This window comes from Aquarana catesbeiana, linkage group LG09 (assembly GCF_042186555.1).
Source record: "Aquarana catesbeiana isolate 2022-GZ linkage group LG09, ASM4218655v1, whole genome shotgun sequence".
NCBI classification, from domain to species: domain Eukaryota; kingdom Metazoa; phylum Chordata; class Amphibia; order Anura; family Ranidae; genus Aquarana; species Aquarana catesbeiana.
The window spans coordinates 44,461,459-44,605,637 of NC_133332.1; the positions used below are offsets into that span (position 1 = coordinate 44,461,459).

The window sequence follows — 144,179 nt, forward strand, 5'->3', positions numbered from 1 at the left end:
CTAGATCCCACTACTGCTTTATATACTCAATGCTCTGGATCTCTGCCCCACTCCCCCTGGATCACACTGCTGCCTTATACACATAATGTTCTGACTCTCTGCCCCCCCCCCCCCCGGATCACACTGCTGCCTTATACACGTAATGTTCCGACTCTCTGCCCCCCCCCCCCCCAATCACACTGCTGCCTTGTACACACAATGCTTGGATCTCTGCGCGCATTGAGAACAACATTGGAAACAACATCCACCACAATGGTGATTTGTGGCAGAACCCCTGGGGACCACCAAACTTTTTTCTGGTAGACTATCAGTGGTCCACAGCCCACTGGTTGGCGGCCACTGTTCTAGAGTGTGCCTCCAGACCAAAGCAAAAAACAGGAAACCCCAGACTTTAGGGAATAGGCTCCCCAGCCCAAGCTATGGCTGGGACCTCGATTATATCTCACAGCAGCGTCTCAACATACTGCCCAGGCAGAGGACTCCTTTGGTACAGCTAACCCAAGATCCAAGACACTCTGCTCTAAACTTCAGACTATTTATGGGTTCTCCAACCACCTTCTGGACACACATCTCCAGGGATTGGCTGGGTTCCCATAAATATTCAAGCTGCTCTCTAATTCCTCCTCCCACTGTAATGCTAGAATCTTCCAGAATGCAGAGGGAAGCGATCACACCCGCAGCCTGTGTAACACTGAGCAGACTAGAACAATCGACTTCTGCTCCACTGGTTATAGAGGAACCAAACGAAATTTAAATAGCAACCTACACTAACTAGGGGGGTGCTACATGTTGTTAGTATTTTTAAATTTATTCATTGAGCCACTGGAGGGATTGGCGGAGAGAGGAAATAGATAGGTGAGTAAGGTAGATGAGTCCAGCAGCAGAATTCATGATAGTTAGATCTTCCAATCTCTGTGTTGCAGTAATGTCTATTTTACCCTGAACTACTGCAAGGCACAGTAACACGCAAAACTATGTGCTGTGCGGTGTTATTCATTTTAAATGGCACCTGAACATTTCTAGCCAATGCACAATGCCACAGATCTGAACCATCTGTGTGTTATGGTGTTAAAATCAGCTTTGTGGTGTGTTGGTGGCCCATTCCCATAATTGGCTGCCTTACTACACCGCATGTCAATGCTTGAAATACTTGGCATGCTCATGTGGTAATATGACCTAAAAGAAAGGATTGAAAACAATCTTAGCAAGTGTCGTAGCATTTGGCAGAGGAAGGGTTAAATCAAGCAACATTTGCAGAGACTGAACAAAGGTGCAATGCTCTGCTGTATTGTGTGATAGTCTGCCTGGTCTTGCTATTCCTGACTATATAGGCCAGATTCTGATCTCTACCCCTATCCCATCCCCATCCCTCTGGCTGCTGCCATTGTTGCTGTGTCCCCCCATTACCTTATCCATATTAAATCTGGATGCGGAGCCCACCCTTTCTCATTATCTCTTTGTATAGACCTCTACCCCTCCCCCACTCCTTATGGGACTCTCTCCCTCTAGGATAAGGGGGTCTTCCTATCAGCCGATTCAGTGTACATCTATTTTATTTTTGCATTTCTTGGGTAATGGTCCATATATTTCCAGCTGTCCTTCATTTCCCAGGTTTAGAAGATTGTCCCTGGAAATGTTCCGGGGATTGAATAATGAGAAATATTCTTCAATTTATTCATAGGGTAGATTTTTGTATTTCAATATTTATATTACATTATATTATATTTGTATTACATATATAAGATATTTACATTATATATTATTATTATTATTTTTATACATGACTTATATAGCGCTTTACAACATAAATTATATGATATTTATATTACATATATTATATGATATTTACACTATTATATTTATATCACATATATTAAATATATTATAAGATATATTTATATATATATTTATATATATATATATATATATATATATATATATATATATATATATATATATATATAATATTTATAAGATATTATACAGTAGCTATGTAAAAAAAAAAAAAAAGAAGGATCACTTGATTTTTGTCTTAGATCTATAAAGCTGAACTCCAGGAATGATATATTTGGGATCCCTCTGATTCCTCCTGTATGTAATTATATTTTAGCTATACTGTCTGCCCTCATGTTGTAAGGCGCTGAGCAAACTGTTGGCGCTATATAAATCCTGTATTATAATAATAATAATACTTACATTGGGCCAGCTTGGAACAATCTAAATATGCATTACTCAAAACTCAAACCTGACCAATCCCTGTTTAAGCTGCAAATCACCGTAGCAATAAGCGCTACCACAGTGATGTCCATGACCCTCCAGATGCCCTGTTGAGCGGCTGCCCTTCTGCATAGTAACCACAGGGGGTCGCTTACTCAGCACAGCCATCATTTACAGAACTTCTTGTAATTTTCTCAAAGAATGCAAGGTGTTGTCTGATTGGATAAGGTGGAAAGAAGGGGCAGTGACATCACAAATGGTGGCAGTGCTGAGCGAGTGCCCCTGTATGGTTACTGTGCAGAAGTACAGCTGCTGGGTGTGGCACCCAGAAGATCATGGCCATCACTGTAATAGCTCAGGCTGTGGTAGGTTAACCTTTGGCACTGCCAGTCATTTTTGCATTATTTGCACGCATGTTTAACCACTTCCCGTCCCGGACTGCTGCAGCGATGGCCGAGATATAACTTTTTTCAGCCGGCAATTCTGAAGCTGGTAAAAGTTTACCAGGCTCCCTGGTTCCTGGGACACAGGGAGAGGAATGGACGTAGGTCCGCCCACTGCGTGACCTCAGAAACTGGGAGCGAGGCGGATTTTGTCACTCCTGATTTCGGTCTTATGTTAACAACCGTTACCAGCTTGTACAAGCATCTGATTAAACCGATCTTGATTGGATCAGATGCTTTGGAGGGCAGAGGAGAGATCTGGGGTCTAATAGATCTCTGTATAAAAAGGACCCGTCACATCCCATGCTATCACAAGGTATGTTGTTCATCCCTTGTCATAGCAATATAAGTGATGAGAAAAAAGATACAGTGTAAAAAAAAATGTATAAAATAAATAATAAAATTTGTAAAAATGTTAAAGCTACATAGTTTCATAGTTAGTCAGGTTGAGAAAAGACACAAATCCATCTATTCAATCAACAAAAGAGAAAAAAATAAATCATACCTACCCATATACACAATCCTTCACCGACAGTTGATCCAGAGGAAGGCAAAAACCCCAGCAAAGCATGAATCCAATTTGCTATAGCAGGGGAAAAAATTCCTTCCTGATCCCAGAGTGGCAATCAGACTTTCCCTGGATCAACTTTACCTATAAATGTTAGTACCCAGTTATATTATGTGCATTTAGGAAAGTATCCAGGCCTTTTTTAAAGCAATCTACTGAGCTGGCCAGAACCACCTCTTGAGGGATTCTATTCCACATTTTCACAGCTCTTACTGTGAAGAAACCTTTCCTGTATTTGGAGATAAAATCTCTTTTCCTCTAGATGTAAAGAGTGCCTCCTTGTCCTCTGTGATGACCAAAGTGAATAACTCAACATCAAGTTCACTATAGGGACCACTTATGTATTTGTACATGTTGATCACTGTCATCCCACAGTGATAAGATAAGAGTGATAATTCTAGCACCAGACCTCCCGTGTAACTCTAAACCGGTAACCTAATTAATGGAGATTTTTAGGTACCATAGTTTTTGCCATGAGTGTGTGCAATTTTAGGTAAGCTTGACATGTTAGGTCTCTATTTACTCAGCATAACATCATTTTTTTTTATATTTTAGCTAACAATTGGTTATTATATTGTGTTTTTGTCCATTAAAATTCATTAGTGTATTTTTTCCCAAAAAAAATTGCATTTGAAAAACCGCTGCGCAAATACATACAAAATTGAAACACCCGCCATTTTATTCTCTAGGGCCTCTTCATAAAAATATATAATGTTTGGGGGTTCTAAGTCATTTTCTAACAAAAAAAAAATTTGATTTTTGCATGTATGTGAGAAGTGTCAGAATTAGCCTGGAGCCAATTGGTTAAAAAAAATTAAAAATTTAGACCTGAAGATTACTTAAAAACCGAAAACAGTATATATTTCCTGAAAGTAGAGATCAGTAAAAAAAATTACACATTCATTTTTAGATCACCCAACATTTTACATAGGCCCCAACAGGTCATCAGTTTAGACATAACCATGAATAATGAGCGTAGAACTATTACGCTCATTTTAGTGTTATGTAATATTTGTAGCGTGTTTAGTGTCTTGCAGAGGTGCCCCCCCCTACATGCAAGTTTACATTGTATGTGCCTGTATGTTAGACTGGGGGGGGCTCAAAACCTCCTGAGAGGGTTGGTGTTTAAAGTGTTTTTTTTTTTTAATGTTTTTAGACTGTGTTTTCTATCACAGTCATAGAGGATCAAAAGTCAGCTAAAAGGTTAAACAAAGAAAATTAGTTGAAGTTCATTGAAAGTTTTGCAAAGGCCTTATAACAGCTTGCTGTACACAATGACCAACAAGCTGAAGCCCAAGGCCAGGACTTGGGCCAGGAAGAGGGTGGCACTTCAGCAGGAGGGGGTGCAAAAAGGGTAAGACATGCAACTCATGATGATAAAGTAAACAGCTAATAATTAAATAAAATAATAATAATGATTAATAACTAATTAAAGAAAAATATATTTTTTTACATAGAGGCTGCCCAGGGAAATTTGAGAATATATGGAAGAGATGATTGGATATTTTGGACTGTACGCTGAGTTGGGAGGAGATTGATAAACCTCAGGAGAGAATTTAGAGAGGGAGGGCTGCATTTGGTGCTATTATACGTAAAGCGCTGTGTAAATTGATGGAGCTATATAAGTACCTTAAATAATAATAATAATAATAATAATTATATGAATGTTTTTTTTTCCCATTACTCTTCTGAAAGTGATGTTTCTTAGACTGTCTGTATTATGATTTCTAATCTGTACATGCGACGTATGGGTGCTGTGTTCTGTTTGATTATAAACTTGAATAAAAATGTGATGATAAAATAAATAAATAGCTCATGGGGACGGGGGTGGGGCACTTTGGCCTTGTCACCTTGGATGCTAAAGGGTCTTGTCCCGGAATGCACAAGGCCTTCTTTTTTTGGTGGGGGGGGGGTGGATTTATTTTTGGGGTTTAATAAGTGTAACCCATGTGGCTTGCACAGTGCTGGAGCGTCTTCTTGCGAGATTTTGGATCCACAGCGTCCTCAGGATCTTGTTGGAAGCGACTTCACCCTCACCTATGCATCCTGGGCAGATGTTGGGGTGTTATGGCCCGTTAACACGATCCGAAAATCGTACGAAAAATACCGCTTTCAAAGCGATCGTGCGCTGATCGGATCGTTAGTACAGAACTTTCGATAGCAGATTATGACGGTTTATCCGATATTATTTGATCGGACAAGCACGAAAATGATTCTCGTGTGATACCAGATCGTGCGATTTTCTTTTAATCAGTACAGTTGTCGGCTGAAAATAAAACACAAATACCCTACAACACGTGACATCACTTCCGATTTTTTATTCTGTTGGACGAGAATTTTCGTAACTTTAGTAAACTCTTCAGGTTCGATATACGACTAGCATGCACAAAAAAAAAAACGAACGATCTGTCGTCCGATTTTTGGATCGTGTGTATGGGGCATAAGAGAGGTATATTTTCTAATTCTTGTTGAGTGTTTTTTTTTCCTTTTTGGTTTCATGTAGTGTTTTTATAGTAGAGGCAGAGGTCTACCTATTGGGGGGACAGCGGTGGACCTTGTCTTTTGGCATACAGATGATTTTCACCCTACTTGTCCAAAATTTAAAATGATATTAAAGGCAGTTTTAAAAAAATAAAAATAAAACAAACATGTCATAGATACCGGCTCTGTGCAGTGGTTTTGGATCCTCCTCTTCTCGGGTCCCCCGCCAGCGTTCCTGGCCTCTCCCTTCTGCCGAGTGCCCCTAAAGCAAGCAGCTTGCTATGGGGGGCACCTGAGCAGGCTTGCTCTTGAGCCATTGCTCTGTGTGTCTATTCACACACAAAGCATGGCTTAGCCCCGTCCCCCACTCTCCTCATTGGCTCACTGGCTGTGACTGACAGTAGAGGGGGCCAATGGCTCCCACTGCTGTCTCAGCCAATGAGGAGGAAGAGACAATGGAGAACCACTGCTCTTGTGCACATTGCTGAATCAAGATGGGGCTCAGGTAAGTATTGGGGGGTGGGGGGGGAGCTGCGCAAAGAAGTTTTTTTACATTCATGCATAGAAAGAAGACAGTAATTTCAAAACCCTGATAACTATCCCTGTATAGAATAAAGAAACATACTTACTAGTCCATGGAGTTTAGCGTTGCTATCTTTGCAGCCAAGGTTCTTTCACACTGATGTGTTTTTACCTTGCTAAAAACACAATTAAAAATATTTCCCAAATTCCCTTTAAGGCCTTTTTTGCATGTTTTTGTGATGTTTTTTCACAGTGGCACCATCCATATTGAATGGGCCTCCTTTCGCTCCAAAAACGTGCCAAAGAAGCTTATGTACCACATTTTGGCACTAAGCTTGACGAGTTTGGAATTGTGTGTTTTGCTGCTCTTTTTTTTACACATTTTGTTGCATGACAATTGTGGCAAAATCGCACCAGGTAGCGCATTTTTGCTGCGATTCTGGAATCGCGGGCAGAATCGCATGATTCTGCTCACAATTTCCAATACACTGAAGTGTGAAAAGACCCAGACGAATGGCATTGAAAACGCACCGTGGTCGTATTTTTGGTGCGTTTTTGTGTCATATGTCCATGTTTCACAGGTGCATGCTGGGAGTCAGAAAATGCCCCGGAAACACATATGCATTTTTAATGTATTTTTTTTCAACACTTTAGGAAATTTGTTCTCGTGCCACAATCTTCAAGCAAGATTCTGCACATTTTGCAAACACAGCGGGGAAGATTATCACCATCATTAGGTGACCACGATCCAGATATACTTTTAGCACTACACATTTATTTCACATATCGTTTCACAATTAGTCTTATTGTTGTGTTGGCAGCTTAGCTTTGAGGTTGACACAGTATTTTCACCATCTTTTACAGTGGGGGATATTTACTAAAACTGGTGCAATTAAAACCTGGTGCAGCTGTGCATTATTATTATTATTATTGCATGGTAACCAATCAGCTTCCAGTTTATTGTCAAAGCTTAATTGAACAAGCTGAAGTTAGAAGCCGATTGGCTACCATGCACAACTGCAGGAGATTCTGAGTGCTGTAGAAAAAATGATCCACAGTCCGGTTGTTGCTCTTAAAATTTCTTAATTTTATTGAATAGCCACAGTGAACAAAAGCAGATTAAGTCAGTTGACGCGTTTCAGCCTATAAGGCCTTAGTCATAACCAGATTCTGAGTGCACCAGTCTGCCGCAACTTGGGATCTGACTTGCGAGACCCCAAGTTGCACGACATGTGAAATCCCATGTTAGTCAATGAGAGCCGTCTTAGTTAGCACTACTGAAGTCGCTCCAACATTAGAAAAGGTTCCTATACTAGTTCAAGGCAACTTCTATTCGATTTGTGCCCATAGACTTTGATGGAAGTTGGCTCCAAGTTGGATCTTCATCTATATTGATGTGATTTGGATCCGACATTACAGGAAGATTACCCAGGCATTCCCTGTGGTGTAGCCCCTCCCTCTGCTAAAGTTGCATCAAGCCGCATCAAAGTAGTACTAAGTCGCATCAAGTCGCTAGCAAATTGCCAGGAAGTCGCCTGGCAAATTCGCATCGTAAGTTGCGTGACCTTCAAGTCGAAAGTAGGGTGAACCGAGCCTAAATCTCCCCCAGTTGGTCTTTGCCAGGTCTGTGGGACCTGGAAGAGACCCACTACGGCATGTCTGCATTTTTGCAAGACCCCCCACACATGCACAGACATGCCTTATGTCTCTGCTGGGTCCCATTAACTGGCAAAGACCTGTCACAGTCTGCACATGCGTGGGGGATCTTGCACATATGTAGAAACTGTGTGTCTCTGGTAGGTATTTAGGGTTTAAAAGAGACTGCCTGTGCATGCACTGAAAAACTGCCTCCTCGGATGTGAGATGCAGACATCCCAGGAGGCAACGGTGGCTGGACCTACATCCATAGCTCCCAACTTTCCCTGATTTTGAGGGACTGTCCCTGATTTGGAGCAATGTCCCTCTGTCCCTCATTCCTCCTCATTTGTCCCTCATTCCTCCTCATTTGTCCCTCATTTTGGTCTGATCTATATAGATGTATATAAAATGCACTTTTTATCTATCAAAAAATGTTTTCCAGCACTAAACCTTTCAAGTGATTTCTAAATTGCTGTATTTGTAAATTCCAAAAGCCAATATAAAGGAATAGTAGTGGTAAAAAAAGCACTTGTGGGTTTAACCAATCTTGTTTTTTTGCACAATTCTCCTTAAAGGGGGTGTGGCAATTGGGTGTGTCCTATGCCTGCATACTTTTTGCTGATAGGTGTCCCTTATTCCCATCTCAAAAAGTTGAGATGTCACTGGACAGGCCCCAAAGACACAGATCTGTACTCACAGTAGGCAGAATCAGATCCTTGCTGGTGTCTCCCTTCCAGTCAGCTCTGCAGGACCTCTGGATTCAGCTTTTCTCTCTCTCTAGGCCCCTGGGTGTACCACCCAGGGCCGCACGACAGCAGCCCCTCTCCCTCCTGGACTCTGCTCCCCAACTCAACTAACTCTGAGCACATGTACTCTGGCTTTATATACAGTATCCCAGCATGCAATGCAGCACTTTTCCTCTGCCAATAGCCAGGACTGTAACAAAGCCTGTGCACTCACTTGCCAGGTCCCCTCCCACTGTCCAATATGCCCCCCTATTGGACCAGTGTGGTAAGTCTGACAAGCTGAGCTGCACCTGAGCACAATGAGCAGACCTAACCAATAGATCCCGCTCCCTGGTAGGCAGAGCACTCTTCCTGGTAAGCAAAAAGATCAAAAACTATACTCTCTTTTAGCACTTACCTAGGAGGATGCTACAGCAACATATTACATTTTTGTTCAGCAGTTTAGATACGAATTGTTAGAAGATATTGTTCGGAGGTAACATCTGGCCCGGGTGGAACCTACGAGTGGCCATGGTAACACACATTGAAGTCATAGACCACTGTTGTCCCCTATTAGGGAGCCAGGCCAGAACAATGATGCTGGAGTAGGGGCATGTAGGCGGGAAGTGACTGTAAGAGGCTGGAGGAGATCAGCATTACTCAGAAAAATGTAAAAACAGTAATTTGTTAATACACCACAAAGGGTTTTATATTTATTGTGTAAACTACTAATCCCATTTATCCACCATATAATGGAAATGAACAAAGGCAGACATGTTTGAAGTCCAGGTTGGGTGACAACAATGGTGGTTGCCCCATAGATACGACGAGTGTAGACATGAAGGATCAGGAATTGTGTTATTTGCAAGATTATCTAAAAAAACAAAACAAAACAATGCAGCCGTTACACCTAAGGACTGCTAAAAAAAAACAAAAATGATATATATATATATATATATATATATATATATATATATATATATATATATATATATAATTATTTTTATTTATATGTGCTTTAATTGGATCCTGTGGACAATGGGGAAACAACTGAAAGGCAGAGAGAGGAGAAGAAGTCAGGGAAATCCTAGTAGCCAGGCTCCGGATTTCATAAAAGATAAGAATGGAGCCTGTCTATCAAATATAGAACTACCAACGAGGATGCTCCAATAGTCAGTGCAGCCTTGACCCGCCATGACCCAGTTGTATTAATTTCAGACGGCCGCACATGCTCCGGGCCATCTCCGCTTATCACCTTCTAGCATTCTATGGTTCCTAGCCTGTCTCCCTCTCCCAGAATCCTCTCTGCTTTCTATGGCCCGCTCTTCTATCTGTAACAGACATCAAGGTAATATTCCCATAGAGCCGGTTCCCCTGCATTGCATGGTTTTAATAGAAGAATACAATAATTGTCATTTTGCAGGACCTGCGCCCAGCTGTTTATCTGAGGAATTCCCCGGATAATTCTGGAGCCTCTGTTCATATGTCCCCCCCACCCCCTCCAGGTTGTTTCAAGTGTAAATGGCCAGTGGTGAGAGCTCTTCCCCTTTCACACCAGAAATAATTAAACCAACAGCTTGAAAGGCAAAGGAAAATAAATGAGGAGATAATGGAAGTACAGGAGAGGAGGTGTATCCCAGGATGACCTCTCTGCTGCCTCTTCTAACATATCTCAGATAAGGAGGCCTCAGAGTCAGATGAATGGCAGATCCTTATCGCAAATCCTCCTACAGAAAAACCACAGTCTTCACATTTCTATCCCCAACCTAATCAAGTACAGTAATACCTTCCTAGAAGAGAAGTCCAAAATATAAGTTCATTCATTAAACTAAAGACCAGGAAATTGTTCATATAGTCCAACATTTTTGATACTCAAATTGGTATGTGGAGGAAACCTTGGGTGGCACACTGGGACGTCTATGGCCTGAATTATGGCCTGGGCTCTAGACTGTAGATTTTTTATACTATTTTATTATAGGTTTTTATATAGTGCCGACAATTTATGTAGCGTGTATAATGACCAAGAAATTGTTAATATAGTTTAATCTTTTTGATACTCAAAATGGTATGTGGAGGAAATCTTGGGTGGCACACTAGGACGTCCATGACTACCCACCACACCTGAATAGTGGCTTGGGCTCTAGACTGTAGAATTTATGCATAGCAACCAGCTATTTATGTAGCATATGTAATGACCCAGAAATTTGTTAATATACTCCAACCTTTTCAATACTCAAAGTGGAATGTGAAGGAAACCATGGGTGGCACACTGGGGTGCCTATGATTACCAACCACACCTGAATAATGGCCTGGGATCAGGACAGTAGAGTTATTTTTTTTTAATTATTATTATTTATTAGAGGTAGTTATTAGGCACCAACAATTTATGTAGCAAATATAATGACTTTTCGAAACTCAAAAAGATATGCGGAGGAAACCCTAGGTGGCACACTGGAATGTCTATGACTACCCACCACACATAAATTATGGCCTAGGATCTAGACTGCAGAGTTTATTTAATATGTATTTATTACATTTATTTTATATATCACCAACAATTTATGTAGAATGTATAATAACCAAAAAAATGTTAATATTCTGTAGTTCAAGTTTCTCAATACTCAAAATGGTATGTGGAGGAAATCTTGGGTGGCTCACTGGGATATCTACAACTACCCACCACACCTGAATAATTGCCTGGGCTCTAGACTGTATTTATTTATTATAGGCATTTATAGTGGGCTGCCAATTTATGTAGCATGTATGATGGCCAAGAAATTGTTACTATAGTCCAACCTATTTAATTACTAAAATTGGTATGTGGAGGAAACCTTGGGTGGCACACTGGGACATCTACGACTACCCACCACATTTGAATAATGGCCTGGAATCTAGACTGCAGATTTAATTTTTTTAAAAATGTATTCATTACAGGTATTTATATAGCACCAACAATGTACGTAGCATGTATAATGACCAAGAAATTGTTAATATTTTCCAGCCTTTTTGATACTGAAAATGATGTGCGGAGGAAACCTTGGATGGCACCCTAGGATATCTATGACTACCCACCACACATAAATTATTGCCTAGGATCTTTTTTTTTTATAAAGCACTGTCATTTTACATAGGATGCATGATGCCCCAGAATTTGTTAAAAGAAAAGTCCAGGATTTTAGAAAAAAATAAACATTTATACTTACCTAGGTGGATGCAGCATTGATCCGATGATGCATCTGTCCCCAACTGGCTCTGCAGTGAAAAATGAGTAATCAAACACCTCTGATCGCTCAGTTCTCCCCTCCGCTCTAAGCAGAGAGCCGTGACTGTCAGTCAGTGGCTCTCTGCTCTCCCCTCCGGCTCTCACTGGAGCACTGGGCTGTGGAGGGGGCAGGAGGGGCTAGCTCAGGCTCTCGCAGATTGCTGAGAGGCTGAGCCAGGTGTCGGTCCAGACTTCTGGGCGGATACCGACCATATGGGGATCTTTCCCGAGCCTGGACCGGCTGAGTGACGTCAGCTGAAACTCATCTCTCCAGGGAAGCCTATCCCACCTTCAAATAACTGAACTTTTATCACTTCCATCAGCTCACCCCCCACAGTTATAACCTTTTGTACCACGTGCCCCACCCTATTAGACTGTAAGCTCTTATGAGCAGTGCCCTCCTAATCCTCTTGTATTTTATTGTATTGTAACTGTACTGTCTCCCTTTATATTGTAGAGCGCTGCGCAAACTGTTGGCAGTATATAAAGATGTGTAAGAATAATGATAGATAGATAGATAGATAGATAGATAGATAGATAGATAGATAGATAGATAGATAGATAGATAGATAGATAGATAGATAGATAGATAGATAGATAGATAGATAGATATTGACATGCTAAATGTAAATGGGCTCTTCTTTTACAGGGAATTTGCCTTTAGACATGTGCACTGCCGAAAAATTTGCTCGTTTTTTTTTTTTTTTTTTCCAAGTCATTCATTATGATCGCAATTCGTAAATTCGAAAATTCCTAAATTCAAAAATTCATAAATTTGAAAACCCGAAAATAAGAAGGAAAATCCAAAAATTCTAAAGAATAACTAAATAACTAACTAATAATAGCTAACTATTAAAATATAGGTATTGAAATTTCCTTTCAAATTTGGCTGTTAGTAGTAGTAGACAAAACGAATATGAATTTATCCGAAGGTACAAATTATTCGAAATAACGAATGCCGCATCCAAACAAATGGAATGGAACAAATTAATAATAAATAATAATAATAAAAAGGTTTTATTATTATTATTATTTATTGTTAATAATTTGTTACGTTCCATTTGTTTAGATACGGCATTCGTTATTTCGGATAATTCGTAACTTTGGATAAATTTGTTTTTGTTACGTTCACTAACAGCCAAATTTGAAAGGAAATTAAAATACCTATAATTTAATAGTTAGTAATAGTTAAGTTATTATTAGTTAGTTATTATTTTGAATTTTCGGGTTTTCAGATTTTCGAATTTCTAATTTCCGAATTTACAAATTTATGAATTTTCAAATTTACGAATATACGGAAAAATTCTTTAAACTGGTTTTCGTTAATGCTGATATTTCCAAATTAACGATTAATTTGTCGAAATTTGTTATAAAACAAATTTGGAACGAAACGAATTGCACATGTCTATTTTCCTTTAGCATAGTGAATGGGGTGAAAAAAGACTCAATCACATGCAAGGAAAATAAATTTAAAAAAAACTGTATTTTTTCTTGCACATGATTGGATGATGGAAGTCAGCAGAGCTTCACCTCATTTACTAAGCTAAGGGAAAATTCCCTTGTAGAGTGAACAGTCTAGTTGTGCTTTTAGTAAATTAACCCCATAAATAGATGTAAAAAGTTCTGCTTTTAGAAACTATTGCAAACTTTTTTTCTTCTTCTCTAATGGCCTCCATTGTGTTTGTCCCTGTGCCTAAATAGACCTAACCCCCTGTTATCAGTGATTTCCTCTGACTTATCTCCCACCCCATCCCTCATCCTCTATCTCCAATAACAAACATCCTCCCTGATAGCACGCCATGTTTATTGTTACTCTGACATTTCATTTAGATTTTGTGTTCCAGGGTATCAATGTGCGGCACACTCTGCAAACACAAGACTTCCCGCACGGCCAGCACCATCCTTCATTCCCATTACTTCTTCACACCCATAATCTGGGCCAATCTCATCCCTAATAAGCCCGGCCGGATGACAGAATGGGCTCTCATTGCATCGTTAATGACACATTAGAAGAGACACATTGCTGGTGGACAATCATATTAAACATTAATAGTGACCTCCAACATGTTCTATCACTGGGATAAATATGTGCGGCTTTTATTACGCGTTTTATTAAAGCGACTCTTCACTTTAAGGGCCCTTTTACATTGAGGAGTTTTTCAAGCACTTTTGCATTAAAAAAAAAAGTGCCTAAAAAGCTCAAGAAAAATGCTTCCCTTTAAAATCAATAGATGTGTTCACACTGGGGCGGTGCGCTTCTGTTGTGGTGAAGAAAATGCTGCTTGCAGCATCTTAAAGGTGTTGTAAACCTTCGCGTTTTTTCGCCTTAATGCATCCTATGCATTAAGGTGAAAAAACATCTGGCAGTGACCGGCTCCCCAGCCCCCCCGTTTTACTAACCTGAGCCCTGGAACTTGACCCGGCGGGGATGCGCTGTCCCTCTGTCCAGGATTCTCAGCTCTTGATTGGATAGATTGATAGCAGCGCAGCCATTGGCTCCCACTGCTGTCAATCAGATCCAATGACGCGGGCGCCAGGGGGGCGGGGCTGAGTCATACATTCGACGGCTATGGACGCCAAATGCTGGACTCGGGAGCGCACCCACAAGGTAATCCCCCGGAAGTGCGCTTCTCCTAGGGGGTTATCTGATGTGGGGAGGAGCCGCAAGAGCCGTCGGGGGACCCCAGAAGAGGAGGTTCAGGGCCACTCTGTGCAAAACAAGCTTCACAGTGGAGGTAAGTATATGTTTGTTATTTAAAAAAAAAAACCCTTACAATCACTTTAACCGCTTGCCGACCAACCGCCGTCATTATACTGCGGCAGGCCGGCACGATCCCGCAAGCCGTCGTAGCTGTACGTCGGCTCCTTTATGCGGAATAGCAGGCACGCGCACGCCCGCTGCACTCGAGGGGAGGGCGATGCTCATGGCCGACGGTCGCGATGACCGCCGGCCACAAGCGATCGTGGGCACGAGAGGTAGAACAGGGACTGTTCTGTTCTGAGAGGAGATGCAGATTGTGAGTTCCTAATAGCTAGGAACCACGATCCGTCATCCCCTCTAGTCAGTCCCCTCCCCCTACAGTTAGAGCACACAGTCAGGGAACACAGTTAACCCCTTGATCACCCCCTAGTGTTAACCCCTTTCTGCCAGTGACATTTTTACAGTAATCAGTGCATTTTTATAGCACTGATCGCTGTATAGATGCCAATGGTCCCAAAAATGTGTCAAAAGTGTCCGATGTGTCCGCCATAATGTCACAGTCCCGATAAAATCGCAGATCGCCGCCATTACTAGTAAAAAAAAAAAATAATAATAATAAAGATGCCATAAATCTATCCCCTATTTTGTAGACGCTATAACTTTTGCGCAAACCAATCAATATACGCTTATTGCAATTTTTTTACCAAAAATATGTAGAAGAATACATATCGGCCTAAACTGAGAAAAAATTAGCTTTTTTTAAAAAAAAAATTGGGGAAATTTATTATAGCAAAAAGTACAAAATATTGTGTTTTTTTCAAAATTGTTGCTCTGTTTTTGTTTATAGCGCAAAAAATAAAAACCGCAGAGATGATCAAATACCACCAAAAGAAAGCTCTATTTGAGGGAAAAAAAGGACGTCAATTTTGTTTGGGTGCAGCGTCGCACGACCGCGTAATTGTCAGTTAAAGCGACGCAGTGCCGAAATCACAAAAAATGGTCTGGTCATCGAGCAGCCAAATCTTCCTGGGGCAGAAGTGGTTAGGAGCATGTTTGGGGAGCCAAAAAAAAACGCACCAAAAACGTACTTTCCAATTGAAAGCAATGGAAAACGCTGCAAAAACGTGGTAAAAACAACCCCCCCCCATGTGTTTTTGGTGCAGCTTTTGAGTCACATTTCCTTTTAAAAAACCACACCGCAAAAGCGGTAAATCCACTGTAAAATCGTGGCAAAAATGAATTTTTGCAGGGGATCAGTGTGAAAGCCGCCATCACCTATTAATGGCTTGGTGTGGTGTGGGAGTGCGTGCAAAAGCATGTGTTTTCTCGCAACGCATGGAAATGGCCCGCCTTCTACAGACGCGCGCAGGTGCTAATAATTCTTAACGGCGCCCCCACGCATCTAGCAAACACAAGTGCGTTCATGGCTGCCAGAATGCATTGTACCGTAGCACCATGTGGTTTGGTGAAGCACAGTTTTAAAAATCGTGCCTGCACTACTTTTTGCATTGATATTAATGAGCTGCCCAAAATGCGCCCCTTGCAAAAAAAAACCAAAAACACTCCCGCTCAGACGCACCCTATGGTATGAACCAGCCTTTAACCCTTTCACTGCCAGGTCCAGACGATGCACCAACCTGACAGTGGGGGATTTTATACACATTGCCACCCCTGGTAACTGCACCGTTTAAGACCCTGGATGTCTCATTAACAGCTTAAGGACCGCCCCATGTACATATACTGCGACAGGGCGGCCCTAATGCCCCATACACACAATCGGAAATTCTGCCAGCAAAAGTCCGATGGAGCAAACACACGGTCGGAATTTCCGACCAGAAGCTCACATCGGACTTTTGCTGGCGCCAGCAAAAGATTGAGAGGAGGTTCTCTATTTTTCTGACGGAAAAAGTTCCTATCGGAAATTCCGATCGTTTGTAGCAATTTCGACATGCAAAATTCCAACGCATGCTCGGAAACAATTCGACGCATGCTTGGAAGCATTGAACTTTATTTTCTCGGCTCGTCGTAGTGTTGTATGTCACCGCGTTCTTGGCGGTCGAAAGTTCAGAGACCGTGTGTATGCAAGGAAAGCTTGAGCGGAATTCCATTGGAAAAACCATCCAAGGTTTTTCAGATGGAAATTCCGATCGTGTGTACGGGGCATTAGGCGCAAAATCACGTACCTGTGCGTGATTCCTGTGATCGCCTCTGGGACACACCTTGCCGGAGCTGTGATTGGAGACAGCGGGGAGTCAATCAGCGGGTCCGGCAGCCGCAATGGCCGCCAGCCACCTGCGATCCTTCACAGGAGAGGCGGAACGACGTTCTGCCAGAGAGGAAAATGGAGATCTTGTGTTTCTGCTGAGCGGAAACACGTATCTCTGTTTTCCTTTAGTCAAAGCACTTCCCCCACAGTTAGAAAGCACCCCCTAGGGACATTAACACTTTGATTGCCCCTGATGTTAGCCCCTTCCCTGACATTGTCCTTTGTACAGTGACAGTGCTTTTTTTTTTAGCACTGATCACTGTATTGGTGTCACTGGTCCCCGAAAAAGTGTCACTTAGTGTCAGATTGGTCTGCCACCAATGTCGCAGTCCCGCTAAAAATCGCTGATCACCGCCATTACTAGTAAAAAATATTTAAAAAAATAAAAATCAAAGTCTGTAGTCTGTAGACACTATAACTTTTGCGCAAACCAATCAATATACGGTTATTGGGATCTCTTTTACCAAAAATATGTAGCAGAATACATTTTGGCCTAAATTGATGAAGAAAATGTTTTACATTTTTTTCTATTGGATATGTTTTATAGCAGAAAGTAAAAAAAAACATTGCTTTTTTTTTTTTTTAATTGTTGGTCTTTTTTTGTTTATAGCACAAAAAATAAAAACCGCAGAGGTGATTAAATGCCACCAAAAGAAATCTCTATTTGTGGGGAAAAAAAGGACATTAATTGTATTTGTGTTCAGCATTGCATGACTGCACAATTGCCAGTTAAAGTGACACACTGCTGTATCGCAAAAAATGGCCTGGTCATGAAGGGGGGTAACTCTTCCAGAGGTCAAGTGGTTAAAGTCAAAATGTTTTCCCTATCATGGATAGAATAGGGAAGGGTTGGGTTTTTATTGATGTGTAAAGGGAATTCACTCCCTCTATTTGTCCTTGTAACCAATGTCAAAGAAAGCTTTACGTTGGGTACATAGGTATGTGCAGCCTATTGCATTAGGGTGTGCACCCAAAACTCAAACACACATGACTTTCTCTGCAGCCTCAGGACAGTGAATGAATGTGAAGTGCTCTGTGCTGAGCGGCTTCCTGTTCATTCACAAATGGAAGCATAATAAACATAGTTTACTATGCTTCAGTTAAGAAGGAACACAGTGAGCGAGAGTGTTCATTTAGAAAAGGAAGGGGATAGTAAATTACATATTCGCTAGCCCCTTCCCCCACTCTACATCCTGAAACATCCCCCGCAGCAGCCGGGGGGAGAGGAGAGAAGAGGGAAGCCAGCAGCACTGCAGGGCGGAAGAGGCCAACACAGGGGGAAACCCGGGCAGTAGGGGGAATCAGCACTGCACGTAGTGATTAGGGTGTGCCACATCTGGCACACCCCCTTGCACATGTCTATGGTTTGGTATACACTAGTAGAATTTTGTTTGCAACTTTTCATCTTAAGAACGTTTGTTATGTTTTCCAATCATTAGTGGGGTCAAATCAGCATTTTGTAATTATAAATACTTGTGCGCTGCTATGTGTAAAACTCAAACTGTAGATGAACCCTAAACCTAATATATATATAAATAGACGCACTAGGAAGTGCTAAGAATATTAATAATATTAATCAAAGTGAAGTAAACTCCCTGAAGAAGTCACGGGACCAGTGACGCAACGTGTCAGGTGGAGCCGGTGACATAATTTCCGGTGACTCCGATGTACGGAAGAGCGATGAGGGGGCGATTCTTATTCTGAACCTTTACATGCGGTTTTTACTGTTTCAGAATGTTAGCAGATATCTCATTATTTAAAAATACATTTGTTTTTTACTGGCAATATTGCGCTATGAACCTCTGTTTTATCCTGAGTGATATATGAACTGAGAGGCTAGGAACAAGAAAGTTAAGGATTTCCAGAGAGTGGTCGGTGGTGTGAACAGGGGAGGTTGTTCATTAAGGGTGCACGGGCACCACAGTGATGAGACATTTTGAAGGGGCTAAGTGAAAAATTTTTCTCAACCAAAATTCTAACAGTGTTTTCGTTCAGGAAAGTCTTTTTATTTCGAAATCAAATGCTAAAAGCAAATAAAAATTGACACTTGTCAAGTCGACAATCTACTAGTGTGTGCGGTCAGCTTTATAGTTGGCGCTGGTTCAGCAACAGAGGGGAACTATCCCAATGAGGACAAACGTCTGAGGGGCAAATTCACACCATCCCTTTGGGTTAAGCTCTACTCACACTTGTGTGACTTGTCATGCCTGACGAAGGGGGTCCTACGTGACTCCAAAACGCTTGCACTACTCTTGTGATGTGATCATGCATTAAACCATTTCAGGTCACCATTTCAGGTCCTAATTAGGTCAGACTTTTTGGCTGAATTCGGACCTGAAACACAGGACCCTTCTGCACTGCGCTCCGCGGCCGCCCCGGAGATGTGTGAACCGGCTTCATTGAGAGCCGGTTACACTCTCCTGTCATGCGAATTGGAAACCCGCATCCAATTTGCAATAGTGTGAACCCAGCCTTAAACTTGCAGTAACTTCACAGTAGTTCATGCACTACTTTGGTCCAACTTTCATGCAACTTGAGGGCCATAGACTTCAATGTTAACCCTCAAAAGTGAAAGCCGTACCTGAATGTTATACAATGCAACAGTTGTCCATTATCACTGGTCAAAGCCAAAGTCATATCCAAGTTGCACCCATCTAAAGTTGCGTCATAGTTGCACCAAAGTTACACTCCAAAGTCGGCGCAACTTTGGAGTTGCACAAGTGTGAATGGAGCCTTAGCGTATATGAGCTTTGCGTTAAAGTTTAAAAATGAAAAGCTGAACGGACACTTTACACCCTCCCCACCCCCCTGATCCCTGCCCTACTTACCTCCATGGAGGATTAGCTTTCACTGCCCAAGCAGCCTTAGTATCTCATGGTGTCGCACTCTAATCATCTAATTAACTCAAAACACCTGTAAAGGTTTCCTGAGCCTTTAAATGGTCTCTCAGTCTGGTTCAGTAGGTTACACAATCATGGGGAAGACTTCTGACTTCACAGTTGTCCAGAAGACAGTCATTGACACCCCCCACAAGGAGGATAAGTCACAAAAGGTCATTGCTAAAGAAGCTGGCTGTTCACAGAGTGCTGTATCCAAGCATATTAATGGAATGATGAGTGGAAGGAAAAAGTGTGGTAGAAAAAGGTGCGCAAGCAACAGGGATAACCGCAGCCTTGAGAGGATTGTGAAGGAAAGGCCATTCAAGAATGTGGGGGAGATTCATAAGGAGTGGACTATGGCTGGTGTCAGTGCTTCAAGAGCCACCAAACACAGACGTATCCAAGGCATGGGCTACAACTGTCACATTCCTTGTGTCAAGCCACTCCTGAACCAGAGACAACGTCAGAAGCGTCTTACCTGGGCTAAGGAGAAAAAGGACTGGACTGTTGATCAGTGGTCCAAAGTCCTCTTTTCAGATGAAAGTACATTTTGCATCTCCTTTGAAAATCAAGTTCCCAGAGTCTAGAGGAAGAGTGGAGAGGCACAGAATCCAAGTTGCATGAGGTCCAGTGTAAGGTTTCCACAGTCCATGATGATTTGGGGAGCCATGCCATCTGCTGGTGTTGGTCCACTGTGTTCTATCAAGCCCAAAGTCAACGCAGCCCTCTACCAGGAAATTCTAGAGCACTTCATGCTTCCCTCTGCTGACCAGCTTTATAGAGATGCAGATTTCATTTTCCAGCAGCAGTGTGGGCACACTGCCAAAAATGCCAATACCCGGTTTAATGATCTTGGTACCACTGTGCTTGATTTGGCCAACAAACTCGCCTGATCTAAACCCCATAGAGAATATGGGGGGATCGTCAAGAGGAAGATGAGACACCAACCCAACTATGCAGACGAGCTGAAGGCCGCTATCAAAGCAACCTGAGCTTCCATAACACCTCAGCAGTGCCACAGGCTGATCACCTTCATGCCACGCCGCATTGATGCAGTAATTCATGCAAAAGGAGCCCCGACCAAGTATTGTGCTTACTATACTGTACATGGACATACTTTTCAGTAAGACAACATTTCTGTATTAAACATCCTTTTTTTTATTGATCTTATAAAATATTTAAATTGTCTGAGATACTGAATTTTGTGTTTTCCCTAGCTGTAAGCCTTAATCATCAAAATTAAAAGAAAGAAATGCTTGAAATATATCACTCTGCGTGTAATGAATCTATATAAAATATGTTTCACTTTTTGAAGTGAATCACTGAAATAAATTCACTTTTTGACGTTATTCAAATTTTTTGAGATGCACCTGTAATGTGCATTGCTACAAACTACAGTACCGCACTGGTTATTGGTTATGTTACCCCCCACAGTAGTGTGACTGGGCCCTTCCAGGGGATTTCCCCGCACCTTACTGTCAAAATCCTTTATTAACTTGCATTGACAAATGAAAAAGATAACGGATGTGAATTGGCTTTTTATTTTTGATAACAATTCTTAATAATAAACATGTAAGTATATCTGAAGCTGTACATTTAACCTTTGAGAAGATGGAAGCAGCAGCCGGGTGCATAGACCTGTCAGGGCAATGTGTGTCAGTGAGCCTGTCCTCTCCACTCAGCTCACAGGATGGAGCAGAGGACAATACCCTTAGGGCACGTGGAGGTGGTTACATGGTTGCAGTGTGAAGTAGAATCTCCTGGCCTGGGGAAGATGGAGTAGAGGATAATGCCCTCTGGGTGAATGTGGGTGGTTACATTGTTGCAGTGTGTAGTATCTCCCGGGGAGATGGCAAAGAAGAGAACAGGGGACAATGCCCTTTAGGCAGATGTAGGTGGTGTCATTCATTCAGCACAGTAGCATCTCCCAGTGAGATGGCACAGGATGGAGCCGGGTTCAATGTTCTCTAGGTGGATGTATGTGGTTACATTGTTGCAGAGTGTGGTAACTCTTGGGAAGATGCCACAAGATAGAACAGGGGATAATGCTCTCTGGGTGGATGGAGGTGGTCGCATCGTTGCAGTGTGTAGTAGTAGTAGCAGCTACATTTGTTGCACTGTGTAGTAGCAATAAACATATTAGCAGTACTTTCACTGCTGTAGTGTGTAGTAGTATCTATCTACCAGCGGGGGATGGAAAAGGATGAAGAAGGGCACAATGCCCTCTGGTGATGTAGGAGGTCATATTGTATGTGTATAATGTATCTACTCGTGGTGTGTAGTAGTAGTGGTTACATTGTTGCAGTGTCTCCCGGGGAGGTGTGTGTTTGGAGAGTGGCAATGAGGAGTAGTAGTGGTTACATTGCTGCAGTGTGTAGTAGTAGTGGTTACATTGCTGCAGTGTGTAGTAGTGGTTACATTGCTGCAGTGTGTAGTAGTGGTTACATTGCTGCAGTGTGTAGTAGTGGTTACATTGCTGCAGTGTCTCCTGGGGAGGTGTGTGTATGGAGAGTGGCAGTGTGTAGTAGTGGTTACAATGGCAGTGTGTAGTAGTAGTAGTAGAGGTTATATTGTTGCAGTGTGTAGTAGTAGTTACATTGTTGAGGTGTGTAGTAGTAGAGGTTACATTGTTGCAGAGTGTAGTAGTAGTGGTTACATTGTTGCGGTGTGTAGTAGAGGTTACATTGTTGCGGTGTCTCCCGGAGAAGTGTGTGTATGGAGAGTGGCAGTGTGTAATAGTGGTTACATTGTTGCAGTGTGTAGTAGTAGAGGTTACATTGTTGCAATGTGTAGTAGTAGTTACATTGTTGCGGTGTCTCCCGGGGAGGTGTGTGTATGGAGAGTGGCAGTGTGTAGTAGTAGAGGATACATTGTTGCGGTGTGCAGTAGTAGAGGATACATTGTTGCAGTGTGTAGTAGTAGTAGAGGATACATTGTTGCAGTGTGTAGTAGTAGTAGAGGATACATTGTTGCAGCGTGTAGTAGTAGTAGAGGTTACATTGTTGCAGTGTGTAGTAGTAGAGGTTATATTGTTGCGGTGTGTAGTAGTAGTAGAGGTTACATTGTTGCGGTGTCTCCCGGGGAGGTGTGTGTATGGAGAGTGGCAGTGTGTAGTAGTAGAAGTTACATTGTTGCAGTGTGTAGTAGTAGAAGTTACATTGTTGCAGTGTGTAGTAGTAGTAGTGGTTACATTGTTGCAGTGTGTAGTAGTAGTAGAGGTTACATTGTTGCAGTGTGTAGTAGTAGTAGAGGTTACATTGTTGCAGTGTGTAAGTAGTAGAGGTTACATTGTTGCGATGTGTAGTAGTAGAGGTTACATTGTTGCAGTGTGTAGTAGTAGAGGTTACATTGTTGCAGTGTGTAGTAGTAGTAGAGGTTACATTGTTGCAGTGTGTAGTAGTAGTAGTGGTTACATTGTTGCGATGTGTAGTAGTAGTAGAGGTTACATTGTTGCGATGTGTAGTAGTAGAGGTTACATTGTTGCAGTGTGTAGTAGTAGTAGAGGTTACATTGTTGCAGTGTGTAGTAGTAGTAGAGGTTACATTGTTGCAGTGTGTAGTAGTAGTAGAGGTTACATTGTTGCGGTGTCTCCCGGGGAGGTGTGTGTATGGAGAGCGGCAGTGTGTAGTAGTAGTAGTGGTTACATTGTTGCAGTGTGTAGTAGTAGTAGAGGTTACATTGTTGCGGTGTCTCCCGGGGAGGTGTGTGTATGGAGAGCGGCAGTGAGGAGGCAGCAGAGAGCTGTGATGATGAATCCCGGAGAGGGGAGAGGCAGCAGAGTCACATTCCTCCTCCTCCTCCTCCTCCTCCTCCTCCTCCTCCTCCTCCCTCCTCTCCTCCTCACATTATACACTCCTCTTTCTCCCCCCAGCCTCTTCCTCCATCGCCTCCGGAGCCTGGATCCCCAGAAAGCGGGGTCACCCCCCTGACAGCCCTCCCCCAACATGCTCCATCCAGCCAGGAGATCGCAGTGATTGTAGGACTTCCAGGACCTCCAGCCAGATCCTCAGCAGATCCTCGGGGATCCTCAGCCCGGACACAGTGTGTGTGTGAAGGACTTGTGGAGGAAGGGATCCGGGGAGTCCAGCCAGGTCGGAGGAGGAGGAGGAGGAGGAGTAGGAGGGATCGGTGGAGTTGTAGGGATTGAAGGACAAGGCTGATTTGGAGATCAGAAAGGAAAACAGATCGTCAGGAAGGACAGTGAGAGATCAGCCCAGCATGGATGAGCAAGGCAGACTACTCCAGGCCAGGGGGGTCGGAATTCCAGGGCTCCCAATTCATGGGGGGCCCCAGACCCTCACCCCCCACCCCATGCATGACGCCTCTTCAGACAATGGGGAGCCCAGGAAGCAAGACATTGGTGATATTTTACAACAGATCATGACCATTACAGACCAGAGCCTGGATGAAGCTCAAGCAAAGTGAGTAGAGGAGGGAGGGGGTGGTGTGTGTGTGTGGGGGGGGGGGGAGGCCTGTATAAATATAAAACTGGATCTACAATATACATATTCATTGTATGATCACCTATAGAGCTTCCCATCTGATCATCTGTGGGTGCTCCACCAGAAGAATTCTTTTTAGATACATTTTAAACTTTTCTACATTTGTTTTCTTTTTACTTCCTAAATAGAATCAAAACTTTTTAATGTCCATAAAAGTCCTCAATGTCTGGCGGAACTTCTGGGGTGCTGAGAATCTTTATCTTTCAAGATATATATTTTTTTATAAATATAAAAGCCATCCTAAACTTTTGTGCCATGTTGTTGTTGTTGTTGTTGTTTTTCTTTTTACTTCCTAAATGAGATCAAAACTTTGTAAAGTCATAAATAACTGCCAGGAACTTTGCGGTGCAAAGAAATGTTCTCCTTCAAGATAATCAAATAGGATAAAAATCTGTGTGTTGTTTTTTTATTTATTTTTTTAAATGTAACACAAAAGCTGTTAAATGTATAGAATAAAAAGAAAAGTCATAATAAATGAAAAGGCAGCACAAGACCAGAAAATGTGGGAAACGCTGTCCCATAGAATCACTAAGAGTGGCACAGAATGGATAACATCGTCAATGTATCTAAAGGTTTGTATGTAATATATGAAAATATATATATATATATATATAAAAATTATATTATTATTATTTATATTTTTTTTTTCTCAGCATCCTAAAAGTCCCAGCAAGTATTTTTTACTTTATAGATCTTTTGAATATTGGGACATGGTGCTAAGATTTATCAGCCAAATTTTCTTCATTGTGTTCTCCAAAACTTTTTAATGTGTAAATAAATTATTAGTGTTGAGTTATGGAGTCACCTCTACAAACAAAGGCTAACTAGTCTCCATTACACAAAAGGTATATATTGGGGTCTGTGTATTGTATTGTACTCACCTAAAAGACATTCCTTGTTCTGTATTGTGTGCTCCTCCTATAGAGCATTGTTTTTCCTGTATTGTGTGCTCACCTATAGAACATTCCTTCCCCGGTATTGAGTGTTCATTCATAGAACTTTGCTTTCCCTGTAATAAGTGTTCGCCATTACAACATTGCTTCCCCTGTAATACATGCTCACCTATAGAACATTGCTAGGCCTCTATTGTGTGATCACCTATATATTATTAATATCATTATTCTACAGGATTTATATAGCATTGCTTTCCCTGTATTGAATGTACACCTACAGAACATAGCTTCTCCTGTATTGTGTGAACACCTATAGAATGTTGCTTTTCCTGTAATGTGTGTTTTACCTAAACAACGTTGCTTGCCTATAGAACACTGCTTTTCCTGCATTACGTGTACAACTATAGAACATTGCTAGGCCTCTATTGTGTGCTCACCTATAGAGTATTGCTTGCCCTGTATTAAATGTTCACTTATAGAACATTGCCTTCCCTGTACTGGTGTGCATCTATAGAACATTGCTTTTCCTGTACTGAGAGCTCACCTATAGATTGTTGCTTGCTTCCCCTGTATCGTGTTCCCACCTATAGAAGAACATTGCTTTGCAAGAGCAATCCCTGGGTATTTCTTGGCTGCTCGCCCAACATAATTATTTATAGGTACAATATGAACGTTTTGTACATTTTCTTCTTAGATGAGATCCAAACTTACTTTGTTTAAAAATAAGTTATTAGTGCCTGTTGTTTAAATTCAGTGACCCGATCATCTCTACAAACAAAGGCCGATTGGCCCAACTTTGCTAGACAGCCCCCATTTATAAGAAAAGCATACACAGGAGCCTGTGTTGTGTTCTCTGCTTGTTTTCCTGTATTGTGTGCTTACCTACAACACATTCTTACCCTTATATTGTTTGCTCACATATAGAGCATTGCTTCCCCTATATTGTGTGCTCACCTAGAGTGTTGCTGCTCCTGTATTGTGTGCTCTATTATATCACAATGCTTACCCTATATTGTGTGCTCACCTATAGATCATCGCTTCTCCTATATTGTTTGCTCACCTATAGAGTGTCGCTTCCCCTGTATTGTACACTCACCTATAGAACATTGCTTGTTCTGTATTGTGCACTACTCTAATAGAATATTGTTTTCCATGTATTATGTACTCGCCTATACAGCATTGCTTTCCCTATGCTGTATACTGGTCTATAGAACATAACTTGTTCTGTATTATGTGCTCACCTATAGTATATTGCTTCCCCTGTATTGTGTGCTCCTCTATAGAATATTGTTTTCCATGTATTACGTACTCACCTATACAGCATTGCTTTCCTTATGCTGTGTGCTCACCTATAGGATATTGCTTGTTCCGCATTGTGTGCTCACCTACAGTATAGGACATTTCTTCCCCTGTATTGTGTGCTCACCTATAGAACATGTCTTCCCCTGTATTGTGTGCTCACCTATAGAACATGTCTTCCCCTGTATTGTGTGCTCACCTATAGAATGTTGCTTTGCAATACCCATCACTGGATAATCTGTGGATTCTCACCCAACATAATTATTTATAAGTACATTATTTTGTACTGTACATTGTTTGTTTTCTCTTCCTAGATAAGATCACAACTTTCTTTATTTGTAAATAAACTATTAGTGCTTGTTTTTAATTCAGTGACCCAATCATGTCTACAAAGGCCGAGTGGGCCAACATTGCTAGACAGCCCCCGTTTACAATAAAAACTTAGGAGCCCCCCCCCATGTAGGAAGGTAGATCCATGCGGAAGCATGACCCTGTGTTCTAGTACCAATAATAGAATTTCTATATGTGTGTAAACAGACATTTGGAGAGTATGGAGTCTGCTGTACAGCCTATTGTTCTGTTCGCTGCCATTTTAGGCTACAGGAGGCTTAAAAGTGACAGGTTTTTTTTTTTTTTCCTCTCTCTCTCTCTCTATGGGGTTACTAGACCGGAAGTGAGCTGTGTGTTGGAAAATATCACTCCCCTCTGTACTACCTGCATTTACAATATTTTTAGTCTTAAAGTTGTTCAATTTGGATGAATAGATAGAGAGAGTGAGCTTTATATATCTATATATAGATAGATACATGCATACGTATCTACAGATATATACACATACATTATATATCTGTATGTATCTATCTATCTGTGTGTGTGTGTGTGTGTGTGTGTATCCCCACAGCTATTACCTTGTTGTATCAATTGACTCTCTTAGATTGTAAGCTCCAACAAGCAGGGCTCTTTGATTCCTCTTCTACCAAATTGTAATGTAACTGTAATGTCTACCTTTTTTTTTTTTTTTATTGCTGGGCAAACCGTTGGCACTATATAAATCCTGTATAATAATAAAAGAAAAATGTGTGTGTGTGTGTGTGTGTGTGTGTGTGTGTGTGTGTGTGTGTGTGTGTGTATATGTATATATATCTCTTTTTAATTGCATGAGACAAGGTAACTTCCTTCCCTCTCCTTATTCTTGAACTACAACTTCCAGCATATCCCTTAGCATGTTGACACTTGTGTTTGCGGCAGGGCTCTACAGTTACCACAAATTATCGTCCTTCAACCTATGTCATTAAATAGCCCTTTATCATCCACCTTTCTCCAGGCCATTACATGACACAATACCTCCTCATTTCACTTGCAGTAAAGGTCTAATTGCATTTAAAGGGCATTATTCAAATCGGCTCCATTTGCCAGTAAATGCAGTGCATTGAGGCTTTTTTCTATTATGTTTATTTGCCCTTTAAATGTGCTGTTTACCCCACAAAAGTGCGAAAAAGTTTTGAACTTTTAGCAAGTGGAAGTTTATCTTCACAGACAGCAGTGTCATGTAATTATATCAATTAGCATTGAAATGAATTTATATGGCTCTCAAAGGACATAATGAGATGTAAATGAGTGAGTGTGTTGTATTATGAATGGGTGTATGTTCTGTACAGTATATGGTGTTCTTTATGTATGTGTGTATTTATTTATAATCCTGTGTTTGTGTGGATATATATATTATCCATTTTTTTAACCTTACTTATATAATATTTGTTGTGTTTTTTTTTTTTGTTTTTGTTTTTTGTTTTTTGTTTTTTTTTATATATATATATTTGTGACTAAACTCCAGTTCACACCACTGCCTTGGGGCTAATCTGTGCTGCAGGCAAAAGAGCTTGGCCATACATAATACAATTTTCTTGTTTAATTTCCTTTTAGATTTACCTTCAACTATGTGGTGCAATTGTTTTAGGTTTGACCTCCATATTATATGGTTTTAGTAAATCTAAAGGAAAATTGTATACTGTATGGCCAGCCTAAAATCCCATACACACTATACCAACTTTTGTTGTCTGATTTCCTTTAGATTTACCAAAACCATGTAGTGCAAGGGCCTGCCTGATTGCATACAAATTGAAACTCTTAAGGTTTGACCTCATATTATATGGTTTTAGTAAATCTGAAGGAAAAAAATCTACAGAAAATTGTATAGTGAGTATCTAGCTTTAGGCTCCATTCACACTTCGTGATTTTGAATTGCAGGCCGAATCATGATGATTCTGCTTGCGATTCCAAATTGCGTGGCAATCTTTGCAAAACACGCAATGCGATTTTTGACATGCGAGAGACGCTGCAGTTGCTCCAAAACATGACTTTAAAAATCGCGAGAAGCCTGTCACCCTTCTTTTGAGGGACAAACGATCAAATTCTCGTTCTACTAGGGCTGGTTCGTACTATGTCCAGCAACCTGTATTTTTCCGCACTGGATAAATGCAGGCTAACACTAGGGTACATAGAAGATAATTGCTTCTTATGTGCCTCATTCACAACACTGAGCTGCTGTGCATCGGCATGGATAAAATGTCACTGTGTTGGAAAACTTGTTGAAAAAGGTGATTATTCGTTGGTTGATGTGAGTAGCGGTTCAGCACACCGCCTTGCACATTTTTAACGCATGTTGCATTTAAATGCAACCTATTGGTGTGAACAGTGCCTATTGGAAACAATGGATTTTGGCTTGTCACAGTGTTGAGCCTGGGTTGATCAACATAGCCTAATGCACATGATGTGAATGGGCCCTAAATGACCCTAGTAACAAAAGAGCTAAGATAAAAGGACTACTAAGTCAAATCATGAATATTTGTCAAGGGACCCTATAGCCAGATCGAATCTAGGACTGTTCATCAGGCACCAGGCAAAATTCAAACCATGTATGGACAGGCTAAATGTACCCAAATTGATTGATCAACTTGGGTGCCACCAGCCTGTTGGATTTTACATGCGATTATTGCTAGCAGCTATTATAGCTGCTAGCAGTAATCACTGTGTTCTCCCAGCAGGGACAGCTCCCCCTGACCCCCGCCAGGAGAACACCATGTCTCTATGTGAGGGCTTCCCTCATCAACATAGTTATGCCCTGTACACACGGCCGGATTTTCTGACGGAAAATGTGTGATAGGACCTTGTTGTCGGAAATTCCGACCGTGTGTGGGCTCCATCACACATTTTCCATCGGATTTTCCGACACACAAAGTTTGAGAGCAGGATATAAAATTTTCCGACAACAAAATCCGTTGTCGGAAATTCCGATCGTGTGTACACAAATCCGATGCACAAAGTGCCACGCATGCTCAGAATAAATAAAGAGATGAAATCTATTGGCCACTGCCCCGTTTATAGTCCCGACATACGTGTTTTACGTCACCGCGTTTAGAACGATCGGATTTTCCGACAACTTTGTGTGACCGTGTGTATGCAAGACAAGTTTGAGCCAACATCCGTCGGAAAAAATCCTAGGATTTTGTTGTCGGAATGTCCGAACAAAGTCCGACCGTGTGTACGGGGCATAAGTGTTGATGGGGGAATCTAGCAATTTTCTTTCCTGGTTTCAGGAAAAAAAATCGCTACCACATCACATTTTTTGGCATATTTTTGGAGGGGCACCATTCATTTTGAATAGGCCTCCCTCCACTCCAAAAATGTGACCTAAGAAGCTCATGTACCAAATTTTGGCCCTGAACCAGGCGCAATTGGCGCCCCGTGTTTTAGCGGGGTTTTTTTTCAAATGACAATTGTGTTTGGGGTACCATTTAAAAAATAATGGCATTACAGACACGTTGCAGGTTTTGCTCTGATTCTAGGAATCGCATCCAGTCTGGCCTGGGTGGGATAAGCAGTCTTTGAACACCTCAAGCCTGCTTACCTTGGGGGAGCATTAAGGTTTCACCGTAAGCCACTATTGGAGGTTTCCATGATTCTCTCCTTTTTTGTTGGCATAAACACGCTTGGTAAGTGGCCTCTAATGCCAACCTTAAAGTGATCGGGTCAAACATTTTACAGCAAAAGTCTCAGAAGATTTAGACCTAGAAGGTGTCTACTATTAACTTTTATTTGCTAGAAAATGACCTTCTCTGAAACTGTATATTCTTTTATGCACTAGGGAATTGTGTTCCCTAAATCAAATCTTCTCTCCACCAAGTGTCATCTCCTTGTCCAAACAAAATGACGTGGGTCACGATTAGGATGTGCTTGTGGAATGAGAGAATAAAATCTGGCGCGGCTAGTCAGTCCCTTACTTAGTGACCATGTCGATTGCTTACACATGCTATCTACTAACCTCCCTGGTGGCTCATGTCTCCTACCATCGCTCCCTTCCAGTGTTGCAACCTCATTCAGACTTCTGGAAGTTTTGGATGCTTGTGTCCAGTGACGCACACTGTGGCTCCTTTCTTCGACCCCCCCCCCCTACAGGACGCAGCACTGATGTAGGGTTCAGGGGATAGAAGCACAGCACACCATGGGGGACACAGGCATCCAGCAAGTTCGAAAGTATGAATTCTGAAGAATGTGGTGAAGTCTACAATGAACGGGAGTAAATCTGGCCGTACATTATACAATTTTCTGCACGTGCTTGCTGCTGCCTGTTCATTCCTATTGGAAAAGCCAGACCAGGTCTTTAGAAATAAATGGGGCTGTGGTGCCCATGCACAGAATGAAGAGGAGATGGCATGGTCTATGTCGGTGGTAGGATTGCTTGGCCAGGGCTAGACATTCAGGGTGCCTTCACTGAGGGGATGGGAGGCAAAAAGTGAAGTTGTCCTTGAGCTCTACAGGAGGATAAAGGTGTCCTCACACATGACTTCATAGTTGGAAGATAAAACCACCAAGCCCAATCCTTCTTTAGACTGAGAACTGCGTAAACATGCACACTCCAATTCGTTGACTGTGTAATCATAATATATAAGCCAGGGCAGTCTTTCTCAACCTTTAACTCCTGAGGAACCCTTTAAATAATTTTCAGATCCCGGAGAACCCCTGCTAAAATCAACTCACTGGAGGTCAGTGGGAGGAATGCAACTTACATTGGCGGCCAGTAGGCTGAATGCCCCCCGCCGGTTGGCCGTCAGTAGGCTGAATGCCCCCGTCGGTGGCAGCCAGTAGGCTGAATGCCCCCGTCGGGTGACGGCCAGGAGGCTGAATGCCCTCGTCAGTGGCGGCCAGTGGGGCTGAATGCCCCCCCGTCGGTTGGCGGCCAGGAGGCTGAATGCCCTCGTCCGTCGCGGCCAGGAGGCTGAATGGTGCTTACAATGGCAAGCAATCACTATTGCAGACAGCCAGAAAGATCGCTGGTTTCATGCAGCTGGCTCTGCTAAGTGGCCCTGGACCCGAAAATATGCAGACATCATCAAATGGGAGGTCAATCAGTCACAGCTAGAGGAACAGCTGGTTGAGAATGACTGAGCCAGGGACTATGCAGCCCACCTAACTTTGGCTGAACTATGACTTTTGGTTGAGCTCATATGTTGCTGTGGGTTGTGTCATTCAGTATTCACCTTTTTCAATTTTTGTGAAACCGAGAACATGCAATTTTTAAAGTGGAACTTCACTCTCCCAATCGACATCGATTTATTTTTAATCCCCATGCTGCCAAACATTATTAAATAGATAGGAAAGTATATCGTATTTACTTGTTTTAAACTTTTTATTTATTTATTTTTTTTTAAACATCAGTTACTTCCTGGTTTTCTGCCTTGGCAAATGATTTAATACATCCCAGGAGTATTCAGCAGGGGAGGAGGGGTTTTCTCAGCTAAGCATACTTAGCTCAGGTATGCATGTAGGAAAGGGCAGATGGATTACAGGAAGCAAATGCTCCATGAATCATTTGCCCTTACTCAAAATGGACACGGCCAGAAATGTTGGGGGGGGGGGGGGGGATTTTTCTCAACAAAATAAAGCATGGAGACATGGATGGATGGGGGGCGTTTGCTTTAAATATAAAAAATGAATAAGGCATCTCGCACACTGGACGTTTTTACAGAGGCTGTTTTTGGCTTCAGACTTTTTTTTTTTTTTTTCTTTCCTGCAGTCAGTAAACTACCCAGCATGTTATCCTATGTGTCCATGCACACACAGGCTGTTATCAGCAGTTTTTGGCAGGGGCATTTTCTAGCTGGAAAGAAACACAGAACTAGTGGCTTTTGACTGGAGTTTTTCAGCTGGAAAAACGCTGTTCTGCGTTTTTAATCAGCGTTTTTGAGCCATAAGCTTTTATGGGAGTATAGTTTTGCTAAAAAATGCTACAGCTAAAAAAACGCCAAAAACGCTACTACAAAAACGCTGAAAAAGTCCCTCTACAGCTTACGTTACTGGCCTTTTTATAACGTCCAGTGTGCATGAGGCCTTAAACAGTGCTTTTGGTTTGCGGCACTCCGATGCAATGAAGATTAAGTTGCTGTATTGCCTTTTCTGTATGCAGACCCAGTTTCGTCTTTCTGCTCCTCTAAATGCATTTATTATTTGTGTGATTGAAAATATTATACTCTGCGTCTGGCTTATCCTTTATACCCCTTTCACACTGAGGTGGTTTTCAGGCGTTTTGGTGCTAGAAATAGCCTCTAAATAGCGCCTGAAAACCGCCTCCCATTCATTTCAGTGTGACGTTTTTCACACTGGGGCGGTGGACTTGCGGGACGTTGGAAAAAGTCCTGCAAGCAGCATCTTTGGGGAGGTTGGGAGCCATGTATACATCGCTTTCAAAACTCCCTACCCATTGAAATGAATGGGCATCGCTTCCAAAGCGCCTGAAAAGCACTTCGGAAGCGCTGCAACCCGGGCGCTTTTAACCCCTTCTTTGGGGGTTAAAAGCACTCCACTACCCTTTTTCCCCAAAAATAAGACCTAGCGTGATTGTCGGTGATGGCTGCAATATAAGCCCTACCCCCAAATAAGCCCTAGTTAAAGTCCAAGTAGGTCTTATTTTCAGGGTAGGGCTTATTTTCATGGAAACAGGGTAGGGCTTATTTGGGGGGTAGGGCTTATATTGCAGCCATCACTGACCATCACGCTAGGTCTTATTTTGGGGGAAACAGGGTAGCGCCCAAAAAGCGCCGCTTAAACAGCACTAAAGCGGGGCTTAAATGAGCATCGCTTTAGCGCTAACGTGGCCGCGGCTCAGTGTGAAAGGGTCCTTAAGGAGGAGGTCCAGCCTGGGTGGAAAAAAATTAAAAATCAGCACTATAGCTGCTGACTTTTAATATTAGGGCACTTACCTGTCCAGGGAGCCCGCGATGACTGCACCCCAACCGATCTTCGGATCAACTCTTGGGTGCTGCTGCTGCAATTTCTGGTAAGGGAACCCGGCAGTGAAGCCTTCAGAGGTGGTTCCCTACTGCGTAAGCACACTGGGCTTTCTAATCGGCCCGGCGGTGGGGGAAGGAGGAGGAGGCGGGGCGAACTTCCGGGAGATCGGGTCACGGCCCCCATCTCTGGAAGTGGACCTATCAGGTCCCTGTTCCCCCTGAAAGGTGCCAAATGTGGCCTCGGAGGGGGGGAGGAAGCGTATAAGCGGAAGTTCCACTTTTGGGTGAAGCTCCACTTTTAGTTGAATTATTCTCAGCATTTTTTTAGTAGAGCGATTAAATAAAGTGATGTACAGATAACCACTAGAGGGAGAATTAAAGGATATTTGTAGTAATATGACAGACTAATGCCCCGTACACACGGTCGGACTTTGTTCGGACATTCCGACAACAAAATCCTAGGATTTTTTCCGATGGCTCAAACTTGTCTTACATGCACACGGTCACACAAAGTTGTCGGAAAATCCGATCATTCTAAACGCGATGATGTAAAACACGTACGTCGGGACTATAAACGGGGCAGTGGCCAATAGCTTTCATCTTTTTATTTATTCTGAGCATGCGTGACACTTTGTCCGTCGGATTTGTGTACACACGATCGGAATTTCCGACAATGGATTTTGTTGTCGGAGAATTTTATATCCTGCTCTCAAACTTTGTGGGTCGGAAAATCCGATGGAAAATGTGTGATGGAGCCCACACACGGTCGGAATTTCCGACAACAAGGTCCTATCACACATTTTCCGTAGGAAAATCCGACCGTGTGTACGGGGCATAAGAAATATGAACCGACAAGCATGTGAAAAGTCACCTTCCAAAACTACATTCAGGTAAAAGGTGCGGTGAAAGCTCGACTGAGTAATCTTTGATGAATCACTGTACTGGTCCTTTAAGAAGTCAAGTCACTTAGTGCTGTATTTTCTCCCGAGAACAATAGATCTTTTGTGCATTCTATTAAATCCTGCTAAAGAGCACGGCACTCACTCCGGATCCCCCTAATATAGACTTTGCTTCATCAGCCTGTTGGCTGCTCCAGGTATTCAGTTGCAGAATTATTGACATTTAGCTCCCCCCCTATAAAGGGCATGTTGATGACAACATTGCTAATCCCATAAAGCTATGTTGTTATACCAGACGTGGCAGAGCGTACATCGCTGTCCTTGTAGAGCAGAGATATTAATTCACTCCATAAACCTTCAGGAACCCACGTTGATCCTATAACATCGCTCACATTACTTGTGCCTTGGCTTGGTGAAGGACGGGTGTCCTGTCATTTAACCACTTAAGGACCGAGCCTCTTTCTGAGATTTGGTGTTTACAAGTTGAAAACATTTTTTTTTGCTAGAAAATTACGTAGAACCCCCAAACATTATACATTTTTTCTTTCTAACACCCTAGAGAATAAAATGGCGGTTGTTGCAATATTTTGTCACACCGTATTTGCACAGCGGTCTTGCACTTTTTTTTTGGAAAAAATACACCATTTTGAATTAAAAATTAGACAACAGTAAAGTTAGTCCATTTTTTTTTTTTTTTTTATATTGTAAAATATAATGTTACGCCGAATAAATTGATACCCAACATGTCGCGCTTCAAAATTGCGCCCGCTCGTGGAATAGCAACAAACTTTTACCCTTAACCCATAGGCGACGTTTAAAAAATTCTACAGGTTGCATGTTTTGAGTTACAGAGGAGGTATAGGGCTAGAATTATTGCTCTCGCTCTAAGGATCGCGGCGATGCTTCCCATGTGTGGTTTGAACACCGTTTTCATATGCAGGGCGCTACTCACATATGCGTTCGCTTCTGCACACGAGCTCAGCAGGACGGGGCGCATTTAAAAAAAAAAAAAATGTCTTATTTATTTTACCTTTTTATTTTTAACACTATTCTTTAAAAAAAAAAAAATGTGTTGCTTTTATTCCTATTACAAGGAATGTATACATCCCTTGTAATAGAAAAAAAGCACGTCAGGACCTCTTAAATATGAGATTTGGGGTCAAAAAGACCTCAGATCTCATATTTACACTAAAATACAATAAAAAAAAAAAAAAATTTTGTCATTTAAAATAATAATAAAAAAAAAGGCCCTTTAAGAGCTATGGGCGGAAGTGACGTTTGGACGTCGCTTCCGCCCTGCAATGATATGGAGACGGGTGGGGGCCATCTTCCCCTCACTCGTCTCCATGTCACCCAAGGGACAGCATCTAATCGTCTCCGCTGCTGCCGACGGCTCTGGTAAGCCGCGGAGGGCACCGGAGCACGGCGGGAGGGGGGGGGCCCTCACCCGCTTCTGATAAAAGTGATCTTGCGGCGAATCCGCCACAGAGACCACTATTATCAGAAACCGGACTGCTGGCCAAAGAAGAGGATACCGGGGTTATGGCAGCTAGCTGCTGCCATAACAATATTCCTCTTCAAAGTTATAAGGTATATCGGTGTGCGGCGGTCCGGAAGTGGTTAAAGCTGTCGTTTTAATCTGCTCATATTTTGCCTTCCTTTGTCCCTCCCTCATCAACATGCTGATGACATTTTTAACTAAAACCTTTCATTACATACCTTATTTTTTACTTAGTCGTGTCATCGCTGGATCTCTGTACTTCTCTATGCAGTGCAAGCATATTGTGGCAGGTGGGAGGGGCCAGCAGGGTGCTGTACATAGCTTTCTGAAAACATGACATCATCAGTACGCCTCCTCCTTTGTGCATCAGTACTGTGGGCCCAGGCTGATATGAAGCTGCATTCACACTGCGGCCGCGTTGGCGCTATAGCGGGGAACTTTTAACCCCAAAGAAGGGGTTAAAAGCTCTTTTGTGTTGCAGCGCTTTTCAGGTGCTTCGCCCATTCATTGCAATCGTCACAGCGTTTTGGGAACGCTAAATACAGCTCTCCCAAACCGCCCTAGTGTGAATGGGAGGCGATTTTCAGGCGCTTATCAGAGGCTATTTACAGCGATAAAGCACCTGAAAACCGCCCCAGTGTGAAAGGGGTCTAAGACGGCACTGAAACGCAGTGGCGGCCTGTCCGTTAGGGGCGCACAGTCGCCTATCGTCCCTATCCATGCGTCCGTCCCCCTAATCTACATACAGGGCGCTGGACTATCGATTTTTTTTTTTTTTTTTGAAGCATGTGATTTAGAGCTAGAGGCTCTAATAGGCTTAAAAAAAAAAGGGTGGGCCTGGGACGCGGACACTGCACTCCAAGCCCACCCAGTTGTTTGACAATAGCGAATGAAAATTCGCTATTGCCACATTGAACCTCCTCCCGGCCAATCGGGAAACGGGTCCTGTGACCCATCACCCGATTGGCTGAAAGGACAGGTGATCCTATTGCATGCCTAGGAGGGAGGAGACGCACAGCAGAAGCCGCCATGATGCAGAGGAGGAGACGACCCAATAGAAACCAGTGCCCGTAGGAGTGCTGCCCACCCGCAACCAAGATGGGGCAAGTGCGGGACTGGGTGACCGACAGACCGTGAGACCCGACCAACTGGGAGAGAGGGGTGGTGCGGGTGACCCTGTCTGACCAGGGGGGTGGTTGTTGCTATGCACAGATGCGCCAGATTCTGTGTGCACCCGTTTTTAGTAACATCTCCCCCAGAGGGTCGCTTGCTTGGCACGGGCGCCATTCACAGAAAGCCTTGCATTTTTCTCCTTGAATGCAAGGTGTCTTTTGACTGGATGAGGTGGAGAGATGGGGCAGTCATGATCTCCACCCCGTCCACTCAGAAAAACGTTCGGATTCATTGAGCAAAATGTTTTGTGATTGGCGCCTGTGCCAAGTGGGCGCCCCCTGTGGATGCAGCAAGGTAACTGCTCTGCATGGGATCCAGACAGCAGTGATCACGGTAGCAGCAGCAACTACTACAGTAATTTTCCAGCTTCCACAGGTATTTGTGTATACACATTGCTCCAAGCCGGGCCTAAGTAACTTTGCAAGAAAAGTTAATATACTGTGTGTGTGTGTGTGTGTGTGTGTGTGTGTGTGTGTGTGTGTGTGTGTGTGTGTGTGTGTGTGTGTGACTATGCACACACACAAAAAAAAAAAAAAAACATACCTGGAATTCGGCTTTATCCTGCAGAATAGTAGTAATGGCAAAATCAATAATGGAATTTAAAAATAGATTGAATGCTTTTCTTGAAACTATTAGTATCCATACTGTAGCTGGAATCACTGAAGGGCAGTATGAAAATATTCTGACTTAGGTCATTGATCGAACTGCTTTTTCAGAGTTGAGAAGAATTGACCTTTTTTTTTTGTTTTTGTTTTTAGTTTCTTTAATTTGAAGTATATCTGAAGCAAAAATGAAATCAAATATATTGCATTTTACCAGTCCTTAGATGTGGAGGTTGCATTTTTTTTATTAAACTTACTGTTTTTTAGATTATTATTTTTGTTTTTTTTTTTGCTTAACATACGATCTGTTTGGAAGACATGTATGATGAGCACAAATACAAATCTGTAGACTGAGATTTAGTACAATTAAAATAAAAGTGGGGGGGGGAGAGTAAATTGTGACAGGGAAATTATACCATCAAGTAACCCCAAAGGTATAATTTAAAGCAGTATTAAGCCCCCCCAAAAAAAAAAAAATATTCATTGGCTTCCGCTGCTGTCAATCAAATCCAGTGACATGGGAGCCGGGGTCGGGGCCGAGTCCAGCTGTCTGTGTCAATGGACGCAGAAGCAGGACTCGAGAGCATGCCCGAACGCGTGCCCCCATGGGAAGGGGCTCTCCGAGGGGGCACTCGAAGAAGAGGAGCCAGGAGCGCCACCGGGGGACCCCAGAAGAGGAGGATCGTTTTTTTGGGGGGGATAAAGTAAGGGAAGGTTAAATACTCTAAACTCCTATGTATGTAAAATGCAGGAGCGTTTAGAGGAAAAATAAATGGCAGACACCCCCAAGAGCAGAATCAAAAATGTCCAGTGTTCATGAGGCCTTAGATGTACTAAGACAATGGTCTCCAGACTGTGGCCCGGGGGCCAGTTGTGGCCCTTTGCTTGCCTTTATCAGGCCCTTGGGACTCTCTTCATCCCACTGATACAGGGCACTATTCCTTCTACACCAACAATGGGGCACTATTCTTCCCACTGACACCAATGATGGGGCACTATTCCTCCCACTGACACCAACGATGGGGCACTATTCCTCCCACTGACACCAACGATGGGGCACTATTCCTCCCACTGACACCAACGATGGGGCACTATTCCTCCCACTGACACCAACGATGGGGCACTGCTTACTCACACTGGCCACAGTCTGGCCCCTATGTCTGAAGGACCGTAAACTGTCCCTTTGTTCAGATAGTTTGGAGACCCCTGGACTAAACACTTTTTTTTAAGCAGTTACAGCAATGTTTTGGTTTTTTTTTGTTTATTTTCTTTTGGGATAAAGGTTTTTCATAAATGAATAATGCTGATCATTGTAAGCACCTCTGTCGGTGGTATATTGTTTGTCTCCACCCATTAACTGCCACCTTTGCTGGACGGCTTGGTTTGTTAAAGTGGTGGTTCTCAAGCTCAGTCCATAAGTACCCCCAACAGGCCATGTTTTGGGAATTTCTCTTAGATAAAATAGCTGTCCAAAATACCAAGCCATTGACCTGTGAATTAAAGCACCTGTGCAAGATGAAGGAAAACCTGCAAACATGGCCTGTTGGGGGTACTTGAGGACTGAGGTTGAGAACCCCTGTGTTAAAGGAAGATGATGAGGAGAGGAGGAGGTGTTTTGTAGTCCACATCTGGAGAGCAGCCTATGGTGACAACTCCCCCATAGATGCAGTACAGAGGGTGAGCGTTGTCAGTCTAGGACAGGAGTGTTGGCAGAAGACTCAACAAGTGAAAGTAAAGGAAACAAACACAGCCACCACATATAGGGACTTGTAAACTGAAATGTGAATGTTTGCTTTCAAGTTTAGCTAATCTTTAACCGAGTTCACTATGAATTATTATAACTACCATTAGGCATTCCGGTCTGCCTCTGAATGTTGCAAACTATTCTCTATGATCAAATCCGATTGGCCAGCTGGTTTTCAATGTTGGGTTGCATTTTAGATTTATTGGCCCAATAACAAAAGAATGTAAAAAAAAAAGAGTAACTTCAGCTAATAAAAAGCATAGTCTATACATAGTAAGTTAAGGGCCCATATGTTTGCTAAAACATTTAAATGTTTCTAAACTTCCAATAGGTTGCACTACATACTGCCTAAGTGCCTCATTGTGTAACATGTACACCCAAGTTAAAATGGCAGGCATTATTCCAGCAAATATTGTTGTAAGACTCATTTTATTGGCTCTATAAAAGTCTTTATAAGCTCGCTGTGAATATTCCGTAAAACCCAGAAGACTTGTTTTACAGCATAGCGGAGTGAGAGATCAATATAATAATGCGCCTATTATAATTTTTAGTATTTTCACACAGAAAGGAAAGTGACTTCATCCTTTGGACCGGAGCAAGACAGTCTGTCACTATCCGGCTGGCACGAGGCAGCAAGCCTTGTGGTTGTGTAACAGCTGCCAGAGGTTGGCAAACCTCTTTTAGATTTGCCGTGTCAGCACTGTGCCAGCAGGCCTAATGTAGGTGTAGCTATACTGGAATAAAGGTTGACAGTCTGATAGTATAGCAATATGTTGGGTGTGTGGATAACCTTCCTGAAATTGCTTGTGAAAGTTGAAGTCCACAAGTCGAGAGATCACCAATTGGGTAAATATGGCAATTTTGACATTCAATTGAGCAGCAAATCTCCCAAAAAAATAATTTTGCAGAGGTCTTAGATGGTACCAAGGCCTCAGTGGTATTATACTCTATATTAGGGTTTCTCAACCTTTTTTTAGTCAAGGCACCCTTTAATTACAATTATGGGCAATCTCAAGGCACCCTTTAATTAAAATTATGGACAATCTCAAGGCACCCTTTAACATTATGGATAATCTCAAGGCACCCCATTCTAAAATGTAAAAAACTATTCAGTTTTGCACAATGCGGCAGCATCAACACACGTAGGACACCCAACATTACAGGTGATTTATTCTTCCAAAGCAAATACACTTTTGCACACTGGTACCAATTTAGTATACCAGTGTTTCTCCTCTCCTTCAGTTTCTCCCCATCACTCAGCTAATGTGACCCCAGTGTTGACGGTGAGGGGCAGGGGAGGGTCAAACGAGGGGGATCAACACTCTTCTTATCAACACTGCTGACATCACTGGTTGTTAGGATGCCGGTGCCTGGAAGGTTGAAATGGTGCACAATAAAAAAAAAAACTATGGCTTTGTGTAACTAAAAGGCAGGGATCCACCTGCTGGCTTGTATACATTTTTGGGCAATTTTTAGGCATTTTGCCAAGGCACCCCTGAAGGAACCTCAAGGCACCCTGGTTGAAAAAGGCTGTTATACATGACCAAGAGCAGGAGTCTCCCAACATTGTAAAAAAAAAAAAAAAGCCCAGTTTACTGCCCTTCCGACTTTAGAGAGGACTGTGGCTTGCGGAAGTGGAAAATGTCCTTGTTTCAGTGGCTTTAAACAATGCCTCCTGTTTAGTGTCAGTGGAAGGAATAGTGCCCAATCGTTGGTGCCATTGGGAGGAATAGAGTAAATTTTGTTGGTGTCAGCGGAAGGAATAGTGCCCTATTGTTAGTGGATTGAATAGTGTCCTCAGGGCCAGATAAAACCAAGCAAAGGGAGTATTGGTAACTGTAAGCGCAAACACACAAGTCCATATATAACAGGAGATATAAAGGGCTGGGCAACTTAGTCCATAGGGGACAGGCTGGAAGTTCAAGGGTTAAGTGGTAACCGGTAATGTAATGGTTAAAGTAGGCTGGTAGGCTAGGCGGCTGCTGTTTCCTCAGAGAGCTGGCTCTGTGATGGATGAGAGAGGGGTAGAGAAGGAAGCGCCACCTGAGTGTAGTATTAACAAATGATGTTTAATGACACCAGGTAAAAACACACTTACAGGATAAAAACATATAAAAGGCTCATCTGTATGAGTATGTGGTCCTCAGTGTTCCCTCTGATCCTGTGGTGCTGACGCTGCAGGGATGCTGGGCTGCAGAAGGTGGATTACCAGCCGGGAGCTCCTTCTGTGGCCATCAGGAAGAGACTAGGGGCCGGCGTGGAGCGCACGTGAAGTGTGCATGATGTCACAGGTCCTCCGTCTGCTTCTGGGTTCGGTATCCAGGGGAGGGATCGTCCAGGGAGGAGGGCTAGCAGAGAGGTTGAGAGAAGGCTACGCGCTCGGAGCCACTGCTCCTTCAATAGGCCACCACAGGATCAGAGGGAACACTGAGGACCACATACTCATACAGATGAGCCTTTTATATGTTTTTATCCTGTAAGTGTGTTTTTACCTGGTGTCATTAAACATCATTTGTTAATACTACACTCAGGTGGCGCTTCCTTCTCTACCCCTCTCAAAACCAAGCAAAGGGCCTTATCCAGCCCTCGGGCCACAGTTTGGAGACTACTGGCCTAGAGCGTGTGAACACCCCACCAAATTATACCATTACGTTTTTTTTACAGTGAAGGGTACTCTTAGGCTAGCCATAAATGTCTTGATTTTTCTCTTGTTCAGTCCATGGGATGAATGACAGAATATCAGTCAATTCCCCCATCCCTGCTAAGGAGTGTGGATGGAGAAATCTTCACCGCTATTGTAATCAGCAGCTGTGGCACCTGCGGCTGCCTGACTACCATGTCGTTGCTCCTAACCAGTGACTGTTTATGATATGACAGTCGCTGTTCAACCAATAATTTTCCACCCAGCTCAGTCAATTTTTAAATCCACTTCTGTTAAAGTGGTAGTAAAGTCCGCTTTTCCAGTTTTACATACAGGTAAGCTTATAATAAGGTTTACATGTAGGTAAAATAGATATCTCCTAAACATGTATTTAGGAGATCTTCCAATGACCACCAGCTGGTGACGTCACAGGCACATGCGTACTGTGCTCTCAATAGATGGCATACTCGCGTATGCCGTCCATTGAAAGTGCTGTGCCGCAATCATGGCTCCCTCGCGCATTTGCTGGAGTGCAGTTTGGCCATTCAAGCGGCTGGAGCCTGCGAACCCGGAAGGAAGACCAGGTGAAGATGGAAGCCCTGTCAGCGGTGACAGCGCGCTGCTGGAAGGCTTCACTTTACAGGCAAGTCTTTCATAAGGTGCTAGTATGTGATGCATACTTGCACCTTATGACATTCTATTGCAGGGAGACTGGAAGGTTTTTTCTCTTTAATCAGGATTTACTACCGCTTTAAGCTGGGTGGTGCTTGCAAAGACCACCCATGGCTTTAAATTTTGACCAATTTAGCAGGAATCTAGTGAAATTTGAGCCGTTATGGCAAGTCTAAATTCTCCAGCGTACCACTACAAGGACATTTTAGACTATTGTGGACTTCCAACATTGTGGTAACAGTTGGAGAAAGGCCCTTTTCTGTACCAGCATGACCATTCAGCTGTTCAAAGCCAGCTTCAGAAAGACGTGGTTTGGTGAGTTTTGGTTTGGAGCTCAAGTGGCTTCCACAGAAACCTGACCTCAACCCTACGGAACACTGGGATGATTTGGAATGCTAATTAGGAGCCAGGTCCCCTGATCCCTCATCAGTATTTGTTCTCACTAATGCTCTTTTGGCTGAGTGGGTATGAATTCCCACCAACAGCCTCCAAAATCTTGTGGAAAGCCTTCCCAGAAGACTGAAGGAAGGTGTAGCTGCAAAGATGAGGCAAATTCCCTATTAATGCCCACGGTTTTAGAATGGGATGACCAACAAGCTCATATAATTGTGGTGGTTTGTGTCGATAAACCTTTACCCATATTGTGTATCGGCAAAAACTGTTTAAATAGACTAGAGATAACACAAATTAAGGGTAGAAGATTGCCATTCTCATAAATAGAAGGCGTGTTTGTAGACTTGCTCTTAAACGTTTAACCTACGTAAGTTCTGAACACACGAGTGACACACTGTTTTTTATTATATTGATAACTGTGATGGTTTTGAGGAACTATATTAGTACAGGTTTGATCTAGATCACTTGAAGCTACGTCTGACAAATGTGTCCCAAGGTTATGGTTATTCAGGCTTATAAAGCAAGCAATCAAGAACAGCCTATCAGAATTGATCATTTATTGATCTAACTCAGCATTTCTCAACCTTTTCAACACAGAGGAACCCTTGAAATAACTTTCTGGTCTCTGGGAACCCCTGCTCTACAACGCATGATACATTAGTGCGTTGGTCAGTGGGAAGAATGATCCTTACCCTTGTCGTCATTTGGGAAGAATTACCCCTCTTACGGATAGCTAAAAAGATCAATAGTGTCAGTGGGAAATTATCTAAGAGGCAGAAATTGCTCAAGGAACCTCTAGCATCCTCTGGAGGAACCCTAGGGCTCCATGGAACGTTGGTTGAGAAACCCTGGTCTAACTTAAGCAAACTCTTTTTCTGCTTTATTGACTATGCCAGTTGGGATATGGTCTGCTCTTTGACTATATTTATAAAGAATTTGCCTCAGGTGGGCGGCACCATCCATCTAATTGTTTCAGCACCCACCTCTATTGACGACTGCAATATTGAATTCATGGATTGATGCTGAAACTAGGGATAGAACCTTTTCAAAATGGGTACTGAAATAATATTCCTGTCTTATTACATGACAGTTTCCCTAAGTTCAGTTTTATTGGCTAGTCTGGTAAAAAAAAAACACCCAGTTGGTATCTGTGGGAAAAAGCCATATGTTATGTTGTGTATATAATGAGAACATTGGGGCTTATTCAATGGCCTATTTCCCACGCAGGTCTTCAATGAATACTAAAGGACAGACACAGGGTAGGGCAAGCCTAATATGTGATAGGGACACACTTATTCAGTAGAGGCAGAGTACACACGCCCATGTTTTGCAAGGTTGGGCCATCAAGCTCAGAAAATATCTCTATGTCTCTCTTGAGATCTGCATATTACAATTTAATACTGGAGCTTTTTACCTCCACCCAACCCTACTGCACTAGCAGCAGACGCTTGGCACTTAGCAAAGTGGTTGTAGACCCATCAAAAAAAAAACCCTGCAAGACAAAGGCTTAATGAGCTAGTATGCATCACATACTAGCTCATTATGAAATGCCTATCTTAGATGGAACCTGGTGCAGCAGTCCCTGTACACCACTGTGACCGGCGAGATGTCTCCGGAATGTTACTTCCGGGTTTGCAGGCTCCAAAGCTGTGATTGGCCGGAGCCTCGATGACATCACTCCCGCGCATGGGTGCGGGAGCCGCCGGTCATGGCACATCAGCTGAAGCAACAGCACAAACGAGCCGTTGTTTCAGTGCGCATGTGCCGATAATGTCCGTGCAGGTTTAGGAGAAATCCATGGTACCTACAGGTAAGCCTTATTATAGACATACCTGTAGTGAAAAGTGGCTTGTAAGGGTTTACAACCACTTTAAAGCCAAGATACTGAAAGTGTATTTAAAGAGATTTCTAACATGCCTGTGACTTTGCAAGAAAATTTGACAACTTCAGGAAAAGTCCATTTCCTAGCACAGCTTCCTCCCTCCTTGTACATCACAGCCCTCTCCTCTCCTGATAAGTGTCTTATTACTTTTTCTGCTGGCCCAGCTCCTCAACCCTCTTAATGTTTCTACATAACCTTTTATGTGGCTGCCGGGGGAGCAAAGACAATGCTATAGAGCAGACAATCCCAATCATGGATTCTTGAACTGTGGCTAATTGACCTCTCAGTTGACAGTGTTGGCCTATTTACAGATCCAACACAGCTTGGCAGAGCCAGCTTTATGACACCAGTGATCCTAGTCGCTGTATAAGTGTGGCATTTGATCACTGCTGTAAGTGGAGCATTCTTACCACTGGCCATCAGCGAATGGGGCATATTGCTCACTGACCATCAGTGAATTGGTTTTAGCAGGGGTTGCCCAAACCTGAAAAGTATTTTGGGGTTCCTCAGGGGCAAAAAGGTTGTGAAAGGCTATTGCATGCCTGACGAAGGGTTCCTACATGGCTCCGAAACATTGCACCTTTCTTTAATTTATTTGATGCGACCATTCTTCAATAATAAAGCTTTTTGAGGACGACATTGGTGATCCATGGTGTGCTAGCGAATATGAACGTTGGGCTGCTATGGAGTGCCACTTGAGTCTGTTGACTTTGCTGACCTCCCATGCATGATGGTGGCACCCAGTAGCAGTCTCTGTGTTTTTAGATGTCTACACAAGGTACGCTTTTACAGGTAAATAACATGCTTAAAATACATTAAATGCAGATATAATTAGGGATGGGCTCAGGCATGTTCGGATCCTAGTCCCAACCCACCTGAGCAGTCCCGCCAGGAAGCCGTCACTGCACACCACCAATCATGAGCAGCCTAGTAACAGCGTGTGTATGTGCAGCTGCAGGCTGGGAAATGCCTCGCTGCCTATGATTGGCGGTGTCACGTGACAGCTTCCTGACGGAATTGCTCAGGTGGGTTGGGACTAGGATCCATACACGCCTGAGCCCATCCCTAGATATAGTCTTATGAGAAATTTTTTGTTGAAATGAATGGTCTGGCGACAAGGTCTCTTTAACAAAGCCATGCAGAGAGCAGTGATGTTGTGGAATAGCGCCTAGCAATCAACCAGCCTTACCCTTCTCTGATCTGATGCCGGTAGAATGAACTCTGAGTTAGGTGGTGGTGGTACAGAGGTCTAGTATTACTAGACTACAGTATAGAGAACTGAGATTTTTGGACACTACAGAACACTACTTTGTGGTGCCAGTGCCTATATGATCTACCTTGTTGCAAAGGCCAAAGCTAGTAATGGAAAAAGACACCAGCATTCAGTAACTGATTCTTCATTGATTTTTTATTACACAGCTAAAATCCAGACATGACTATGCTAATGCATTTTGGCCATTGAGGCATTATTCAGAGCTATGATTTGTCCAGGTATGAATAAGATCTCATTGGGCGAAAGTGCGTTAGCCTCATTGTTATATCCAGATTTTAGCCATATGGTAATAAAATATTGATGAAGGATCAGTTACTAAGTGGTGTTGTCTTTTTTCTATTACTGTGCTCTTTATCAGCTTGCAAGAGTCACTAGTTTCCCATCTTAATTGGACTGGGTGGAGGTTTGAGCACTCTTATGATTTGTGCTGCCAAAGAAACCAAGCTGTGCTGCCATGAAGATGGCTAGTTCCAAGATTTCCAGCAGACTGCAACCAAACCATGCTAAACATATCACAGGACAGTTAGGAACTTCTCATGCTTAAGTATATGGAGATGCCAATATCATTAATTTCATGACCTTCAAGAGTTATATACAACTCATTGACTTCCATGTATGGAGGAAGAACAAGCACGGACATGCTATACAAGCCATTGTCTGGTTCAATCTTCAGCATTTTGTTTCATTCCTGAGCAATGTCATTCCCTCACTGAGAATTGATTAGCTTATTATTGACCGAATTCACAAAATGGTTGCCAGTTCTGTGATTAGACAGCGACCCTACCTTCATTTTCCGTGATCCAATACTCCTGAAGTTCACAAGAGCTTGATTTTATTGGCTTTGCAGGGAGATAAATGAGGAATCATTGATTACTTTGAAATTGGAGGTTCAGTTCACACAGAGAGAAGACCACACAGAAGCCATTTTGTTCCATCCATCGATGGCCCTAAGTGAACTGTGTCAAAGGGGCTGAAATGTACTGTGGGACTGTTTAGTCCCAAAAGTCCACAAGGTTCTTACCCAAAGGTAATACGATGAATGCACAGCTATCATACCAAGATAATTAAATCTGCAGGGCAATATATAGATCTATGCATGGCATGAAGGGCCTAAATCGATAGGGGACCTGAAGCTTTGCTAATCACATGGGTTAATCAGGCAACTCTCCCAAGGCTTGATTAACACTGTGCTTCCCAAATGTCAGAACTGTGCAAGTTTATTAACAAAAATGTAAATTGGTCCTCCTTTATTTAGATGTACATACTATATATATATATATATATATATATATATATATATATATATATATATATATATATATATATATATATATATATATATATATATATATATATATATATATATATATATATATATATATATATATATATATATGAGCCTCAAGCTTTAGTTTAGAGCTGACCTCTGCCCAAAACATATATTTTTAACATGTTTCACCCCACCGCCCTTCCAAGAAAAGATTACTTTTTTTTTTTAACTTTCTTTTTCCCAGGAACCTTGGGGTTCAATTTATTGCCTTTGATGTCTACAGGCTGTCAGAGACAAGAGGGAGCTCTCTACTGCTTCTTCCATAAGCAGGGCATGTTCTTGGTTCATGCATTGGCCACTGATTGGCAGGGAAGAAGAGGGTCAACTGAGACCACGCTAATAACTCTTCTGCATACACAGCAATGCAGCCCTGTGCAGATTCTAACTGTGACAACGTTGCTATGAATTCACTGCATGACCTGTAGCATTGCCACCATCCTGGATGTGGACCAGAGGGCTGACAAGATCCAGGTATTTTTGGGAAGTACAATTTTGCACTTATATGTAGCCCCCTGGACATGGTACACTTAACTGTTCTTGAACAAGGTTCAAAGCACTCACACTACCCAAATGAACCCATGGAGGTAAAACTTATACTCCTAGGAACCTAGGTGGGATTGATTTTTTATGAACCGGGTTACTCTTCCACATTGCAATGCTGTTTTTGAATGGCATCCCAGTACACTAAGGCAGCATGCAGCAGTGCTTTGTGGTTCATTGTGTTAGAAAAAAGCATTGACCCCTGTCTTCTCTTCTGCCAGCGGTGACCCCTGTCATTGGCTCAGTTGACCTCTATCCTTGGCTCTGCAAACCTCTTTCCTCTGCCTTGCTGACCCCTGTCCTCTGCCTTGCTGACCCCTGTCCTCTGCCTTGCTGACCCCTGTCCTCTGCCTTGCTGACCCCTGTCCTCTGCCTTGCTGACCCCTGTCCTCTGCCTTGCTGACCCCTGTCCTCTGCCTTGCTGACCCCAGTCCTCTGCCTTGCTGACCCCAGTCCTCTGCCTTGCTGACCCCAGTCCTCTGCCTTGCTGACCCCAGTCCTCTGCCTTGCTGACCCCAGTCCTCTGCCTTGCTGACCCCAGTCCTCTGCCTTGCTGACCCCAGTCCTCTGCCTTGCTGACCCCAGTCCTCCACCCTGCTAGCAGTGACCCCAGTCCTCCGCCCTGCTAGCAGTGACCCCAGTCCTCCGCCCTGCTAGCAGTGACCCCAGTCCTCCGCCCTGCTAGCAGTGACCTCAGCCCTACGGACCTCAAGTACACTGCCTTACCGATTCCTGTACACTCCCCTGCTGACCCCTGTACGCTGTCCTACAAACTGCTGACCCTATCTTCTACCCTGTTGACCCCCATCCTTTGCCTCCCTGACATTTTTTTTGCTGCACCCTCCCATCAGACTGGCTAGATTCGGCCCTGTAATGCTTTTTTTTTTTTTTTTTTAGCACATTAGGATGCATTAACAACCCATTTATTTTGAATGGGCAACCTTATATCAACACACGTTAATGCACCGCAAACTGGCAACTGGGCCCTGAGGTTTCCATCCTGTCTGTAATGGGGACTGTAAAACACAGTATGCTTTGCATGGATGTATCCGAGATCATTCATGTTCACAAAAGCCCGTTTCGGCATCTGTTCAATAAATGATGTGCGTGTCTTCCCGACTATTTTCCAGAAACATTGACCTAATTATACTTTTATCAAGACTGTTGTCCTAAATATACCAAGTCATTAAGCTTTGCCTATGGCAGCAGTTTTCTAATGTATTCACAGGGGTCCCCTAAGTGCACCTGAAGAATTATTATTAGCCGGTCCGAGGCATCGGATCCTACAGAATATTCTATCATTATCTTTCCAGCTGCTGTTGGTTTGAAATACAGTAATTCTGTGTAGTACAAAAAATGCAAATAGAAAGTGATGGGCTCTACTACTAGTATAGTTCTAGTAGGCAGTGCTGGGACCTGTGGTGCCTCAGCATAATTTTTATGGGAAGAAGTTTTATAGTGCTTAGATCTTTACAATGGTGGGATGAAAAGGGTGAAGGTAACACGTATTATATAACTTGCATAACTTTATACTGCAGCTTAGGTGATAGGATGGGGGTGGGGGGTCGGGGAACATTAATGCAATTTAAAGCGGGGGTCCACCTATCTATCATTTTTTTTTTTTTTTTTTTTTTTTGAGTTCATTCACAAACTTTTCTTCTCAGCATTACATACTCACATATTGTGTGTAATATGTCCGCCTGTGTCAGATTTAGTCGGAAAGAATAACTTATATTATTCACTGCAGGCGGTTTCCATCTTCATTGTGGGCATTTGAAGCCCACAAGCATTTATTTCCTGGATGTGGTGAATGCTGTGCTCCCAGCATTCACTGCTCGTTCCCGCACATGCTCAGTGGCATCCTGGGAAGCCTGAGACTAGCTCCCAGGAGTCTGGGAGAGGCTAGAAACACGCCTACTCCCATGGGAGGAGAACCAGGAAGTGCAAAGAAGAATAGAAAAATAAAAGGTAATTACGGCGATTTAAATTTTTTTAAACGGCATGTCAGCATCTAGGCAAGGAAGAGAATACATACAGATATTGTTCAAAATTTGAGTGGAACCCCGCTTTAACAGTAGATTAGGTTTTAGATCGGTTTTAGGCAATTGGTGTGCTTTTCATTGATGCTTTACGATAGTGCGCTATTCCATTTTGGATAAAGTAGGGATTGGGTAAAACCCCATCAGTTTTTTTTTTTTTTGTTTTCTTCTTTTTTTTGCTCTTTGTGTCACATTGGGAAGAAAATTACTTTTACTTCCTGTCCTGTAGACACAACAGGAATCCCTCAAGTCTCCCTCCTTTAGATAGATGTTGCCACTATAAGTTTCCCCATCGGAAGCTTTGGTGGCAACTTGGGGTCTACATACAACAGTCACTCGCCTGAAAACCCATCTTCCCTGGGGCATTTCCCCACTTCTGTGGTGAAATGCGTAATGGAAGGTTAAAATGTGTAAAACCACATCAGTGGTTTTTTTTGCTATCTGCGTCCCATTGGGCAGATTTACTCCAAAGTCTCCCTCTTAGATGTTGCCACAATAGGTTTCCCAATTGGAAGCTTTGGTAATAACTCAAAAGGGTCTACATACAACAGTGTCTCACCTGAAAACCCATCTTGATGCGTTTTACTACACCTGTGGTGAAAAGAGTGGTGAAATGCGTAAGAAGGTTGGAATAGGTAAAACCTCATCAGTTTTTTGTTTTTTGCTATCTGTGTTCCATTGGGCAGATTTCCTTTTACTTCCTGTCCTATGGACACAATAGGAAGTAAGAAGAATCTCTCAAGTCTCCTCCTTGGATGTTGCCACACTACGTTTTCCCATTGGAAGCTTTGGTGACAACTCAAAGGGGGCAATATAAACTGGAAAACCCATCTTCCTTGATGCCTTTCACCACTCCAGTGGTGAGAGTGGTGAAATGCATGAAGGAAGGTTGGAATAGGTTTAAACTACATCAGGTTTTTTTTTTTTTGGCATTTGTATCCCATTTACAGATTTCCTTTTACTTCCTGTCCTGTAGACACAACAGGAAGTAAGAAGAATCTCTCCAAAGTCTCCCTTCTAGATGTTGCCACAATAAGTTTCCCCCATTGGAAGGTTTGGTGACCGCTCAATGGGGTCTACATACAACAGTGTTTTACCTGAAACCCTAACTTCCTTGATGAGTTTCTCCGCTCCTGTAGTGAAATGAGTGGTGGAATACGTAAAGGAATGGCAGATTTCCTTTTACTTCCTGTTTTGTAGACCCAGCAGGAAGTAAGAAGAATCTCTCCAAAGTCTCCCTTCTAGATGTTGCCACAATAAGTTTCCCCATTAGAAGCTTTGGTGGCAACTCAAAGGGGTCTACATACAACAGTATCTCACCTGAAAACCCATCTTCCTTGATGCGTTTCACCACTCCTGTGCATAAAGGAAGGTTGGAATTGGTAAATCCCCATCAGTTTTGGGTTTTTTTTTGGGCAGATTTCCTTTTACTTCCTGTCCTGTAGACACAGCAGGAAGTAAGAAGAAACTCTCCAAAGTCTCCCTCTTAGATAGATGTTGCCACAATTAATGCCTCGTTTCCACTGAGCGGATCGGTTCGGGTTGGTACAGTGTGGAAGACCTAGAATGGTCCGGCCTATTCAGGTGAGCGTTTCCACTGCAAGTCAGACTGCCAGGATCCATAGGTGGGTTTAGAAAAAATGCCTAGCATGGCGTCACACGACCGCCAATCAGTGGAATGTAGCGTATCTCCGCCCTAACCGAACCGTACTATTTTCTATGGCCCCACATCTGAAGCAGGACCCTGAATGGTGCAGTTCGGTTCGGTTGTATGGGCCACTTTCATAATGGAAACACTCAAAATAGCGTACCGAACCGAACCGATCCGCTCAGTGGAAACGAGGCATAAGTGTCCCCGTTGGAAGCTTTGGTGACAATTCAGAAGGGTCTACATGAAACAGTGTCTCATCTAAACCTCATCTTCTGTGAAAGAAGGTGGGTTTTTAGGTTAAGGCACTGGTATATGCAGTCACTTTTGCTGACAATAAATACAGCAAGAGGAGTAAACTTTGGAGTGCGGCTAATATTTTTTCATATATTTGATGGACAATGGAGATGGACTATAGTAGCCAGCACCCGAATTGTCCATATATGATAGGAGGGGCAAGTCTTGAGCTGAGCTATAGATTTAGGATTTTATGGATATTGTTTTATGTCAAAATGAAGCACTATGAGTCCCAATGGACATGTACGAGAGACACTCATTCATTTTTTTTTTTTTTTTTTTGTGCCTAAGATGTCATCCAATACGGATACAACAGTGGTTCATAAACTTCAAATTTCCCATTGTATAGCCACACTTAGAAGATGATTTATCAAGTGAGTTACTGAAACAATTACTTATCTAGTGAAAATCAGGCTCTGTGCGATTTGCAGCGGTTTCCATGCGTCTGGGACCCCTGCGTCCGCCGTCCCGCAGAGCTGACTGCTACAGTTTTGCAAACATCTGTGACAGATTTATCATTACACTTTTCGCCGGTTTCCAGCTGAAACACGTGCAGGCCTAAGAAGTGGACAGGGACACGTTTTATGTTAGCGCAATGCTATTTCTAATCATCAGGCTGGGGGGAATTTATGAATCAAGCTGTGATCTAATAGTAAATCTGTCTCATTTCAGTCTCTCTGCTCCTGTGTTGCATTGCCGGCCGTTCAAAACTGATAAATCTCCCCTGTAGATGGGAATATAATTTGTAGCTGCTTCACATAATGTAATGTTCTCCTTTTTATATTTTGTGGCCTTTTAAAATGGACCTAAGGTAAAATAAAAATAAATAATAAAAAAAAAACCCTACCTTGTATGCTCTGCTGCCTTAAATTATTAAAATTTAAAAATGTAATCATAAAAATTTAATATATTTATTAATAAATATTATATATATATATATATATATATATATATATATATATATATACACACTATATTGCCAAAAGTATTGGGACGCCTGTCTTTATATGAACTGTAATGGCATCCCAGTCCGTAGGGTTCAATATTGGGTTGGCCCACCCTTTACAGCTATAACGGCTTCAACTCTTCTGGGAAGGCTGTCCACAAGGTTTAGGAGTGTGTCTATGGGAATGTTTGACCATTCTTCCAGAAGTGCATTTGTGAGGTCAGGCACTGATGTTGGATGAGCAAGTCTGGCTCGCAGTCTCCGCTCTAATTCATCCCAAAGGTGTTCTAATCAAGTTGAGGTCAGGACTCTGTGAAGGCCAGTCAAGTTCCTCCATCCCAAACTCGCTCATCTACTTGGTGGAGGGGGGGATTATGGTGTGGGGTTGTTTTTCAGGGGTTGGGTTTGGCCCCTTAGTTCCATTAAAGGGAACTCTTAAGGCGTCGGCATACCAAGACATTTTGGACAGTTTCATGCTCCCAACTTTGTAGGAACAGTTTGGGGATGTCCCCCGTTCCAGTCCTGACCTTAACCTGATTAGAACAGCTTTGGGATGAATTGGAGCGGAGACTGCGAGCAAGGCCCTCTCATCCACATCAGTGCCTGACCTCACAAAACCTCCAACCTCCTAAACCTTGTGGACAGCCTTTCCTGAAGAGTTGAAGCTGTTATAGCTGCAAAGGATGGGCCCACTCAATATTGAACCCTGCGAACTAAGACTAGGAGACCATTGAAGTTCATGTGTGTGTAAAGGCAGGTGCTCTATTGGATTAGGATCTGGTGACTGTGGAGGCCATTGAGTACAGTGACCTCATTGTACTCCACTGAAGATGAGTACACCATAGTCCTAAAGCAGTGGACATGGTCGGCAACAATACTCAAGTAGGCCATGGCATTTAAGCGATGCTCAATTGGTACTAAGGGGCCCAAAGTGTGCCAAGAAAATATTCCCCACACCATTACACCACCACCAGCCTGAACCGTTGATACAAGGCAGGATGGATCCATACTTTCATCTTTATGCCAAATTCTGACCCTACCATCTGAATGTTGCAGCTGAAATCAAGACTTGTCAGACCAGGCAACATTTTTCCAATCTTCTATTGTCCAATTTTGGTGAGCATGTGAAAATTGTAGCCTCAGTTTCCTGTTCTTAGATGACAGGAGTGGCACCCGCTGTGGTCTTCTGATGCTGTAGCCCATCTGCTTCAAGGTTCGATGTGTGCATTCAGAGATGGTATTCTGAATACCTTGGTAGCGAGGAGTAGTTATTTGAGTTACTGTTGCCTTTCTATCATCTCAAAACTGTCTGCCCATTCTCCTCTGACCTCAATAAGGCATTTTCGTCACCACAACTGCCACTCACTGGATATTTTCTCTTTTTATGGACCATTCTCTGTAAACCTGAGAGAGGGTTATGTGTGAAAATCCCAGTAAATCAGCAGATTTTGAAATGCTCAGACCAGCCCGTCTGGCACCAACAACCATGCCACGTTCAAAGTCCCTTAAATCCCCTTTCTTCCCCATTCTGATGCTCGGTTTGAACTACAGCACGTCGTCTTCACCACATCTAGATGCCTAAATGCATTGAGTTGCTGCCATGTGATTGGCTGATTAGCAATTTGTGTTACCAAGCAATTGAACAGGTGTACCTAATAAAGTGATCGGTGAGTGTATTCCTCCCACTGGCACGACCGATGGGGCACTGTTCCTTTCGCTGACACCAATGACGGGGCCTTGTTATCAATACCAGGACATTTTCTAGTCCCACTGGCCGCAGTCCAGCCCCTCTAAAGTCTGAAGGGTAGTAAACTGGCCCTTTTAAATAGAAAGTTTGGAGAACCCTGGCCTAGATGAATGACATGCACGGGGGGGGTTTAAATAAAGGACAAAAAAATGCCCATTTTCTGCAACGGAGGGGTGGATGGGAGGCAACGTGCCCTGGAGGGTGATGTTCCTCTTTAATAGTATTGGGAATCTACCCACAGATTACAAGTACATAGTATAGTAATAGTAAATATACAAATAAACCATTGCCGTGGACTGTGTAGCATTTGAGATGGCCCAGTAGATAAAATCCTGATATATATATTATATACACATCTAATGATCACACTTCAGTATATAATGATATGGAGTCTGTGCAGATGAATAATTGCCCCCACGGCACACACACACTGCTCTGATGATAGGCAGTCTCTCCACTCGGATAATTACCCAGACCCCCTCCAAACGCCACATACACCGTATAATAAGTCTTTGTTTATGAATAATGATGGTGCCGGGTATATCATTTACCAGCATCCCTGTACTCTGATAATGAGCACGCCACGCCGGACAGTAACGCAGGATCTATACATGAATCATGATCAGACTGAACTGTATGACATCAAGTCTCTATACACAATGCACATATATATAGCGGTATGGTGGCTTTGTAGGACGAATACCTGATTTGCAGTGCTGGGGATCTGGCCCTAACGAGTCCTGCCTGCTCTAGGGATTCTACAGAATCTGCTAAAGCAGTTTGTAACATAAACAATTGCCTTAGCTTTTAAAAATGAAAATGGAAGATGCTTTTTCTTATTTATTTTACTTCGTTCTCTTTGGTACATATCCACACTGCTGATCTCCTGCAGCCTCTTTGCAGCCACTTCCTGTGTACATGTGCTCTAGCAATGACTACATGACATTTCTCAGCGTGGGTTTCCTGATGGTAACAGCAGTGGACCGTGGCTGTGCAATATGTATTTAAATGACCACTTATAGTAGTTGTAAAATTCACCCTCCGTAGTATAGGCATTTATATAGAGCTAATATACAGGACAGTGCTGTACTGCTGGTACACATGAGCAATGGTGTGCCATATAGATATAAACTATTCATGTGATATCAGAAAAGGATCTATATACAGTGTTTGTATAGCATAGGAGTTGCAGTTGTAAAGGAAGATTTTCTTTTTAAATAACATCTCTGTTTTTTGTTAAATGTACTGTATGTTAGGGTGGTTTTTTGCATGTTTGTTTTTTGTTATATTTACTGTATGTTTAGGTTTATTTTATTTTTTGTTTTATTTGCATGTTTGTTTTTGTTATATTTACTGTATGTTTAGGTTTATTTTATTTTTTGTTTTATTTATTTATTTTTGCTTCCTTGTTAAACATACTGTAGGTTGTTTTTTTTTTTTTTTTTTTTTTTGGTTAAACATACTGTATATTAGGATTCTTTTGTTTTTTGTTAAACGTACTGTATATGTTAAGGTTTTGTAAGTTTTTTTTTGTTAAACATACTGTATGTTAGGGTTTTTTTTTTGTTTTTGTTACATAGTTACATAGTTACATAGTAACTATGTAACAAAAACAAAAAAAAACCCTAACATACAGTGTGTTTAACAAAAAAATTTTTGGTTAAATCGATTGTAAGAATAAAAAATTTTAAAATAAATACACAACATGTCTATACTTACCTGCTCTGTGCAATGGAATTGCACAGAACGGTCATGAGCCTACTCTTGCCCTCCTGTCGCTCCTCCTCTCTGTCCTGGGCCACCATAGCAATGGGGGCACTTGTGCGTGTTCGCTCCCGAGCCCTGCTGCTGCGTCCATTGACACAGACAGCGGGCCTTGGCCCCTCCCCCTGCTCCCTCATCTCTGAATAATGGCTCCTGGTGCCCTAGCAAACCTTGTGAGATCTAGAAGTGAAGGGAGAGAAGAGCTGCAGTTGTGTATGACCCTGGATCGAATGAGGGCTCAGTCAAGTATGGGGGGGGGAGGTTATTAGGGGACAAATTCGATGCCTAAACATTTTTTTTATCTAAATGCAAGGAATGAATTAAGGTAAAAAAATATTTAGGCTTTAGTCTCCATCAGAAGCCCTCGTGACAACGCAGGAGCACTATTTGGAGACGAGGACAGGGTTGTCACCCTATCGCAGGAAGCATCCAAACAAGGACACTTAGGTCCCGTTCACACTTAGCGGTTTGGAATCGCAGGCTGAATCGGTGCGATCCTGCCCGTGATACCAATTGTGGCAAAACGCTCAACATACATTTGGGTGCCATTCATGCTTAATGGCACTCCAAACGTGGTGTTGTTTTGCCGTGATTGTCAAGTGACAAAACGCGCAAAAATCGCGGCAAACTGCGTGTTTAAAAATGGGCCTGGCTCAAGGCCAAAATGTGGTCCCTGAGCTTCTTTGCCGTGACAAACGGTCATAGGGCAGCCTATTCAAGTGAATGAGCTGCCCTAAGCGCGACACGTGGGAATGAAGGTTATTGGCTCAAAAAAAGAATTGCGAGCCGGAATACACGCCAAATGTGACTGCGGCCTTCTGGCTGGATCAAAAGGTCTTATTTTAGAGGTGAACTCCAAGAATCAAACAAAATTTACCCTTGGAGTAGCAGTGAGGCCATGCTTTGTATGTGTACAGTACTAATATTAAACCCTACACACAAAAAAAGTATTAGTTCTAAATTTTCTTTGAATCTTTCAAGTTATTAAACTTTTTCTTTTTTTTTTTTCTTTGGATATGTACAGTCTTTGTTTTACACATTTTTATTAGATTATACAGTTAAGGGTTAGCTGAGGAGACTGCACAGCAGATGCTGCTTGTTTTGCAGTTCCCTTTTCCCCGATTCCTTTCTGTGATGGCTGGTTAACATCGAGCTCCTTTTAAGGGTTGCATCAGCATAGATACAATGCTGAACTTAAAAATAGAGACTAGTGTGCCGCCTGCTGGCTCTAAATGAGAATGCAAAATATCGATATTTATTATGTCTTAATTCTACCTTTTACCTTTTTTAAGTCCAGACCATAATAAAAAAGTGAAATATGTAGCAAACCACTTAATATTCACGTTGTTTCATTAACGTCCTCTGTACACCGGAATTATTAGTAACCCCATACCTTGTTTTTTCTCTACAGAAAGCACGCCTTGAACTGCCACAGGATGAAACCAGCCCTCTTCAGTGTACTCTGTGAGATTAAAGAGAAGACAGGTAAGTTATATTCACCCTCCATAGTATGGACATTTAAATAGAGCTAATATACAAGACAGTGCTCCATGAGCAATGGTGTACCATATAGATATAAACTATTCCTGTGATATCAGGAAAGGATCTATATACAGTTTTTGCATAGCATAGGATCAGTTGGATGACCCAAGACCTGGCCTGTGTAAAGTATTGAAGGACATGGAACCTTCTGGATGTACAATTCTGTAACCAACTATATTAAAGGGGCACTGTTGTTACCCCATAGAACCCTGTATTAAGAACGGTCTATCAAATAAGGCTGATAGAGTTTGTTTTATGGGCTAATTCTAATGTCTCCCAAGCCAACCAGATCAGACTAGTGATGGATTGTGATTAGCTGTTACGGATAACTGCACTTGAGGTCCATCAACCCTCAAATTGGTATGGTTCCTCCATGTTCACGCTATTACAGCAGCCATTCTGTTGGAGTCCAACCTCCCTAATGGATCCTTATGGGTTAAAAAGAGTACCATAGATGAGTACTGGAAGCTTAGGCTGGTTATAGCTGGGATGTACCATTCCCGCTAACCACACAAAGGGCAAACGGTGAAACCGTTCTTGCACCCATATAAAGGTACTCGTCCTATGTTGGTGGTGTTGGCTGAGGTCTTATTGAAGCAGTGACTGACCGCTGCATTATAGCGCAATAAGATCCACACGTACGCCATGTTCTTTATGCGATCTAAGTGCTTTCTGAAGCCTGGGGCCAAAAAAATGTTATTGCGTTGAATGGCTCAATGCACACAAGCAATAAGGAGAGCTTTCATTTAAAGCATAACTAAAGCCACCAATTTAACGGTTTCTGAAAACCATCACATTCAAGACATGCCCCTGGTCATAACTGGTGCCAGTAAAAGCATGGCAGCTCTCAACTTAATCTTAAATGTTGGACTTCTTCCTTTCCAAGAAACCAGTGAGTCAAGGGGCCTTTTTCAAATGTCGAGGAGTAGGATATTACCAACATGATTGTCCAAGCCCACCATAGTCTGAAAGCCAAAGGCAGAAACCAGCGGGAAACTTCAGAGGGCCCCGGTGAAGGAGCCAACCAGGTGCCCAACTACAGCAGCTGGCTCCAAAGTCAAAGACGCAAAGAGACCACAGTGGAAGCTCAAACAATCGCAGAGGGCCCTCACTGTTGTTTCTGAGTGACCAGCCAACCCGCTTTCCTCGACCTCAGGTGCCCAACCTCAGAAAATCGGTGCACATTGGCCCTCTGAGGCCCAACTGAGGCAGGCTGGTAGATTTACTTTATTGCAGAAGACACAATACAGTACACGTCTGCCTGCTCGCATTTATTTTTATTTTTGATTGAGACTTTAAATCTGCTTTAAAGCTGAATTACAAGAATGCCCCTGCTTTGTAAAAAGTGAGGTACACTATGAGTTAAGTCCAAGGAGGTACACAACATCTCCTGAACTTATCTCCGTTATTTACATCTGACCGTTTTATTGCACTCCTGCTATCGCTGTATTTCCAGGAGTCCGACGCTGATGCTTCAGGTCTAAGCATCTTTAACTTTAGAGTCTGTGCAGCTGCTATGCCTGCCCCTCCCCTTCTCCTTCCCAATCACAGAAGCCTTTGCATTATGTGAACTCATTCACAAAATACAAAGGCTTCTCTGAATGGGCGGTAGAGTTGGAGGGGTGGACATAGCTGCTCTGTGTGCCATAAACCTGTCAGATATAAATAATAGAGAGCAGTCCAGGAGATGTCATGCACCTCCTTGGCCTTAACGCAGTGTGCCTGCACTTTTTACACAGTGGCTGAATTAATTTAAGCTGCCCTAGGCTATAAAGGATAGGAAAATTTTTAGTTCCGCTTTTGAGCCCGTTCACACTTGCTGTGAGCTTTAGTCTCGTATGGGCAATGGTTACAACTTTTTTAAAACTTTATTGAAATGTCAGTGACATTTTATTCATTTCTGTGCACCAGAGCTGAACTCTGTCGCAGAAACGGACAGCAACTTTGGGTGTGCAGAATGTATTCATTTATATACAACACACGTCAACCCATTTTTTGTAGTGTAAACAGGGAACTTTGACATTCCAATAAAGGTGAATAAAATGTAACAGTGCCTTGTATAAGGCCTCATGCACACTAGATGTATTTAACGCTGCTGTAGGGGCATCTGGCATATTTTTTTTACTCTAAAAGACCCTGCATGTTGGCGTGTGTGTCCATGTGTACACAGGCTTTTAGAGACGGAAAAAAACAGCGTGTTCAGGAGCATCAGTGTTTTGTCGCAAAAATTGCTTGTCGCATGTAAATGCGTGTTAATACTAGGCGCGTTAAGCTCTTGAGTGTTAACTAATTTCAATGGCAAGAATAAATTTATTGTTCTGGCCAGTGAAATGAATTAACACCCAAGCCCTTGATGTGCCCAAACGTGTTTCACGTATTTACAAGTATCAGACGTGTGTTGTTTTTTTTTCGTCAAAACGCTGCTGCCTGGAGGAAAGGCGTCTAGAGAGATGGCTAAACGTCCAATGTGCATGAGGCCTTATAATTAATGCAAGTTCTTCCCTGCCGGCACACAACAGGGACCATCTTGCGTGCTAAAATGGACATTTTTAGTGTGTGATACAAGTGGACGGCCTAAAAGTCTGTAAATACTCATCGCTGCTTCACTTAGGTGATGCAGGTTCCCTCGCTGGCTGCTTCCAGGTGTGGGGTCGAAGTGAGCGCACGGAAATTCATTCTGGCCCCAATGAATGCTAACACTGTACATAACGCTGCACATGCGCAGGTCAGTGTGCATTCTAAGGAAGATTCCGAACAGGCAGGTAGGTTTGTTTTACTAAAGACATAGCCGGCTTATGCAGAATTTATTTTACTTGAAAGCGGAACTTCACCCAAAAGGGGGGGGGGGGAGTTTAGCTTTTCTGCCTCCTCCCTCCTCTCCCCTCCCACTTTTGGAAACTTTTAATCCTTTGGGAGGTGCGGGTACCTCCCACTTCCGCCTGGATCGCCTAGGTCAGTGATGGTGAACCTTGGAACGCCAGATGTTTTAGAACTACATTTCCCATGATGCTCACCCACACTGCAGAGTGCAAGAGCATCATGGGAAACGTAGTTCCAAAACATCTGGGGTGCCAAGGTTCCCCATCACTGGCCTAGGTGATCCAAGGGAAAGTTCACCCCCATCCCCTTTGCTCTTCCGGGGCACGTCACAGGTCCATTCGCAGTGCTGCTCGCGCATGCAAAGTGGAAGCCCAGCTGTGAAGCCACAAGGAGTCACAGCTGGCTACCCCTAGTACACACGCCGGCATCTGGGACCTGAAAACTGGTGAAGAACCAGCCTGGGTGACCACAGTGTTGGATCCGTGGACAGGTAAGTGTCATTTTTAATAAAGGAGAAGTACAGCCAAAGGCCGCTTTCAGCTGACGTCACAGAGCCGGTCCAGGCTGGGGCAAGATCGCAACAATATGGTCGGGATCCGCCCAGAACCCTAAACTGGCGCCTGGCTCCGTCTCTCAGCGAGCCACTGGGAGGCAGAGCCAGCCGCTTCCGCCCCCTCCACAGCCCAGTGCTCCAGTGAGAGCTGGAGGGACAGAGCAGAGAGCCGGTGACTGACGGTCAGCAGCTCTCTGCTCACGGAGCTCTGAGAACCGAGCAATCAGCGGTGTTTGGTCGCTCAGTTCTCAGTGTTGGAGCCGGCTTGGGACAGATGCAGCATCGGACCAATGCTGTATCCACCTAGGTAAGTATGATTCTTGAAAAAATAAAAAAATGCCAAACATCTCTTTTTAAAAGTCAGCAGCTACAGTATTATTTTTTTTAATTTATTTTTTATTTTTTTGGGAGACTGAAGCTCCTCTTTAACTTTATTTCTTGTTTAATAAAGCTTTCTGCCAGCAATTGTTGGAGCATCATTTAGCTTTACCTTTGCATACCCTCTATCTCTTCATAGCTCTCCAGAATAGGCCCTCCCTTGCTGATCTGGTACAGCGCGGAGGCGCTGCGCACTGGTGTATATGGGTGTATAAAATGTTTGTGTGGCCCGTAACAACCAATCAACTCCTCTCTTTAAATATCTTATTAGATATAGAAAAAAATATCCGGTGGATCTGACTGTTAACGCTGGAGCACTGCAATCAGTTATCAGCCACAATGGCTTTACGCTTCTATAGAGGACGCGGTCTCCTCCTGAACCCGCTCCATGCTGCTCACTGCTGTGGTATTTGTATGCACACAGCGGGGTGGCTCTCTTTTGGCCAGAATCCATTTTAACTGCTCAGTGACAGCCAGCATGGGGCACAGCGTGTGGGGTGCAGGCATGTTGCTCTCTAACCTCTTCCCCCCTCTGGCTGCCATGGCAACGGAGGTGACATGCGTGCCCTCTGTCATGTCGCTTCAGCAGGAGAGCGGTCTCTGGCGGTTCACTATTCGGAGTGACATTGAGCACGGCCCATCCTTATGGAGTGTTTGGGTGAATAGGAGTCCTGGGATATCATTAATAGAGTGTTTGGTTATTCACCACTAAAGACATACAGGGGGGGGTCATTGGGCAGTGTTGCTGTCTTGCAGCACCGGGGTCCGGGCCCCACTTGAGAATTTCCAAGTTCCCATGTCACCATTTCACTTCTGTTCTTCCCTTGCGGAGAAATATCGTGCTTTATGATTGGATGGGCTCTGGTCAGATCGCTTTTCTGAGTATTTCTTTAGATTAAATAAAGTTAGTTCTACGGCAGGTAGCTACAAAGTGCTTATGCGCAGCAGAGCAATCATTTCCTCCATATCCCCTGACAGTAGGTGGTCAGAGACTTGGTTTTTATGACGGAGACGAATTTTTACAACACTGCTGTGTCAGGCGATTGCTGTCAAATGATATTAGATTGTTTTAGCTTTTATATTGCTCCGGGATATATCATAAAACCATGCACACAAGTCCCTGCTGTAGAGAAGCTTGCAATCTAATTTTGCTACTATGGTCATACAAGTATAGTAAAGCTGGGCTAAAAAAATCCCCTTACAGTGGGGGGGAATGTTAGTTTAGTTATGCTTTAGAGCAGAACTAAACTAGTTTCTGATGCTGGCGCCAACATCTCCCGTTGTTCTTCAGGGTTCGCAATCTTCGGCCGTCTGGATTTGCGGGAATGACATAATTCCCATATGTGGGCATGAGAGTTAATTCATTCTGGCACCAATGTGTGCCGAGATGTACATTGAGCTGCACATGAGCAGCTCATTGTCCATTCTAAAGAAGAATGTTACCAAGCAGGTATGTTGCTTTTTATTGTAGGAGACCTAGCATGTCCTTTCTGTTTTTTTACAGCTCCGCTTAAAGAGGCTCCATTTGCAAAGTTTAGTACAAGGCTAAGTACCTTCACTTTAGCCATGTGACACTGTCAAATCACAATAAAGTCCACTGAAAATAGCTGTCACTTTTTTTGTGACAGTTTTCCTGGTGTGTTTTATCAATTGAGCCTAAGGGCTTGGGTCTACTTTAGGGCAGGGGTCTCCAAACTTTCTGAACAAAGGGCTAGTTTACTGTCCTTGAGGCTTTAGGAGGGCCAGACTGTGGCCAGTGGGTTTTGAAAACGCATTGGTGTCATTGAGAGTAAACCATGCCCCATCACTGGTTTTAGTGGAAGGAATATTGCCCCATTGTTGGTAATCAAGGTAGGAATGATGCCCCATCGGTGGTGTCTGTGGAAGGAATGGTGCCCCAAGGACCAGATAAAAGCAAGCAAAGAGCCACATCCAGCCTGTGGGTCACAGTTTGGGGACCACTGTTTTAGGGGTTAGATTAAGTGTCAAGGGTACAGTTAAGGGAGCGTATAAGGGCTTTCCTGATTGGATACAAATTGATTGGCTAGAATAGAGAGGTCCTCTTCGTACATAATGTTATTAAATCTAAATTTGACTATGCAAAGGTTGTATGGTCAGATTTGAATGTGTATGGTGACCCTAAGGCTAGCCATACACGGCTAGATATCTCTCTCATTCAGCCTGTGTGTCCAACAAGAGTTGGTTCTCCCATCCACTCTAAACAGCTTGGATGGACACATCTCCCATGCTGGCTATTGCATTCTGACAAGCCAACACTAGCAGCTGTCTAGTTACACAAACAATGGCTGCATCCGTTTGGATGCAGCCGCTGTTCAGCCAGAAATTTTCTTCCTGCTTCTTCGATTTTCAGATCAAAGAATGTCAGACAGAAGGGTGGCAACATGGCCACCCATGGCTTGATACTCAGGGGAAATTAGCTCTGTGTACGTCCAGATTAAGGCTAAGCATACACAACCTGATTTTAGCCAATGGGGTAAAAGAGAGAGAATCAGTTGAATCCCCCTTAAACCACGTGAATAGAGGAATAGCAACAGGTATTGAAGGATGCAGTAACTGGCTAATTTTTCCCACCCGGACTTTTGACAAGCCAGGTGGTTCATGTATGGCCACCCATGGCTCAATTTTTGGCCGCAGACATTTGAGCTATCCAGGGCCAGATTAAGGTCAAGGAACTTTCTCTTTAGACTTGTGTTGAGTACCACAAGCCCCACACTTAAAACCAGCGTTCCATTGGCTGGACCAGGAGACAATGTCATGTCTGTGGACAGCCGAAAACGACATCTGCAGCTGAGAGACCAATGGGTTTGTATAAAAAAAATTGGTGCAGGAGCTGTTTGCCCACATGTATATGGCCAGTTTAAGGTCAGGAAACTGCTCTTTAACCTTCAGTTCAAGACGTCAAGCTCTTAAAACCAAAGCCAAAGTTGGTTGGACCAGGAAAAATCTCATGTCTGTGGGCAGAAGAAAGCCTCTCCAGCTGACAGATCTCAACTGATGAGATAGTATTAAGACAATAAAGACCAATAGTTTTCTGTAAAATAATAGGTACCAGAGCTGCCCACGTGCCCTCCTCCATTGGCTAGATGCACACCCTCATATCCCATGTTTCGAGCCATGCATGGCCAGTTTAAGGTCAGGGAACTTTGCTCTTTAGCCTTTAGCTCTTGATGCCCCACACTTAAAACCAAAAGCCCCAGTTGGCGGAACCAGGAAACAATCTCACGACTGTGGACAGCAAATAACTCCTCCCGCTGACAGATCTCAGCTGAGGGGGATAGTGATTGGACAATTGAGTCCAATAGCTTACCCTAAAATTGGTACCAAAGCTGTCTGCCCACATACCCTCCTCCCATTCACTTGTTGGCCATCCTCAGCTACCAAGTTTAGGAGTAACATGGTGGACAATACAATTGAACAACAGTTGAGTCAAACCATTTACATGGCTGCTGATTGATCTGTTATTTCCTGGTGCTGGGTTTGTGTGCATGGTTTATTAGTGTAGCGCTGGTAGATTTATGATCTACCATCTGATAGGTAAATTTTGTGAATTGCTTGTTAGGGAAGTTATATTTGCCTCTTTTCCAGCTTGGCTGACGTTGCATGTGGTTCTACACTGAGCCGGTGGGTGTCGATGTTACCATTGACTGGTGTTGGAAGGGCAGTGTGTCGAAGCGTATGGATGCTTCTCTGTCCCAGGGACAACTCAGTGGAGGTGGTCCTCCGAGTTGCATTCTGGGAGAGGGTATTTATGGGACAGACGCCATGTTTTGGGGTTCGTTTTTACAGCCACCTGCTGGCCCTCCTGGCCGACAGGTATGCCTTAGAGTGCTACCTCGTAATCCTCCTTTCCAGAGGCCCGCACCACTGCGGAGTGTGGGTGGGCCCAGAAGCATATCTGGGGCTTACCACAGCAGCCGAGGAATGGTCCTGAGCTGTCTATCCAGAGTGAAGAAGCTGGACAACCGAGAAGATCCCAGGGGAGGACCCGTCATGGAAGGATCATGCAGAGTGCTGGTCTGGAGAGGGGCCTGGTGACTCGATTGGAGAACGTATCCTAAAGTAGTTCTACAGCATAGTATTGCCGGGTTGGCTTAGAGGTCCAAGTACTGTGTCTGACATTCACTGCAAAAATTAATACATCCTGTGGTAGAGGATCGTACGGGATTGTTTCAAGCAAGTCTGTGGCAGAGACTTTTGTTCGTGCTACGTACTGGCTGCTAGGCTAGTGAGAGAGGCCTATCCAGGCGAGCAAAGATTGTGTCCCACAAGGGGATTGCATCCGATTACAATATTCAACTTTAAAGGACGTTCTCAAGAATCCTAAAGTTTCCCTGCAGCTTCCCTCCTGCCTCTTTCCTGCTACTTCCTTCGTTACTTGGTTCAATAAAGCATTGAAAACGTACTCAAGTGTTGGTGCTTATATCATCCAGAGGTAAACTCAACAGAACCCTGGACCTGGTGCCAGTGAAACAGGGGTGTCGAGAGTGAAGGTAACAAGTCCGCTTAAACCAGCAGCTCCACCGGGAGTTATTGATACATTAGTATGCACTATTTTTTGTATTTTTTTTTTTTTGTTTTGAAGCTCCTCAGTGGAGTGCTTTGTCGAACCTTTGTGAAAAAAAAAAAAGTAAACTGCAAAATCACAGCACACACAAGTGCACAGATGGTACAGAATGGCCAATCCTCCAAAGAGAAAGGGCCTCTAAACCTCCCTCCTGACAGAGGCAAGGTACGCCATGGTCTACCTAGGCTGAAGCCAGGTGGACCCCACTCCTTAGGGACCAACCAAAGCTGTTCCACCAAGTACTTGGCGAGGAGCTCTCCCAAAGAGGGACCCCCTGGATTGGGGAGAGGCAAAAGACCCGAAGGCCACAGAACCTCCCTCTGACATCAAGGTGGGCCCCCCAATGACCTGCACAACACACTTGTAGTGCTAATGCCTGTGAATAAATAGTGACAAAACAAACATAAAAAGTGCCGTGCAGTACACAGCAGGCCTTTCGATCTGTATAGAAATTTCCCTGCTAGCCAAAAGGCCACATCCGAAGACGTAGTGCAAGAAAAGCATAGGTGACTTGTCCTCGTGCCAGTGCAACAACAATGGTGTGGTGCAGCCCAAAAGTGTTCGACACCCCTGGGACGCCACCCCCAGGGGGCACATCACCGAGAGCTCCTTGCGCTCCCCAGCCCCAGGCCAGACAAGTGCAGCCCCATTCAAATTAGGAAGGCATTACAACTTAGGAAGAGACTTGCCGTCAACCGGAGACAGGCCTGTTAGTAGGCGCTATTATTATTATTTTTGTTTTTATTTTTTTTATTATTAAAGTCCCACGGTGTAGTGAAACACATGTAATAAAACACCCGTTACTTAAAAAAAAAAAAAAAAAAGTGTGCATGGTGTACACTTGGCCATCGTCTGACCATAAAGGACCCTAGCCCTGATCCCCTGAGGCACAAGGCTTCTGACAGGGACTGGGGTACTCCCTCGTCTAACCAGCCCAAACCAACCAGGCAGACCACTTTCTTCAGGAGGTGCCAAAGCAGGCCAACCCAAGTACTGGTTAGTGCACCTCCAAAGTGAGACCCCATGGGAGGGAACCTGACCAAAAGGCCACATGCCTTCCCCCCCTTAAGACTTTCAAGGCAGGCCGAGGACCTGCACCCTACTAAAAAAGTGATAAAAAAGCGGTCAAAGATGTGCAAAAAAATGCAAGTGACAGACACACTAAACAAAAGGGATTGGGGAAGAGGATAAGTGCTTGCGTGCCATAGTGTGAAACCATGGTGGGCTTTCTAGCCGGGAATTAGAAATCTCTCTGGTCCTAGCCAAAAGCCCGGCCCTAGGCGCAGGTGCGAAAAGGCATGTAAGGTGATCTCCCCCACGATGAGAATTACAGAACCCTTGGACTGCCACTACAGAGGCACATACACCATAGGCTTCTTTCACAGCCCAGCCCTCGGCTAGGCCAGCGCAGCCCCATCCCTACCAGGAAGGCATTAGAACATAGGGAGAGCCCTGCTATCAACCGGGGACAAGCCTGCGGGACACAGGCCAGATTCAACCTGGGAGGAAAAGGGTCCTTTCCACTGTTTCGTACCTACTTACATCAGGAGGGATACTAACCAGCAACGGACACATGCTACACCTGATCTTAGCCAAAAGGCAGAGAAGCAATAGTTAGTAGGCGCTATGCAGCAATCAAAAGTAAATGGTTGCTTTGTGGAGTTGGAATTGTCTACAACCGGGTGACCGACTACCGACTCGTAACCCATTTTGTGTTCCTTCATTGAGAAACTGGTCGCTCTTGGTTTCTGCTCTTTTCACATGCCCGTCTACCTCAAAACTGATTATTTTCTTACACCATATAGCAGTATGAGCTTGAATTTTCGAGGATTGCCTTTGATCTCTCTTAGGCCTAGTAAAAGGCTTACATGTTCCACAGCAAACAGCAGCGGAGTGTTTACATATGTATACAGTGGAGATGAGGGCGTCCATTAATTTGTATAACAATGTAGGATGGTTCCCCTCCTCCTCCTTCTCCTTCTTCTTCTCCTTTTATTTAATGGTAGTCCCCTCACCCCCCCCTGCTGTGAGGCTGGTAATGGAGGGGGGGAGGGCAGCAGCGGATCAAATGTCTGACACTGCACACACACTCACATAATCTGGTGTGCTCTCCCTTCCCATCAGCCATTGCTGCTTCATTTGCTGCCCGCTCTTTCACCGCCGTGTTCTCCTTGCGTTGTCTTTTTTTTCTCTTTTTTTCTGTTACTCTACTCTGGTGTATCTCAAGACTGTTGTGTATTATTTTTATTTATTTTTTATGGTCTGCAAAAAAAAACAAAAAAACACAAAGCATCCCCAGTCCGTCATCCTACAAAGAGAACCCCTCTCTTTGTAGCGATCGAAGCTTCCATTCTAATTTCTGGCCAAAATCGCATAGACCCAAAGAAACTGGTTTTGATCGACTGTAAGGAGAAGGGATCACAATTTCTCCCAATCAAACATAAACATCAGATGGTTTTCAATGACATTTTCATACTTTTTTGCATACTTTCATGCATTTTAATCTTACAATAAATCACATTGAAGCTTGCAATGTATTGCTCAGTTTTGACTTCACAATCGACAGAATGCTGGTGGTTGATCAAACTCATGGGTGGTAGATCGCTTTATTTCTAACAATTGTTTGCAGTCTTATTTGCGATTCCAGATGACTCGAATGTGGTTGGTGTGGACCGAATATTGCTCATTGACACGTGCGGCCAACATAGCCACTGAGATAGGGCATTTGACAGGCAGTAAGGGGGCGATATGTTGCCCCCTCACCGTCTGCTTTAACCCTCTATGCTGTTGAACTTACATAGTTACATAGTAGGTGAGGTTGAAAAAAGACACAAGTCCATCAAGTCCAACCTATGTGTGTGATTATGTGTCAGTATTACATTACATATCCCTGTATATTGCGGTCATTCAGGTGATTATCTAATAGTTTCTTGAAGCTATCAATGCTCCCCGCTGAGACCACCGCCTGTGGAAGGGAATTCCACATCCTTGCCGCTCTTACAGTAAAGAACCCTCTACGTAGTTTAAGGTTAAACCTCTTTTCTTCTAATTGTAATGAGTGGCCACGAGTCTTATTAAACTCTCTTCTGCGAAAAAGTTTTATCCCTATTGTGGGGTCACCAGTACAGTATTTGTAAATTGAAATCATATCCCCTCTCAAGCGTCTCTTCTCCAGAGAGAATAAGTTCAGTGCTCGCAACCTTTCCTCATAACTAAGATCCTTCAGACCCTTTATTAGCTTTGTTGCCCTTCTTTGTACTCGCTCCATTTCCAGTATGTCCCTCCTGAGGACTGGTGCCCAGAACTGGACAGCATACTCCAGGTGCGGGCGGACCAGAGTCTTGTAGAGCGGGAGAATTATCGTTTTATCTCTGCAGTTGATCCCCCTTTTAATGCATGCCAATATTCTGTTTGCTTTATTAGCAGCAGCTTGGCATTGCATGCCATTGCTGAGCCTATCATCCACTAGGACCCCCAAGTCCTTTTCCATCCTAGATTCCCCCAGAGGTTCTCCCCCCAGTGTATAGATTGCATTCATATTTTTGCCACCCAAATGCATTATTTTACATTTTTCTACATTGAACCTCATTTGCCATGTAGTCGCCCACCCCATTAATTTGTTCAGGTCTTTTTGCAATGTTTCCACATCCTGCGGAGAAGTTATTGCCCTGCTTAGCTTAGTATCGTCTGCAAATACAGAGATTGAACTGTTTATCCCATCCTCCAGGTCGTTTATGAACAAATTAAATAGGATTGGTCCCAGCACAGAACCCTGGGGAACCCCACTACCCACCCCTGACCATTCTGAGTACTCCCCATTTATCACCACCCTCTGAACTCGCCCTTGTAGCCAGTTTTCAATCCAGGTACTCACCCTATGGTCCATGCCAACGCACCTTATTTTGTACAGTAAACGTTTATGGGGAACTGTGTCAAATGCTTTTGCAAAATCCAGATACACCACGTCTACGGGCCTTCCTTTATCTAGATGGCAACTCACCTCCTCATAGAAGGTTAATAGATTGGTTTAGCAAGAACGATTCTTCATGAATCCATGCTGATTACTGCTAATGATATCAACTTGAGCATGAGTACAGCCCAGAATGGCTGCATACATGGGTGTCCGCAGAACTTTTTTCGGGGGGGGGGGGTGGCATCATTTTAAGGTTACCTATGCTCCGCCCCTTTCCGACAATGTCATGCAGAAGAGAGGGGCTTAGTCATATAAAGCGCAGGCATGCAAAGGTTTGAGAAACCTGATGCAAAAGCTTAATAGAAGGATCAAGCTGCCATTGTCTGATTAGCAATTTCTAATAAGTTTTTAACTCCTATCCTGCCCCGTCCCTAAGTCCGCCCCTAAACACGCCCTCATAAATTATCTCATGAAATGACACTGTTAAATGTTTTATGCAAAATTAAGTTCCAAAAATAAATATTAACAACTCCTCTACCAATAGTAAAATAAAGCATATCAGTGCCCATCAGTGCAGTCTATTAGTGCCAATCAGTGCAGTCTCATCGGCGCCCATCAGTGCAGCCTATCCATCAGTGCAGCCTGATCAGTGCCCAGCAATGCATCAGGGAGGAATCGGGAGGATCTGCCGGCCGGATGACCCAGAGAGGGGATCTCCCACTGAGATGCGGCTTGTATATGAATAGCCAACGCTGTCAAATTAAGTCCCGCCTCCTAGACCGGCTACTCTAATAGACAGCACACTGGTCCAGGAGGCGGGACTTTGACATTGGCCAGCTATTAATATACAAGCCGGGTCTCAGCAGGAGGTCCCCGCTCTGTGTCATCTGGCTGCCTGATCTCTCTAACAGTTTCCTGGCAGAAGTGGCGCGGCCTTTTGTACAGGACATCAGAGTGGCCCGGGGACAGGGAGCCCCGCTCCATGCCCCTCTGATGGCTGCACACCTTTGGGATGAATCAGAGCGGAGACTGCAAGCCAGGCCTTCTCGTCCAAAATCAGTGCCTGACCTCACAAATGCGCTTCTGGAAGGATGGTCAAGAATTTCCATAGACACACTCCCAAACCTTGTGGACAGCCTTCCCAGGAGAGTTGAAGCTGTTCTATCAGCAAAGGGTGGGCCAACTCAATATTGAACCCTCCGGACTAAGACTGGGATGGCAATAAAGCTCGTGTGTGTGTGTAAAGGCAGGCGTCCCAATACTTTTGACAATATAGTGTATTTTGACTTTGCACACACCCAAATGCGCCACTCGGGTAAAAGTTTCCTAAAAATAAAAAAAAATATGTTTATGGAAAATGTCATCTAATTAATTGCATATCATGGTCGGTGGAAATGATTAACCGCTTCAGGTTCAGGCGGTGCAATTAATTGGTAGCACTGAGCAATTAAAAATTGCCGGTTCAGCTCTCCTCCTATCAATCAAATTGATGCAAGCGGCCCGATTATTAGCGAGCGATTAATCTTGCACGTGTGAGTGATCAGACATCACTGTATGGCTCTTACTTTATGTACTGTGCGTCTCAGATGTGCTACAGCCTGGAGAAAAGATTGCGAGGGGCCGGGGTCTTTGGCACGCTTTGTCTCTGTGTGTCGGGTTTTGTCAGGAAGCGTTCCTTGGTCATCTCCCCCCAGGCTGGGCCTCGAATGCCAGCCTCTTACAGGTCTAAGGAGACATAAAATGTAGATTTTTTTAAAAATGTATTAGAGAAGTGAATCGGGTATAACAACCAAAGTAAAGTTTTCTTAGTATATTTTGCACCTCATTTTTTTAACATTTTACTACAGATATTTATATATTGCCAACAATTTACAGATTGTACATTCACATCAGTCCTTGTCCACTAGTAGCTAGAGCTAAAGTCTAGAGCACCTATCCCACATGCACACATATACAGTATGTCTTTGGAGGAAACCAAGGACAGGGAGAACATGCAAACTCCATGCAGGTAGTGTCTTGGTTGGGATGCAAACCAAGGGACCCCAGTACTGCAAGGCACAAGTGACAACCACTAAGCCACCATGCTACCCATACAGGAATTTGTGTCATGTTTTGAGACCTTTGTGTGATGCAACCAGCTTGAGCACCTCCTGTAGCGGTCACATGCCCCATTGGAATTGCAGAATTAAAGCAAACTGAACTTTCAGATTTTAACGCTGAACCCTGGGATTTTTTTCGCAGAAATACCCTTTAAAGTGTTACTAAACCCACAACCGTAAAATCAGTCTGTAAATGCAGTAAAGCATGCCTGTTATACTCACTGTGGAACCTAAGGGGTTAATCCTCTGCATTGTGTAAAAAGGCTGTTTGACCGGGTCCTCCCCTTCTTCCACTGTCCCCAATCCATCTGCTGATAGAACAGAGCTGTGGGGGCACTCTGCACATGCCAAGTTTGGTGTGTATTGCTAGATTTTTATTTATTTTTTCTTGGGAGAGTGCATGTGATCAGCTAATTACCACTGTCCAGACAGAGGGTCAGGGGTCATGCAGCATCATAGGACAGTCAGGGGAGAATGGAAACTCCTCTTACAAGCTTTACCCAGACACTGATAGAAGTCGCAAGACTGCTATATCCTGCCGATGAGAGAGGGTATTTAGCAGTAAATTTACTAAAGACTATTGCATTTCCATGTTCTGTGTACTGTGGGAGACCGGATATAGTGAATGCAGGATCCTGGGTTTAGTAACATTTCACGTGACCCCCCCCCCCCCCCCCCCCCCAAAAGACTTAAATGCTTAAGTGTAACAGTAGAGTAAGAAGTTGTAATATTTGCTCTATTCCTCGACCAGTCCTCCCAAACCTCTTCTCTGAAGCGCTTTGGCCAGCAGTCACACTGTGACCTCATTGCATTCAAAGCAGCACCAATAATCCTGCATTGTACCTGAGAGTGGCAAAGGCCCACCCACAACCTGGAGTGTGGTAAAAAAAGAGGAGAGCACAGCTACCCAAGGAAAGAGGAATAAAGCAGGTATTACAGCTTATTCCCCCACCCCTAGACTTAACGAGCAATTAACTCTTGCTGTGTGGGGGCCTCATTGCAAGGGTTTTTTTTTTTTTTTTTTTAAAGTCCCAAAGCTCAGCTTTAAATTAGCTAAATATAGTCCAGGTGCATCATACCAAAATATTTTCTTTGGAAAGCAGCCACAGCCTCTGTGCAGAGGTCGCCCCCTGCTGAGTCGGTGCTATAGCTTTCCAATCAGCAGGGAGCATTACTTCGTGAGTGGTGAAACTCTGCAGAGAGACCACTGCTTTCACAAGGGGAGCAACACACACTGAAGGCTGTTCTTCTTTGAGTTCAGGTTCGGCCTTAATGTCAACCTGTGCAGTAACAAATATAGTATCTGCTGCCCCTCTTCTGACAAGTGAAAACAAAAGGGTCAGGGTGGCCCTCTATATGAGAGCTACAATGTAGAGGGATGGTCAAGTGATACAAAAGGTAATAACTGTGTGTGTGGGGGGGGTTAATGGAGAAAGTAAAAGTTTAGTTTTAGGTAGTGGCAGATTTAGGCTTCCCTGAAGAAATGAGTTTTCATGGATTGGCTAAAGGCAGATAGAGTGGGTGATAACTGAACAGATTGGAGTATGGAGTTCCAGAGGAAAGGAGTGGTCCTGGAGATGAGCATGGGAGTAGATGATGAGGGGGGCTAGAGAGCAGGAGGTCTTGGAAGACATGAAGAGGACAGCGTAGGTGATATCTTGAGGCGAGGTTAGTGATGTAGCTTGGGGCAGAGATGGTACTCCATGTTCTCTCGGGTTAAATATTCTTTAAAGGTACGTGACCTGAAGACCTATTGTGTTGGTCATCTCCTGCCTGTGCCCTGTACTTATGGGTTGGTAACTACACAGAACCAAAGAAGAGAAGTGTGGTTGGGGTCCTTCAATGACCTGCATATCCAGACCTTGTCTTCCACCCCTATGTAAGCTCTAGGACCTTCGCTTTGTGGAAGGAGAACATTCTTACAGCAGTGCTGGCTTGTCTTAAAAGAGAGAATAACGAACGAACAAGAATCCAAAACCTGTTTTATCAATCTTTTCCCCCAAAGATCAGACAGGTAGAGGGGCTGGTGTGGTTTCTGTGCTGTTGTAGACCAAAGATTATCGTTGAGTCCTCAGTAAATGCCTGAATGGCATGACTGTCGCCTTGGGTCTTCATCCAGCTTAACTCCTGCCTTTAACCGAAGGTTGAAGACTGTATTGTGGGAAACATTTTGCCATTGCACAGCTGCCTTCCTGTCCAATTATCCCCCTCCCTATATACAATAAAGCCCAGAATATAATTTGGGTTTTTTTTTATAAATGAGCCTCATTATGTTCCCCTTTTTCGAGCAGGGCAGCAGTTGTGAAACGAGCAGACTGAAATGGCAGGATTATCCGGACTGCCAGTTAGCGCGTGTTTTATTTCCATGCACGCAGCTGTGCCCCTGCCATGTGGATGCGTGTGTGAGTTCATGAAGACATCCGCGACACACCGCTGCCCAGCTTCCCCATTAATATCTCGGTGTTAATTACATAATTGTGACAGGGCTGTGAGGAAGGGGGGCAGTATAATTATCTGTTATGAATCTGCTTCATCAGGGAGTGTAAACAAGGAGGATCGTTAATCAGTTCTCGTTAAGCACTGGACAGCCCCCTGAACATACAAACAAAACCTTTATTAGGTAGCCGGATACTCACGCCATCGGCTACGAGTATCTACCGCCGTGGTAATGAGTTAAAGGTTTACCATGAACAATCTGTCTAATGTATGGCACCAGGATTTGGCTTGACGTTGCTTGCAAAAAAGAATATCTAAAATATTAAACTTGTTTAGTTTATGGCAGCATGTTTATACTCTACTTATCTGAAGCAAAGCCCCCAAATGCTTATACCCCCAACCTCCCCGCTGCATAGAGGGCATCCCATACTTACTGCCATTGATCTGATCAGTGCTGGATACTCCTTAAAGATCTTCACTAAGCTGCCTTTCCTTGCAGGTAAATTCTTGCATTCTGCTGTTCATGTCCCCCATATGACACCAGTTGGCCACCTAGGCACCAAGCTGTGTATGGTTGGGTGACCAATGGCAATCAGAATGACAGGAAGGAGAGGTAAGTCTAGGCACCAGAGGGTACCCACTGAACTGTGGGGAGCCTATGAGAGTTTTCCTTTCAAAAAGCTAAACTGGGTAAATATCAAAGTCACCCTTGTAGTGGGACAGGCTCTTCCTGTGCTTCAAAAGGGTTCAATGCTAAGTTTTGTCTAGGGCAGGGGTCTCCATACTATGGACTGTGGGCCACATGTAGGCCACTACAAGATTTTATCCTGCTTGAAACTGATGTGCACAGTCTCAATTCTAATGGGTATCTTGGTGTAAGGGGGACTCTCTTGTGGACCCTGATGTAAGGTGGGAGTCTGATTTGGACTCTGATAAGACAAGCTTGATGTAAAGGGGGAATCTGATCTGGACTCTGACATAAGGAGGAATCTGATGTAAGAGGGAACGCTGATGGGGACTTTAATGTTAGAAGGGAAACCTATAATGCAATCCTCTTTTCTGAAACAGCATTCCGTTTCAGTCCGACACCTGGGCGTAACGAGGGGATATCAAAGGAAGACTGACCACACTCTAATCTTCAGAAAAAATATGAGCTTTATTGGATAAAATCTGCAAAGGAGGACATCACAAACCCGCGATACAGAAAGACAGCAGAATGGTTAACGCGTTTCACGCAGAATACGCTTGATCGTAACCTAAAACTCTAATGTAAGAGGGGCTCTTATGGGGACTCTGATGTAAAAGTGACTGGTGGGGAACCCTGATGTAAGAGGGGATCTGGTGGTGGCCCTGATTTAAATGGGATTGTGATGAGAAAGGTGCAGACTGAATTTATATTCGTTTTGACATTTTATCAATGGTTCGAATTTATTTGGAATTTTTGCTTTGTATTACTGACGTTATTTCTCTGTTGTTCTGAATGATACCCTGCTCAATAAAGCGCCCAGTAGGAATGCACCGATGCCAGTTTTTTAAGACCAGGTAAGAGTACTGATACTCTTTCTAAAGTACTCGCCAATACCAATTACCGATACCTATTTTTTAGTGTCGTGTGACAGTTTTTGTGGGGTTTTTTGGCCGCAGAAGAACTGTAAGCCCTGGTTCACACAAGCGCGGCTGTGAAATCGCGCTACTTCACATTGTCTAGTTTTCGTCAGTGTGAGCAGTCAGTATTTCTTCATTAAAGACCTTCAGCTTGCCACAGGCAGCATGGAATGTGCGATTTTGCTAATCCGTCTACAAAAAAAAAAACAAAAAAAAAACCTCTATCCTCTTAACGTGTAACTCTGTTGTGAGAACTATTTGTGGAGAAAAAACAATTGGTTAAAGGAGAGTTATTTTTCCCTGTTTTATGAATGATCTTTTTATGTGTCCATTCTGTATTTCTAAGATAATGCGCCATCTATAAAACGCATACCTTCACACACAGACATCACGACGCATGGGTGTGTTTAGTAGGGTGAGGTGTGAATATTTTTATTTTATTACAGGTACTTTATATAGCACCATCATTTTACACATATTTTTTTTTCATTCACACCAGTCCCTGCCCTCAAGGAGCTTACACTCTAAGATCCCTAACTCACATTCATACACACACATACAAGGACCAATTTAGAAAGGAGTCAATTAACCTACCATGTCTTTGGAGTGTGGGAGGAAACCAGAGTACCTGAAGGATACCCACATAGACAGAGGGAGAACATGCAAACTCCAGGCAGAGAGTGCCGTGGTTGGGATTCGAACCGAGGACTCCAGTGCTGCCAGGTAGAAGTGCTAAATATGAAGAGAAAACAGTACCAGTGTTCTATCGAACAGTGCCCTCAGTCTAAAAGTGCATGTGCAGTACGGAAGGGCACTCCAGCTGATTTCCCGATCAGCTGGCGTGACGTCACCATAGCGCATGCACACATCGTAGGAGGCATTTTTCGATGGGAGATGCCATTTCATGGGCAGAATGGAAAGCTATGCACACAGTGGAGGGAGACCGTATTTGTCAGACTGTGCCTCGCTGTTGCAGGGCGGGTTGTGGCTGTGTTGCAAGCCGCCATTAGACACAGACAAAACCTGCAGTTCAACACACCAAACCCACCCTGCAACACAGACAAAAGCCGACCTTGAGCACACTGTAAACCCGCCCTGCAACAGCGAGCCACAATCTGACAAATACGGTCCCCCTTCACTGTTTGCATGGCTTTCAATTCTGCCCGTGAAATGCTATCTCCCTTGGAAAAAATGCCTCCTACGGTGTGCGCATGTGCTATGGTGACCTCACACCAGCTGATCGGGAAATCGGCTGGAGTGCCCTTCCGTACTGCGCATGCGCAGGCACTTTTTGTCCGAGGGCACTATTCGATAGAACACCGGCCCCAGTGATATTTAAGACTTCCAGTTTATTCATTGCATTCAAAAGGACCTGCAACCATGTGTAGTAAGCACCCTCACCAGTACAGGCAGCCGAGTAAGGGCCCTTAGCAGCAGTGACAGCTGGATAAGGGCCCCTAGCAGCGGCGGCCGCTGGGTAAGGGCTCTTGGCAGCGGCGGCCACTGGGCAAGGGCCCTTGGCAGCGGCGGCAGCTGGGTAAGGGCCCTTGGCAGCGGCGGCCGCCGGGCAAGTGCCCCTAGCAGCAGCGGCCGCCGGGCAAGTGCCCCTAGCAGCAGCGGTGGCAGCACCCGGGTAAGGGCCCCTAGCAGCGGTGGCGGCAGCCAGATAAGGGCCCCTAGCAGCAGTAGTGGCAGCCGGGTAAGGGCCCCTAGCAGCAGTAGCGGCAGCCGGATAAGGGCCCCTAGCAGCAGTAGCGGCAGCCGGGTAAGGGCCCCTAGCAGCAGTAGCGGCAGCCGGGTAAGGGCCCCTAGCAGCAGCAGCGGCAGCCGGGTAAGGGCCCCTAGCAGCAGCGGCGGCAGCAGCCGGGTAAGGGCCCCTAGCAGCGGCGACGGCAGCCAGATAAGGGCCCCTAGCAGTGGCGGTGGCAGCCGGATAAGGGCCCCTAGCAGAGGCGTGGCAGCCGGATAAGGGCCCCTAGCAGCAGTGGCGACAGCCGGGTAAGCGCCCAATTTGCAAAAAGGCATTTTTATGTACAAATGTTTGCAAATCCATTCATCCTTAAGGATGTACCTTCTGATATATTGTATGTGTATATGTAATGATACTTGTTACTACTAGCAAAGAAGTGCATTTTAAAATAATGCCCACTACAGAAATGACCATTGTAATGACTGTAACCCTTAACTGCACTGGAGATCAGGGAGATCTAGGAACCGGCAGGGAGTCCTAGGTGACAAGGCTTGTGGAGTTTTGACTGGGAAGACCATTTACATCTATTTATTTCAACAGTGTATTTAACCATATGGCCTTGTTGAAGGGGAACAATAATTCACAGTTTATGATACTGTGAATACATTCAATGTCATTGGCTTTTTGGGCCTTTATAGTTTGTGATATGCTCTCATGGTCCATAGAAAACCAATCCCATGCTTCCATTTAGTCTAATATGTAGTGCATTATAAAAAATTAAGTCTGATTGCTATGGGCAATAAGAATGATTCTGTCTCCAGGCACTGGAAAAAAAAAAAAAAATCTCCAAATAGTCGCTGCTCCATCTCAGAGCATCCGGCCTGTTCATATTGTAATGAAGGGATAAGGAGCTTGTGTAAATAGCACCTACTTCACTACAGATGCAGTGTTCAGACAGCTGCCGTGTAATGTCTAATTGTGGGCCCGCACGGCAGCTGTCAGACAGGCGTTCGGGAAGGGTCTACCGTCCGTAACCCTGATTAATAAACATGAACCTCTTTATTCCTCCTGAATGCTCTGGCCTTTCATAGTTAGCTTGCTTAAGAGCGTAAACCATGCAGGGTTGTTTAACCCCTTTGTGACTTGCGTTGTTTTATACATTGTGTTTAGAGAGATTTGAGTGCAAAGGCAGTGGTGGTCAAGTTGGTGAATATAGGGGGCCTCAAATGCGGCCCCCTGACATGTCCATAGGGCCGCATAATAGTTTTGTTTTCATAAATTTGTGTTGCATTCAAGCATGGTAAAATGTACATCCTAACGTGCATTGCTGCAAGGCATAGGAACCTGTGCACTGCTATGCATGTGTTGCGGTGCCATTCATTTTGATTGACAGCCTAACTCACTGTTACAGTAGAGGATTACGCACTCGTTCTGTACTCCTATGGAGCAGGAGCCTGGGAGCATCTAGGCTTAGGGCTGGACCACCTAATGCTGGTTCAAGAGCTAAAACCCTGCATTCTGATTGTTGGACTGGACCACATACTGAGTCATAGCGGCAACATGTGGCCCACCAAGGGTCTAAAGCAGCCATTCTCAACCAGAGTTTTGTGGAACCCTAGTGTTCCTTCAGAGGTTCCTTGATCTTTGGTTGACTGACCTCCTACCAGTAATCATTTTAGTTGTCTGTAAGGGGTGCATTATGACCTCCACTGTACAACCTTGGGGGGGGGGGGGATTTTCCCACTAGCCACAAATGTAAGCAGCATTTTTTTCCCATTGACCCATGATTACTGGTTTGGCAAGAGTTTGCCCAGACGTTAAAATGATTTCAAGGGTTCCTTGGGAGTTAAAAGTTTTAGAACGGTTGGTCTAAAGGCATTAGCTTTTTAATTATTTTATTTAGTGCAATTTTGTTTCCAGTTGCTAAAAAGTACTTGGGTATATTGCGGTGATCAGTGTCTCATCCTGCTGCTACATGGTAAAGGTATAGGCAGCCATGAGATGAGTGATCCATTCTGTGTGTGCAGCAATTTTATGTCCATAGAAGACTAACAAAAGTAGGTAGATGAGGAATTTTGACTTCCCAGATCTGCATACTTGTTAAAGTTTAGCAGGTTCCCACCTGGCCAGTAAAAATGGGACCTGTTACCAGCATAAGTAGGAAGGAGGTCATCAATGGTGGGTCATACACACTGCTCCGTGATGATTGGTTGCAAAAACCAATCCCTCAAAGTTCGCTGGGAAACCAACACTTCTGGAAGTGTCAAACTCCTGGGTCCCCTGCTGCTCTTACTGGTTCCTTCTGTTGACCTCCACGTCATTGCTCTCTCCTAGAGTGATATTAAAAGATTCTTTATAGATCTCAGGATCCTTCCACTATGCTGCAAAATTTATTTTATTTTGTAGGTAAAATTATTCAGGGAAAATAACACTTGGTTAATAAGTCACATCTTCCGTGCATAGCCACTTAACGCTGAGATCCAGGTATTTTTGTATACTTTTTTTTTTTTTTTTTTTTTCACAAGAAAGGTATTTTTGTATAGTTACATTGGTCCAGCTTGGACCAGTATAAGTATGTTCCATACATGTGGGATTCCTGAAATCTGGAAATCGCTGTGGTAGGCACTGCTACTACAGTGGTCTCACTTTTGAGTCCTGTGTCTCCACCTCATCCAATCAGAGAACACTTTGCATTCATTGAAAAAATGGAAAGCGATCTCTGCGTGGTGCCCATTCTAAGCATCCATCCTCTTTGTGTCCAGTAAGCAGCAGAGCAGCTGTTTGGTTCAGAACCCAGAAGCTAGTATCAAGCGTCCATGGAGATCCCACAGATATGGAACATCTATACTTGCGTTGGTCCAAGTTGGGCCGATGTAACTGTTTGCAAATTGCCATATGTGGAGTTCATCTGTAAAGCTTAGACAAGTTATTTTTGTTGCTTTATTTTGCATCTTTTTTGGCATATATCTTAACACCCAAACTTTTCCCTAGTATTTGGTGGAGTAGGAGAGTGTTAAAACTCTTGGCAGATATTCTATGTGCTATTTTGGTGCCTGTGTCCCATTGGGAACATTTCGCTTCACTTCCCATCCGAGAAAAGCAGCAGGAACCAAGAAGAATTTTGTCCAATGTGAGGGATATTTTACAGTTGTTGCTGCAGTACTTGTCCCCATCAAAATATTTCCTCCTTTTTTTTTTTTTTCTGTTTCTGTGAGAATTAAAAACTTTGGCTTTTTAGCTCATGTGACAATAGTCACCATGACAAATGGGAAGGGTGAATCTCCCCAGCAGGGGGACACCTCTATAAAAACATGAAAGCATTGCTAGTCTTGCACCACTCTATCCAAAACGAATTAAAAGTTTTTTTGGCTTTAGATACACTTTAAACAGCCTTTTTAGATGGCCATTCTCCATGAATAGATCCCCTGCGGTCACTTTTGTGACATCTGTCCATGAAGTTTTTTTCCTCCAGCTTGTGCCTGGAGGCAAATTGACCCAGTTTAGATCTATGGGCATGTGGATGTAAATGGAGGTGCATTCGTTTACATCTTTTACATCGAATGCATCATGATTAGGACTGGAAAAATGGAAAAGGACACAAATATTTCAGTTTTTTTTTTTTTGGACCTAGTCAGACATGGAGGCATTTAGATTAAAAACAGAAACATGCCTACCCATAGTCTTACATTGAGCTTCTGATCATATCTGCCTGAAAAATGGACAGATGGATCTGATCATACCACTCTTGTGCAAGGACCGTAATGTACTGATTGTTTAAACATTGAACAACTTTCTTTTTAACTGTCATTTGGTGGTTGAATTAAGCTTTATGCATCATGGTTGGAATAATAATTCATGGATTGTCTCAACCTGGTGAAGCGTTTTTCCTGAGTTATAATAGATTGTGGTACACGTAGAAGATAGTTCCTTTTCTGTGTTGACGTGTAAGGCAGTAAAAAAATTTTTGACTCATTAAGACCAAGCCTAGGGAGCTGTGACTGAAATAAAATGAATTCTTCATTGTTTTCCAAAGATGAAGAAGGCCATTCACATCTATGGTTGGTCTTACAGCGACTTCATATAGCCATGTTTAACCGTGATAGTGAAAAGCATGAGAAGTATATGTGGCTAGTGGCCAAGTCAGGTGACTTATATAATCCAAAAATGATCACCGTTTTCTACAGATAATCGAGGACCTTCACATTTGTCAATCTTGTGGTGACTGCATATAGCTGTCATTGGACACACTGGATCAATGTATGTGATTAGTTGTGGATTATCATGGTTACATGTCATTGTCCTATGTCTGTTGGTAGAAGTAAACGACTGCAAGTCATAGCAATCAGGCATAGGAGATTTTTTTTTTTTTTTTTAGACTATTTTGGCCACATCGCTTGTGCTTCCCAAAACCAGCCTCCTAAAAGAGTGGAGAGGGATTAGAACACCAAGTAGGTTGTATGTATTAGGAAGATTGACTCTTATTTGTCCTATAACTGTTTACCATTATCATTGAAAGTGAAATTAAAATAAAATCCCAAATTTTGGGGTGTCCCCGGAAAAGTAATAGAGGGGAAATTTTCCAATGGTGACACTAGTTCTGATGACCCCTCTCTTCCGGTTTTAGCTGTTAAACAGGAAGTGAAGGGTAATCTCCCCAATGGACACAATGGCAGAGAAAAAAATGAACCTTCCCTTAAGCCCCACGATCAGAAAATCGTACGAAAAATACCGCTTTCGGAGCGACTGTACGATAATCAGATCGTTAGTACAGAGCTTTCCAGAGCCGATCATGACAGTTCTTCCGATATTATCCGATTGGACATGCACAACATTTTTTTTTGTACAATGCCAGATCGTACGATTTCGTTTTAACCAGTACAGTTGTCTTTCAAAAATGCAATACAAATACACTACAACACATTACATCACTTCCGAATTTTTATTCTGTAGTACGAGAATTTTCGTGACTTTAGTAAACTCTGCAGGTTCGATCTGGGATTAGCATACAAAAAAAAAACACACGTCATTCGTACCAGGCATTACTCTATTCAAAATAAAAAAAGATTTGCCTATAGTTCTACTTTAATTTGTACAGTGCCAGATTACCACTAGAGATGCAATTGTGAAGCCTGAAAATATTGGCCAGGGTACAGCACAACTCTTGTTCAGGATGACACATGCTTAAAAAGGAACTTGACCTTACCTAGCTAAAATTTGATTTCTAATCCTTGATAATTGTTCCTATGTTTAAAGCGAAGCTCCAGTCATTTTTGTGTTTTATTAAAAGCGCAGTTACAAAAAGTGTAGCTGCTGACTTTTAATAAACAGACACTCACCTGTCCCAGGATCCAGCGATGTGTTCACCCCAGACGTTCCTTCCCTCAGTCTTCTCTCCGCGGCGTCGGCATTTCAACTGTGGGCACCCGGCTCTGACAGCTTGCAGTTTTACAGTCGGGTGCCCACTGCACACGTGCGAGCTGCGCATTGTGAATGAGACCGCAGTCTTCTGGGACCTCTGACATGTCCTAGAAGACTGCAGGGAGTGAGGGGGAGAGGAGAACTGTCTAGGCGATCCGAGAGGAAGTGGGAGTTGGTACCTGTCAAAACCAGGTACCCACTTCCCCCTCCAAAATAAAGTGCTATTTGGTGGAGGGGGGGGGGGGGCTTAAAACAGAACTTCCCCTTTTGGGTGGAGCTCCACTTTAAATTGAAAAACATAATTACCAGTTCATGGAGTCCAGCGTTGTCCTCCTTCCAGACAAAGTTTTTCTTCATTGCTCTGCTCCTGTACAGCCATCTTGAAACAAAATCCTACACATATGCAGGCATGTCGTGGGTCCCTATCGGGCCTTATGGGACCTGTACAAACAAGGCCAAGGATAAATCCAAGGGGAAAACCAAGCTTAACTTGCCACCAGCCCACAGACAAACAAATAACCTGTCTAACAGTATGTGTTAAAAGCAGGGGTTTAGTCTGAACACATTTGCAAATGCATGCGTAAGCCACAGAGCCTCATCAAGGCACCCTAGTATATGTGGTACCTAACACTAATTTATAGGTGTCCCCACAGTGGAGGCACATGCATTCTGATGGATAGGTGAGAGCAGGTGGACTGAAGGGGAGCCACCCCTTCTTAAAGGTACAGGGGCACACTGAACACCAAGCATATAGCACAATGGCTGCAAAGGTGTCAGTGCGTTGCCTGACCAAAAAACACGACAGTGATACAAAAAAGACGCCACTTGCTCCCATCTATAGCTGGCTATCGGGGTAAGAAGCATTGGAAGGCTAACAACAGGTACAAACAAGGCCAAGGATAAATCCACGGGAAAAACCAAGCTTAGGCGATCCGAGCGGAAGTGGGAGTGGGTACCTGTCAAAACCAGGTACCCACTTCCCCCTCCAAAATAAAGTGAAGAGGAGAGGGGGAGCTTAAAACAGAACTTCCCCTTTTGGGTGGAGCTCCACTTTAAATTGAAGAAACATACTTACCGGTTCATGGAGTCCAGCGTTGTCCTCCTTCCAGACAAAATTTTTCTTCATTACTCTGCTCCTGTACAGCCATCTTGAAAAGAAATCCTACACATGTGCAGGCATGTCGTGGGTCCCTATCGGGCCTTATGGGACCTGGCAGACACCTGTAGCATGTCTGCACATGTGCAATCTTCCCCCACACATGTGCAGGCCACTGCGATTCTCCAGCAATACCTATAGACCAGCAAGAGAACTGCAGTGATCTGCACATGCATGGGGTGTGTGGGGGGGATGCTCTGTGCTTATCCATGTGTGAGCCTGCTGAAACACAAAAATACTGCCTCCTTGCCTCCTGGGACGTGACCTAAACATCCCAGGAGGAAGCGGTAGGGTGGACACTGCCTAGGTGAGGATTCCGGAAGTGCATCCATGCAAACATAAAAAGGTATTTCACGTTCAAAAAAAATGTTTCCAATTGTGTAAGAGGAAGCAGGAAGGATGGAGAATAGAGGAAGTGCTATTTGTGGGCGACCGTCCACTTTAAGGTCATTGTAACCATTTTGGTGCACTTGGAACATCACAGTTGATTTCTGTTCATGTCACTTTAATTTGTACTAACCGTTACATTTTCAGGACAAGCTTTCTCGGTGTACCTCCTTCTTGGTCCAAGCAGCATGGCCTCGAAAGCTTGTCCTGAAAATGTAACTAATAGTCCAAATAAAGAATCGCAGCCAGATAACACAGAGGCCAGGACGGTGACACAAGGCAGGGACATGTGGAAACTCAAGCTACCATTCATAAATTCTTGCGTTTCCTAGATATACATCTACTTTACAGGATATTTAGCTCTACCTGCGATAGAGCCTCCCCCTCTCCTCCTTCGCCCCATCACTCCTTCCCTCCTTCTCCCAATTTTTCTCCAGCCTGTCTTATGCCCACCTCCTCCCTCCCGGTTGCTATGGCAGCCATGTTTCCTCTGCTGTTGCTGTGGCGGGAGAAAAGGTCGTCGCTAGGTCGTCTCCACAGCGACGGTGGCTGGGAGCCTCTCGCTTGTCTGAGAGAGGGGATTGGCTGGGAGGGGGGAAGGGCTGGTAAGCCAGGAAACACTGTGCTGGGATAATGTGTGAAACTTATCTGGATAATGCAAAGATTAGCAGGATAATGCAACTCATTATCCACATGGAATGATTCAGGTGAGCTGAATGAGAGGCAGCAAGATTTCTTCTAGGGCCTATGCATGGCTGTTGAGCAAACACAAACATTTCTATGAAATTCCTAGGATGCATTGGAATTTTGGCTTGGGAAGATACAGACGCTAATTCCTGGGGAACCTCAAATCCCAGCATGCCTTGCAAGTTCAAACATGGCTAAGCATGATTGGTTTGCTGTCTCTCTAAAATTCTGAAGTAATCAAGTCCCTCAAAATGTTCCTAGTTTTTACATTTCCTTATAGTCTTCTATTAAAGGTGTCAAGAAACTGTTTAAAATGTTAGATTAGCCAAATTTACGAACCGCTATGTAGAGTGGTGGCCTACCCAACTCATCCATCACAATGATATTCCTTTGCAAAATACAGTTGTTGATTAACGATATTGGATTGGCAAAAAGAAGATGGACTTTAATGGCACCACAACTACATAACTGTTAAAATTCACATATTTTATTAACCATAGTCCATAAAAAAACAAAACAAGGTTAAAAAATGCATGCTTGTTTGCATAATGTATCAATAAAAGCTGGTACAACTAATAACCCTAATAGGAGTACCCGGGCAGAAACCACGCAAGCAGGCCCTAGGATTTACCAGTGGCGGCAATCTTTTCATACCCTAATACTAACAGACATCCAGTCCCTACTTTTAGCTGAAATTTGGCAACAAATTTTCTTCTTTCACACCCCATAGTGGACAGTAACTAAATGTGAGCAGGCTGGGCATATTTCATTTACTACCTCTATACATTGGTTTATCCTTCCTAAGTGGTGTTGAAACCCTGGATTCTACCTTTCAGGAACCTATCCACCCTATCCACTAAGATTGAACCTGTTTCTCAGGCCCACTAGCAGGAGCCATTGGTTGGATTCCATGTGTGCTCACATGTCCACCTGTATGGGACCTAGGGTATGGTTTTACCTTTGCCACTACTCTCCACCTGCCTTTGTTTTTCATTGTACGCACATACCAGACATTTTAATAAGCTCCTGAAGAAGCGTGTTTTTCGCAAAACATATTAAGCAGCACCCTGAACTGGAATCTTGTTACTCTTGAATGTTGCTGCCCTAACCTCTTGTGTGTGTGTGTGTAGGCCACAGAGTATTTACCATTATTCCAACTGGGGGGGGCTTTACTTCTATCAGGGTTATTAGTTGTATCAGCTTTTATTGGTATATTATGCAAACAAGCATGCCTTTATAACATTGTTTTGTTTTTTATGTACTATGGTTAATAAAATATGTGAGTTTTAACAGTTATATAGTTGTGGTGCTATTAAAGTCCATCTTCTTTCTGCCAATCCAATATCGTACATAAGACACGACGCAACTTACTAGGCAAGGTCCACAGTACCACTCTGTTGACGTAAAAAACTATTCTCATAGTTGTTGTTTAATATTCTTAATGACATCTGAAACAAATTTGGACTGTGGCTGTAATTACATTGAATCTGTAACGTTTATTGATGTTCCTGAGGTTTTCAAAGTTCTGTATGCTGAAGAGCAAAATAATAAACCTCTTGCAACCCTGCCATGAAAAGAGCTGCTGGCTTTGAGCTTAGATACCTTGTACCTCCACCATGCTACAGGCCTTAGCAGCCAAGAGATACATCCCTGATATACATGTGACCAGTAGATAAATCATATACATATCTGCATGTAATGCAGTAATCAAAATACAGTACGGTATGAAAACTTTAATGAATTTAAAAAATCACATCAAAAATTACTTTCAGATGAATGTTGCGCAATTAAAATATTCTATGGTTTCCTTTAGTCCCATTTAGGCAAATTCTGTAAATTCGACTTTTTCCCCAGATAGGGCAAGGTAACAGGTTTTCTTGAAAGAACGACCCATCACAGGCTGGTCTTTGCCTTCGCTGCACCCCCCCCCCCCCACACCCCCCCCCATTGCCCTAATAGACTGCTTCCTAAATACTTCCAAGGTTGGGGGGAGCATGTGACCTCTTCTACTTCTTCAAAGATGCAGCAGTTGGGTCTGAGCAATTTATAGGCACAAACATAGGTGTAGGCAGGTGCAATTTATTTTCTCCACTGTTGGTCGAGCTCGCCTGGAGCGGTACTGCAGCTGGAGGGGGAAGTCTATGGAAACTTGGTTTCTCTATGGTTCCCTCAGTTTCCTGGAGCAGTGAGCAGTGTTTCTGTTGGCTACGCTGCATCCAGGTGACCCATGGGGCCATCCTGGGTGACAGTCTTTAAGTCCCTGCCCCCAGGTTTTGGCGCATTTGCAAAATGGCTGGTGTAGGGAGAGCATACCAGTCTGTCAGGGACAGCACTAGGAGTAGGGACAGGTTTCGGAGGAGTTTGGACAGCTCAGGGCCTAAGTCTGCTCTTCAGCAAGTTCCCTTTGGGTTAGACAGCGCAGACCGCATTCCACCCCCCTTGGCAAGCACTGTCTTCAGTTTGGGCCTACTACTGCTGCTCTCTACTGTATTGACTTAGGTTCCTGGCGGGGTGAGTTCCCCACCGGGTTGTTGTACTGTTTTGCAAGTTCTTCAGTGCATAGGTTACTGCACTCGGGCCTTTTTGTGTTTACTGCTGCCGCACCACACTGCACCCACATAACGTAGGGAGAGGAGGAAGTCATTAACCATATGTAAGCCCTGATACCACCTGATATGGCTCTGATAAGGATCTTAGGCTTGGTTTGTATTCCCAGCTCCAAAAGAGGAACAGAGCAGCGTGGGAGCCTGAGAATGAGAAGTATAAAAGGGTGGAGGGTTATTCTTTACCTGAATGGACAAATTAACCTGGTCTGCTGGCTTTTAGATTAGGCTGACTGGATTCTGAATTTTACAGAAAGTTGTCCACCCCTAGCTTAACATTTTATGATGATTTAGTGAATCTTAGTAAATATTATCCATATATTTCAGTACATCTTTCTAGCTTTTTAACCATACTCAAATCAAGTCTCCTCTGTTCCAGGGCTCAGTATTCGAAACTCTCAGGAGGAGGAACCTGTGGACCCTCAGTTGATGCGTTTGGACAACATGCTGCTTGCGGAAGGTGTGGCGGGCCCAGAGAAGGGTGGAGGATCTGCTGCAGCAGCCGCGGCTGCCGCAGCCTCTGGCGGTGTCTCGCCAGATAACTCCATAGAACACTCGGACTACAGGAACAAGCTGTCCCAAATCCGACAGATTTATCATGCCGAGCTGGAGAAGTATGAACAGGTGAGACAAAACAAGAGTCTGTGGAGGGCATAATTTTATAAACCGTGTCAACTCATCCTCCATCTTTGAATTATTTTCCAACATCCTTTTGTTGTTTGTTTCTGTTTCTACCACCTGTTTCTACCCCTACCTTTCTAATTTTGGACTCAGGCATGCAACGAATTTACAACACACGTCATGAATTTGCTGAGGGAACAGAGCCGAACCCGACCCATCTCCCCAAAAGAGATTGAAAGGATGGTGGGGATCATTCACCGAAAGTTCAGTTCGATCCAGATGCAGCTTAAGCAAAGCACGTGTGAAGCCGTTATGATCCTTCGGTCAAGGTTTTTGGATGCACGGTAAATACCAAAGAGCTTATAGAAGACATACAGTGGTGGTCTAAAGCTGTGGTCTCCAAACTGCAGCCCTTTGCCTGCTTATATCTGGCCCTTGGGGCACTACTCCTCCCACTGACACTGACTGGGCATTAATTCTTCCCTTGATGCCAACGATGGAGCACTATTCCTCCCACTAATACTAATGATGGGGCATTGTTTACTCCAATTGACATCAGGGCATTTTCCTCTCACACTGACAGACTGCCCCCCAATAGCTGAAGAACAGTAAACTGGCCCTTTGCTTAGAAGTTTTGGAGACCCCTGGTCTAAAGATACTTGCATATGAATTCATTACGACCCAAGATGTTAGTGAATTGGCTTCTCTGTAACTGTTGGCTTTGGATACCCACAAATATCCTTTTGGATATGGAAATGCTCCTATGGAAGATACAGTTGTACACTAGTGCATGCATGTCAGACACCCATGAAGAAGAGCTGTCAATTTAGATGACTAAATCTGCTGTAGATCAGTTTTCACATAGCTGAGGACGAGATGTTGAATGGAAGGCCTATAGCCTACTACAATTGGCCATTTCATCACATGATATGCAGGCCTAGTCCACTGTTGTCACCATCAGGAAATCCATCCTGAGAAATATCATGCAGCCATTGCTGGAGTGCATGTGGGCAGGAAATTGCGGCAAATAGGCTGCAGGAGACCAGAATCACTGAGATGCAACAAAGGATGGAAAAAAGTATTTTATTGCTAAAAAGCATCAGTTTATAATACACTGTGGGTTTGCCAATTTAAATGTCATTCAGTTAGGATTTGCTTTGCTTGTTATCTCTTATCAAACAATCATAGATTTTTTCTTGAGCTCTTTCAGTAGAAATTTGCTTGTTATGCTCTAAATATGTAAATATCTTTTATTGTAGGCGAAAGCGAAGAAACTTCAGTAAACAGGCAACAGAAGTTTTGAATGAATACTTTTATTCACACCTAAGTAACCCTTACCCTAGCGAAGAGGCTAAAGAGGAGCTTGCAAAGAAATGTGGCATCACTGTGTCACAGGTAAAATTCAAGTACCATGGTTATTGGCTAATTGGATCTAAAACGTATACCAGCAGATAGTAAAGAGTTAAGTGTTTAAACGAATGGACCTTTGTGAAAGAACATGGAACCCAAGCCAAACTTGTGTATTGTCTAGCCTGGGGTTCGGCCACTTGCCACTGTTGAGGCAGATTCCTATCTGCCCAAAAGTGGCTTTAGTATCCCCACCAGGCTATCACTGAGCACCAGTTTACTGTTAGTGTTCTGTTAAAAACCAGAGCAAGGTTAGTTTTGGTATACATTTTTATTACCACAACTCGCCAGTCAAAGTAATGTAACATGGTCTATAGATCAGAAAGTTATTTCGGGGGTGCTCCCCAAGACCTGAACTTTTTATTCTTTTCCAATAGTTGATATTGTTTTAGGAGAACATAGAGAGTTACAATCAATCAAATAAAACAGAGGCCTGGATAAGGCATGTTAACAAATGATAGATATTTGCGTGCAAAATACAACACACAGTACAGGACCCTTAATCCCCTTGTTGGTACATTAGTTTGATACCTCAGAATGGAGCATAATCTGGATTCCTGTCGATAACACAGTAGGACATTGCAGAATTAAACCATTGCAATATGAATCAGAATGTTTAATCAATAGGAAACTACAGCCCTGATTTCAGGTCATATTAGAGTACCTAATGAACCATAGTTGAATAAGGTTGGAGAGGAGAAGAAGAGGAAAAAAAGGACAACAAAAGTGATGGGAATATGCCCCACCACCATCTCTATATCGATCTGCACATTGCAGATATCAAAGCCAAAGGTCCCTTATCTTCTCAAATTTATATAATTTATCTAGTAAGATGGTGGCCAGTTTCTTGTGGTTCATAATCCATGAGAGCTTATTCTTGGCGGCAGCCAGTTGAACTACTGAGGACTTCCACACCTTGGAATCCTCATTTTCGCTGCCAAGAATATAAAGAATATTAGTCTGGGTATATTTAGAGGACTGAACTTTTTTTTTTTTTTTTCAAGGGTTCCTTATGGGTAAAAAAGTTGAAAGGCTGGTATACACAATACCAGGACATATATAGGATAATGCCATCCCCATAAGCTTCTCTCTACCATTCCTGTTTTTAGACTTACAAATGCTGAAGGTCTGATAATGATGAACATCTGGGATAGAATTTGCCACTATGGAAGAGAATTGATATTGATTATACCTAAAATTCTGTCCTCCTAAGTATATCTTTCAGGAACATTAAACCTTTATTGTAATAGCAAAGAACATTATTTATTTTAAGTTTTGTATAGAGTAGGGTTACATTTTGTTGTCTTTGCCCTTCACTTCATCCACCAAAGACACATCGAGAAAAGAAGAAAATTAGGGGAAATAGACTTTCTTGGACACCAGATCATTTGTCCCCATTGGAAAGGTTCTTCTTACCTTTGCTCTGGAGACAACTCTACAGCTTTGCATGTCCCTTTGCTTTTCTTGTCCCCTCCGTATATACAGACAGGATAAAGATAAAAACTTGACAGAAGAGCTAACCCTTCTCCATTCTATTCAAAGCAAAGTAGAGAAGTTTTGTCTTTATACAATTTTTGGTGCATTCTCCTCAATCCTCTTTCCTGAAAATCCCACATCCACTGCTTCTATGTAAGTAAGCATGAGAGAGGATTTTCAGGCTCTTGGCACAGGCAGAATATCCATGTAGTAAATAAGGTGCAATGTTCAGATGTACCGCTTACAGATACATACCATATGTATTATATACTTGATCTTGACTAGTTAAATGTGAACAATTAATTTTGAATGAGTTTTAATTTATGTCTGTGTCTCCACACAGGTGTCCAATTGGTTTGGGAATAAAAGAATTCGGTACAAGAAAAACATTGGAAAATTCCAAGAGGAAGCAAATATTTATGCAGTGAAGACAGCAGTCAGCGCATCCCAGGGAGGTCACAGTGGAGCCAACTCTCCAACCACCCCAACCTCTGCAGGTAGGTTCACTTCCTCCTTCTGGAGCAATAATGGGGACTTGTTCTATGAATATGGTCTTATAGAGCTGCCACTTATAGAAGTAAACACCTTCCATAGAAAACCACCTTGCACCTGGGCGGCTAGTTAACTTACCCGTAACATTAGGCTGCAGTCCCATCTAACTACTGTTCTTTCTTCCTTCTCAACTCTTTGCTTTCTGCATCCTTGATTTGTATTCCTTATTCTCCTTCTCTTTGGCACCTTAACCCTGTGACTCCTTGTGTCTTCTCTTTGTCTTGTACAATCTCACTCTTGACTCCTTCCCTGTCTCCTCAACTCCTATTTTTCCTCAACATCAACTGTTGATTCCAACTCAACAACTCACTAACTCTTGATTCCTTCTCTTTGTCTTTTTAACCCCCTACATGTTTCTCTATTTATCCTTAACCTGGCTAACATATGCTTTCCATCTCATCAACCATCATTTCTCGTGCGGCTTCAAACAATTCATATCTTCTCAACACTCACTGCCTTGTTCCATTAATTTTATCTCTGCATTTCTTTTTCTTTTTTTTTTATTTCCAATTAACACCTACTCTGGCATTTATTCCATCCTTCTGTCTTCTGAATCCACTCAATTTATCTCTTCTTTGACTCTTGATTCATTCTGTCCTGTCTACATATTGTTGCCCCACTTTCTTCATTTTCTCCACCTTCTGACTTTTGTTTCATGGCAACCTCTCATTAACCCTTGGACATTTGTCCATCTCCTCTGCTCTCTCACATCTGTTTCTTTTTTCCCTGCAATCCACTAACTTTCCATCGCTGTCCCCTCACCTCGAACTCATGTTTCCACAATACTTACATCTATTGTTTTCATGCCAATATCTCCTCACCCTTCTGACATTTTATTCCATCTTTCTGTCTTCTCAAACCTCCAATTCTCCATCCCATCTGCAAATCTCCAACCTTCTGACACTTTGTTCTGCCTTCCTCTAAACTATCTGACATATTACTTCTACTCTCCAACTTTCAAAACTCCTTCACTTTTCTTCCTCAATCCTCTATATTTTCCTCTATCTTGTTCTTCTCTCAGGTTCTGGTGGCTCATTCAACCTGTCTGGATCTAATGACATGTTCATGGCGATGCAGGGCTTAAACGGGGATGCTTATCCCCCTTCACAGGTCAGTTTTAGGTCCCCTCCACTATTATTTTTTTTATTTCTTACTTTTTTCCTTTCTTGCTCTATATATCTTCTGCTAACTTTTCCTCTGTTGTTCCATAGAATCTTCCCTATTTGTCACTCAGGTGTACTTCTCCATCACAACTTTATCAAATTTTCTTCACATCCTATATTATTTTTCCTGTTCCCTCCTTCTGTATACTTGCTCCGGTGTGCCTTCTTTCAAATCGTCTTCATCTCGTAATGTTTATTTCCTCAAAGGTGGAGTCCTTGCGTCACACGATGGGTCCTGGTTACAATGACAGTTTATCAGCAAATCAGATATACAGCCCTCGGGAGATCCGGGTAAGAACCCAAATAGATTGATAAGCCCATTTCTCTTTTGTAGTAATAAACCCTAAGTTGCAAAGTAGAAGACTAGGGACAATAGGCATGGCCCTTGTAACTTTATTGTATGAAGGTTTTAGTGCATTTTGGACAACTTATTGTAGCATTCGCTCCTCCTACATGAAATCCCATCTCCCTTATGTACACACGTTACCAATATACATTAGGGCAGTGAAATCTCAGTGAATGCCTATGTGTAGGCCCTGTTTCACATTTAAGCTCCATGTACATACCAAAAGCATTTGAATCTGATTTCATGTCTGCCTCCTGTAATCCTCTGTACAGCAGGATAAGGAAAGCATATCCAGTCAGAGTAGAGCATAGGGATAATGGCATTAACATATGCTGCTAATTCAGCATCCAGTCACTGGCTGGGCAGTTCCAGGACTCGGCTAAATTGCTTATCTATTTTTTAGTCTGCAGGAGGAAGGGGTGCCCAGAGCCTAGCAGTGTCTTAATTGTAGAACTGGTTACAAAGTATTGCAAAAACAGTTGACAGGAACGGTTAACATATATGTATTTTGAGTTGATATTTAGTTGTTTTCCTGGAGTTCCTCTTAAAACATATACTGGGGAATTCATAAAGACTGTTGTGGAAACTAATTAGAATTCCCTTGCTCCTCCAAACGACAAATGTCAGTGTGGGTGATGGATTCATGTACCTGTTGGGAACAAGTACATACATTTTTCATGAAGTAGACGGCACTCAGGCTGGAGTGATGCCATACTGAAGTTATTGTATACCAGACACACCATAAACACAGGACCATAGTCCTAAGTGCAGCTTCTTGCTAGCTAGGACACCTCCAGAAGGGCAGCTGACAGAAACATAGCAATAGATGACTCTTCCCCATTCAGCCACCAGCCAGGAGATTCCCCAGCTGAAAGTTGAAAGTAAACAAATGGGTGGGGTGAAACGTGATAAAGTTGTTGCCATATTTGGACAATGATGGCACCAGCACCCCAGCCTCTTTATTAAATTTCAGCTGTTGACCAGGGAGTCTCTAGCCAGCAGATGAATGGGCCTGGGGTAAAATCATTGGTCCAATCAATCCTAGCAACCACGAGCCCTGTACTGGAAGCTGTCACATTAATGACACATATGCCTGATGAGCTATGATCATGCATCCAAGACCATCAAGATTAAAAAAAAAAAATTCTCCAGTGCATTATTACTTGTACCAAGTCCACTTGCAATCTTTTTTGTCTTCAACAAATGTCTCTCTTTTTGGTTTTAGGCCAACGGAGGATGGCAAGAGGCTGTGACTCCCTCTTCTGTCACTTCCCCAACAGAAGGACCAGGCAGTGTACATTCTGACACCTCTAACTGAGCACTCTCCTCCTCTCTGGGTTTCTTCTCTCTCACCCATCCGGCAAACTCGGTCTCTCTTTGAACTGATCTTGGGTCAGCATAGGACAAGAAAGTGTTGGGATTTTCCCCCTTCACTTCTGGTTAAACCCATGCTTCCTCTTACCTCTCTCTCTTCACGTGAGCCTCAATACTATGAAACTGATCCAAGACAACAATGACTTTAAAACCTTAAGCGATTACATTCTGTAAATGAAGTGCCGATACAGGAGAGACAACCTAAAAAAAACCCTTGTCTTGGCACTTGTACCCAAAGAGTACCTACACATCCTTTTGGCTGTTCTAAAAAAAAAAAACCTGACAAGTTGGAGTAACTTAAGATGGTCACTCTAGAAAAGGACATTTGCAGGTATCCAGAAGAAAGGGGAAATTCAAAGGTCTACCAACCTGTTTTCCAAAAACGTCCTCCACTTATACTGTCCAGTGGAGCAATATGAATGTATCACATCATCCACTGTACCAGGGTGACGGTGACAAAGATTAACAAAAACATCTGTTTGAGAACACAAAGTTGAATATGAAACCCAAAATACAGAGTAAACGGTGGAGAGAGGAGTCGCCGACAGAGGAGAAATTAAGAGTGGATTTATGAATAAAAATAAAACAGGTTACATAAGGTGGCGATCCTAAGAGGCAAAAAGGATGACATTTGAGATTGAGGGAAGGAGAGGGGTGTGGAGAAGCAAGAAAGTGGAATGGATACCGGAGAAAAAAAATAACAGAGAAAAGCGACACAGAGGAGGAAAGACAGAAAAACTTTAAATCTCCTCACTCCTTCCCTCCAGAGTCTACCCAGAATCCTTTGAGGCTCTGCCAATCAAAGAACAGCGTTATTACCTCATAGCGGCTCACATAACCAATAGAGAAGACTTTTTTTCTTTTTTGTTTTTTTCTGAGTTTTCTTTATGTTCACACGTTCGCAAGTTTGACTACCTCCGAAGGGAAAATAAAATTATATATATATCTTTCACTTCTGCACGGGGGGTGGCAGTAAGGTGTGTGAGAATTTTTGTCTCCCCAAGCCTCTGTCCCTATCCCCCTTTTTTATTTTATTTTTTGTTGGGATGCTGGGTTACAAATACAGTTGATACTAGGAACTTTGTGTTTATGACAGGGTTGGGTGGGGGCGGGGCGGGGGCTTTATTTTTTCATAATGCTGTTGGAGATAAAGTTACAGAACTGGAGAGGGGGTCAATGTGTGCGGATATCCCTGTTGATTGATACATTATTACATAAGTGTGAAAAATTGTGTGAATGAATGCTTAGAGAATGTATGTATATTTTTATTAACGTTATCCTTATACACATCTGCCTACATCCATTGTCTAGAGCGTACTACAGAAATGTTGTATTTGAGGATGTCTACGCGACACTACTTTTTTTTTTTTTTTTTTTTTTAACTTTTGGGTGGTCAATCATTAACAGATCTTTGTAGACCCTGGCTGGAAAATGTCTACAAGTTACGAGCTCCACCTGTCTATTGTGGATCAACTTCTTGTTGCTGTTTTGGGATATAAGCATTGAACCTTACAAGGACATGTTGAGTGGTTCAACCCATTCAGTGTCTCCCCAGATTAGTAATATTTTTTGCTTTTAGGCCTTTGTTTGAATATTTGGTATTTTATAAACACTACATATGTAAAACTATATGACAGAACCTCTTTCTTTAGACTTCCTACATGTGAGGTTTAAAAGGGAAAACTTGCCACCCATTCCTGGTGGGAACCTCCAATTCTAAGTTGGAAATAGTGTGATAAGACTAACTATTCGGCACACAGTTTGGTTTGCACTCTGGCACACTCGAAAAACTTGCCTGGAGTATATGGGCTGTCCCTGATGCTATAGACCTTTTTGCTAATGTTACTTCCCTGGGAGCACCCCATCCACTAGGTGAGCTTAGGTACATCTGGGGCACAAAAAAGTGGTGCTAGGGTTTTGTCGAGTGATAAAGATCTGTTTTTTACCAATTAGCTGAGGTTGTCTACTGGCTAGATAGACATTCTACTGTTCATAGGTACAGCTGTGCATGTCACAACGCTTAGTCTATCTTCTCCCCTACTGGAACACACCATACACTAAAATTACATAATGATCCCCTATTCTGGGGGACCTTCAGCTGATGCGATATACTCTCATAGTTTCAAAACAGTCCTATTTTTTTCCAATACACTACCTGATTCTTGCAAATGATGCTTGGGTATGATGCTGTATCCATTGTTTGTTGCCTAGTGAGATGAGGACAGTCAAAGAAAGTCTATGTAGTTCTGAATCCTACATAGTACAGGTAGATAAAGTGGCTATTTACCTACAACTCATAGTCTGGTCTTTTGAGGCTCTTTGAAAGCTGAGATTCACTAAAACCTAAATACACATTCTACTGTTGACAGATTCACCTATGTATAGGTTACTGTTTGTGGCCTGTGTGCATCCATGTTTAATTTTGCTTGATAATCCAGTTCAACCAAATGACAAACTACCTATAGACTTCTCTGATAAAAAGTTCAAGGAACAAAATGCAGAGTACAATAAAGCCAACCAATCAGAATTTGCTTTTCCCACGCTAGAACAGCACAAGATGGACTCCGATTGGCTGCCATGGTTACTTTCTGATGCTCATTAAATATCGTCCTGCAGGGCCATATCTAATAAAGGGGCTTAATATGGCATCTTGAGGATGGCTATGAATAGGAAGATTTCTCATTCTGTGTGAATAAGCACCCTGATTCTGGCCATATGCTTTGCAATTTTGAAGCAGTCATCAGCTATCAACCACAGCAGTCTGACACATATGGCTTCAATCAGTTTCCAGTTTCAATTGACTAAATCAGGGGTCTCCAAACTTTCTAAACAGTGGGCCAGTTTATTGTCCTTCAGACTTTAGGGGGGCCAGACTGTGGCCATTGGGAATAACCAATGCTCCTTCTTTCATGTCACTGGGAGGAATGGTGCCCCATCGTTGGTGTCATTGTGAGGAATTGTGCTCCAATTTTGGTGTCATTGTGAGGAATTGTGCCCATTGTGGGTATCAGTGGATGAAATCGTGTCCCAAGGGTCGGATTAAAGCAAGCAAATGGTTGCAGTTTGGAGACCACTGGACTAAATGATGGAAATTGATCAAAAAACCCTTGAGACTAGCAATGTTAATTTTGGTTTCCACCATGATTATGTTGGTAAAAAGGTGTAGCTGTGAGCAGCAGATTGCTATAAGTGAAAGCTAATGGAGGCACTGAACACTACAAAGTGAATGGCCAGTATTAAGGCCTTGGTCACACAAGGTCACTTTAGTGCACTGCCTATGAGGCCCATAACAGGGCATGTTAAAAAATATAACATCATCTTGAATGACAATACACTAGGGCAGCACACCCACTTTTCACCATGTTGCAAACGGCATTTTGAGTTGTGTTCCAAAAATGGGTTGCATTTGATTTTTGTCATGTTAGGGTGTGTTGGTTGCCCATTCATTTCAATAGGCTGCAACCACAAAAAGTAAATGGACCCTAAAAAAAAAAAAAAAAAAAAAAAAAGTGCGAACCTTGTATTTTTAATCAGTAGGGCTGTGCACAAAAAAAATGATGCAGCACTCTGTGCCCATGCACGCGTGCCAAATTGCAAGCCTTTTAAGCCAAGGCTATTTAAGGCCCATGGGCTTTATTTCTTTGACCAATAATAGGATGATGAATCCGCATAATTAGCTTTGCCTAGTTGGCAGGGAGGTGATCCAGGAAGTAATACAAGTTAGTCAGGAAATAACTGAATGATCATGTTAGCTGTGTAAATTGCTAGACCGGATGAGCAGAATTGCAAATTATTTGGCAGATAAAACATATGTAAAATTCAACTGTGTTTTTAGCGGTTTACCTGGAATAGCACAAAGCCGAAATATGTTGCAATTTTAATTTATAAAAAGACTTGATTTTATGTTTTCAGCAATTTTTCGGCTTCGCTTAACACAAAAAGGAGCAAAAAAAAAGTACATATCCGCTTCATTATAACACATTTAATGTAAAATTTTAGTGCAAGTTCTGCTGTATTTATGTGTATTGAAAACGTACACCAATTCAGCAAAACCAATGTTAAAATTGTGCGCTACCATAATTGGTGTTTGTTTTACCCTGCAAGAATTTTTTTTCCTCAAAATTTTCAGTACACATAGATAAAAATCACATAGGTTTGCACTTGTTGTTCTTGTAACTGACTATTTAAGGTCTCATTCACACCATACAGTGGGGCAAAAAAGTATTTAGTCAGCCAACAATTGTGCAAGTTCTCCCACTTAAAAAGATGGGAGAGGCCTGTAATTGTCATCATAGGTATACCTCAACTATGAGAGACAAAATGTGGAAATAAATCCAGACAATCGCATCACATTGTCTGATTTTTGAAAGAATTTATTTGCAAATTATGTGATACCAGTGTGGTGTGAACAGGGCACATAGAGAACAATTTTTTTTTTTTTTTTTTTGTGCCCATGCAGAAAAACTCCCGTCTCTGCACATGGTATGAACGAGGCCTAACTGGTAACTATTTTGGACTATTGGATTCCAAGGAATCTTCTAGTTGGCAAATCTGGGTGGCTCCATTGTGTCCCCTGCTCAAAGCAGGGTCAGCAGCTAGCAATACCATAAAGGAAAAATAACACTCAAATGCCTAATGCAGTCATTTATCTAGCAGAATAAAACAAAGAATATCCCATATAGTAAATAGACCTTACACAAATTATTAAAAAGTATTCTTGATTTTTAATAGTTTGCCAAATACCACATGCATTAATATTAACCGATTGATCCCCAAAGATCCGTTCAGACCGGTCCGATACGTTGCGGTGCGTTCAGCCCATACATTGTGTACAGGCTACCAGTAATCCACAATGTATATTTAAACAAACATTTACTATTTTATCACCAAAATGCACAGGTAGTTGGCATCTGTGCATTGCACTGTGCTATTTAAGTGCATTGGGGTGCCATTCAAAATGAATGTCACCACAATAGACCTCGCTACCAGGAATTGTAGTAAAATGCGTTTGTAAAGTGACTCTGTCATTATAGAGCAGTGGTTCTCAACTCCTATCCTCAGGACCTACTAACAGGCCAGATTTTAAGTATTACCTTGGAGATGCAGACTAGAATACAGCAATCACTGAGCAGTAAATTATATCGGCTGTGACGTATTTCAGTTATCTTGCAAACCTGGCCTGTTAGTGGGTCCTGAGCACAGGAGTTGAGAACCACTGCTATAGAGTCAAACTGTAAAAAGCAGTGCTTTATTTGTGTTTTGAAATGTTGTAGGTATTCAACCGGTTGAATGGAGAGATAGCCTGTCCCTCCCTGCCGTGTGCTGTGGTTTCATCTGCCAGCTTCAAAAGTCCTGTAGTGATGTATCAGCTGGAGGAAGGAACCACTGCATGTGACGGGGGTAGCGGGTATACATACACCCAAACGTGTTGAATAACTGCAGGGGGCGGTTTCACCACATAGGCCACCAGAAAGGTGAGTCCAATGCCTCTGTTTTCTATAAGTATGCCTTTGTGCCATGTTGACCCTGTAGTGACCCAATGCATCGCTGTGAATGGTCCCCTAGTGCTTTGCAATAAATCAAGAGAGATTGTCAGCGACATAACACAGCTGTTCTTCAGACTGTAAGTCACTGATTATCGATCTACAAAACTGTCTTCTGCCTTGTTCACATGGGCGACAGTCCATACTGACCCAACTCAGATCACCTTTCAAAATCGGCTGACAGGTGGCTCGAAGGTGATCTGCCACTTCCTTTTTTTCTTGTTCTGGGTAAAATCCTACTGCCCTGGAACTGCATGCATTAGATGTGATTGCGGCACAATCCCATTCACTTCACTAAGGCGAGTGTATAAAATTTGCCCTGATGTGCCTGTGGCAGTGTATACAGATGTGGCCGCTATGGGTCAAACACCTCTTTTTACCGGCCCCTGGCCGTCCATGTGAACAAGGCCTTAGAAGAACTGGAGAAAATGTAGAGCTATCACTACCCAGCCAAGTAAGGTTGCCACCTGGCCAGTTAAAATCAAACCTGTTGACAATGTTATTAAAGCGGAGCTAAACCCTCCTTTGGTTTTCAGCCAAGGAAGCTGGCATCTTAGCTTTTGTTTAATCTGCAACTGCCATGGTGCGCCACGTGTGACACCAGCTATTTAATGGTTTGGCAGTTTGGTGGAGAACACAATGTGACGTTTACATTCCGGGCATGTTCTGAGAATGCAACTGTTTTTTGAAACTGTTAAATCGATGGGTTTAGTTCTGCTTTAATAGGAAAGAGACCACAAGGAAGGGATTTTGTTCCCCAGAAAGGGTGGTTTCACACTGATCCGCTGTATTCTGGCCGCAGCACAATATACCCCTGCGGTTTTGGTGTGGGTTACCTGTGCTTTGCCTTAGATTTCTAATATGTCCCACGGTTTTGGTGAACTTTCATGAAGCGCACCAAAACTGTCAGCCATAATAGAAGTCTAAGGTAAACCTCAGCTAACCCGCACCAAAACTACGGGTACACTGCACTGCGGCCAATGCACAGCGGGGGAAAGTGTGAACGCTCCCTTAAAAGTGAAACTCTAGTCTGATAATTATGTCCTGCTAGATCACTTCAGACAGGCCCCTTTTGCAGTTATAGCGATGTAAAACATTAAAAGTAGGTGCATGTACTGTTTAAAATCCTGTAATACACTGTCTCATCCTGCTCTGCACATGCTCAGTTGCTCTCCATTTTTAGGCACTGTGCTTGAGTGAGTTTGTAGAGGCCGATCTGCTGACAGCCTAAGGGCCCTTTCACACTGGGCGGATCCATTTGACGGAATTCACTTGCTTGGTAGGGATCGATCTGCTGATCTCCGCTGAGCAGGCAGATGACAGGTCTGTCTCCGCTTACTGTGCAGAGACAGACCTGTAAGAGTCCCGCTCTCCTCTATGGGGAGATCAGAGGAAAAAGAACCGACTGTCTGTTTTCATCTGATCTGCCGATTTCCGGAGGATGGAAAATAGGACCACCATCCATCTAGCGGACAGGATCAGATCGGATAGCAGAGGGTGTCAGCGGACATGTCACCGCTGACATCCGCCGCTCCATAGGGGAGACTGGAGGGTCTGATCAGGTCCACCTTTCAGTTTTTTGGAAATGCTGTGTGAAAGGGCCCTAAAAGTGGAAATAAACCCTTCTAGCCTTTACAGCTAAGGAAGTTGCCTCTGTTCGATCTGCAACTGCCATGGTGCTGCATATGTGATCATTTATGACACCAGCCATTTGATGGTTTGAAAGTTTGGTTGAGGATACAAGCAAATGTCAGTAGTCCTCCCAATCCAGGAATCTGTTTTTTAAAAACCGTTAAATCGATGGGTTTACTTCTGCTTTATGATTTACTGCTGCTCGGGGGTTCTGGCCTTTAGCAAAACGGCAGCCTCCAGCAAGAAGAAACAAAGGAAGGAACAAAGCTGGAGGCAATTTACAGCATACACTATGTTGGTAGCATAATTATTAATGTGGAATGTATGTTTCTTCCTAAAGAACATTTGTTTTTATCAAGTTGTTGTGGGTAAAATTCTGCTATAACGACCCTTTCACTCTGATAAGTTTTTCGTTTAAAAAAGTGAAAGAAAAAGGCATGAAAAATGCATCCTTTAAAATCCTTTGGAACTCTTCACACCACTGCAGTGCAGGTGCAGCACGTTTTGAAAAGTCCAGCATGCTACATCTTTGGTGCAATTTTTAAAACTGCCCCTAAAACACAGCTCCCCATTGAATTGAATAGAAAGTGTGTCAAAAATGTTTCAAAAATGCGTTTTTGGTGCATTTTTTTAAGTCACGTGTCTATGTTTCACAAGTGCATGATGGGAGTCAGGCACGTGTTCAAAAACGCATATGCTTTTTTTAATGCATTTTTTTTTGCACCCAAAGGTGCCAACCTACAGTCAGGTTTTGTTTCCTAGGGAAAAACTAGAAACTGCTAGCAAGAAACATCCATTTTTGCTCCAATTTTTATATATTACACTTATATTGTCATATTTTATTGTGGCTGTTTTATGGCACTGTTGTCTGTAGCAACCATCTTTCAACGGAACCAAGGTGTCTGGTTGTCATAGGCAATGGCTCCCTGTTTTTCAAGTTTTCATAAATCTCTTGGTTTTAAGGAGGAGATTTGGTTGCAATGGCCAACGGTTGCTATTACCTCACGTTTTAACACCTGTATACTGAACTCGGCATTATGGATTTGGGCCTAGACAAACACAAAGCCTGCGTGCTACAATGCATTAAGCGTGTGTTGTGGTGTGTACTTGTGTATATATATATATATATATAGAGAGAGAGATAAGTGAGCGTGTGCGCCTATCTCCACACACAGCCCCCTCTCCCCTGTACAAACAGCCAGGCCTGGATAATCCTGGGCTGCTGAAGGCTGAGGGAAGCCATTTTGATGCGTGTATTATCATTATCGATTTCTGTTCCTCCCTGTTTTCGTTGGGGGTCTTCTTGGTTTTTTTTTTTTCTTTGGATTGTTATTTTATGGGGGGGTTTTTAGAATCAGGATATTTTTTTTCCTTTCACATTTATTAAAAGGAATCACTGAGAAGCCGTGTCTTTGTCTCCTCTTTTATTCAGGCCTCACATCCCATTGTCTTCCTTTTTTTTTTCTTTTTTTTTTTTTTCTCTTTGCTTTTTCTTGGTCTGTAATACAACCCCCTTCTGAGCTCCTATTTTCTCCTTCTCTGTCAGTCCCTCTGTTTATTTCTCTCTCTACCCCCCCCCCCCCCTCCTTTCCTCATCCCTGTTTCTTCTAATGATTTTAGAAATTGCCTCCCTGGTTTCCATGGCGACTGTCACTGTCTTTAGATTCCTTTGTATGAACGCACCCCTCCCTTTATTAACCCCTTCACCACCGCCGATAAAGAAACCGCCTAAGTGGCTTCATCTCTTCTTTTTTTTTTTTTTTTTGGTTTTATAATCTGCATCATCCAGCCACTGTATAATGGCTGCACGCTGATATGCGTTAAAGGGATAGGTCTAGATTGGGGTCGGCTTCAAAAGGCGACCTTGGTTCAAGTTTATGCTTATAGATCTCTTAATAAAGGGGCAGAAAGGGTGAATGGCACCGGGGAACTACCAAGAGGCTTGTAAGAAACGGGATATGGATAGTCCACATGTAAGAGAGCTTGGGTGTGAGCTTTGTGGTGGTCTAGGAGGTGAAGAGGCCCCTTGTTTTATGTCCACAGATTACATTTTATATGCAAGGAAATTACTTCTTTGCATTAGTGCAAGGAGCGAAGTGCCAAGGCCTCTCATAAAAATTAGACGATTGACCCACGTTTTTGCCACCCACCTAAAACCTAACATGGCAGCTCCTGCACATGCCAGGGCTGCAATGCCTTCTTTCGTGGCATCAACAATTTTAACTCGGTGTGTGGAGTTTGACAGGCAGCGCCACCTGTCAAAGTCACTCATTAATTGGGACCTTTGCAGCCATGGCACTCTTGATTCTCCATGTAGAATTTGACAGGTGGCAATGCCTGGCAAACTTGCTCATTAAAGTCAATGGGACTGCACCACAACGACAAACCAGATGAAGAGATACACTATATTACCAAAAGTATTGGGACGCCTGCCTTTACACGTACATCAACTTTAACGGCATCCCAGTCTTGGTCCGTAGGGTTCAATACTGAGTTGGCCCCTTTGCAGCTATAACAGCTTCAGCTCTTCTTGGAAGGCTGTCCACAAGGTTTAGTAGTGTGTCTATGGGAATGTTTGAGCATTCCTTTAGAAGTTATAAAAAGAAGAACTTGAGAAAAAAAAACACGCTAAGAAATAGCCAGACCGTTGTTCCTAATTTTTACAGACAGTCTATTGACTGGAATGGTACCAGCTGATTGGAGAAAAGCCAATGTAGCACCAATATTTAAAAAGGGCCCAAAATACATCCCTGGGAATTACAGACCAGTTAGCCTAACATCAATAGTATGTAAACTCTTGGAGGGGATGATAAGGGACTATATACAAGATTTTAGTAATAAGAACGATATCATTAGCAGTAATCAGCATGGATTCATGAAAAATCATTCTTGCCAAACCAATCTATTAACCTTCTATGAGGAGGTGAGTTGCCATCTAGATAAAGGAAGGCCCGTAGACGTGGTGTATCTGGATTTTGCAAAAGCATTTGACACAGTTCCCCATAAACGTTTACTGTACAAAATAAGGTCCATTGGCATGGACCATAGGGTGAGTACATGGATTGAAAACTGGCTACAAGGGCGAGTTCAGAGGGTGGTGATAAATGGGGAGTACTCAGAATGGTCAGGGGTGGGTAGTGGGGTTCCCCAGGGTTCTGTGCTGGGACCAATCCTATTTAATTTGTTTATAAATGACCTGGAGGATGGGATAAACAGTTCAATCTCTGTATTTTCAGATGATACTAAGCTAAGCAGGGCAATAACTTCTCCGCAGGATGTAAAATAATGCATTTGGGTGGCAAAAATATGAATGCAATCTATACACTGGGGGGAGAACCTCTGGGGGAATCTAGGATGGAAAAGGATCTGGGGGTCCTAGTAGATGATAGGCTCAGCAATGGCATGCAATGCCAAGCTGCTGCTAATAAAGCAAACAGAATATTGGCATGCATTAAAAAGGGGATCAACTCCAGAGATAAAACGATAATTCTCCCACTCTACAAGACTCTGGTCCGGCCGCACCTGGAGTATGCTGTCCAGTTCTGGGCACCAGTCCTCAGGAAGGATGTACTGGAAATGGAGCGAGTACAAAGAAGGGCAACAAAGCTAATAAAGGGTCTGGAGGATATTAGTTATGAGGAAAGGTTGCGAGCACTGAACTTATTCTCTCTGGAGAAGAGACGCTTGAGAGGGGATATGATTTCAATTTACAAATACTGTACTGGTGACCCCACAATAGGAATAAAACTTTTTTGCAGAAGAGAGTTTAATAAGACTCGTGGCCACTCATTACAATTAGAAGAAAAGAGGTTTAACCTTAAACTACATAGAGGGTTCTTTACTGTAAGAGTGGCAAGGATGTGGAATTCCCTTCCACAGGCGGTGGTCTCAGCGGGGAGCATTGATAGCTTCAAGAAACTATTAATCACCTGAATGACCGCAACATACAGGGATAAACAATGTAATACTGACACATAACCACACACATAGGTTGGACTTGGACTTGTGTCTTTTTTCAACCTCACCTACTATGTAAATATTCTGAATGAAAAGTGTAAGCAGCAAACTTTCTGTGAGACATATACACAGTGAGTAAACCTAAAATAGATAAAGGTTGCGCTTTTCAATCATGTACATACAAATGTAAAAATTAGATGATTAGAACAGTCCACAAGTGGTGTAAAAAAAAATCCTGATGTCAATCTCCACCATCCACCACTGTAGTGATCTTAAATATCAGTGCCTCCACCAACAGCTGAAAGGCTCGTTTACCAGCTCCTATTGTTCCCTCATTACAAGGGATCGTTAGCACTTGTGGCTTTAGCCCAGCCAAGGCTTTTCTCCAGGTCCAGATGGTCTCCCAACAAGATCACCCCCTGGCACCGTATAAGATGTGAAGATTTCTCACTCCGGTTCCAGGTGATGCATCTCCTTCGGACGGAACCTGGAACCAGAGTGAGAAATCCCCACATCTTATACAGTGCCAGGGGGTGATCTTGGATAAACGAGTTTGGGGTGGAGGCACTTGACTGGCCTGACCTCAACCCAATAGAACACCTTTGGGATGAATTCAACCAGCGACTGCGAGCCAGACCTTCTTGTCCAACATCAGTACCTGACCTCACAAATGTGCTTCTGGAAGAATGGTCAAACATTCCCATAGAAGCCCTCCTAAAACTTGTAGATAGCCTTCCCAGAAGAGTTGAAGCTGTTAGAGCTGAAAATTGTTGGCCAACTCAATAATGAACCCTGCAGACTAATGCCCCGTACACTCGATCGGACAATGATCGGACATTCCGACAACAAAATCCTAGGATTTTTTCCGACGGATGCTGGCTCAAACTTGTCTTGCATACACACGGTCACACAAAGTTGTCATTCTGAACGCGGTGACGTAAAACACGTACGTTGGGACTATAAACGGGGCAGTAGCCAATAGCTTTCATCTCTTTATTTATTCTGAGAATGCGTGGCACGTTGTGCGTCGGATTTGTGTACACACGATTGGAATTTCCGACAACGGATTTTGTTGTCGGAAAATTTTATAGCCTGCTCTCAAACTTTGTGTGTCGGAAAATCCGATGGAAAATGTGAGATGGAGCCTACACACGGTCGGAATTTCCGACAACAAGGTCCTATCACACATTTTCCGTCGGAAAATCCGACCGTGTGTACAGGGCATTAGACTGGGATGCCATTAAAGTTCATGTGCGTGTAAAGGCTGGAGCCGCAGTACTTTTGATAATATACTGCATGTTGCCAGTATACTAAGAATCTCCTTGGTAGTGTCCAAAAGTTTTACTGAAACAGTCACACCTCAGCAGTTGGGGGCTGTACATGTGACTGATGCCTGAAGAAGGGATCCTGCACAGCCCCAAACTATTGCTACTTTATGCCGTAATGTGTTTGCTTCCATAAAACTTTTGGACTTTATCTCAGAGATCCTTGGTGTGCTGGTGACATATCTTTTAATCTGTCCAGTTTCCGGTCCCCAGCCGGAGGTCGCTGTAGTACCCACTTACTTTACAGCCATTTTCAGGAACGTGTGCACTTGAAATATTTTTCTGCAACCATGAGCCAAATGCTTGGCTCATGGTTGTGGCGTCTTTTTGCCATGCAAAATCCCAGGCTGGGAAAAGTAGGGCATTCATAAGGTGGCAGTATCACCTCCTGAACGCTTCTAGACCACTTCACAGACGCTTTTTAGAAGTGATCCACTGTGGATCATTTTTTAGGGGAGCAGTTAACACTCCTGCCCATTTGATAGAGGCCTGAGCTTCACACAGCTTGTATAAGAGCGGTCTATACAGCTGGCTTTTGCAAAGTATTTGCAAAGCTTTCAGCTGGCTTTAAGCTGTTTTTTTTTTTTTTTTTAAGACTTTAAAGCAGCCTTCAGCTGTAGTTTGGCGATGTTAAACACAGATTGGTATGGGAACGCAGGCTGTCAACTTGCTAAGAGACTTCGGTAAGCTTCAGCACCACTTGAAACTTGACTGACGCCTGCCAGCAGCTTGTTTAAAGTGACAGCCAGCATTCCTATTTACATCTGTTTAACATTGTTGAATTGGAGCTGAAGTTAAGTCCAAGGAGGTGCATGACATCTCCTGGGCTTATATCTATTTACATCTGACAGTTTTATTGCACTCCTGGAAGATGGCTATGGCTGTATTTCTGGGAGTCTGGCGCTGATACTTCAGGCCTAACCATCTTCAACATTAAAATCGGAGCAGCTCTAATGCCTGCCCCTCCCCTTCTCCTGCCCAATCACAGAAGCCCTTGTATTATGTGAACTCATTCACAACATACAAAGACTTCTCTAAATGGGCAGCAGAGGGGAGGGGCATAGCTGCTCTGTGTGCCTCTCTCTCCACTCCCTCACAGCCCCAATTGTCTGTGAATGCGCCAGCAGATCCATAAATCTGTCAGATATAAATAATAGAAGTCATACACCTCCTTGGACTTAACTCAGTGTGGCTGCATTCCTGTAATTCAGCTTTAAAGGATAAGCTCACCTTAGGGAACATGTTACATGTTCCACCCGGTTCCCACTTCTGCAGCCTTGCCCTTCCCTATGACAGCGGGCCAAGGATCTTCTCCCTGTACCTGCTGTCACAATTTGAAATAAGCGCGGCCGTGTGAGGCTCTGCCCATTAATGTTATTAATTTACAGAGTTGTGTGAATTCCTACAAGTTCCATCAGCCTTTGCAGCTGATGGCTTGTAGTTCTCAATAAAGTGCTGATGATTATGAGCGATTTCGTAGTCCATTGAGCTTCCTCTCATTCAGTAACTATTTGCCTGTAGGCAGAGGTACGGGCAGACAGCTACACTGACAGTCTGCAAGAGCCAGACGGGATCTGCTGATCGCTGGTGCAATGCTTTACAGGCTCCTAAGAAAAAAAAATAATGCAAATTTTTTTGTCTGCAAAAAAAAAATTTGCATTTATTATTTTTAAAAAGGTAAACTTGTCCTTTAAAGCTTTGGCAAGGCTGGTTGAAAGCTTTGCAAAATGATTTGTAAAAAGTTGCTGTGTTCTTTTATACCAGTTAAAGCTCTTGTGAACAAAGTCTAATTGGAAAATGTAATAACCTGCAGCTACCAGTTAGAATTCACTATACAGGTCCAATTGGTGCAAGATGGATCCCATACCCAACTGGTTTGCATGGGTACTGTAGTTGCTCAGTTTTATTGGATAATCCCATTACTATTAACCCTGCTAGAAAATCTAAGTCAAAGCTAATAAATATTTCACAAGCCTTAAATAAGCTGTGATATTTGCTTCAAAAAACAAAATCAAACTTGATACACACAGGGTCACAATGTGAAATTTGTTTGAAATATAAAGATGAAGGAACTGTTTTTGAAAGGTGGTAAGGGGTGGGTTAAAGTTGCCATTTTTTTGGCAAAAAATATTGATCGTATGGTTTCTTACCTGTTAATAACATTGGCAGCAAGTCCAATTTTTACCAGCCAGGTGGCAACCTTGGACCCAGTAGGGAACTAGATCTTAAAGATAAGCTCCTTCGGAAAAAATGAAAAGTCAGCAGCTGCAAAATACTCTAGCTGCTGACTTTGAATATTAGGGCACTTACCTGTCCAGGGATCCAACAGTGTCCTAACACAAGCCAATTATTTTAATCGCCTATTGGGTGCTGGTGTCGCCATCTTGACTAAGGGAAACCTTCATTTTGTGAATGGGCCGGCTGCAGGGCAAGGAGGGGGTGGGTGGACTCACGGCTCAGAAGAGGGAGCGAATACCTCTCAAAACCAGGTGTTCACACCCCTCCAAAGGCGCCAAATGTGGCAGGAGGAGGGGGGGGGGGGGAGGCAGACAAAGCAGAGCTTCACCGTTTGGGACTGCGTACCGCATATACAGTGGCGAAGGAAAGTATTCAGACCCCCTTAAATGTTTCACTCTTTGTTATATTACAGCCATTTGCTAAAATCATTTAAGTTCATTTTTTTCCTCATTAATGTACACACAGCACCCCATATTGACAGAAAAACACAGAATTGTTGACATTTTTGCAGATTTATTAAAAAAGAAAAACTGAAATATCACATGGTCCTAAGTATTCAGACCCTTTGCTGTGACACTCATATATTTAACTCAGGTGCTGTCCATTTCTTCTGATCATCCTTGAGATGGTTCTACACCTTCATTTGAGTCCAGCTGTGTTTGATTATACTGATTGGACTTGATTAGGAAAGCCACACACCTGTCTATATAAGACCTTACAGCTCACAGTGCATGTCAGAGCAAATGAGAATCATGAGGTCAAAGGAACTGCCTGAAGAGCTCAGAGACAGAATTGTGGCAAGGCACAGATCTGGCCAAGGTTACAAAAACATTTCTGCTGCACTTAAGGTTCCTAAGAGCACAGTGGCCTTCATAATCCTTAAATAAAAGACGTTTGGGATGACCAGAACCCTTCCTAGAGCTGGCCGTCTGGCCAAACTGAGCTATCGGGGGAGAAGAGCCTTGGTGAGAGAGGTAAAGAAGAACCCAAAGATCACTGTGGCTGAGCTCCAGAGATGCAGTCGGGAGATGGGAGAAAGTTGTAGAAAGTCAACCATCACTGCCGCCCTCCACCAGTCGGGGCTTTATGGCAGAGTGACCCGACGGAAGCCTCTCCTCAGTGCAAGACACATGAAAGCCCGCATGGAGTTTTCTAAAAAAAACACCTGAAGGACTCCAAGATGGTGAGAAATAAGATTCTCTGGTCTGATGAGACCAAGATAGAACTTTTTAGGCTTAATTCTAAGCGGTATGTGTGGAGAAAACCAGGCACTGCTCATCACCTGTCCAATACAGTCCCAACAGTGAAGCATGGTGGTGGCAGCATCATGCTGTGGGGGTGTTTTTCAGCTGCAGGGACAGGACGACTGGTTGCAATCGAGGGAAAGATGAATGTGGCCAAGTACAGTTATATCCTGGATGAAAACCTTCTCCAGTGTGCTCAGGACCTCAGACTGGGCCGAAGGTTTACCTTCCAACAAGACAATGACCCTAAGCACACAGCTAAAATAACGAAGGAGTGGCTTCACAACAACTCCGTGATTGTTCTTGAATGGCCCAGCCAGAGCCCTGACTTAAACCCAATTGAGCATCTCTGGAGAGACCTAAAAATGGCTGTCCACCAATGTGTACCATCCAACCTGACAGAACTGGAGTGTATCTGCAAGGAGGAATGGCAGAGGATCCCCAAATCCAGGTGTGAAAAACTTGTTGCATCTTTCCCAAAAAGACTCATGGCTGTATTAGATCAAAAGGTGCTTCTACTAAATACTGAGCAAAGGGTCTGAATACTTAGGACCATGTGATATTTCAGTTTTTCTTTTTTAATAAATCTGCAAAAATGTCAACAATTCTGTGTTTTTCTGTCAATATGGGGTGCTGTGTGTACATTAATGAGGAAAAAAATGAACTAAAATGATTTTAGCAAATGGCTGCAATATAACAAAGAGTGAAAAATTTAAGGGGGTCTGAATACTTTCCGCCCCCACTGTATACTGTGGCAGGGTGGACCTATTGCGTGAAACAACATACCTGCACATGGTTTTCGTGCATGAGATACTGTGGCTGTGCGTGCCCGCTGCACAGCGGAGGAGCTGATGCGTGGGTCCGACAGCAGCGATGTCCGCCGGCCACCCGCAATCGCTCCTCAGAGAGGCAGAATGGGGCTCTGCCAATGTAAACAAAGCAGATCCCCATTCTGACAGGGGAGTACAGTGTGATCGTCTGTTCTTAGTGATCAGGAACAGCGATCTCTCTCTACTCCCAGACAGTCCCCTCCCCCCACAGTTAGAAACACCTTCCTAGGACACACTTAACCCCTTGATCGTCCCCTAGTGTTAACCCCTTCCCTGCCAGTGTAATTTATACAGTGATCAGTGGATATTTCTAGCTCTGATCACTGTAATAATGTCACTGGTGCCAAAAAAAAGTGTCCGATATGTCCGCCGCAATGTCTCAGTCGCTAAATATCGCTGATCACTGCCATTACTAGTTAAAAAAAAATAATAAAAATGCCATAAATCTGTCCCCTATTTTGTAGTGGCTATAACGTTTGCGCAAACCAAACAATATATGCTTATTGCGATTTTTTTTTTTTTTTACCAAAAATATGTAGCAGAATACATATTGGCCTAAACTGATGGAAACATTTGTTTATTTTATATTTTTTGGGGGATATGTATTATAGAAGAAAGTAAAAAAATATATATACTTTTTTAAATTGTCAGGTTTTTTTTGTTTATAGCTCAAAAAATACTAACCGCAGAGGTGATCAAATACCACCAAAAGAAAGCTCTATTTATGGGAAAAAAAGGACATTGCATTAATTTGGGTACAGCGTCGCACTCCCACGCAATTGTCGGTTAAAGTATCGCAGTGCCGTATCGCAAAAAATGTCCTGGTCATGAAGGGGGTAAAACCTTCCGGTCCTTAAGTGGTTACATTAGAATTCCAGATTTAATTTCACTTTGAGTCCTCATGCACACGGACGTTTTTACAGCTGCTTTTTTGAGCTTTTTTTGCAGCTTAAAAAGGCCTGTCTATGTTAGTCTATGGCTTCATGCCCACCTAGGTGTTTTTGAGCTGCAAGTGGCATAGGCGTTTTTAAGCTGTAAAAAAAACCCAGGACCAGTGGGTTCTGAGAGACGTTTTTCAGCTGTAAAAACGCTCTAACGCTGAAAAACGCTCAAAAACGCTCAAAAACGTCATTCACGAACGTTTTTTAACATTTTTGATCCATTGAAAAAAAAAATGTGAAAAAAAAAGCGATAAAAAACGCTAACGTGGAAAAATGCTCAAAAAAAGGCTAAAAAACGCTAAAAAACGCTATTGCAAAAACGCTGAAAAAAGCTGAAAAGAGTTTAAAAAAATCACTGCAAAGATACTGGCGTTTTCATAACGTTATTTTAACAGCCTGTGTGCATGAGGGCTAAGTAGTTTGCTTGGGCCACGCTGTCCCAAAAGGTCTTCTTCCATTACAGAACGATACGGCTGCTCTGTGTGCTCTGGAATTAGATTCGGGCTGAGTGCTTCTCTGCCATTCAGGAGAAGCCTTGTATTTTTATCAATAAATACAAGGCTTACTGTGATTGGCTGTGGTGGAAAGGTGGACGCATTACATCACGATTTCCACTTTGGCCTATTAGATGAATTCTTGTATTCAATACATACTGTACCGCTTATATATGTAGCTTATGCTAGTACAGTATATTATAGCACACACAGCAGCCGCATTGCTCTGTAATGGAATTAGTTTGTTTTGAGCTTGGCAGATATAAATTCAGGGTGAAACTAAACCTGGAGTTCTACTTTAAAGCCTTGTTTACAATTATGGGTTACCAAAACACATGGACGGGACAAAAGTAGCATATAGGGGCGTATATGTGCCATAGTGAAATTTATCCCCTTTTCCCACTGAATAGGGTCGTGCCACAACTGGATGCATTGCCCCTGGTTTCAGCAAGGTGGTGCTGGTTTTTAGGGTTAAACATATGGGGAGGAGGCAATTTATTGGCTCCTCAGCGCTTGTCAAACACCCTCTGAAGAGCAAGGATCGCTCTTTGGAGAGCAATACAACCATAAATGGGCAATAAACCAGCTTCCACAATACAGTTCTGAATACATTGGAGAGGGGTCGGAACCTCTTGCGTTTTTAGCTTTGTGCCACTGTTGCCTTTTCTGCATGTTTGATGAGCATCAGACAAACCACAAGTGAAGGAAAATCTCTCAAAGTGATGCAGGCAGTTGACTGAGATTCTAGCCCTTCCATGATTTATCAAAAACATAAATCAAAAAGTTTTGACTGGAGGTGAACCTCCAGTTTGTTCAGAAAGTTTGGAGACCCCCCTGGTCTACTCCAACAAAGGTCCTTCAAACTTCAGGGGATCCGGACTGTGGCCAGTGGGAGTAAACAACGCCCCATCGTTGGTGTCAGTGGGAGGAATAGTTAGGGTTGCAGCTTTTTTTTTCAAGCCAAACCCGAACACTTTAGCGGCGCACAGCAAAAACATTTTTTTTTAGTATACACTGTAGGGTAACAGACCTGGGACACCTTTGGGCACTTAGGGCACACATAGTGCTCCTCACCCTCCTGTCCCTTATCCTTCCTGGAACCTGATGTGCTGCACTTTGCCAGCAAGAAGCGGACTCTCTGTGACTTGTAGTCTCATCTGCTCAGCCCAGAGATGCACTCAACTCTACTATCTTCCATGTGAGTGGATATTGTTTTTATATTAAAATATTTTTGATACATACTCAGAGGCGTCCCTCTCCTTGTCTTCCCTTGTCTTCCTCACCCTGCTGTCAGACACTGTTCCAAGCCACATTCTTGTCTGAATAATGTGTCCGGGTTTCAGGTGGAATAAAACACAAAACACATGATTCGAAACCCGGACTGTCCGGGTGAATCCTGGACAGGTGGCAACCCAAGGAATAGTGCCCCATCATTGGTGTCAGTGGGAGGAATAGTGCCCCATCACTGGTGTCAGTGGGAGGAATAGTGCCTCATCACTGGTGTCAGTGGGAGGAATAGTGCGCCATTATTGGTGTCAGTGGGGGGGACAGTCCCCCATCGTAGGTGTCAGTGGGAAGAATAGTGCCCCATCATTGGTGTTTGTGGGAGGATTAGTGCCCCATCGTTGGTGTCAGTGGGAGGAATAGTCCCCCATCGTAGGTGTCCATGGGAAGAATAGTGTTCCATCATTGGTGTCAGCGAGAGAACTAGTGTCCCATTGTTTGTGTCAGGAAATATGCCCCACTGTTGCAGACAGTGGGGGGTTGCTCCAAGGGCTGGGTAAAATCAAGCTAAGGGCCACATCTGGCCCCTGGACTGCATTTTGGAGACCACTGGAGTAGACCATATATGCCATAATTTTCTAAAACTTCCAAGTTATTATTATTGTTGTTATACAGGATTTATATAGCACCAACAGTTTACACAGCACTTTACAATATAAAAGGAGACAATACAGTTATAATACAATAAAATACAAGAGGATTAAGAGGGCCCTGCTCAGAAGAGCTTACAATCTAATAGGGTGAGGCAGGTGGTACAAAAGGTTGTAACTGTGGGGAATGAGCTGGTGGAAGTGGTAGGAGATTAGTTGGAGACATGATAGGCTTTCCTGAAGAGATGAGTTTTCAGGGATCGCCTGAAGGTAGCAAGAGTAGGGGATAGCCGGACAGGTGGAGGTAGCGAGTTCCAGAGGATGGGAGAGGCTCTGGAGGAATTCTGGAGAAGAGCATGAGAGGAGGAAACAAGAGAGCTTGAGAGTAGGAGGTCTTGAAAAGAGCGGAAAGGATGATTTGGGTGATATTTGGAGACAAGATTGGTGATGTAGCTCGGGGCAGAGTTGTGAATGGCTTTGTATGTTGTGGTTAGTATTTTGAATTTAATTCGCTGGGTGATTGGGAGCCAGTGTAGGGATTGGAGTAGAGGGTTGGCAGACACTGAACGGTTGGTAAGGTGGATAAGTTTGGCAGCAGCATTCATGATAGACTGATGAGGGGATAGTCTATGGAGAGGTAGGCTAGAGGGAGTTGCAATTGTCAAGGCGAGAGATAACAAGGGAGTGAATGAGGAGCTTGGTGGTTTCATTTGTTAAAAAGAGGAGAATTTTAGAGATGGAACGGAGGTGAATTCTACAAACTTTTGACAACGATTGGATTTGAGGCTGAAATGACAAGTCGGTGTCTAGGATTACACCTAGTACCCTGGTGAGGGGAGGGACTGATGGTTGCATTGTTGATATTGATGGATAAGTCATGGAGGGGGGCACGGGCGGGGGGGGGACTATTAATAGATCAGTTTTAGAGAGATTTAGTGGTGTGACATTATTATTATTATTATACAGGATTTATATAGCGCCAACAGTTTGTGCAGCTCTTTACAACATGAGGGCAGACAGTACACTTACAATACAAATCAATACAGGAGGGATCAGAGGCCCCTGCTCGTTAGAGCTTACAATCTAGACATCCATGCTGATATGTCAGTTAGTAAGTTAGTAATGCGAGAGGAGACTGAAGGAGTGAGGTGAGGAGTAGACAGATAGATTTGGGTGTCATCAGCGTATAAGTGGTATTGGAAGCCGTGGGCGGTTATCAAGTGACCAAGGGAGGAGGTGTAGATAGAGAAGAGAAGGGGTCCAAGAACAGAGCCTTGGGGGACCCCCACAGAAAGGGGCAATGGAGAGGAGGAGACAGAGTTGTAGGTGACACTGAAGGAGCGCTGTGATAAATAGGCAGAGAACCAGGATAGAGCAGAATCTCGGAGGCCAAGGGAATGTACTTTATTGAGAAGGAGCTGGTGGTCAACAGTATCAAAGGCCGCAGAGAGGTCAAGTAGTAGGAGTATGGAGGACTGGCTGTTGGTTTTAGCAGTTAGTAAATCGTTAGTGAGTTTTAGTAAGGCAGTTTCCGTGGAGTTCTGTGAGCGAAAGCCAGATTGTAAGGGGTCAAGAAGGTTATTTTCACTGAGGTAGGAGCTAAGACGGTTGTAGACTAAGCGTTCTAGAAGTTTAGAGGTGAATGGGAGCAATGAGATGGGTCTTAAGTTGTTCAGGTCGGTAGGGTCCAGTGAGGGCTTTTTAAGTATGGGAGTGATCTGTGCATGTTTTAGAGGGGAGGGGAAGATGCCACTAGAGAGGGAGAGATTGAAGATGTGAGTGAGAGAGCATAGGATAGAAGAAGAGGGTGACCGTAGTAGTTGTGAGGGAATAGCATCCAGGGGACAATTGGTTAGGTGGGCATCTGAGAAAAGTTTTGTAACCTCTTCAGTAGTAGCCAATTCAAAAGAGGAGAGTGTTGAATGTTGAACGTTCACTATGTCCTGCTGGGTTGATGAATCTTGATAACGATGCTCTATACTTTCTCAGATATATTATTGGCCTCTCCCTGCTACTCTGTTCATTTGATCGGACAATGGACTCAGCTGATCACAGTTTAAGGTAAAGGGCCAATCACAGTAGCCCTTTACCGTGGGATCAGTTGTCTCCAATTACAGCTGATTGTAAAAAAAACACAAGTCGGTTATCGGCTGACAGCGTGAGGAGAGATGAAGAGAGCTGAAAACTGTCTTGAGTTAAAAGGACAGCGGCACTGATTGTCAGTGCAGTCCCAACAGTGCCCACCAGTGCTGCCTATCAGTGCCACCAATCAGTGCCCATCAAGGCAGCCTCATCAGCGCACAGCGGTGTAGGAGAAATAATACCTGTTTTTGGTATTTTTTCATTTGATTAAGCAAAAAATAAAAAATCCCAGTGGTGATCAAACACCACCAAAAGAATTTGTGTGAAAACAAATGATAAAATGGTCACGTGTACAGTGTAGCATGACCGCGCAATTGTCATTTAAAGTGCGACATCGCTGAAAGCTAAAAATTGGCCTGGGCAGGAAGAGGGTGAAAGTGCCTAGTATTGAAGTGGTTAGGTCACTTATTTATTTTAACTTCACTAGCTGCAGATCAGTGACTCCCAACTTTACCATATAGCAGGATTGGTATGATTTAGGCAACCAACCTATAATAAGGTCCGTAACGGCAGCCCGTGTGTTTCTCTCAGCACAGGTTCCTTGGGAAAAAAATTTACATGGTTATAAAAAAAAAAAAATCAGTATTTGTGAAAGAGAAGAACAAGAAGAATGTGCAATAGTATGGTGACAACTAGGGCAGCCATTAGAAACCATGAGGCCCTGTACAGACTTCCAGACAAGGCCCCCACCCACTGGCCCAGGGACCAGTGTACAGGGGCAACAGACAGTTTATGGGGGAGGGACAATAAGCAGTGTACAAAGTCCAGCCCAAAGCACGGCAGCCAATCGTAGCAGGGGTGGGGTTGTGACTCAAGGGTAAGAGTGAATCAGGAGCAGGGAGAGTTAAAACCAGTTTAAGCCAAAATCTGATGATGGATTCTAAATATTCCCCTTGCCCAGCCTGCTGTACCCCCTCCTGACCCGATGGGGCCCGGGCCTGGTACAGGACAGAAGCCCTGGTGACAACTGAAAAAAACAAACAATATCTGTTCTTCCAAATGCTGTATTCGGTGGTCAACAGTACTGCTGCATCCATAGTGTCCCCACCCAGGGACCACTCCTCCTCAACGCGTTTCACCAAAATTTGATCTGATCACAAGGATGGCCAATTAGGGACACCAGGGCTGGGTGGGAAGGGGGTTCATTTATCGCTTGTGGAAAACAGAAAATGTTTTCAGACATTTTAATGAGACCCAACAATACTAAAAAATGTCAATTAGATCTATGGTACAGAAGGGAATGGACTTGTTGTTTCCCATAAGAGCCAATCAGGTATCAGTTCTCAACGTCTAGAGCAAATTATATAAACGACCTAAAAACTGATTGGCTCCTCTGGAGAGCTACCTTTCCCGTTGTCTTCTATTGCCCCCCATGTTTGTGTTTTATAGCCAATGGGGGGGGGGGGATTTACAAAGACTGGCACACACGGAATCTGGTGCAGCTGTGCGTAGTAACCAATCAGCTTATAGGTTTTTTGTTTTTTTTTATCAAAGCTTAAAGGGTAGCTCAACTTTTGTGGGGGGAAAAATAGCAAATAAAGAAAAAATAATATAGCACATATAACTGTGACACCAATCATAATGTAATTGAATGTTATTAAAAATTGCCTTTCCTTTTCAATCTTCAGCCACTGTAATTTTCCAAGAATGCAATATGGCTACCTGGAGTTCTTCTGTACACAGAGTGTGTACTGACCACTCCCCAGAAACATCATTTCCTGCTTGTGTGATTGGCTCACCAATTTTCCCAGAAGTCTGCCTAAGATAGAGTCAGATTTCAGGCATCCCCTGCAACAACAATGTCGTTTTTGGAGGGATACTTTCAATAGGAGCACGTCTAAAGGGATGCAGGCCCAGCAGCTTTCCTCATTAGTGCCCTGCAGCTGCACGCCTGACAGTTAATTATGAAAACACTCCCATTAGACCCACTCTGTACAGAGGCACAGACAAACACACAGGGATTTCTTCAGAATAACAAAAGGTAGGAATCTGCAACAAAGGTTGTTACAAAATGTACGCAGATCACCCAGAGGGGAATGTTTTTTTTTTCTCAACAAAAGTGGACTTACGCTTTAATTGAATAAGCCGACGTTAGAAGCTCATTGGTTACTATGCGTAGCTGCACCAGATTTTTTCTGTACCAGTTTTAGTAACTCTCCACCAACAAGTCTATATGCTGTAGCATTGATGTATAGGAAGGAATATGGCGTTGTCTCCTTTGGCAACAAGGTCTGGTCTTTTTCTATTGGAACCTATGCGATGAAAATGTCAGCTGGGATCTGTGGCTGTGAGCGCTGTCCCTGTGATCCTTTAAGTCTTCATCTTCCTCTAGAAATGATAGGGGATCTCCCTGTATATAACACGGGGCTCTGTGTATAGCACACCTGGGGCCTCTGCTCTCTATAGCTCCAAGGGGAGCGCTTTTCCTGGCACGAAAGAGCTCCATAATGAATACTAATTATTTCACAAGTTCGTCATCACCAGTCCTCTAATTGCATTTTAATTAGGCATGTTAATTAGCCTAATTAGCAACAAATAGCAGTGACACTGACACTTCTGATAGCAGGAAGTGATAGATACATAAAACATGATGATATTGCAGACAGATACGGTCTTCTTTAATAACAGGGGAAAGCGCAAAGTGCAGTTAACCGTGACAGCCAATCAGAAATTATTTATCTCTGTTCTGATGACATTCGCTTGCTATGGGCGAGTGTGCGTTGATGCTCTTTGCTGCCTTCTAGTGGCGAAGGCTCTTCATGGTAATTAAAGTGGAACTACACTTCAACCGAAAATGCTATTTCGTTCATAATTCAACATTCAAAGCAAACTCACCCATCCATCCATGTCTCCATGTTTTTTTTTTGTTGAGAAGCCACTTTGAAAAACACCCTCCTATCATTTCTGCTCATAGCCATCTTGAGAAAGGGCAGAGGGTTCATGTAGCATTTACTTCCTGGAATCTACCTACCCTTAGCTCAGACATGCAAGCAGGAGAGGGTGTGCTTAACTGAAAAAGCCCCTCCTCCCCTACTGAAGACTCCTGGGATGCATGACATAATTTGCCTAGGCATAGAAACCAACAAAAGGATTAAAAATAGTCAATGTTGTGTGAGAGAGTGGCATTCTGCTTTAAAGCAGGAGTTCAGGCAAATATAAAAACCTCAAATAATGCAGCATTCATTAGAAAAACGGTTTATTTTAAATAAAGTTAGCGTATATACTTGAATCTGCCTTCCTATCAGCTTACTGCACAGCCCAACTAGAGTGGGAAAAAGAGGAACAGCATTAGGAGCCAATCAGATTCTGATACAATGCCCATGTGCTGATAGGAGGAGAGAGCAGAGAGATGACTAACCCCCCCTGTAGGCTGAGGGTCTTGGATGGAGTTTTGGGGCAATTGGACTGAAAAATGCTCATCAACAACACTAAAATGCAATGCAACACACATAAAAATGCATGCAAATGCGCATTAATACACATGCATTTCACTGTGTTGCAGTTCATTTTTATGTGCAGTACGGTGTGTAGGGTGTGGTGTGTGAAATGGTGTGCCTCCTTTTCTTCAAGCCAAACCCGAACACTTTAGCCGCGCACGGCAACATTTTATTTTTAAGTGGGAACGCTGTGGACTCTGGTGTAAAGGGGAACTCTGATGTAAGGGGGGTTCTGCTCACCAAACCTCCCACTTACATCAGAGTTCGCAGAGCACCCCTTACATCTGAGTCCTCCTTACCTTGGTGTACTCAATCGCTCGAGGATGGAGGCTCAGGCACCGACACCTTTCATCAATGATGTAGCTGCCTGTTGCTGAGCTTCAAACTTCCAGCCCACACACCCCTTTCTTGAGGCACAGAATGTCAAGGATTGGAGTGTAGGTGGAGGAAAGAGTAGGAGGACCAGATCAAGCCCTTTCTTCTCTCCTGTCCGTGTATGGGGCCCATGTGCACACCTATGCACTCGGCAGTTGTGGTACTTGGTTACTTGGGGAGCCGCAGTCCATTCTTAATGTTGTGTCCGGGTTTCAGCTGGTCTGAAACCCGGACACATGATTCAAAACCTGGACTGTCCTGGTGAATCCTGGACAGGTGGCAGCCCTAATGGTGTGAGAGGACCCATAAACTAAGGTATGATGTGGCATTGGAAGGTTTGCCCTGTGTGAGGTTTTGTTCTGTTTTAAATATTACTTTATGCAATTGACATAACATGAAACCTCCTGAAACTCAGCCAGTGCAGACAGTAGAGCAACTTGCTCACTCAACAAAATCTATAGGTAGTGCCAGCTCACCAAGACGACTGGGGCCTCTTTTACACCAGCAGTACAATCTAAAGAGCGATCCACAATAGACTGCTCTCCAGAGGGCATTTGATATCTATCTATCTATCTATCTATCTATCTATCTATCTATCTATCTATCTATCTATCTATCTATCTATCTATCTATCTATCTATCTATCTATCTATCTATCTATCTAATCTATCTATCCACACACCTCCTCCATGCCTGTTTTAACCCCTTAAACCCTGCATTAGCACCACCATTCAGCTGAGTGGACAGCTGCTACTGAACACAAAAGCAGGAATGATTTTTGTTGCAAAGCATTGTGGCTTTGACATATGTACACCTCCTTCCACTGCCTTTGCAGCATGTTTTTTTTCTGCACCCCCCACCCAATGGCAAGTGTAAATTCGACCTAAGGGCACTGGTTCACTTCAAAACTGGCAGTAAAACACCTATGCGTTAATGGAGTGTTTTTGCTTCGCTTTTGCAGTGTCTGCAGTGCGGTTTTTAACCACTTCCCACCCATGCTATAGCCGAATGACGCCTACAGCGCAGGCCTTAATTGCCGGGAGGGCGTCAATAGACGTCCTCCCGTGCATGAGCTGCCTGCCCGCCTCCTGCGCTTATAGCATGAATAGGAAAAAAAAGCCAATCACCGGCTTCTGTCAAAAGGACATCAGGCCCGAACAGGGAGAGCCACTGCCGCCTCATCTGTGCCACCTGGCAGTGGATATCAATGCCGCCCACCAGTGCCACCTATGAATGCTCATTGGTGCTGCCAAACAGTGCCCAGCAGTGCTGCCAATCAGTGCCCAGCAGTCCCTCATCATTAGTGCCACCTATCAGTGCTGCTTATCAGTGTTACCTACCAGTGCCCATCAGTGCCACCCTTCTGTGCAATTTATCAATGCCCTTCAGTGCCACCTCTCAGTGCCCATCAGTGCCGCCCTTAAGTGCCGCCTCTCAGTGCCCACCAGTGCCACCTATCGGTGCTCATCAATGCCGCCTTATCAGTGTCTATCAGTGCAGGCTCATCAGCGCACATCAATCAAAATCTAATATAATGTTATTATTTATGGTATTAAGGTTTGAACAAACTCACAGATGCAGATTTAGCTGCTCTGGACGGTCTGAGGAGACCTGTACTGTTGCACAGTGCTTTTGACAGTGGTCTGAGGAGGCCTGTAATGCTGCACAGTGCTCTGGATGGTGGTCTGAGGAGGCCTGTAATGCTGCACAGTGCTCTGGACGGTGGTCTGAAGAGGCCTGTAATGCTGCAGAGTGCTCTGGATGGTGGTCCGAGGAGGCCTGTAATGCTGCAGAGTGCTCTGGACGGTGGTCCGAGGAGGCCTGTAATGCTGCAGAGTGCTCTGGACGGTGGTCTGAGGAGGCCTGTAATGCTGGACAGCACTCTGGACGCTGGTCCGAGGAGGCCTGTAATGCTGCAGAGTGCTCTGGATGGTGGTCTGAGGAGGCCTGTAATGCTGCACAGTGTTCTGGACGGTGGTCTAAAGAGGCCTGTAATGCTGCACAGTGCTCTGGATGGTGATCTGAGGAGGCCTGTAATGCTGCACAGTGCTCTGAATGGTGGTCTGAGGAGGCCTGTAATGTTGCACAGTGCTCTGGACGGTGGTCTGAAGAGGCCTGTAATGCTGCACAGTGCTCTGGACGGTGGTCCGAGGAGGCCTGTAATGCTGCAGAATGCTCTGGATGGTGGTCTGAGGAGGCCTGTAATGCTACACAGTGCTCTGGACGGTGGTCCCAGGAGGCCTGTAATGCTGCACAGTGCTCTGGATGGTGGTCTGAGGAGGCCTGTAATGCTGCACAGTGCTCTGGATGGTGGTCTGAGGAGGCCTGTAATGCTGCAGAGTGCTGGATGGTGGTTTCAGGTCTGAGGGATGGCCTGTAATGCACAGTGCCCTGGATGCCACTGCCAGTGGTCAGAGGAGGCCTGTCATAATGCAAACACAGTGCTCTGGATGGACAATGGTCTGAGGGGAGGCCTCAGGTCTGCTGTACTTTTAATGTACACTAGTACTACACACACTCACAGTCTGCTGTCTGCTCTGGACATGTGTGGTCATCTTGTGAGTCGGAAGTGGGACAGTCTCGTCGGGACTCAGGAGGTCTCTGCTCTGGTCTCTGGCAGTCGTCACGGACAGTGCACACAGTCGATTCAACTGGCTTGCAGGGAGCGGAAGCAGGCGGAGCTTCGTGAAAACCAGAAGTTAGTTTATGAGGGTAAACGTCCCTGCCTCACATTTTCGTCCCGTTTTCATTCGTTAACGAAAACGGATCTAATTTTCGTCATAGTTCATCAGTGGATTAAACAAAAAAACAAGAAAAATAGCCCTGGGACTTTAGATGAGGTGAGAGAGGTTTAGCCAATGTCCACAGTGAACACTGAGACAAAATCAATTTATTCATTTCAAAATGTTATGTAACGGAGCGGTAACAACAATGATTGTGAGTTACCAGGCATAATATCCAATGTACACAACACAGATGAACGTAAATATACAAAGATTTATTACAAATGTTATACATCAATGAGCAACAATAAAACTTGAAAATTGCTGGGTCAGTAAGTACACATACAAAATAAGATGATAAAATGTACATACATGTGGACAGGGAAGTATGTAAACATAATGCAGACATCAATAATACCCAGCATGTACCGGCATAAAATAAGCATCAATAAAGCCCTATGCATTTCGCGAGACCCTGCTCGCTCTTCAGGGGCGGATGCATGAATGTTGTATCTGCAATGTAAGTAATAAGATCAATAAATGTATGTGGTTGGTAAATGGGGGCAGATGGAATGGTTAGCAAGAGAGGCCTGATGCAGAGACCTCATACTTACCGGAGTCTGAGATGAATCGCCAAACGCTGGATATCGAGATGGCAGCAGTGTAATACATCCAGCTCGGGAGCTGAGGAGGCAGAACAAAACAAGGCCACAATAGGGGAACATCCGGAGGATCAGCACGGACTGGGTAGGGGTATTTCTCACTGCGGTCTCCACTTAGCCCCTTAACATTGTGTCTGGAAAATGTCTGCAAGAATGCATATATATCAGAGGGCATCATAACTGCAAAATGAACTTATTGTATAGGGTTCTAAGCTTTAATTTATATATACATAAAGATGTAAGTGAGTGAATTAAGGTTATAAGAGTATCTTGGTATGAACAAGCTAACTGAGATATGGAATATAGTAAATGCATGAATGCATGGTTATAAAACTGGTATGGGCAGAGAGACTACGGGGCAATGTAGAATAATATAGTATTACATGTGTATAAAAACAATGTAACAAACCCAATGGGTGTCAGGAAAGTAAAAAAGTTGTACCTCAATAGGAGTGAAAAACATCCAATGGTTGTCAGTTTGTTCTTAGAGATGTGACCACTCTATCCAATCGCCAAGTAATGAATCAAAATCCCAACCGTGCTGAACGTCCAGATATACCCACACGACCCCGAAGGCTACACCCCCAGCGTCATGTACGGGCGGTAACGCATGGGCGTCCAAAAGACATCCACCATCAAAGGGGGGTGCATAGATGCAACAACCACCCAACCGTCCGGGATGACCCACACAGCCCACACCTGAGTTACCTCAGGGAGACGTCAGTGTATGGGCGTGGAAAACATGGCGCCGATGTGCAGGTGGCCACCCCCGTCACAGACAGGAGAGGACAGCAAGAGATCAAGAACAGAGCTCTCCTATGCACATCGCAGCCCCCGAGCTGGATGAAAACCACTGCCACAAAAGACCACCAGCGAAAGGGGAACAGCTCAGCCCAGCAAGGCCCCCTGGGAGCAGTATGCAAATATAACTGGCCAAAGAGCGATAACACACTAGATGTAATATGGACAAAGGCTAATGGTAACAACAGACCAGTGTGTGGGCTGAATGGGTGTCTTCCACCCGGGTTCAATCAAAAAAAGGAAGATTAAGGTCTGGTGTGACCCCTCTGACACCTCCATCCCTAAGTGCCGGTTCACACAGGGGCGGCACGACTTGCAGGTCGCCTCAGCGAGGCGACCTGCAAACGACTTCTGAGGCGACTTGCAAAACGACTTCTGTATAGAAGTCTATGCAAGTCGCCCCAAGTCGCCCCCAAAGTAGTACAGGAACCTTTTTCTAAGTCGGAGCGACTTGCGTCGCTCCTATTAGAACGGTTCCGTAGCACAGAACGGGAGGCGACTTGTCAGGCGACTAGGTCGCCTGACAAGTCGCCCCTATGTGAACCGAGCCTAATAGTGCACAAAAAAACAAGAAAAATAGCCCTGGGACTTTAGATGAGGTGAGAGAGGTTTAGCCAATGTCCACAGTGAACACTGAGACAAAATCAATTTATTCATTTCAAAATGTTATGTAACGGAGCGGTAACAACAATGATTGTGAGTTACCAGGCATAATAGCCAATGTACACAACACAGATGAACGTAAATATACAAAGATTTATTACAAATGTTATACATCAATGAGCAACAATAAAACTTGAAAATTGCTGGGTCAGTAAGTACACATACAAAATAAGATGATAAAATGTACATACATGTGGACAGGGAAGTATGTAAATAATGCAGACATCAATAATACCCAGCATGTACCGGCATAAAATAAGCATCAATAAAGCCCTATGCATTTCGCGAGACCCTGCTCGCTCTTCAGGGGCGGATGCATGAATGTTGTATCTGCAATGTAAGTAATAAGATCAATAAATGTATGTGGTTGGTAAATGGGGGCAGATGGAATGATTAGCAAGAGAGGCCTGATGCAGAGACCTCATACTTACCGGAGTCTGAGATGAATCGCCAAACGCTGGATATCGTTTAGTTTTCGACACTGTAAAAATAACACTGAGGAAAACTTTGATGAAAACGCTTTAGTTGACTAAATTAACACTGCCTCTGAAGGTATGTGGTGGTATCTGGCACCAAGCCTTCAGTAGCAGATCCTTTAAATCCTGTAAGTTGTGAGGTAGGCCTCCATGAATAAAACTTGTTTTTCCAGTACATACCACAGGTGGTCGATCGATTGAGATCTGGAGAATTTATAGGCCAAGTCAACACCTCAAACTCACTGTTGTGTTCCTCAAACCATTCTTGGATTCATCGGACCAGGTCACCTTCTTCCATTGCTCTGTGGTCCAGTTCTGATGCTCACGTGCCCATTGTAGGCACTTTTGGCTGTGGACACGGGTCAGCATGGGCACCCTGACCGGTCTGCAGCTTCACAGCCCTATAACCAAACTGCGATGCTTTGTGTGTTCTGACACCTTTCTGTTGGAACCAGCATTCATGTTTTCAGCTATTTGAGCCACAGTAGCTCTACTATTGGATTGGACTACCAGCCTTCGCTCCCCAAATGCATCAATGAGCCTCGGCCACCCATGACCCTGTTCCTGGTTTGCCGGATTTCCTTGTTTGGACCATTTTTGGTCGGTCCTGGCCCCTTCAGATCAGGAATGTCACACAAGAGCTGCAGTTTTGGAGTTGCTCTGACCTAGTCATTTAGACATTACAATTTGACCCTTGTCAAAGTCACTCAAATCCTAAAGCTGGATACACACTATACAACTTTTGTTGTTTGATTTCCTTTAGATTTACCAAAAACCATGTCGGGCAAGGGCCTGCCTGATTGCATGCAAATTGAAAACTGTTAAGGTTTGACTTCAAATTATATGGTTTTGGTAAATCTAAAGGAAAAAAAATCTTAAGAAAACTGTATAGTGTGTATCCAGCTTTACTCTTGTCCATTTTTTTATGCTTTCAACACATCAACTTCAGGGGCAACATGTTCACTCGCTGCCTAATATATCCCACCCACTTTCAGATGCCATTGTCACAAGATAATCAACGTTATTCACTCTACCTGTCAGTGGTCGTAATTTTATGGCTGATCGGAGTATGTCTCAGCTAGACACATTTAATAGATTTATTACCATAAATTTCGGCTTCCTTCGCATGTCAAGGCTGCACATTTCCATTTTGGAAAACATACTTTAAATGTGCGTTCTTTTTTAATGATTGTACATATATTTCCATACATACATATTTTACAGAGTAAAGACAGAATGTATACATATATTTTCTGCCTAGGACAGCCTTTTGCTTTGTAAGGTTAAAGCAGAACTCCGGGCAGATAGGAAAACGCCATGTAGTCCATCTTTTACTATTCATTATATAGCAGTTGTTGCTTTATTTGAAGTGTTTTAAAAGTAGAACTAAAGACATCGTCAAGGAAGGTTATAACCCCTGTCAGTTTTTTCCCATCTGCGTCCTATTGAGGAGATTTTCCTTTACTTCCTGTCCCATTGCCAAAACCTTCATGCAAAAGATTGAATTGGACATCGATCGATTGAGCGAGACAAATGTAGCACCCTCCTAGTTAGGTGCTAGTGAGATAAGTAAGAGGTAAATTTAGTCATTTTTGGGCTCTACTGTGGATCGCTTCTGCCTACTCTGGGTTCTGCAGCTGCTGGTTTGCTGGTCTCCCCCCGTCTTTCCAGAAATCTCTGGAACATAGTAGGCTGAGAGGGTGGAGTCTGGGCTGACCCTGTATACGGCTTCAGCCAATCCCTGGTTGGGAAAATGACCAGCAGGGGGCTGAGAGGGGTAAAAGGGGCTGGAGCAGAGAGTAGTAGGGTCCCTTGCCTGCCAGAGAGTGACCCATCCTGGAAGTGCTGTTAAAGTGTTATTAAACCCAGGACCCTGCATTCACTATATCTGGTCTCCCACAGTACACAGAACATGGAAATGCAATTATTTTAGTAAATATAAACTGCTAAATATCTTTTCTCATCAGCAGTATATAGCAGACTTGTGACTTCTATCAGTGTCTAGTTAAAGCTTGAAGGAGGAGTTTTTATTCTCCTCTGATTGTCCTATGAGGCTGCATGACCCCTGACCCTCTGGACAGTCTTGATTGGCCCTGTGCTGATCACATGCACCCTCCCAAAAAAAAAACCTCTCTACCAATACACACCAAACTGAGCATGTGCAGAGTGACTCCAAGGTTCTGTTCTATCAGGAGATGGATTGGGGACTCTGGAAGAAGGGGAGGATCAGAGAAGTCAGGATCAAACAGCGTTTTTACAAAATGCCTCAGGTTCCACAGTGGGTATAACAAGCATGCTTTACTGCATATACAGACTGATTTTACTGTTGTGGGTTTAGGAACACTTCAAACCTTCCAACTTTAGAAGGAGCTTTAAGAAGTCCTGGATTTTTCTCGCTCACCAAGTAGCTGAAGGATCACCCCAAAGTCGCAGGAACAACCGGGCAACATCCAAGGAGGATCTTCCTGAAGCAGGAAGAAGGCTTTCAGATTGCCTGAGACAGAGTGAGTAGGCCTAAGAGAAATCTCAGGGGATAGACTGTTGCCTTTGCACCCCTTTTTGTTAGGGGGACTGTTCCAGACCTGCTGTCACGGCTGTGTCCATAGTGGAAGCCCCTCCCCCCCATGTGCTGAGCTATTGCAACTTTCTCTACAGAAGACTCTGCTTTAATTCAGTTACTAGTTGTAAGCTAGTGTCCCCCCTTCAAGTTGCTAGTTCAGATAGTGTCCCCCTTCAAGTTGCTAATTCTGGGTATCTGGGTGCCCATTGGGGGGCAAGGTGGAATTGGGGTGTGGGGGCCTTCTAGGGTGTTTGAGGATTGGCTACGTGTGTGGGGTGGTTGGGAATGGCGGGGTGGGGATACGGGACTGGTGATGCTCCTGGTTTTTTAAGTAAATATATTTTTATAGTGGTAGCTGTTTGGGTGTTTGTTATCCTGCTTCTTTATTCTTTTGTGTCTAAATAGTCTTGACCACACCCGCCTTGAATTATAAGGAAGCACCACTGTTACATTGTTATTTTGGATTCACAAGACCAATAGATTTATTTTTGTTAGTTCTGGGCAGTATTTTTTTTTGTAAGAGAATAGGTGCAGGAACTCCCCCTTTCCAAGTCACCCTTTTTCTCCACCCCATCTTACTTCCAGGCACCATTCCTTGGTTACACCCCATACCCACCTCTCAGTAGAGAATACAAAACTAAGTATAATTTGTGGTGCTGAGTAAATTTGTATGGAATTTGGCAATGATAACAAGAAAAGCAGTAAAATAGATCCCCTGCAGCCATTAACAATATAGCCCCCCCCCCCCCCCCCCCCGACAATAGATCCCGATAACAACAATGGACAACCCGCAACCAAATTCTCCCCCTAGCAACAATAGACCCCCCCAAATGCAAAAACCGATATCCCCACAGCCAGCATAAATAGACTCTCCATCAGGGGCAGTGCGTCCATAAGGGGGCACGGGCGCCGCCCCCTCTCTCCTGCCACCCCCTCTAGCACCAATAGATAGCATTGCATAAATCTATCTATGGCCGCCGCTGTCACCCCCTATTCAGGTGTCCGGCCCCTTTTCGGGCATCGGGTGCCTGAATTACAGCAGTGGGGTGTTTTTTCTTAAGCACCTGAGTAGAGCCATAGGCTCTAATAGGCGTCAAAGAAGGTGACCTGCGAGCGCCATGCTAGGAGCTCGCAGGTCACTCAGCTGTGTTAGAAAAGCGAATTAATATTCGCTTTCCTAACACTAAACCGCCTCTCCGCCAATCAGGTGCTCGGATCTGTTACCCGTCACCTGATTGGCTGAAACGACAGGCGCTGTGATTCAGGCGTCCAATCATAGCAGAGGATGGGAAGAGAGGACAGGAGAAGACATTGGAGAGTATCGAGGAGCTGTCCCACCGAGACAGGGTAAGTGCAGAGGGCGGACGGGGGGCACACTGGCAGCATTTGATATGGCACAGTGGCAGCATTTGATATGGCACAGTGGCTGAGTTTGATGGGCACAGTTCCTGTGTTTGATGGCATAGTGGCTGCGTTTGATGGCACAGTGGCTGCGTTTGATGGCACAGTGGTGGAAATTGATGGACAGAGTGGCTGCGTTTGATGGCACGATGGCTGCGATTGATGGTACAGTGAGGCTGCAATTGATGGGGTTTTTTTCAGAATTTTTCAGTTTGTTTGCGCCGCCCCCCCCCCCCCCCCAAAAAAAAAAATTGAGTACCAGCCGCCACTGCTCTCCGTCAGCCAGCAACAATAGTTTTCTCCCTCAACAGTAGGTCCCCCACAAGCAACAACAGACCACCTCAGCAACAATATACCCCCCTACTAAAATAGATCCCCTCCAGCACACCCCAGTATCCCTTGCCATTACATACAGTCAGTGCTGAAGGTGCCGGAACTGCGTTCCCCCCGAGTTCCTGCTGAAAAAAAGCCCTGGTTCTGGGTATCCCAAAGTTTTCCCAATCTCTATCCCAGTTCTACAAAACAAATAAAAGACACTGCCTGATTAATGTGTGAGGACTGAGTGGGACTTGATGCACCTGGCTGAAAATACCCCATGCCTGGCTGTTTGCACCATCAAGGGGTCAGAACCTGGGTTAACAGTGGGACCATCCAGGAGGGTCTGCGCTACACGGCAAAGTGATGAGCAACAAATAGCGAGAGTTATCAACCCAAGTCAACAATTTTGGAGAAAAAAATCAATTGTACAGGGTCGTTCGATGGTGTTTTATTGCGTCCTATATGGGACATCTTTATTTACATGTAGACTGAGCTTAAGTGATCCGTATCATCGATCAGTCCTGTTTTTTTTTCAACTTGGGTCAACTGAAGTCATCGCTATATGTTACTCATGGATCGACCCAAGTCAATTGGTTGTGGCAGAAAAAAAATATAATTGTACAGGGTCAACGGATGATGTTTATTTGTACCCTTGTGGATGACTTACGATCCGTCTTTATGGGAGGGTGCTAAAACCACGTGTATTGAGGCTCCCTACTGCAAATCTAAACGAGCCCTCATTGTACAGATATAACAAAATGCTATCAATGTCATACTTAACAGACCAGAGGGATCAAACATAAGAAGTTCATTGTTTGGATTTACATAGACTTTAAATTAGCAGGGGCCCTTGAACAGAAAACAGCCTGGGGCCCGAGGTAGAATTAATCCATCCCTGTTCAAAAGGAAACAGCTGATTGTATGAAAGAGCTGCTAATAATAAAAGGCATTGATCACTTCTCTTCCATAGAGCAGCCTGTAATTAATGTGCATTGTTCTGGACCCAGAGTGAGGAATGAGCCTACACTTATTTTATGATATAATTACAGGAAAGTACGGCTAAAGCCTTCTCTGTGACAATGAGAACACTGGACGTATCCACTCCAAGCTCATGTAAGATTAGACTTAAAGAACAACTCCAGCCTTCCCTTCAGGGTCTATTCACACTAGAATACCACGCAGGAAACCTGCCCTCTGTGTTGGGTTCCTGCACCACACTCAAATTGCATTGCCCTTGCGGTCTGCAGTGGGTGTCAGTCGCAAGGTAATGACACCCTAAATGCAGGTTGCAAATGCAGTGCGTTTGCCCACACTGGATTGCATGGTACAAAAGTATCATGCGATTCCAGTTGCAGTGCATTTCCAAAAAGTAGTACATGCTCTGCTTTTGGTTCAGTGCGGTTCCAGCCCATTCAAAATGCAGCCCATTCTAAAATCTTTCTGCCGATTTCCAACAGGAAGATCCGAGGTTTATGCTATTATTTTATTATGCCTGCATGTATGAGACCGTAAAGAGGGACAACTGGGGACAAAAGAGGGACAAGGGATTTGGTTCCAACTGGGGGACTGTACTGAGCTTGGACCTGACTTGTGACATCATTGAACTTACAGCGCATCTGGAAAGTATCCTTTCTCTCTGTGTCACCCCCTCTGTCTCTCTGTGTCACCCCCACATGTATGCAGGTCTCTTAGAGTCTCTTGTGCCATGTCCGCAGTCTCTGGTCATCTCTTGTGCAATGTCCGCAGTCTTACAGTCTCTTGAGCCATGTTTGCAGTCACTGACAGTCTCTTGGGTTATGTATGCAGTCTCTGGTCATCTCTTGTGCCATGTCCATAGTCTCTGACAGTCTCTTGGGCCATGTATGCAGTCTCTGACAGTCTGTTGAGCCATGCATGCAGTCACTGACAGTCTCTTGGGTTATGTATGCAGTCTCTGACAGTCTCTTGGGCCATGTATGCAGTCTCTGACAGTCTGTTGAGCCATGCATGCAGTCACTGACAGTCTCTTGGGTTATGTATGCAGTCTCTGACAGTCTCTTGTGCCATGTCTGCAGTCTCTGACAGTCTCTTGGGCCATGTCTGCAGTCTCTGACAGTCTCTTGGGCCATGTCTGCAGTCTCTGAAGTCTCTTGGGCCATGTCCGCAGTCTCTTGTGCCATGTCAGCAGTCTCTTAGGCTGCTTTCACACTGGGGCGGTGGGGGCGTCAGTGGTAAAACAGCGCTATTTTTAGTGCTGATATACTGTCATTTTTGCGGCGGTATTCGGCCGCTAGCGGTGCGGTTTTAACCCCTGCTGGCGGACGAAAAAGGGCTAAAACTTCTCGCATAGCGCGGCTATAGCCGCGGTATTGCCGCGCTGCCCCATTGATTTCAATGGGAAGGAGCGGTTTAGGAGCAGTGAATACACCGCTCCTTCACCGCACCAAAGATGCGGTTTGTAGGAGTTTTTTTGCCAGCGCACCGCTTCAGTGTGAAAGCCCTCAGAGAGCTAGAGGCAGTTTTAGGTCGGTTTGCAGGCGCTATTTTTAGCGCAATAACGCCTGCAAACCGCCCCAGTGTGAAAGGCCTCTTATAGTCTCTTGAGCCATGTATGCAGTTTCTGACAGTCTCTTGCGCCATGTCTGCAGTCTCGGACCGTGATAATGACATTGTCGAAAAGGGTAACCCTAAAATGATGCCCCCCCTGAAAAAAGTTCTGCGGGCGCCCATGGCTACGGGACAACTCTGTGAATGTCCTTGAGTGGCCCAGCCAGAGTCCAGACTTGAACCCGATTGAACATCTCTGGAGAGATCTGAAAATGGCTGATCATTGACACTCCCCGTCGAACCTGATGGAGCTTGAGAGGTCCTGCAAAGAAGACTGGGAGAAACTGCCCAAAATCAGGTGTGCCAAGCTTGTAGCATAATACTCAAAAAGACTTGAGGCTGTAATTGGTACCAAAGGTGCTTCAACAAAGTATCGAGCAAAGGCTGTGAATACTTATGTACATGGGATTGTTTTTGTTTTTTATTTTGAATAAATGTGCAAAGATTTCTAACAAACTTCTTTCACGTTGTCATTATGGGGTATTGTTTGTAGAATTTTGAGGAAAATTATGAATTTCATCCATTTTGGAATAAAGCTGTAACATAAAAAAATTTGGAAAAAGTGAAGCGCTGTGAATACTTTCCGGATGCACTGTATATGGGCGCATGTCCATATTAGGTCATTGAGGTCACAAACATCCCTTCCCCTTGGTATATGCGCAGCTGCGGAGCGAGGAATCCTCCACCTCATTGGGCTAAAAATTACAGCTGACTTCCCTGTTGCATTGATGTGATTGGACACCATAGAGAATATTGTGATTTCCATTGTCATGCATTGCAGCACTGCAGCAGACAGTTCAGTGTGCAGTTCCACATGCTTGTCTTTATATATGTTTCCTATATGCATTTTTAAAGCGTTTGCAGTGTGTATTTTAGGCCTTATTTGGCTTCATGCACACAGCCATACAGGGGTGGTACAGCGTGCAGAGCCTGCATAATGCCTCCTTGGGACCTGCAGCCACTCATTGGGATGAATAAAAACAGGTGGCTGTTTGCGGTTCTGTGGCGGAGGTTTAGAAAAGCACCCGCATGCAGGCTAATGAACGCAGTGCGTTCGGAGCATTTGGCAGTGTGCATGTTGGTTCCTCAGGCCTGGTTCACACCTATGCAGATTGCGGTTGATGGTTTTTTTTTTTTTTTTTTTTACATGTTTTTAACACAGTGGGGTTTTTTTTATGTGTTTTGTGTTCTGCGTTTTTTTTTTTTTGGGGGGGGGGGTGTCAGTTGTCTTTTGGGAGAAACCAGCAAAAAACACAGCAGAAACACATCAAAAACGCAAGCACTTCATGCAATTTTTAAGGGCCTGGATGCCACGATTGCTCACAGCAGAATTGCATCGCATTTTTCAAAAGTAGTGCATTCTGATGTGAATTTGCAGCCCATGCAGCAAAATCGGACTGCAGGAGAATGCACAGGAGTCGCATGGGAACACGCATTACCTGGTGTGAACCGGCCCTAAGGGATTTTTATTTTATTTTCTTAGGTAGGGGTGAAGTTCCTCTTTAAGTAACTAAATATTCACAATGTATCAATCATCCTTGTAAGATCCATTGTAATATTTACCGTACCGGACAAAGGATCAGATCTATAGCAGAAAAAAATCTGACAGTTCTGTAAAATGTTTACAATGACAACATCTGACCGTTCAATCATGTATATTAAAAGTGGATAATATGTACACACTATTTGTGTGTGTGTGTATATATATATATATATATATATATATATATATATTTATATTTATATTTGTGTATTTGCATGAAAAGACGTTGCGCTGTCCTCGTCTGTACACAGTCTATCGATCGCCTCATTATGTATGCGGTAGAGCGACATTGAGGATAAGAGGCCATAGTATCACATATACACAGGAAGTATACATACACAAACACACGTCACACATCCACCGCCATCCCTCCCCCCACACAGCGTATGATATCATCACACCCCACGCTGGCCAAGTGCTGCCATCTGGTGACGTACATTAGATATAGCGTGGCCTGTTTTTCAAATAAAAAAAACAAAATGAAATACAAAAAAAAGTAAATCTTAAACTACTTTTATACACTTTCAGCAGCTGATTTAACCATTTCTTTATCTTTTAACCCCTTCCTATGTTCCAGTTTAAAGCGGAGTTCCGGGCTAAATTTAAACTAGGTCTTAATCAAAGGAAAATAATGGTGGCCACACAAAATATTGACACTTTGGGCCCAATTCGGACATTTTCACTTAGGGGTGTACTCAGTTTTGTTGCCAGCGGCTTAGACATTAATGGCTGTGTGTTGGGTGATTTTGAGGGGACAGCAAATTGACATGGTTAGGCTCCTTTCACACGGGCGGCTGTTCTGCCGCTGTTAAAAGCATGTTGTTATTTTGAAATTCCAAGACTCCAGGCACAGCGATTACTTGCAGTTGTACATTGCGATTAGCAGCGTTTACGTGCGTTTACATGCGGCTGCGTTTAGCTGCAGTGAGACATTCTTGCCATTTCTGATGTGCTTCCTGTGTTTTTTTTCCTCGTTGCTGCTGCTATTCGCAGGAGAAATAGTACACTGCGATTATCTGCGGTTATGTGCAGATAGCTGCGCTAAATTGGTCCTGGACGCAGTCAAATTTATTTTTTCTAACCGCACCAAACCCCACGTAACAAAACCGTTGCTAAACACAGTGTGTGAAGGGGGCCATAGGAAATCATTGTGTGGGTTTAGGAGCGGTAGAGAACTTCTTCTATCCATAGCTAAAAGCTGGATTCTGTGCGCCCGTGTGAAAGGGCCCTTATACAAGCTGTACACTCACTACTTTACATTGTAGCAAAGTGTCATTTCTTCAGTGTTGTCACATTAAAAGATAGATTTACAAAAATGTGAGGGGTGTACTCACTTTTGTGAGATACTGTGTGTTGAAAAATCTGCAGTTTTATTTTAAAGTTGGTGATTCTGCCATGAGCCTTGTTCAGGCCCTTCCTGCAAAGGGGTGACAACTGTCTCTGAAATGGATTCTTGCATTGTCCCCCAATCACACGAGCACCTATTGGAGAAATATCTGATAATCCTGCTATAAAGGGTCTTGTGCAGGCACTTCTTGTAATGGCGAGCCAACTGTCTCCCAAATTAATTCCTGCATTGCACACCTCCCAACTTTTTGAAATGGGAATGAGGGACACCTATCAGCAAAAGTATGCAGGTATAGAACACACCCCTTGCCACACCCCCTTAAAGGGAAATTGTACAAAAAAACAAGATTGGTTAAACCCACAAGTGCTTTTTTTACCACTACTATTCCTTTATATTGGCTTTTGGAATTTACAAATGCAGCAATTTAGAAATCAGATTAAAGGTTTAGTGCTGGAAAACACTTTTTGATAGATAAAAAGACAATTTTATATACAACTATATAGATCAGATCAAAATGAGGGACAAATGAGGAGGAATGAGGGACAGAGGGACATTGCTCCAAATCAGGGACAGTTGGGAGCTATGGCATTGTCACCCAATCACATGAGCCAATAGTGGAGAATTATCTGACAATCAGTCTTTGTTCAGGCATATCCTATATTGGGATAACAACTGTCTCCCAAATGTGCCTGTCACCCAATCACACGGCCCCTAGTGAAGAAACACCTGGTGATCCTGCCATAAAGGGCATTCTCAGACATTTCCTGTAAGGAGGTGACAACTGTCCCTGAAATAGGTTCCTGTGCTGTCACCCAATCACACGAGCCCCTGGGGGAGAAAAACCTGGTGATCCTGCCCTTGAAGGACCTTGTTCTAAAGCTTCCTGTAAAGCAGAGACAGCTGTCTTCCAAATGCACTCCTGCACTGTCACCCAATCACATGAGCCCCTAGTGGAGAAACACCCAGTGATCCTGCTAATTATTACAATGGACTGTCCTAAGCACAACAAACTTGACAAAAGTGCACATTTTTGAGCTGTGACCATGGCATGTTTTTTTAAAGGCGCGCATTGCCGCATTTGTTGCGCTTTTTTTTTTGCACAAAAACCCCTGTGTCTATTTGACTTGTTTGAGAGCCATTATCAATGAGGCTGGTTCTGTTGCGCGGTTTTACGCATCTTAATGTGCGTTGCAGTAGGTAGCTTATTCATTTGAATGAGCTGCCCACAACACTTAAGTCACACCAAAAGAAGTGCATGACGGTGTATATTATTTGGTCTTTGTGAAAGTTATAGAGTCCACAAGCTATGGTGCCAATCTCTGAAAATTGATCACACCTGATGTACTGACGGCCTATCTAATTTCTTGAGACCCTAACATGCCAGGAAAGTACAAATAACCCTTAAATGACCCCTTTTTGGAAAGTAGACATTCAAAGGTGTTTAGTAAGAGGCATGGTGAGTTTTATGAAGTTGTCATTTTTTTCCCACAATTCTTTGCAAAATCAAGATTTTTTTTCACAAAATTGTCATATTAGCAGGTTATTTCTCACAAAGCATATGCATAGCACAAATTACATCCCAAAACACATTCTACTATTCCTCCTGAGTATGAAGATACCACATGTGTGTGACTTTTACACAGCGTTTGCCACATACAGAGGCCCAACATGCAAGGAGCACCATCAGGTGTTCTTGGAGCATAAATTACACATATAATTTCTTGACTACCTCTTACACTTTTGAAGGCCCTGGAGCACCAGGACAATGAAAACACCCCAAAAATGACCCCATTTTGGAAAGTAAACACCCCAACGGGAAATTTATAAGGCATAATGAGTCTTTTGAACACGTTATTTTTTTCTACAAATTTTTGGAAAATGTGGAAAGAAAATGAAAACGCATTTTTTTAACATAAAGTTGTCAATTTATACAATATTTCCAACACATAGCATGTACATACCAAAAATGACACCCCAAAATAGATTCTCCTACTCCTCATGACGATACCACATATGGGAGACTTCCACAGCCCTGGCCACATACAGAGGCTGAGCACGGCTGGGTATGGCTGAGCATGGCTGGGTACGGCTGGGTATGGCTGAGCATGGCTGGGTATGGCTGAGTATGGCTGGGTATTGCTGAGCATGGCTGGGAATCCAGCTCGGTACGGATGAGTATGGCTGGGTATCACTGAATACGGCTGGGTACGGCTGAGTATGGCTGAGTATCACCGAATATGGCTGAGCATGGCTGGGTACAGCCGAGTATGGCTGGGTATGGCTGAGTATGGCTGGGTATCACAGAGTATGGCTGAGTATGGCTAGGGGTGGATGGGATGGCTGAGCATGGATGGATGGATGAGTATTGCTGAGTATGGATGGCTGAGCATGGATGGGTTGATGAGTATGAATGCCGGGATGGCTGAGCGTGGATGGCGGGATGGCTAAGCGTGGATGGCGGGATGGCTAAGCGTGGCTGGCGGGATGGCTGAGCGTGGCTGGCGGGATGGCTGAGCGTGGCTGGCGGGATGGATGAGTGTGGCTGGCGGGATGGCTGCGCGTGGCTGGCGGGATGGCTGCGCGTGGCTGGCGGGATGGCTGCGCGTGGCTGGCAGGATGGATGAGTGAGGATGGCGGGATGGATGAGCGTGGATGGCGGGATGGATGAGCAGGGATGGATGGCTGGCTGGCTGGATTTGTCACTGAGCAGCGCTGTGGGCAATACACATCCAGCCCACAGTGCTGCTGCATCCAATCTCTCCCCTCTCCGCTCATCCTGGACGGAGAGAAGAGAGAGGAACTGGATCTCACACCGGTTTGTTTACATGTGATCACTCCATCATTTGAAGGAGCGATCATGTGGTAAACGGCCGCTGTCAGCACCCATTTACCATGATCCGTGATGTGCCGGGTCCGCTGGACCCGGCGTTCACGGATGCTCCCGTGTGCGCCCCCAGGGGTCACGCGGGAACGCGATTCTGGGAGGACGTCATAGTATGCCCTCCCAGAGTTATCGAATCACCCTGTAGTCGTCATTCGGCTATGGGACGGTTGTTAAGTGGTTAACACTGACGCGTTTCGCGACGTGACTCACTCTTCAGGGGTGGATGAATGTGGGATATATCTGGAAATTAATAATCAAAAAGTAATGTAACACATGAATAAATGATGGACAAATGGAAAGAGGGGCCTCACAGAAAAAAGAAAAAACCCCATACTCACCAATCGGCAAAGCCTAGATGCCTGTGGCTATGTTCACTGAGGATGGCAGCAATATATGCTTGGGAAGAGAGCTAAAGAAGTGGTGCCAACCAAAAAACCCAGACCAATGAACAATGGGAAGGCGGACATGGCATGGGTAGAAATGTGTGTCGTTGTTGTGCTGTTGGAGTAATTTTAGTAGGCCGGCCTCTCCTGTGTAGGTTCACCACTGTTCCAAGTTTTCTCCATTTGTGGATAATGGCTCTCGCCATGGTCCGCTGAAGTCCCACAGCCTGAGAAATAGCTTTGTACCTCTTTCCAGACTGATACATGTCAATTACTTTGCTTCTCATTTGTTCTTGAATGATGTGTTGCTTTTTGAGATCTTTTAGCTTGCTTAACTTTGTTAGACAACGTCTATTTAAGCGATTTATTGATTCAACAGGTCTGGCAGTAAAGTGGCCAGGGAAATTTAACTCAGCTTTCCAAAAAATGTGGTTAAAGCGGAGCTCCGCCGAAATTTTTTTTTTAAAATGTCAGCAGCTACAAATACTGTAGCTGCTGACTTTTAAAACATGGACACTTACCTGTCCAGGGCGCCCGCGATGTCGGCACCCGAGGCCGAACCGTCTCTCGGTCCTCGGGTGCTGCCGCCTCCAACTTCGGTAAGGCAATCAGGAAGTGAAGGCTTGCGGCTTCACTTCCCAGTTCCCTACTGCGCATGCGCGAGTCGCGCAGCGCAATACGGATGGTCCCTGCTGTCTCGCGGGGGGGGGAACAGGAAGTGGCGTAAATACCCGCAGATTCGGCGGATATCTATGCCGGAAGTGGGTGCAAATACCTGTAATATACAAGTATCTGCACCCCCCTCCCCCCTGAAAGGTGCCAACTGTGACACCGGAGGGGGGAGGAATCCAATGAGCGGAAGTTCCACTTTTGGGTGGAACTCCACTTTAATCACAGTTCATTCATGATGTAAGAAGGGAGGGCAATTACTTTTTCACTAGGACCAGGCAGGTTTGGACAGCTTTTTCCCCCTCAATAAATGAAATCATCATTTAAAAACGGCATTTTGTATTTACTCAAGTTATCTTTGTGTAATATTATTATCATTCTACAGGATTTATATTGCAACAGTTTGCATTGTTTTGATTATCTGATTCATTTAAGTGTGACAAATATGGCAAAAAAAATAAATCAGGAAGGGGGCAAATACTCTTTCACAGCACTGTACCTGAGTAGGCCTGACTATGTTCAACAAGAAGAATCCCATTCTTTTTCGGAGAAGGTTGAGTCTAGACACACCAGCAGCCTAAATGATAGACATATAGGAAATCTTCGATGCAGACTCTTTCATTTTTGAAGCCAAAAATTACCACCACCAGACATTACAAAAAAGCAAAAGTGCCATGTGATGTATGGTTTACCAGCCAATGAGTTTTCAGTGTAGTCATAACAAAGAAACATAGCTTCTAATTGGTTATCATATTTCCTGCACTCCATATTAGGTGGTCTTTGCATTCACAGGCTTGTTTACACCAAAGGCCATCCCACCAGTTGCTAGCTCTTTGGGCTATCAAGTTCATCACACGTCTTATGCCCATTTCTAAGCCACAGCGTCACCACAAAGCAAATTTCAGAGGGTTCGGGATGGCTGAGAGAGGGGAATATTGTGCAGGAAATTTAGATCTAAAGCCTCGTACACACAATCGGATTTTCCGCAGACAAAACCTCGGACTTTTGTCCGAAGGCGTGTGCCTGGATTTTGTCTTGCATACAAACGGCAAGGAATTGTCTGCCAACAAACACGAACTTAGTGATGTACTACATGGTTTTTCAGCTCTTTAGCGCCAAGCTTTGGGCTCCTTCTGCTACTTTCATGTTAGTAGAAGTTTGGCGAGTGTCGATTCGCGCTTTTCATTTTGTGCTTTTCAACTCGTTTCTGAACGGCCGTTCATAAACCAGATATGTTGCGGAATCGGAGGAGATAACGTGTTATTTATTATTGGCCTTGGAGTTATTGCTTTGACCCAAGTCCAGTCCAGGAACATGAGGAGGAGGATTTCTTGGACCAAAAATTGGTTGCTTTATTAATTGTGACCAATTATGTCATATGCCTTTGCTGCGGGAGCTCCAGGAGAATAATCCGGATGATTTTTGGAATTATCTCTGGATGACAGACCCCTGCTTTCACCAAATCTTGGCATTGCTGACCCCCTATATTAAGAAGCAGGATGCATGAGGCTTTTATTTTATTGTTTGGTCGAGTAATAATGATTTGATTTGGTATATTTTCTATATTTTTGGATGCACTTTTTGGTTAAGTTCTGTTGGCAGATAGCATGTCTAATTTTATTTGTTTTCTTTTTTTAAGGCACAATAAAAAAAATTGTGTAGAATAATACTTGGCTATGTGTTTTACTTCAAATGACAGTTTGGGAGTAGGCAGTTACATTTAAAAAAATACAATGTAAAATTAACAAGGGACACCAATATAGTTGTATCTTTGATCTTAAAAACTAAGGGATAATGGTGTTGTGGTAACTTGCACCAAAAATAAATAAATAAATAACAAACATAATAATATTATTCTTGATATCACTAGAAAAAAAAGCCTTTGAAAATTTGTTTGCAATAACTCCATCAGTATCACCAGCAAAGCAGCTTCATTATTATCCCATTATAGAAGAACAGAATTGTGCGCTGCATTTCGAGATTTCATAATTTGCTCCGTCACAAATGTTAATTCTCCATTACAAACGCTAGTTTACAAGACCGACTGCTTCTGGCTCGTACTTGCTTCCAAGCATGCGTGTTTGTACTTTGGACTTTTGTCTGACGGACTTGTGTACACACGCTCGGAAATTCCAACAACACACATTTGTCCGTGGAAAATTTTAAAGCCTGGCATCCAACATTTGCCCGCCGAAAATCCGACAACAATTGTTTGATGGAGCGTACCAATGGTCGGATTTTCCACCAACAGCCTGTCATCACACATTTCCCATCGGAAAATCCGATTGTGTGTACGAGGCTTAACTCTATCCAGTTTGGATTAGCTGGTCTGTCTCACATATACATCACTAGACCGTCACCACCTTCTAGCGGGAGTGCAGAAGGAGAGATGTTTGTTTTGTCCATAGTCTAAACTTTGGCATCCCCCAGCGGCCATCAATGATTACCTCTCTCTAGTAACACAAACCCCAAGGAGGGGGGTCACCTACATATGAGGACTTAGGGCTCCAGAGGAATTCTCTAATTTTAAAACAAAAAAAAAAATTAAAAAAAAATTAAGAAAAAATGCATCCAGATATGGAGGAGACGGTGGGGGAGCTGAGAAGATCATATTGAAGGAGCCAATGGGATCTATTTCCTCCAGTATTTCAAAAGACTTGGGAAGAATTTTGTCTAAAGCAGCCGATACTGAATAAATGTGTAGGGAGGAGAAAGACAGCCAACGCCCCGTCCAATCAAATATATCCAGACTATCTTTAACCACATTAGCTCCAGGCTTTTATTTTTTTTTATTTTTTTTTTTTAACAGAGGCCCTAGAGCAATGATGGCGAACCTTGGCACCCCAGATGTTTTGGAACTACATTTCCCATGATGCTCACCTGCACTGCAGAGGTCATGAGCATCATGGGAAATGTAGTTCCAAAACATCTGGGGTGCCAAGGTTCGCCATCGCTGCCCTAGAGAATAAATTGGTGGAGGTTGTAAATTTTTATGTCACGGTGTATTTGCACAGTGGTTGTTTTTAAATGCTTTTTTTTTTTTTTTTTAAATACAATTTTTTGAATCCTATTGCAAAAAAATAAAGACTCCATAAACCATTTTTTTAAATAAAATATAAAGGATGTTACGCCATGTAAATAGATACCAAACATGCAATGATTTAAGAGCCTTTTACAGGTTACCACTTTAGATTTACACAGGAGGATTGGTGCTAGAATTACTGGCCATGATGTAATGCTCGCGGGGATATCTCACATGTGTGGGATGATCGTTCTTTGCATGCGTGCGGGACCGACTTGTGCATTCGCCTTTGCGTGTGAGCATGGAGGGACGGAGGCACTCGATAAAAAAAAATGTGTACACTGTCATTTATTTTTTTTATCACTTTTATTGCTGTCACAAGGGATGTAAACATCCCTTGTGACAGCAATAGGCAGCGACAGGTACTCTTTATTGGGAGATCTGGTGTCTATAAGACCCCAGATCCCTCTTCTGCCCTTAAAACCATTTGATCACACCGAGATTGGTGTAAACAAATGCTTCTC

At 43.6% G+C, this 144,179-nt stretch overlaps 1 protein-coding gene across 2 annotated transcripts; it reads left to right on the forward strand.

Annotated features, from left to right (window-relative positions):
* The first annotated feature begins 23,477 nt into the window (after positions 1 to 23,477).
* Positions 23,478 to 100,090, forward strand: PBX2 (PBX homeobox 2). Of its 2 annotated transcripts, XM_073598391.1 has the most exons (9): positions 23,478 to 24,123; positions 58,185 to 58,258; positions 89,025 to 89,269; positions 89,420 to 89,610; positions 90,526 to 90,661; positions 92,493 to 92,646; positions 93,723 to 93,811; positions 94,072 to 94,155; positions 95,436 to 100,090. In XM_073598391.1, exons 1-9 carry the CDS (start codon positions 23,921 to 23,923, stop codon positions 95,526 to 95,528), a joined length of 1,269 nt encoding a protein of 422 aa, XP_073454492.1. In that variant the 5' UTR covers positions 23,478 to 23,920; the 3' UTR covers positions 95,529 to 100,090. The 2 variants fall into 2 exon arrangements, with proteins under 2 accessions (XP_073454492.1, XP_073454493.1); XM_073598392.1 differs by lacking the exon at positions 93,723 to 93,811 and having other exon boundaries at positions 23,479 to 24,123.
* Positions 100,091 to 144,179: the final 44,089 nt, after the last annotated feature.

Coding starts and splice junctions, on each gene's coding strand:
- PBX2 (XM_073598391.1), top strand. CDS start 23,921: ATGGATGAGCAAGGCAGACTACTCCAGGCCAGGGGGGTCGGAATTCCA. Junction 89,270..89,419: donor AGCTGGAGAAGTATGAACAG/GTGAGACAAAAC, acceptor TTTTGGACTCAG/GCATGCAACGAATTTACAAC. Junction 94,156..95,435: donor ACAGCCCTCGGGAGATCCGG/GTAAGAACCCAA, acceptor TTTTGGTTTTAG/GCCAACGGAGGATGGCAAGA.